The sequence below is a fragment of the Sciurus vulgaris genome (assembly GCF_902686455.1).
Source record: "Sciurus vulgaris genome assembly, chromosome: 17".
Taxonomy (NCBI): domain Eukaryota; kingdom Metazoa; phylum Chordata; class Mammalia; order Rodentia; family Sciuridae; genus Sciurus; species Sciurus vulgaris.
The window spans coordinates 70,685,872-70,807,424 of NC_136478.1; the positions used below are offsets into that span (position 1 = coordinate 70,685,872).

Genomic DNA, 121,553 nt, shown 5'->3' on the forward strand with positions numbered 1-121,553 from the left:
CTCAGTGGAAAAGCATCCCTGGGTTCTATCCCGAGTACTAAAATAATTAATTAAATAATTTAAATAAGAGCAAATGTTCCACCACCACAAATGGTAAGGGAGGCAAGGAAGGGATATGCTCTTTAGTTTGATTTAATCATCCTACATGGTATACATATGTTGAAATATCACACCGTACCCCAGAAGTGTAAACGACCATGATTTGTCAGTTTAAAATAAAACTGATTGACAGCCAGTGGCATGCACCTCCATCCCAGCATGAATCCAGGAGTTTGAGACCAGTGGCAATATAGCAAGACCTCCATATCAGAGTGATGATAATGATGGTGATGATGGTGGTGATGGCGATGATGGTGATGGTGATGGTGATGGTGATGTGATGTGATGTGATGATGGTGATGGTGATGATGTTGGTGATGGTGATGACAGTGATGTTGGTGATGGTGATGGTGATGTTGGTGATGGTGATGGTGATGGTGATGATGGTGATGGTGATGGTGGTGATGGTGATGGTGATGATGGTGATGGTGATGTTGGTGATGGTGATGGTGGTGATGGTGATGTGATGGTGGTGGTGATGGTGATGGTGATGGTGATGGTGGTGATGGTGATGGTGATGGTGATGGTGGTGATGGTGATGGTGGTGATGGTGATGGTGATGGTGATGGTGGTGATGGTGATGGTGATGGTGATGTGATGGTGATGGTGATGGTGATGGTGGTGATGGTGATGGTGATGATGGTGATGGTGATGATGGTGATGTGATGGTGGTGGTGATGGTGATGGTGATGGTGATGGTGGTGATGGTGGTGATGGTGATGGTGATGGTGATGGTGGTGATGGTGATGGTGGTGATGGTGATGGTGATGGTGATGGTGGTGATGGTGATGGTTATGGTGATGGTGATGGTGATGGTGGTGATGGTGATGGTGATGGTGATGGTGATGGTGGTGATGGTGATGGTGATGGTGATGGTGGTGATGGTGATGGTGATGGTGGTGATGGTGATGGTGGTGATGGTGATGGTGATGGTGGTGATGGTGATGGTGGTGATGGTTATGGTGATGGTGATGGTGATGGTGGTGATGGTGATGGTGGTGATGGTGATGGTGGTGATGGTGATGGTGATGGTGGTGATGGTGATGGTGATGGTGGTGATGGTGATGGTGGTGATGGTGATGGTTATGGTGATGGTGATGGTGATGGTGGTGATGGTGATGGTGGTGATGGTGATGGTGGTGATGGTGATGGTGATGGTGATGGTGGTGATGGTGATGGTGATGGTGATGGTGGTGATGGTGATGGTGATGGTGATGGTGGTGATGGTGATGGTGGTGATGGTGATGGTGGTGATGGTGATGGTGGTGATGGTTATGGTGATGGTGATGGTGATGGTGGTGATGGTGATGGTGGTGATGGTGATGGTGGTGATGGTGATGGTGGTGATGGTGATGGTGATGGTGATGGTGGTGATGGTGATGGTGATGGTGGTGATGGTGGTGATGGTGATGGTGGTGATGGTGATGGTGGTGATGGTGATGTGATGGTTATGGTGATGGTGATGGTGATGGTGGTGATGGTGATGGTGGTGATGGTGATGGTGATGATGGTGATGGTGATGGTGGTGATGGTGATGTGATGGTTATAGTGATGGTGATGGTGGTGATGGTGATGGTGATGGTGGTGATGGTGATGGTGATGTGATGGTGATGGTGATGGTGGTGATGGTGATGGTGGTGATGGTGATGGTGATGATGGTGATGTGATGGTGATGGTGATGATGGTGATGGTGGTGATGGTGATGGTGATGGTGATGTGATGGTGATGGTGGTGATGGTGATGGTGATGTGTTGGTGATGGTGATGGTGATGTGTTGGTGGTGATGGTGATGGTGATGGTGGTGATGGTGATGGTGGTGATGGTGATGGTGATGATGGTGATGTGATGGTGGTGGTGATGGTGATGGTGGTGATGGTGATGGTGATGGTGGTGATGGTGATGGTGATGGTGATGTGATGGTGATGGTGATGGTGATGGTGGTGATGGTGATGGTGATGATGGTGATGGTGATGATGGTGATGTGATGGTGGTGGTGATGGTGATGGTGATGGTGATGGTGGTGATGGTGGTGATGGTGATGGTGATGGTGGTGATGGTGATGGTGGTGATGGTGATGGTGATGGTGATGGTGGTGATGGTGATGGTGGTGATGGTGATGGTGATGGTGATGTGATGGTGATGGTGATGGTGATGGTGGTGATGGTGATGGTGATGATGGTGATGGTGATGATGGTGATGTGATGGTGGTGGTGATGGTGATGGTGATGGTGGTGATGGTGGTGATGGTGATGGTGATGGTGATGGTGGTGATGGTGATGGTGGTGATGGTGATGGTGATGATGGTGATGTGATGGTGGTGGTGATGGTGATGGTGGTGATGGTGATGGTGATGGTGGTGATGGTGATGGTGATGGTGATGTGATGGTGATGGTGATGGTGATGGTGGTGATGGTGATGGTGATGATGGTGATGGTGATGATGGTGATGTGATGGTGGTGGTGATGGTGATGGTGATGGTGATGGTGGTGATGGTGGTGATGGTGATGGTGATGGTGGTGATGGTGATGGTGGTGATGGTGATGGTGATGGTGATGGTGGTGATGGTGATGGTGGTGATGGTGATGGTGATGGTGATGTGATGGTGATGGTGATGGTGATGGTGGTGATGGTGATGGTGATGATGGTGATGGTGATGATGGTGATGTGATGGTGGTGGTGATGGTGATGGTGATGGTGGTGATGGTGGTGATGGTGATGGTGATGGTGATGGTGGTGATGGTGATGGTGGTGATGGTGATGGTGATGGTGATGGTGGTGATGGTGATGGTTATGGTGATGGTGATGGTGATGGTGGTGATGGTGATGGTGATGGTGATGGTGGTGATGGTGATGGTGATGGTGGTGATGGTGATGGTGATGGTGATGGTGGTGATGGTGATGGTGGTGATGGTGATGGTGATGGTGGTGATGGTGATGGTGGTGATGGTTATGGTGATGGTGATGGTGATGGTGGTGATGGTGATGGTGGTGATGGTGATGGTGGTGATGGTGATGGTGATGGTGATGGTGATGGTGGTGATGGTGATGGTTATGGTGATGGTGATGGTGATGGTGGTGATGGTGATGGTGGTGATGGTGATGGTGGTGATGGTGATGGTGATGGTGGTGATGGTGATGGTGATGGTGATGGTGATGGTGGTGATGGTGATGGTGGTGATGGTGATGGTGGTGATGGTGATGGTGGTGATGGTGATGGTGATGGTGGTGATGGTGATGGTGGTGATGGTTATGGTGATGGTGGTGATGGTGATGGTGGTGATGGTGATGGTGATGGTGGTGATGGTGATGGTGATGTGATGGTGATGGTGATGGTGGTGATGGTGATGGTGGTGATGGTGATGGTGATGATGGTGATGTGATGGTGATGGTGATGATGGTGATGGTGGTGATGGTGATGGTGATGGTGATGTGATGGTGATGGTGGTGATGGTGATGGTGATGTGTTGGTGATGGTGATGGTGATGTGTTGGTGGTGATGGTGATGGTGATGGTGGTGATGGTGATGGTGGTGATGGTGATGGTGATGATGGTGATGTGATGGTGGTGGTGATGGTGATGGTGGTGATGGTGATGGTGATGGTGGTGATGGTGATGGTGATGGTGATGTGATGGTGATGGTGATGGTGATGGTGGTGATGGTGATGGTGATGATGGTGATGGTGATGATGGTGATGTGATGGTGGTGGTGATGGTGATGGTGATGGTGATGGTGGTGATGGTGGTGATGGTGATGGTGATGGTGGTGATGGTGATGGTGGTGATGGTGATGGTGATGGTGATGGTGGTGATGGTGATGGTGGTGATGGTGATGGTGATGGTGATGTGATGGTGATGGTGATGGTGATGGTGGTGATGGTGATGGTGATGATGGTGATGGTGATGATGGTGATGTGATGGTGGTGGTGATGGTGATGGTGATGGTGGTGATGGTGGTGATGGTGATGGTGATGGTGATGGTGGTGATGGTGATGGTGGTGATGGTGATGGTGATGGTGATGGTGATGGTGGTGATGGTGATGGTGATGGTGATGGTGGTGATGGTGATGGTGGTGATGGTGATGGTGATGGTGATGGTGGTGATGGTGATGGTGGTGATGGTTATGGTGATGGTGATGGTGATGGTGGTGATGGTGATGGTGGTGATGGTGATGGTGGTGATGGTGATGGTGATGGTGATGGTGATGGTGATGGTGATGGTGGTGATGGTGATGGTTATGGTGATGGTGATGGTGATGGTGGTGATGGTGATGGTGGTGATGGTGATGGTGGTGATGGTGATGGTGATGGTGGTGATGGTGATGGTGATGGTGATGGTGATGGTGGTGATGGTGATGGTGATGGTGATGGTGGTGATGGTGATGGTGGTGATGGTGATGGTGATGGTGGTGATGGTGATGGTGGTGATGGTTATGGTGATGGTGGTGATGGTGATGGTGGTGATGGTGATGGTGGTGATGGTGATGGTGGTGATGGTGATGGTGATGGTGATGGTGGTGATGGTGATGGTGATGGTGATGGTGGTGATGGTGATGGTGGTGATGGTGATGGTGGTGATGGTGATGGTGGTGATGGTGATGTGATGGTTATGGTGATGGTGATGGTGATGGTGGTGATGGTGATGGTGGTGATGGTGATGGTGATGATGGTGATGGTGATGGTGGTGATGGTGATGTGATGGTTATAGTGATGGTGATGGTGGTGATGGTGATGGTGATGGTGGTGATGGTGATGGTGATGGTGGTGATGGTGATGGTGGTGATGGTGATGGTGGTGATGGTGATGTGATGGTTATGGTGATGGTGATGGTGATAGTGATGTGATGGTGATGTGATGGTGATATGGAAAGACACCCATTGCAAGCACAGAATGGAACTCTTTTTGGGGGTGAGTCAGCCACACTAGCGTTCAGATTCTAGCAGTGTTCTCACAGACAGTGCACGGTGGTCAAGTGAGGATTGTCTTAGGAATGCAAGGATGGCTGATATCAGGAAACCATGGTGAGATCTCTCATAAAAGAGCCAGGTGGACAGTCCCTGGGATCCTCCCATACTTCCTAGAAGTGGGTTTGTCCAAATTTGGTATCTAAAGATATTTTTTAAAACACTGAATAAATAGGAATTCACAGTTCTCAGTCATTATGCATCTATGGCCCTTCTGGGCTCCCATGCTGTGGATGGATTCTCTGGTCTCTGCTGTCAGGTGTCTAAAGCTCCAACTTCTCAGAACACTCTTTGTGGGACTTCAGCATACATGAAATCTCTACACCTAGTTTGATATTTGGGGGGCTTCCCAGCATGTAAATCCTGACTTATTTGAGAAGGCAGGTAATTCCCCACTGTAGATATACTCATGGGAGTTGGTGTCTGATTTATTATGAAACTGAAACCTTCTCCCCAGATCCCTGGTGTAGACAATTGGCTGATTCTTCCTGAGAAGCTTTGGATTAGTGTTTTAGCCCACTTTCTGTTGCTATAACAAAATACCTGAGACTGAGTACTTCATAAAGAAAAGAAGTCTATGTAGCTCACAGTTCTGGAGATGCATGACAATGACTCAGCTTAGCTCCCATGAGAGCCTTCTAACTACATAACAATATGGCATCATGATGGGAACCCACAAGAGAGGGAGAGTTCTTGTGGCCAGAGAGAGATTCAGGGTCTGGGCTCACTTTTTCTGTTAACTAAGCTGTGTTCTACAAGAACCACATTCATTCCTTCTGAGAGCAGTGCTCCTGATCATGTCCCACTAGGCCCCACTTCTTAAAGGTGCCACCACTTCCCAACACTGCCACACTGGGGACCAAGAGCCCTGCACATCACCCTTGGGGTGACACATTCAGACATATCAGACCATAGCAGTTAGACAGGAAAGAGGCAACCAGGTCAGGAAGTGTTTGCATGCAGCAGCCAGGGAGATGGTGTTGCGATCAGCAGAGGCATGGCGTCTGCAGAGCTGCTGGCGGCAGGGGCAGCTCCCAGCCTGACTCTTTGTGCCTGTGACTTTAGGAACATTCCCCTCTGCAGTCTAGTCTTGGCTTTTTACCAAATTCCTGAGCCTGATTCTGCAAGCTCCCCAAGCCTCCTATGGTCTCAGTGTCCTTCCACATACTCCTCTGCTTCCCAGGTCCAGAGGCAACATCTGTGGTCTGCAAACAAGAACCATAGTAGACAGAAGGTCTCATGGCTGCACTGCAGGGGACCCTCAGGAATCCCCCTTTCTGCAGCCCAGAGGGGCTTTTGCATCTATGAAATGAAGTTCCTTTTCCTCAGCTGCAGATTGGATTCACAGATGGTGTCTTTGTCATTCTTAAGCAGAATAGGCTGAAGGCTTCTGTTTTGAAGACGTAGGCTGCACTTTGGGGGATGAGGAAGGAAATCTATTTGATTTCTAAAACTCCTGTTGAATGTACTTATCAGATTGGAAATAAATCAAGTCTCCATCTACAGCAAACTGGATAAACCACAGTACATCCAGCTAATGCAGCAATGTTAAGAAAGGGTTAGGATATAGCACTCACTGCAACTGGAAAAACATTCAGGATACAGTCCGAGGTGCGGAACAGGGAGTCAGAATGGTGTGTGTATGTGTGTGTGTGTGTGTGTGTGTGTGTGTGTGTGTGTGTGCAGATAAAAATAAGGATATATTGATTTCATCATGTTCGTATGAACATATATGTTTATATGTTCATACAAACATGCAAGAAGCTAATGGAAGTGATCAGTCTGGGAGCACAACTGAGATCCTGGTGCAGCGGGGGAAAGGACTTCCTTGCACGTATGCATTCATTTTTATATCTTAAAATTATTGCCATATTATTTGTTTAAAATAGTATTTGTTAGTTACATGACTGGATAAGCACTACCTTCTATCTGTTTGTATCAGCTGATGTAAATGTGCACAATGTGTGTATGTATGGATGGATATTTCTGGAGAGATACAAAAGAATGATATTATGCAATGGGTATTTCTGGAAAGATGCAGAATAAATCAGTAAAAGCAGAAGGGGAGAGGAACTGGACAACTGGAGAACAGGGACATGAGGGACTTCACGTCCATCTTAAACACATTACCAACTCCAAGCGTGCAGCCATGTGTGTGTCTTAACAAACTGTGTGATCTGCCAGAGAAGGAAGGGGCCCCGGGGTCCCCCACCCCAAGGCCTCTGAGGCTTCAGTTTCCTGAAACAAATAAACTATAAATATCTACACACACACACACACACACACACACACACACACACACACACACACACTGGCACGCGGGGTTGAAGCAAGGGGCACTCCACTCGCTTACTTCTCCAGTCTTTTTATTTTTTATTTCAAGACAGGGTATCTCTATGTTGCTGAGGCAAGTGCCAAACGTGTGATCCTCCTGCCTCAGCCTCCCGAGTCATTGGGTTTACAGTGTGTGCCATGGTGCTCAGCTGGCAGTCTAAAATACTAAATGGAAAATTCCAGAAGTAAGCAATTGATGGGTTTATTTCTGAGTAGCATGATGAATCTCACTGTTTCGCTCTTCCAAGCCTGAGATGTGAACCGTCCCTTCGTCCAGGTGTCTCTGCTGTACACACTACTGTCCTCTTCATCACTAGTAGTGATCTTGGTTATCAGATTGACTGTCAAGATATCAGAGTGATTGTGCTTAAGTAACCTTTGTTTTGCTTAACAATGGACCAAAGCCCAAGAGTGGCCATGCTGGCAGTTTGGATATGCCCAAGTCAAGCTGCAAAGTGCTTCCTTGATCATTTCACATCATCACAAGAAAGGCCAGGACAGTACAGTAAAACATATAAAGAGGGAGAGACAGATATGGTGGCTTATATCTGCCATCCCAGCTACTCGGAGGATGAGGCAGGAGGATTGCAAGTCACAGGCCAGCCTCGGCAACTTGGCCAGACCTGTTTCAAAATAAAAAATAGAAAGAGCTGGGGATGCAGCTCAGTGGTAGTAGAGTCCCCTGGGTTCAATTTCCAGCACTGCCATATCCACAAAATATCCACCAAGAGGGACCACATGCATGTGCCCTTACCGCAGCACCCTGTTAGGGTTGTTTGGTTTTATTACTACACATTACTGTCGATCTCTCGCAATGCCTGATTTATACACGCAGCTTTATCATAAGCATGTAGACAGGGAGAAACCCAACATATAGGGTTCGATGGTCTGTGGCTTCAGGCCTCCTGGAGGAAGAGGAGAGCACTATCTAGGGTCCCTGGCTGGCCCCTCGCCTTAAAGTCTCTCCTTGCTGACTGAAGGAGAGAGTCTCCCAAGCTCTGAAGCCACAGGGAAGCAAATCCTACCGGCACATGAGTCTGAGCCTGGAAGCCGATCCTGCCCCGGTTGAGACTCCGGATGAAAATGCAGTCCTGGTCTACGCCCTGATCACTGCCCTGCCGAGCACCCAGCTCTGAAATGGCGAGAGAAGAAAACGAAGAGACAAGAAACCCGCCTGGTCATAAGGCGCCAAGCGTGGCTTCTGTTGTTTACGGAGCAGTAGATCATGCTGCTGTCTGCTAGGCTCTGCCACAGGTCAGGAGGGGTGAGGACTGGAGCGTGGCAAGAGCCATCAGGACATGGCCATAAGAAGAACCAGGTGGGACCTGCTGGGTGAGGGGCACAGACCTGTGACCCCAAGCGCCTGAGGGGTGAGGCAGGAGGATGGCAAGTTGGAGGCCAGCCTGAGCAACTTGGGAGACCCAGGCTCAAAATAGAAATGAAGAGCAGGGATGTGGCTCTGTGGTGGAGCAACCCTGGGTTCGATCCCCAGCACAAAGTCACGCACACGTGTGCATGCGCGCGTACACACACACACACACACACACACACAGAGAACAAGAAGGCAGGGCTGGGGTGCAGCCATGGGTTTGAACCTACGCACCCTCCCCCACAAAGGAGGGGTCAGAAGAAGGTCAGCATGAGGTAAAGCAGTTTCCTTATCATTGGGGAGGAACAGTCCTGGCTGGGCGCTGAGGTCTGTGGTTTGGACATGGGGAAGTTAAGGTTTCTGTTTTCTATTTAAAGACTGTAGGTCCTAGGGGGAGATGAGAGGGATGAGAGGGAGGAGAGGGTGTCGAAGGTTGAGGAGAATAAAATAGTGTGCAAACTGAGTGTCCCTTATCCAAAATGCTTGGGACCAGATGCGTTTGGGCTCTCAGATTGTTTTTTCAAATTTTGGAATATTTGCATACACCGTAGACTATCTGGTGATGTGACCCAAGCTAAACATGAAAGTTCTCTGCATGTAAAAAAGGTAATTTTTTTTGGAGGTGCTGGGGATTGAACCCCAGGCCTTGTGTGTACGAGGCAAACACTCTACCAACTGAACTATAGCCCCAGCCCCTGAAGGTAATTTTATGCAATACTTTTATTAAAAAGTATTTTAAAGAGGGCTGGGGGGTGTGGTGCAGTGATAGAGTGCTAGTCTAGCAAGTGTGAATTCAACTCCCAGACCCCCCCAAATAAGAAGAAAAAAAAAAAAGAAAGAATGAAAGAAAGAAAAAGGAGAAAGAGGAAAAGATTGGGATAATTTGTGCCAGCGGCCCTAGAAAGCTAACCCAGATAAATGGCAGTTCTATAGGTGAAATTCTTTCAGGCCAATTCCAAACAGACTCCCCAGGAGAGAGTCTGGTCTTTCAAAACTTCCTGGACAGCTATCTGGTCAGATGCTCTGATGATACTGTGCTGATAAGACCCCAAAACCAGGAAGGAGCAGCTATAGGGGAGAGGATCAGTCCCAGGAAGCTGCAAGCTTGCACCTCGGGGAAGACACTGGGGCCCTAAATCCCGAGGCCAGTAAGAACATCTTCTCCAGACGAAGATGTTATTTCACCTTGACCCCTGTGTCACCGGTGAAAGGGAAGACGTCCCCCAGGAGAGCAGGCATTTTTTAGCCCGCTTTGTTCCAAGGAAGGAGGCTCATGGGTGACTGGACAGATGTCAAATGGGCCCCAAGTATGGCACATCTGTATGAGACTGTGATATAAGAAATATGCCCTTTGAAATACACCAGCAGTAGCAACTAAGATGCCTTCCCAGATTCCACGTGCCCTCCTAGAAAATCATCAGACCCGAGGAGGGGGTCTTGGGGTCCCGGAAACAGAGCCATGGGAGGCCCAGGCCTGGCATCTGCATCTAGTGGGCGCAGCCTGGAAGGACACAGCCTGGTAGGACAGAGCCCCCAACACTAACTTTGGGCAGTACTGGAATGGAATTGAAACAGCAGCTACCCAGCTGGTATCTGGAGTGCCAGAAACTTGACAGTGTAAAAAAATAAAACCCCCAGATTTAGTGTCAGCAGCACTGAGAGTGAAAAACAGCCTACAATCTGTATCCCAGGTGAACTCTCCCCCAAACAATGTTGCAGAGAATGCTATTATGCCATCTGGTAGGTCAAATGGCTGCTCTGTGGCTCCAGGTCAGACTTTCTAGTGCTTGCTCAGTGGACATCTGAGCAACATGGCCATGGTGAGCCACCACGGGTTTGCCCCTCCGACATTAGCCAGCTCCAGCACTCAGGAATGCCCACCTCATTGGCAGCAGCAACTGCTGAGCCCCCACCAAAGCACAGTCTCCTAGGAAGACTCGTCAAATGCCTGGTCAGTTGAGGATTACATTGGACCCCTTCCATCATGGATTGGGCAATGAGTTTTTCCTCCCTGGAATAAATAACTCTGGCCTTGTTATTTGCTTTCCTTGCCCTCTGCACTTCTGCCAAAAGCAGCCTCTCTGTGTGCAATGAAAGACTCTATTCACCACAATGTTAACACACACACAATATTGCTTCTGATCAAGGAACTCAATTTATGAGGATGTCAGTGTGTGTGTGTGTGTGTGGGGGTGCTGTCCATGTACCCCATCGCCCCAATGCAGTTAGCCTGGGAGAACAGAGGTGCAGCCTGTGTGAGACTGGGTGGCAGTTCCAGGTTAGGGATAACGTCTGCAGGGTTGGGGTTCTGTCCTACAGGATGGGTAAACACTGAACCAGTAGCAGGTACGTGTCGCCAGATTAAACAGACCTGGGAACCTAAGAGGGCCATTTCTGAAAAATCACACCCAGTGACTCACTCTTCAAATGTTTGCATCTTGTGCTGGGGGTGTAGCATGGTGGTAGAGTCCTTGCCTAGCATGTACAAGCTGAGGCCTGGGGCTCCATCTCCAGCACTGGGGGTGGGAGGGGATGGAAAAAGGCAAATGTTTTTACATCCTGTCCCTGCTACCCTGAACCCTGATATTGAGGAGTTTTAATGCCTAAAAAGGAAAGGCGTCCACCACAGGGCCCAACATAGTATTTGTATAAGCAGAGGCCCTTCTGAACCTCAGGTCTACCACATTGGGATCAGGTAGAGGTGGTTGACATAGGCAGGAGGGGGAAAGAGATGGGGCCAAGGAGGTGTGTCCATACCCTGAGGAGGCTCCAGGGAGCCTTCAACTAATACTGACTTCTGCCAATACATAGGCCCACTCTTTTTAGACAAGTTCAGATACTGGGAGCATTAAAACCCCCTCCTGTCACTTACCCTCCAAATAAAAACCTTCCCCTGCCGGTTGTGGTAGCCCATGTCTGTAATCCCAGAGACTAGGGACCAGCCTGGGCAATTTCGTAGGACCCTACCTCAAAATAAAGAGGTTGGAGATATAGCTCAGAGGTAGAGCACTTGGCAAGCGCGTGCGTGCGAGCCCTGAATTCAATTCCCAGGACAGCAAAACAAACGAACACCCCCCCGCCCCACGCACCCCTACGCAGCACAGGACAAGGTGTCTGGACCCCCTCACTCTGCTGGGGCACAAAAGCGAGCTCACACGCTTCATTCCTCCCATCACTGCCCCCACCCCTGCGGAGCGAGGAGCCCAGGTTCCCCTCCAGCCCCTCCCTCCTCCGTCAGGCACGCAGCCGGGTACTCCGAGCTCGCGGACCCCTGAGGACCCCTCCCTCCTCCATGCGCGCGGCTTCCACCCTGGGACTCGGCCTAAATCCTGCTCAGTCGTTCCCCGGAAGGTGCCCAGCGGCAGCAGCAGAGGAAGCTCCGGTTAGCTGAGCGTCGCGAAGCATCCGCAGTCGCCACCAGGCCCCGCCCAGCTGCAGCCGAGCAGGGCCGCGCCCGGGACCGCTGCAGAGCGCGGTGAGTGAGCGCGGCCAGGAGGGAGGGAACCAGGCGTCCCGGGTCCCCGCCCAGCCCCTCCCCGGGGGCCCAGCATCCCGACCTTCGGCTTCCTTTTTCCTTCTTGGCTCTGTCAGTCCGTTTCAACGCCTCAGAGCCGCCCCTAAAAAAATGAACCCTGAAACCCTTCTCTGCCCTGGGCCCCCGACACATTGAGGCATTGGATGCCTCCCTCTTGTAGAACCCGGAATCCAGAGCCCCCAGCCCCAGCCCTGTCCTCATTTAGACTCTGAGGCCCTTCCTCGGTCCAGGAGCCAGGAATGCAGGCCAAAAATATCTCTTTCCAGGCCCAGGAGGCTCGGTTTGCAACCACATCTGCTCTGAAAACCCCGGAATCTGAGTTCAGACTGTGCTTTTCAGTCAGGAACCAGGGTCCCCCAACTTAGGCAGCATGTGGAGCCCAGTAGTCCCTGCCCCCAACTCCTACAGCATGGGAACCAGGAATTTTGCTGCAACACCCCTCCACCCCTATTGACTGTGGTATCTGAAACCCAGGAGTCTGTCCCACCCGTCTGTCCTTAAGCCGCAGACACCAGTGTAAATGTGGATTAGGGGACCTCCCCGCCCAAGACCCTTAAATATAGGGAATCTAGTCTCTATTCTCTTGGGGAACCCAGGAGTCAGGGATTCTAGCTAGCCCAGGATTGACACTCTCAACTCCATCTTCTTTCTGGTAGACAGAGACCCTAGCGCGGGGATCCTATTCATCCGGGGGGTCTGGTCCCCCAATCCGTTGCAAACCAGGTAGCTAGGGTTTCGTCTGCCTTAGCAGAGCGGGTGACGGGAGCAGTCAAGGATGGCGGGGGCATGAGGGAGAGGCACAATGAGTGAGAAGAGGCTGGGGGTGGGGACCTGAGTTGGTGGGCTCTGTTCTAAACAAACCATAAACATGCGGGTTTCTATGGAAACAGTCTTTCCCGGCCTATCCTGGAGACTTCTCTGGGTTGTGTCGGGAGGGCATCCCCCAGGAGCCCCCGCTCCGCCAGCTGTTGTGTCTTCCTGTTTTGTCACCATGGCAACGGTGACCTCAGTTCTTCACCACGCTCACTGGTAGGGCGCGGGATCCGCTACACGCTTCTCCTCGGGAAGGGCGTGGTCTGATCTTGGCTCCGCCCCCGGGGCGGGCAGGGGATAGCCCCTGCTTGGGGAAGTCCCTTTCCACTGCCCCAGCCCCAAGCTTGGCCCCGGCCCCGCCCCGCCCCCGGCCCCGCCCGCGCTCCCTCCCCAGCCCGCCAACCCCACCCAGCTCGCAGACCCTTCTGGTCTGCAGCTGTCGCCCTTGCTTCAGCCACAGCCGCCGCTGGCCGGAGAGGTGAGGCTGAGGGGCCCCAGAGGGCGGGAGCAGCGGTTCGGGATCCTTGGGTCGAGGGAGGAATGGGCTGTGATTCAGAACGTCTTCGTCCCTAGAAAGACTGGGGCTGGACCAAGCTTTCAGGGTTCTGGAGAGCAGAGGGTTGAGAACCTGGACTCATACAGGTCACACATCTTAAAGAGAAGAGCCGGGGGCCTGGGCCCTGGGTCTGAGGGAGGAGGGCTGTCCATTGGAGGAGGGGCTGGTGTCCACCCCTGGGTCTGAGGGCGTGGACAGATGGGCCTGCCAGGTGCCCGGCTGGGGCTGTAATCGAGGTGCGAGGTGCTCTTCTAAGGAAGGGGGGTGGGACTTGGGACTGGGACTCCTGGGTTTGGGAAAGGAGAGTGGCTGCAGTTTAGAATTTCTGGCCCTCTCCCTCCAGGGGGCGGACAGAATTGGAACTTCGTGCTTCCCTGCAAGGCGGGGGGCTATGATTCGGCACCCAAACTCCTAAAACATGACCAGAGCTGGGAGGCCAGGAAAACACAAGGCTGTCTAGCTCCTGTGTGGAGGAGGCGGGATTCGGGGTTCGGGGCGGCCCTCGTGTCCATGGAGAGATGGGTGTGGCGCCTGGAGTGGAGGGAGGGCGCAGAGGTGCCGGGTGTGGCTGGGGAGCCGAACTCCGCTGGGAAGCCCGAAGGGGCGTTTCCTCTGCCAGCTTCGGTCTGCGGCTTTGCATTCCTGAGCTCTGACCTCAGGCGGCTGCTGGAGGCCTTCAGGGCGGGGTGGACCCCCGCTCCGCGGGCTCCCCCCACCCCCCTTCTGCTGCAGACCCACCTTCCGCGAGTGCTGAATGAGTTACGTTGCTCCTCCTTCCTCCTCGGGTGGGCGGCGGGGCAGTGGCCCGCCTTCGCGAGCTCAGGGGGTGCGGCTAGTCTGGACTTCCTGCTAACAGGTCCTGGCCGGGCCTGGGCAGCTGGAGGTGTCAGACTCCGTGCGGCACCTCTCAGGTGCCCGCTATGCAAGCTCTCGCCGGGGACCTGCCTTCATGGAGGTCTGGCTACTGATCTCTGGGCACCCTGCGCCAGTTTTCCGGCCTGGAGCCTGGGGGCCTCGGCAAGGTGAAGTTGGGGTCAGTCGTCTCTTAGAGACCTTCATGGCGGCCCAGGTTTCCAGCCCTTCTTACAGGGACCCAGAACTCACACTTTTGAAACCCAGAAATTCGGGCTGCCAGCCCTGCTAGGACCTGGGAGTCGGGGCGCCCCTCCCCTCACAGTCAGGGGAGGGGTGGTCAAGGCTCTGGCCGGTGCGGGGCTGGGGTCCCAGCACCGCCTCTGGGTCCGTTGCACATTCCAGATGGCTGCAGCGACTTGAAGCCCTTATAAGGCGCGGAGACGTCGGGCCCGGCTGGGCAGCCCGCCCCCGCAGCCACCGCCCAGGGCCTCCAGCCGCCCGCCGCGGACTTCCTAGGCCAGGGCAGGGTTAGGATCGCACACGCCCCTCGCTGGCCGCGGGCCGTGCTCCTTCGCCTGTTTCCCTGCACTCCCGCCCACAGTTTGTACCAGGGGAGGAAGAAGGGGCGGCGTTTCTCTAGGGTCACCTCCTGGATCCGTCTGGGCAGGGAGCCAAGTCTCGGGCCCGACCGGGAGGCGCGCCAAGGCCGAGGAGCCCACGGCCCGCGCTGGCCGCTTGGGTCCCGGGGGAGGAGCCAGGTCAGCTGGCTATGAGCTGACGCAGAGGGCCTCTCTCCGCTCCAGGTGCTCTGACCAGTCTGTTCCAGGTGTGCGACTGAATCTGCCTCCACTGCCGGATCTTTCTCTTTGGGGCGCTCGGTTAAGACCGCTGGTGAGTGCGCTGAGGCCCCAGGCACCCGGGCTGAGGGAAGCGGCGGGCGCCCAGACCCTGGTCTGAGGAAGGAGAGGACTGAAGCTCAGGATCCAAGGAATAGGGTCTCCCACGTCCATGGGGGGAGTGGAGTGTTCTTTGTCCTCTGGGAGCTGTTTGGGACAGACCTCTGGGGAGGTAAAGCCTGCTTTTTGTTCTGCTGTGTGCCTGACACTGGAGGGAGGGAAGTTTGTTGCCTGAGAACCATGTCCTGATATTTTTAGGGATGTCAACTGAGATTAGACATTTTCGCATCCTGAGGAAGGGCCCGAACATCTTGTCCCTATACCTGAGGGTCTTTAGGAGGAGAAGTAGGAGATGTAGAAATTGGAAGTGTGGAGAAAGGAGTTAGCTTACCGAGTCCGCAGAATGTGACTCACCGGTAGGAGGCTGAGGGCTGAATGACCGGTGGAGGCTAGAGACTTCAAGGAGCTGGGGTGCTGGTGAGTTGGGAATGTGAGGAGCTGAGTTTTCCAGAACTCATGGGCTCCTGGGGGAGGACGCACTCAGTGTGGGGGAGCAAAGGAGGAAACCTAGCCCCCGAGATTTACAGTACTCTAGATCTAAATCTGATTCCTGACCTATGCGGTAGGGTGGAGAGCGGAGGGAGCAGCAGTTTAGACCCCCTTCCGGAAACTTGGAAGACCATGCAGGTTGGGAGCCCTGATCAGACCTGTGAGAACACAGCACGTGGAAGTTGAACTCTTGGATAAGCAGGACCCAGAAATGTCCGAGTTACTGTTAGTTCATGAAAAAAGGAAGTTTGTTAATAGCAGCTGGAGTGCAGAGCCCTGGGTCTCCATGAGGAGGAGGAAGTTCAGAGGGGATTTTGGAGCCTGCAAGATAGGCCTCTTGTCTTCATGTGTGTGGGTCCAGGAGGAGCCACATTGTTAGGGGGCTGGGTTGCTGAGGAGGGAAAGACAGCTTTGGGTGGCAGGAGTGGGGAGAAGAAAGACAAGGACCTAGAATTCTGGGTTCTGACTTGGGTGAAGTGGGTCTGAGCAGAGAACCAGGGTGACCAAATCATTCCGACATGCCTGGGACTGTCCTGTTTTGCACACTGAAAGCCCCATGTCCTGGAATAATTTGTCCTGGGAGAGATGAGGGCTGGGCACCTGATTTCTTTGTGTGGGCCTTCACTGAGGTACCATCTTTCTCCACCTTCTGCAGCCATGCCGGTGACGGTGACCCGCACAACCATCACGACCACATCGTCCTCAGGTCTGGGGTCCTCAACTATTGTGGGGTCTCCTCGGGCACTGACCCAGCCCCTGGGCCTCCTGCGCCTGCTGCAGCTATTGTCCACCTGTGTGGCCTTCTCGCTGGTGGCCAGTGTGGGCGCCTGGATGGGCCCCATGGGTAACTGGTCGATGTTCACCTGGTGCTTCTGCTTCTCCGTGACCCTCATCATCCTCATCGTGGAGTTAGGTGGGCTCCAGTCCCGCTTCCCCCTGTCCTGGCGTAACTTCCCAATCACCTACGCCTGCTACGCGGCCCTCTTCTGCCTGTCGTCCTCCATCATCTACCCTACCACCTATGTGCAGTTCCTGTCTCACGGTCGCACCCGGGACCACGCCATCGCTGCCACTGCTTTCTCCTGCATCGCGTGTGTGGCGTATGCCACTGAAGTGGCCTGGACCCGGGCAAGGCCGGGTGAGATCACCGGTTACATGGCTACTGTGCCAGGGCTGCTCAAGGTGCTAGAGACCTTCGTAGCCTGCATCATCTTCGCCTTCATCAGCAGCCCCCACCTGTACCAGCACGCGCCGGCCCTGGAGTGGTGTGTGGCAGTGTATGCCATCTGCTTCATCCTGGCAGCTGTGGCCATCTTGCTGAACCTGGGGGACTGTACCAACATGCTGCCCATCCCCTTCCCTAGCTTCCTGTCAGGCCTGGCCCTGCTGTCTGTCATCCTGTATGCCACTGCACTGGTCCTCTGGCCCCTGTACCAGTTCGACGAGAGGTATGGTGGCCAGCCCCAGCGGGCGAGGGATGGGGGCTGTGCTGTCAGACACCCCCACTCTGTGTGTAGCTGGGACCGCCGACTGGCTGTGGCCATCTTGACAGCCATCAACCTGCTGGCCTACGTGGCTGACCTGGTGTACTCTGCCCGCCTGGTGTTTGTCAAGGTCTAAGACTCACAAAGGGCTCCCGTGTCCCTCCTTCCAACCTCTTCATTCTTCTCATCGGCGTTTTCCGTTGTCTTTATTTCCTGATTCCTTCTTTCCCCTCCGTTTTCTTCACGCTGTCACCAACTTTTCTCCCCTTTCCTCCTGCCATTTCCTTCCTTCCTTCCTGTTTTGTTTGCTTGCCCACATCCTGTTTGGCCCTGAGCTGTTTCTGCCTCTTCTCATCTCTGGTTTTTCCTTTGTCCCATTTCCAGATCACATCTCCCTCCTTTGGGAGCCCTGAGACTTTTCGTCTCCCTCCACCCCACCTCCAAAGGTGCTGAGCTCTACACATCCCAACCCCTCACTGCAGCTGTTCATGCCTGGCCTCCTCAGGGGCCTCATTGCCAAAGCATGTCTGCCCGCCCTAGCTGTGCCTTAGTTCTTGTGTATTTTTGTGTTGGGGGAGGGGTGAGGGTGGGTAGCTAGGCATCAGCCCCCCATTCTCCCAGTAGAGGAGGATGTACAGTGCGCCTCCCCTTTAAACTAAAAAAAAAAAACTCTGGAGGTCAGTAATTCCTAGTGGGCGGGAGGCTTTAAGCACAGACCCTGGGTCCCTAGGCCCCCTGCCTGGCACTCAGTCTTGCCGAGGTTGACTGCTGAATTGTTGCCAGGCTTACTAAAGTTCCACTGCCTAGAGGCCATCTTAAAGGTAGCAAGAGGTACGGATGCCTTTCATCCCAGTTATTCTGTGGATCAAAAAAAAAAAAAAAAAAGGTCTTGAAGATGATGGTCTGAAGTATTTGAGAGGCAGTGATGTGGTCCTCAGTGTTACAAATAACGTGTCCTGCTTTGGCAAGGATGGGAATAAAATGGCCACTGCCAGCCTTAAAGGCAACATCTGCCTGGGTTTTCTTTTTTCTTTTTTCCCCTGGTCATGAGGGCAGAAATTACTGGGTAGCCCTATTCTTCAAGCAGTTTCCTTTCAGCTTTCATTTCTTTTTGGGTGGGTGGGGAACGGGGATTGCTGCTGCCATAGCCAGAAGAATGGCATTGCTTGAGTGGGGTGCATGTGCACGTGTTTCTGTGTGCTAGATGCTTCTTGCTGCTGCTTCCTGCTTCTCTGGGACTCACATGCTTAATGTGAAATATAAATGTATAAATATATATTTTATTTTTTTTAATTCCCTGGAGCTTTTGGTTCCAATAGCTTCTGCTGTCAGTCATAGAAGCCTTGTCCCTTCCCCCACTCCCACATCCATAATGTTCTTTTTAAAAAGCTCAATATAAAGACAAAAGGAGAACTTGTGCTTTCTTTATTACTGGGGAGAGCTCCAGGAGAGTGGTGGGGCCCAGCACAGATTTTTCAGTCTAGTGGGAGGAGGAGGTTGGAGCCAAGACAATCCTGGCCTCATCAGAAAACCCTAGTGTGCAGGGTGCGCTTATCCTGGCGACTGAGGAGGACTGAGGAGGCCAAGGCAGGAGGATCACAAGTTCAAGGCCAGCCTCAGCAACTTAAGGCCCAAAGCGAGTTAGTGAGACCCTGTCTCAAAATAAAAAAATAAAAAGGGCTGGGGGTGCAGCTCAGTGGTAAAACACTTTCGGGTTCAACCCCCAGAACTCTCCCCCTGCCAAAAAAACAAAGCTAACATTACCAGAATCTGGGTCTTCTAAATTCCTCCCCCAAGCCAGGAGGGCTGGATGGGATAAAAATGAACAAGATTTCCCCCTCCGTGAAGTCTCCTGAGCACCTCAGAAACACAATGTCCCACGGAGTGCAGCATCTTTCCTCTGAAATAACTTCCTTCCAGGTTCCCTGGCCTGGTCATAGCCTTTCAGGGCTGAGAACCCAAGGACCTGCACTAAAACACCATGGATTCCTCCTCCTAAGAACCATTTATATCTGTTCCCTTCCAGGGTCCTGGTTCAGCTAAAGTTCCGTTTGTTTCACCTGAGCTACTGCCCCAGCCTCCTCCTTGACCATTTGACCTCCAGCCTTCCCTAGCATTAGAGAATTTCCCAATCATAGCTGGTCCTGCCCTCCCTGCTGAAATTCTCCACGCTGCCTATGGTGCTATCAAAAGCCCTCGGTGGCATTCAAGGCCTACAGGATCTGAGCCTGCCCACATTCCCGCATCAGCTCCATGGGCTTGTCTGCTGTGTGCACCCTGACTACACACCAGTAGAAGACCCCGATCAAGATTAAGTGCATTGCTCCTGCCGTGAACCTCTATTCCACAGAAGGTCCCGTTTCCCCTAACCGAGGGCAGTTACATCCCCAGGGAAACCACGCTCTGCACCGACACCTGCAGAAGCACTTCGGAAGGCGCACTGAAGAGTTCGGCAGGAGGGGGTAGGGCCAAGTAGGGCACACTCCTTTTGGGTAAAGAAAAGCCTCTTCATCTCTGCGGGAGTCCAACCTGCACCGATCCGTCTTCTCCGAGGGCGTCTCGCCTCCCGCCCCGGCCTCTGGAAGGCACCAGAAAAAACAGCTACCACGGTCACCACGGGGCCGGGGGAAGCGTTGGGCACTCGGGAGAGGGCAGAGGCCACTGGCCTAGAAGGCGGAGGGGCTTCTAGGCCAGTCTCCCGGGTCCGCCGGCCGGAATCGTGGAGGCGGCCTGAAGGTCAGAGGACCCGCGCTGGCGGAGAGAGCGTTCAACGCTGGAATCCTCCGGACCGGGACCTGGAGCGCGAGGCCCCGCCCACCGCGCGCGGCACGCCGGGAAAAGAAGGTCCGGGCCGCGCCCGGGCTCAGCCGGCGCGCGGCGCGGACTGCAGGTCCCAGGGTGCACTGCGCCCGAGCCCGGGGCGGGCCTTGGTTGTCTGGCAACAGCGCGGCCTCAGCGAGCCCGGACCCGGAAGCGCGCGAGAGTGGGGGGCACCGGCCAGCGGAGGGGGAGCGGGGAGGTGCAAGCAGTGGGCTACCAGGGCCCACAGGCTCCCAGGGAGACTTGGGGAGCGACCCCCAGAGATGAATAGTCCCAGGGAGACGTGGGGGAGGGGGAGAACCCCAGAGATGGAATTTCTCAAGGAGACACAGGTGGAGAGGAACTGCCCCTAGAGATCAGAGATTCCCTGGGCCAGGGACGCAACCTCCATGACATTGATTCCCAGGGAGATACAGAAGGAGTGAGCCCCCAAAACAGTCACAGAGCCAGAGGAACAAATAGTGACTCAGAAAGGTGCAGAGACAGAGAAGAGAAAATGGAGAGAGACTGAATCACAAAGAGACATAGGGAGGGAGAGGCAGATGCAAATATTCAGAGCTTTTTCCTAGCGACAGAGAGATTGACAGAGCCCGAGAGGGACAGACACAGAGAAACATATTAAGAGATTCGGGAGAAAGATAGAAGCAAAAACAGATTAGCCATAAAGAGAAACAGAGACAAGCATGTATAAATAAGGGATGTGCGAGAGAGAAGAGGCAAGAACAATCAGATCGAGACTGACCACGTAACACCCATACCCAGAGAGGGTGGCAGGCATTGATGGAGACACACAGCAAAGGAAATAGAGAAATAGAAACAGACATTCTCTGACATAGGGAAAGGAAAACCGAGGTGGGGGCGGCGGATATAAGAATATGAATCCCCACGAATAGGGATAGGGACAAAGTCAACAGGAAGAGACACTTCCAAAGAGAGACATTAGAAAAAAAATTCAGAGATAATGGGAAAAAAGAGACTCCGGTGCGTCGAGGAAAGTGAGACACCAAATTTCTGTTCACCATTGGATCCTCCGCACTAAGCAGAAAGTTTGTTGATTGACGCAGAGTGACACACGGAGGCCCGAGCGGAGACGCAGGGGGCGAACAGGACTCAGCAAGGCACTCGGTGGGGGAGAAACAGGCGGCTGGGCAGGATAACAGATAGGGGGCGGGCAAGGCTCGGAGGATGCCCTCTCCCCGCAGCCAGCTCCCGGAGTGGGTGTGTGCACGTGTAGGGGAGAGGCAGGGCATTCGTCCAGTGTCTCAGGGAGGGGGGCGCCTTTAAGCCTAAACCCCGCCCCTCGGTCGCCATAGCAACGCCTCCCCCCACCCGGGGCTCCCACATTTCTGCAGGTGCCGAGCCGAAGCTCCCGCCGCCGCCGCCCGTGCCTCCGGCTCCTCGGCGCCCCTGCTCTGCTCTCCCGCACCCGCCCGCTCCCCCAGGCGGGGCCGGCGGGGGTGCGGCTCCCTGCCCGGCGCTGCGCACCTGGAGGTGCCTCGCCCCTCTCCTTCCCACCTCGGAATCCCGAGTCCCCGTTCCTCTCCTGTCCACCTGTTTCCCCAGAAAGGCAGGATCCTGGTCCCTGCTGCATTTCTGGGGCCATGGCGGGTCTGGGCCCCGGCGGAGGCGATTCAGAGGGGGGACCCCGACCCCTGTTTTGCAGAAAGGGGGCCCTGAGGCAGAAGGTGGTCCACGAAGTCAAGAGCCACAAGTTCACCGCACGCTTCTTCAAGCAGCCAACCTTCTGCAGCCACTGCACCGACTTCATCTGGTGAGGGAAGGGGGCTGGGGGCCTGAGAGAGGAGGGAATTGGAGGTGCAGACTCATGTCACACAGACCTCCGAGGGGCGAGCAGAGAGGGGGCTGCGGCCCCGATCCTAGGTTCCAGGATGGTGGGAGCCTGGGGCCACCCTGGGCTCCTGGGTCTGAGGGAGGAGGGGCTAGGGGCTGGAGTCCAGGGTCTGAGGGAGGAGGGGCTGGAGTCCAGAATTTCTGGCTTGTAGAAAGAGGAGGCAGCTGGGACCGAAGGTCGGAGGCCACAGACCTCAGACCTCCTACGGGTCTCAGAGGTGGGAGGACCCAGGTACCTTTTCCTGCGCTGACCTCAGATCCTTGCTCTTCCAGGGGAATTGGCAAGCAGGGCCTGCAATGTCAAGGTAAGAACTGGGACCTGGGCTGCCGGGACCCCCGGAGGGTGAAGGTTGGGGCTTCACAGCTGAGGCTGCTGACACACGTGCTCTCTGGTCCCCAGAGAGGCGCGGGGGAGCCCGGGGCGGGGGGTGTGGCAGAGACACAGCCTGTGGTGGGGAGGGAGCTCTGATGGCAGGGCCACCGCGGAGGTGGTGCTGGGGGCCCCTCCCTCGGCCGGCTCCAGGTGGGGACAGATATTTGGAGAATCTGTTGCCATGGGAACAGGGAGATTTGGAAAAGGGGAGCTGAAGGGGGAAGGGGCTGGAGATGCAAAGTCAGAGCCCCCCCCCCCCAAGCAGCCATCACCATGACAACGCCATCCTAGGCAGGGGCAGGCCGGGTGGGGTCAAGGATGGGCGGGTGGGGGCCCAGCCGGCAGGCAGTTCTGGGGGGCGGAGGTGGGGGGGCGAGTCCTAAAGCACCAGCTGCCACTGCTGAGAACACAGTGAGTCAGGGTGGGGGGCGGGCCGAAGCAGCGCCCCCAGACTCACTTCTGCCGAAGTTGCTACTCTCCGCGGTGTCTGAGAATATTTCTGTGTTTTCTCTCCTCAAATCTGTCTGCCTCTCTCCTGGCTTTCTTATCCATCTGTGGGCTGGGGTCTACTTGTCCGTGGAATCCTATTTTCTTTCTTCCTGTCTGTCTCCCTTGGGCTGTGATTGCACATTGGGGGCTCTGTGCTCCGTGTCTATGATTCTCTGCATCTCTGAGACTGTTCTTGGTTTTTCCCCACTCAGGGTCTCACTTCTGATTTTCTTTCTGTTGGACTCTGTATGTTGGAATCCTCTCTCTCTGGTTTCCTCTGTCAGAATTTTGTGTCTCTTTCCGATTTTGTGACTTGTGGGGGTCTCTCTGGATCTGCCCATCGCTCCCTGCCTATGTGTCTCTATGATTCTCACCTTCAGTCTGCAGCTTTGTGGTTCATCGACGATGCCACGAATTTGTGACCTTCGAGTGTCCAGGCGCTGGGAAGGGCCCCCAGACGGATGTGAGTGTCCGGACACCTGGTTCTTCCTCCTCAAGCCGCACCCCCGCCCTCACCCCCTCGGCGTCCGTCCCAATTTCTCCTGCTATTTTTAAGGCTGGGAGGGGAGGGGGGCTGGAGAGATAGGGGGAGCTAGTCTGGCCCAGATTCTTTGCCCTTGGCCTGGAAAGGGGGAATGCAAGGGGGCCTGGGACAGGCCAGGGACACAGGTGGGGGACAGAGAGGAGGTACAGGTGAGGGGACCACAGACTAGCCCTGGAGGGGGTAGGCTACAATCCAGAGGTAGAGCGATTTAAGAAATTGAGGCCTGAGGAACAGAGATCAATTTGGACATTGATACCTTTAGATGAGACCAAAAAAAAAAAAAAAAAAAAAAAGACAGAGATGCAGAAAAAGAAAGTCGCAAGAGAAGAGATGGATACAGAAAAAGAGAAATGGAACAGAGAAAGCAACAAAGGGGAGGAGAGGGGGGTCTGGAGACAGAGACAGGCTAAGAATCAGAGGCAGACACGCAGATACCTGAGAGAGGCTAAAACAGGAAATGGTGGGTCTTGGACCTCGAGCAGTGCTGAGAGAAGGCAGCCCGGAGACCCTGTGGCACACACCCACACACACCCAGTGCAGTCAAACACACGTGCGCACACTCAGGTCCACACAGCCTCCCCACCCTGTCCCTCTCCTTCTCTAGGGCTGACAAGAACAGTCAACTCAACTCTTGGTGCCCCTCCCAGGCCTCCACTTTCTTTCTGAGCCTCAGTTTCCTCTTCTGTAAAATGCAGCTGATGAGCTAGCCCTGGCCGTAGTGCACTTTGATGATGGAGGTGTCCTGTGTGTGCTCTCAGGTGGCCATTGGCCACATGCAGCTAGTGAGCACATGAAATGGGGCTGCTTCTGCTGGGGGGCAGGAATCTTAATTCCATTCCATTCCAACTGATTTAAACTTAAAGAGTTACATGTGGTTAGTGGCTGCTGAGTGGGACAGCACAGATCAAGACGTCCCCAGCTGGTGTTGACAGTTCCCCGAAGCTGGGTGGGTGTACTGGTCCAGGGTGTGACACAGGTGGGTGACTGCTCTGGATTAGAAGATAGACAGAGGGAGAAAGGTCCACAGAATTGCCGCTTGATCTCAAGTTCCTGATCTGTAAGATGGGGGCGATAATTGTGCCCACCTATGGAATTATTTTGAGTTTTCAGTGAGTCGAATACTCATGGATGGTATTTGGAACATAGAATCAAAATATTATTTATTATTATCATTGCTGAAAGTGTCATCATCAGAGAGGAAACGGGTTGAACAGTGAGGAGGCAGTCTTTCCTCTGAGCCTCTCTCTTTTCTTCTTTATGCTTTTGATCTTGTTGTAAGCAACACAGATCAAGGACTTTAGAAATACCAAAGGCTTGGAAGCATGATTTCACTTGATCCTCATAGATACTTTTTAGGGTGGGCTCATGGCCCCCATTTCACAGTATAGAAACCTAAGGTCCTAAAAGGGCTGGTCCAGGGGAGGCCCAGGGTCAGGTAATGGTTAGAGCCAACATCTAGACCTGGATCTACCTAACTGGAGGCTCTGGGCTCTCTGAAATGCTCCTGTGAGTGTCCGCTGCTGGCTTGCTGGCTTAGCAAGGACTTTCACTTTGAGAATAACAGCTTATGTCTGTGCACAGCTTGTGTCAGGCACTCTGCTGAGAACCTCCCCAACACACGCATACACAGGCATCCTATTTAGGGTGGCAAGAGGCCTTTGAGTTAGGAGCCCAGAACCCTGAAGGAGATGGTGGTCACTGCCAACTGCCTCCCCCCACCCAAATATATATATTCAAAATAGAAACCCTGCTAAAATAAAAGCCAAGACTGTTCTAAATTTTTCCCTATGATAATTCTTTCGATGAATTCTTAGAAAAAGAAAAATATCAAGTTATTTAACAACCAGACATTGCCCTGGGGGTAGAAGGTGGGGGTTAGGAGATGCTGTACAGGTGTCCTAAATTCCTGCAGAAATGACTCTGAAAAGTTAACCTTGCTTCAAGCTGCAGATTGCTTATTTCCACTAGACAGAGGAGGATGCTGAGGCTCAAGAATGGGAATGGCTTGTGCACAATCACAAGCTCTTGTTCACACTCAGAGCTACGTGGGACTGGCAGTAACATCGCTAGTAATAACCACAGCAATAACTACAGTCAGAGCAGTAATGAGCGCACCTAACATCCAGAGTCCTGCTGTGTGTTTTATGCTAGTTCATTCAGGTCTCCTGGGCGCCTGCCATAACCGAGGGGTCATTACCCCTATCCCGCTTGACGCTCAGAGATGGCAGACCACCCAGAGAACAGACACTGACTGAGGCTATCAGGAAACAATCCTGGGGTTCAGTGTGGCCCACAATTCTCAGAAAACAACTTGTGGGAGGATGTTAGAAACCCCCTCGTTCATGTTCTGCCCAACTGTCTTTTTTGTTAGTAGGGCTCCTTTGACTACTCTTTCAATTTTTAGTCCCCAACGTGTGGCAGTCCCCGTCCCTGCTTTTCTTCTCTAGAGCATCTATTACTGTCCATCACACTACATATTTTATTTATTTACCATGTTTACTCTGCCTTGTTCCACTAGGAAGGAAACTCCACGTAGCAAGCACCTTTTTACTTGATTTGTTCAATGCCAAGTCCTGTTATCCAGAACAGTGCCTGGCGCACGGTAGGCGCCTGGTGAATATTTGTAGCCCGAAATGAGTAGAGGGAGCAGCAGGCAGGCAGAACAAGGCGAAAGGAGATAAAAATCCTCCTCTTGCTGGGCTGGGGGGGCCCTCTCCGCCCCCCTAAGCAACTCTCCTCCGCTCAGGACCCCCGGAACAAGCACAAGTTCCGCCTGCACAGCTACAGCAGCCCCACCTTCTGCGACCACTGCGGCTCCCTGCTCTACGGACTGGTGCACCAGGGCATGAAATGCTCCTGTGAGTGTCCGCTGCTGGCTTGCTGGCTGCTTGCGCCTGAAAGCGCAGGGTCTGGGCTGGGGAAACGCCGGTACAGTGTGGGACCTGGGATGGGCTTGCGCTACCCCCAGTTTTGTCCCGCCAGGCTGCGAGATGAATGTGCACCGGCGCTGTGTGCGGAGCGTGCCCTCGCTGTGCGGGGTGGACCACACTGAGCGCCGTGGGCGCCTGCAGCTGGAAATCCGGGCCCCGACGGCGGACGAGATCCACGTGACTGGTGAGGCCCCGCCCTTGCCAGATGGGAGGTTGAGGGACAGAGACCAGTGAGGCCTCGCCCCTCTCGAGGGCCACGCCCACCACCGCTGCCCTTCACTCATTCACGCCCCTTCCAGCCTTGTCCTGCTTCCAGCCTAGGCTCTTGCAACTTCTAGGGGTCAGGATCCTTGAAAGGGCAGGATGTGAGAGGCCCTGGTTGCCAGGGAGGATCAGGGTTTGGTTTCTGGGTGAATGGTTGGCCTTATGCCTGGTCACCTGGGCTTCTGGTTCTGGAGAGGTGAGCAGTCATAAGAAAAGAGTCGGAGCCCGGAGTTCTTGATTGGACTGGGGAGGGCTAGGAGCCTCTTCCTGGGCCTCTAGCTCAAGTCCCCCGCACCCCCTACCCGCCCCTCATTTGTGCTTCAGTCGGTGAGGCCCGTAATCTCATTCCAATGGACCCCAACGGTCTGTCTGATCCTTATGTGAAACTGAAGCTCATCCCAGACCCTCGGAACTTGACAAAACAGAAGACCCGGACAGTGAAAGCCACGCTAAACCCTGTGTGGAACGAGACCTTTGTATTGTGAGCTGGGATGCTGGGGAGGCTATGCTAACTGACAGGAGATGATCTAAAGGTCCTGGTGGCCCAGAAAACCCCAGAGAGAAGGTGGGGGAGGTATTAGAATAGAGGGAATCTCCCAAAAAGGGGCAGAAGAAGGTGGTGGGATAAAGGAATGGAATGATTGAGGGAGGGGGATGGAGATGCAGAAGCTGAGAGATAATCCGCCACTTGAGAGTGAGAAGTGGTGAGAGGAGAGACAGGAGAGAGAGGACCATCAAGAGACAGATGGGAAGACAGGCAGCTAGACTCACAGATACTCAGAGAGGTGGTCAGGACAGGTGGGACGGGGACAGAGAAAGAGTCAGACCTAGAGAGAAAAGGAGATCCAGACAGTCTCGAGGAAAAAGAGAAAAGGGTTGGAAGCCAGAGAGGGACAGACAGAGGCAGTCACTAGGAAGAAAAGACTAGAGGGAGGCACAGAGCCCCAGAGAGAAGGTCTTGGGACAAGAGGTACGAGCCCAAAGAGAGACAGGACGGGGAGGGAGAAGGTGGGGGGAGTAGCAGGGACACAAAGAGAAGCCATAAAGACAGGACAGAGGCTCAGGGAGAGAGAGACCAGGAGACAGAGGGATGGGATGGGCAAGGCCCAGAGTTCGGGAGGGAGGGAGAGCTACTGCGAGCCCTGGGGTTTACTTGGGTCCCACCAGCCAGGGTGGAGAGAGATCCCCTTCTGGAGGGCAGAGGTGGCCACAGGGGTGGGAAGCAGCCGTGCTTCGCTCTGTTCTCCTGCTGCAGCAACCTGAAGCCCGGGGACGTAGAGCGCAGGCTCAGTGTGGAGGTGTGGGACTGGGACCGAACTTCCCGCAATGACTTCATGGGGGCCATGTCCTTTGGTGTCTCAGAACTGCTGAAGGCACCCGTGGATGGCTGGTGAGGAGTGGGGCTGGGGCTGGGGCAGACTGTATCACCTTCTCCATCCATGTGTGGTCTCTCCTCCAGACCACCATCATCCCCTCTGCCTCAGCGCACTCTCCCTCCTCCTCTTCTTTCCTTCCTCTCTCCCCCTCCTCTTTTGCCGCCTCCTTCCCCCTTATCCTCCTCTTCCTCTTCTCTTTCCCCTCTCCCGTACCCTCCTTCTCCCCCCTCCTTATCTCACTCTTTCTCTCCATCTCTGTGTCTGTCTCTCTGTGTCTCTTTCCTCCCTTTGGTTGTCTCTGCCTCTCCCATGGGTGCCCTGCTTCCCCCATCCCTGCCCGGCCCTGGTCTCCGTCTGTATGTCAGGTACAAGTTACTGAACCAGGAGGAGGGTGAATATTACAATGTGCCGGTGGCCGATGCTGACAACTGCAGCCTCCTCCAGAAGTTCGAGGTACCTGGACGGCTTCCCCAGGGGAGCACAGCCCAGCCTCCCCCGGCTCAGAGCTGGCCTTGCCCTCTACCCATGGTTGGCCTCGGGTCCTGGGACTACAATTCCCAGAAGACTTGGGGAGCTCCTGCCTCTGCCCTACTGGGGGCTCTAGCCCCAGGGCCTGATGGGAATTATAGTTCTTCATCCCCACCACTGTGGGTATCAGGCACCCTGGCCCCTAGTCTTGGGCAATCATCTGCTCTCGTGGAGCTCTGACTCTACTTTCTTCTCCCCAGGCCTGTAACTACCCCTTGGAGTTGTACGAGGTAAGTACAGCTGGGCACTGAAGGAGGCCTGCCCTTCCTCTCCCTCTCTCCACCTACCCCTCCCTCCCCTGATTTCCACCTTTAGTTCTATGTACGTAGGTTGAGCACATACTTTGTGCCAGGTACATCCAGTGATCCCTGATTAATCCTAGTGTCCTAGGCAGGGACTTGACACAGATACTTACATAGAGGAAGGTGTGCTACATTAGAGGTGACCTGGGGTACTGGAGAGGCCGGGAAGAGGCCTGGAGCCAGCCTGTGGGTGGTGGCCAGGAAGGCTCCCCTGAGGCAGTGATGTCTGAACTGGCTCTTGGGCTTCCATCTGTCCACATCTGGGGCCCTCTCCCCTCCCTTTGCTTGCCCAGTCCTTGAGCAGTAGTTCCTGAGGCGTGGCATGAGTGGACTGTTCCTCTGGGGAGGAGGCAGCCTGGGGGTCAAAACAAGGAGACCTGTGTCTGAAAATGGAGGTGGCTCAGGCACTGGGGAGTGGGCACAGCCTAGAAGAGTGGGGACAGCTTCCCAGAGCCCAGGAGAAGGCAGGCAGGCTCTCTCCCCAGCGGCTCTTCAGAGAACATTCGTGGAGCATCTCCTTGTGCAAAGCCTAGTTCTGTCACTGGGATCTTTGTAGCAGGGGACAAGACAGAAAAAATCCTCCCCTCCTGGGGCTTACACTTGGGGGAAGACATGAAACAAAATAAGTAAGTATGTGATTGTGTGTAAAAGGTGACAGGTGACAAGTGAAAAGAAGGAACATGAGCGCTAGGGAGGGCACAGAATGCTGCTGGGGAGGTGCAGCGATTTTAACTGCCATAAGCAGAGGACGTCAGGCCAAGACCAAGAGGAGGTGAGGGTGTGAGCCTCAAGGATCCCCGGGAGAAGGGCCTCCTGGGTGGAGGGAAGGGCATGTATAAGGGTCCTGAGACAGCACAGGTCAGGATGCCCGGACAGTGAAGCCGGAGCAGAGGAAGGGTGGGGAGGAGGTGGAGTTGAGAGGGAGAGGGTGCCTCGTCATCCCTCGAGGATCGCCCTGAGCGAGGGGAAGGCCAGGAGATCTGAGCAGAGGGTGGCCTGAGCGGATTAAGGTTTCAGCAGGGTGACTGCTCTGTGTGCGGCCTAGGCTGCAGGAGGGAAAGGTGGAAGCAGGAAGAAGGCTGTTGTGTATGGGTGTTCTTTGCAGGCTGAGAAACAGGAAGTGCACTCAACTTCTGGCTCCCAAGGCCTTCATCTGCTCAGTACCCACTTGCCAGACCTTCTGTGTGCCAATCGAGGTGCTGGGCGATGTTGGGGAAGCTTCAGGCTCCCCTGTCTGCTGCAGAAAACGGTCTCAGGATCCTCAGCACAAATCATGAGGACAGAGGGGCTGTCGGGGTGGTTAGCACAGGGAGGGGCCACAGGCTTGGTAGGAGCATCAACACCCAGCCTGGGGACCTCCCAGAAGAAGCAGCACTTAGGCAAGAGCTGCAGAATAGGTAGAGTCAACAGCAGCGTGGGCAGTCCTTCCCGGACTCTGAGAGCAGCTCCCACCAGCGTCCTGGTTGTGTTTGTGCTCTCCTGCAGCAGAATGACGAGCGTTTGCTTCAAAAAGCATGCCTCTCACTTCTTTGCAGACCCACTAAGTGAGGCTGTCTGCATGTTAGGCTGGTTCTTGTGCATAATGAAGTTTGAGCAGTGGCCGTACTGAAGGGAGGACAGAGGGAGGAAATTTGGGCCCAGAGAGGCAGATCCTTTTGCCCAGAGTCCTTCAGCAGCCATACAGTGGGTATGCATTACATCGCCTGTGCATTTAACTAAGGATGTTTGGTCTACAGACACCTGGCAGATGGTGGGCAGAGGCCTAGTGGCAGGAAGTTGGAGATGGCATGTGCCCCAAGTAGAAAGGTCATGAGTGGCAGTGGAGGGAGGTGTGGCTTGGGGTGACTTCTCCTGAAGTACCCAAATCTACAACCTGTAATCCAGTCATGCTCTCTCAGCCTTTTGGGGGTTAACAGCTTCCTTTGAAAATTAGAGATTCGGGACACAAAGCAAAACAAAATAAAACACACGCATGTGATGGTGTGTATAATTATCTTTGAATTCTACTTTTGGATTTTATTAATTTTGTAGTCCATGAATATCTTTGGACAGACAGCTGTGTCTGTGGTCTCCTTTGCCACTGAGTGATAGGCACCAGTGCATACCCACCAGGTGCCAGCCCCTGAGCGGGGTCCTGTGGGTATCACAGCATGGCAAACACAGCAGCCCTCATGGCACTCTGGGCACCTTCTGGGTGCTTTGCATATGTTAATTCACCTACCTGGGCTGCTTTGTGGATGTCATTCCCGTTATCCCAGGATCCCAGGTGAGATTATGAGGTTTCTCAGCAGTGGCGGGGGTCCGAATCCAGGAGGTCAGACTGCTGTTCTGCACAAGACTACACCTTCAATAAATATTTATTGAGCCCCAGCTGTGCCTCAGGCAGTGTCACTGCATCTTGGAGAATAAGACAGACCCCTGCAGCAGGGAGCTGGCCCCGAGGTGTGAGCAGAGAGTCACATAGGTGGAGGTAAATGACTAGGCTATGAAGGAGCTGTCCAGGGAAGCAGAGGACATGAGAGGCAACTGACTCTGAAAGCAATCTGCAGAAGCCTCCAAAGAAGAAAGGCTTGAGCCAAGGTCCACAGGATGCTTGAGGGAGAGCGGGAAGGAAAGGGGAGCACGGTGGTGGGAGGAGGACAGTGCATCTGAGGCCGGGGGGCTGGACTTGGAGGAGGAGCGGGGAGATCCATGAAGCTGCATGGAATGAAATCCTAATGTAGGGAGAAGCCGTTAGAAGACTGGAAGTATCGGGGAGACATGACCTGGTTTATTTATTTTTAAATTGGTCCCTGTGCCTGCTGAGCAGAGAGTGCATTAGAAGCAGCAGCAGGCGATGGACAGGGATGGTGTGGAAGCCACGGCAGTGGTTCACTCAGGGGACCTCCTGGAGGCCGAGACAGGAAGAGGCACAGAAGGCCTGGCAGCTCAAAGCCCACCCAGGTGGTCTCCAGGCCAGAAGCAGGCAGGGCCACTGGGAACTTGCTAGAATCTCAGATCCTCAGGGAGTGGGGCCCCTTGCCTTGTTTTACCAAACCCTCTAAGGGATTCAGGCTCAGAGGCCAAGAGCAGCAAGATTCTAGAAACGAACGGCGTGGGTCTGGCTGCTGCCCCAGGTTTCACCCACTCTGGCTTTGGGCAGATTACTTAACCTCTTCTTGCTGGTTTCTTCTGCAAAGTGGGGATGATAGAAGGTTTTCCAGAGGTGGCATAAATGTTAGTTAAATGATAAATCAATTCCTCAGGGTATGGGGGAGTCAGAGAAAGCTCTTAGGCCAAGCACAGGGCGGGAGGAGTGGCCATTTCCTTCTCTTCTTACCTCTCCCCGTCCTTTTCACTCGGGGTGTCGCTTCTCTTGGGGGCACCTTCTTATCCCTGTCTGGGGTTTGACTACCTCAGGACCTCCTTCTCCCCTTTCTCACAGAGAGTGCGGATGGGCCCCTCTTCCTCCCCCATCCCCTCCCCATCCCCTAGTCCCACAGACTCCAAACGCTGCTTCTTCGGGGCCGGCCCAGGACGCCTGCACATCTCCGACTTCAGCTTCCTCATGGTTCTAGGAAAAGGCAGTTTTGGGAAGGTTGGATTCCTGGGGTTGTGGGGGAAGGGGAGGATGTCTGTGGGGAGGCTGGATTTCTGGTCCTTAGGTGAGAGGCAGGGGTTGGGAGAGGCTGGGCTCCCATGTTCCCAAATGGATTTAGGTTGGGCTGCTTGGGTTCCTGGAGGGAAGAGGTATAAATATATGGACATTTCCTTGAGGGCATGGGAGCGAAGTCAGGGCACCCAACCCCTTAGGAGAGGGGAAGGTACCTGGGACCCCATGCTCTGTGTCCCTGAAAGGAGATGGGGCAAGATCCTACACCTTTGAGTTCCCCAAATGGACTGTCCTTTTTGGATCTCTGTCCATAGGTGATGCTGGCCGAGCGCAGGGGCTCCGACGAACTCTATGCCATCAAGATCCTGAAAAAGGATGTGATCGTGCAGGACGACGACGTGGACTGTACTCTGGTGGAGAAACGCGTGCTGGCCCTGGGGGGCCGCGGCCCTGGCGGCAGGCCTCACTTCCTCACCCAGCTCCACTCCACCTTCCAGACCCCGGTGAGGAGGGAGGGCGGAGGCTGGCCCAGCGACCTAGCTTTCCCCACTCTGGATGGATTTGGTGTCTGCTTTGGGATTCTGAGTTTAGGGCAAGGCAAAGGAACCCCGGGCACTCTTAAGTGAGCGTGGCCAGATGGTGGACTCCTGGGCCTGATCGGAATGGAGGTGGCACTCTGGGGAGTGGCCAGCGGGTGGGATCCAGGGTGGGCGTGGCCAGGATGCCTGCCCCTGGCAAGCTTGGTTCAGAGTGCGCGTAGTCCACTCGGCTCTCGGCTCTTGGGAACTTTGAGCACAGGAATAGGTGTACTCCGAATTGGGCTCAAAGTGATGCGGTCGTCACTTCTGGATTCTGAATGACAGATAGGTCAGAAATGGGTAGTTCCCTGAGACTTTGGCATGGAGCAAGGAATTTGACCTTCAGGGTTTGGGGAGGTGTGGCCAGCTTCCTGGATTAAAAAATAGTAAGTGCAGCCTGACCACCTTTGGTCATAGGTATCGAAAATTACAAATGCGGGTGACTGGATGTGGAAAGAGGTTTCGGTATGCCTGAATTTCAGTCCAGTGCGTGAGTCTTAGTATTCAGTTCTGGGGCAGCTGGGGCCAGATCACCTGATAGGTGTCAGGAGGGACGAGTGGGCCATGGAGATTTTGAGGAGGCGGTGTTAGAAACTGAGGGCCTTTCAATGTTGGGGCGGCCAGTCGCTCTGGGTTTCTGACCGGGCGGATCCAGAGCACTCCACGTTTTCCCTGAGCGGGCAGCAGAGGGCTTTTCCTACCCCACATGGGCGTGTCCCTGCCTCTAAGTCCTGCCCACTCCTCCCCAGGACCGCCTGTATTTCGTGATGGAGTACGTCACCGGGGGTGACTTGATGTACCACATTCAGCAGTTGGGCAAGTTTAAGGAGCCACATGCAGCGTGAGTCTCAGCCGAGAAGGAAGGGAGGGGGAGGTGGTGGAGGTTAGGTCCATTGACCTTCCCACTTCGCACCGGCCTTTCCAGGTTCTACGCAGCCGAAATAGCCATCGGCCTCTTCTTCCTTCACAATCAGGGCATCATCTACAGGTCAGCCCCAGGACTCTGCTTGGAGGGGAGTCTGGCCTGAGAGGGAGGGATTAGGGCTGCAGCCTGCTACTCCAGCTGGTCTCACAATCCCTCCCCCACGCCCCCATCCTCCAGGGACCTGAAGCTGGACAATGTGATGCTGGATGCCGAAGGACACATCAAAATCACTGACTTTGGCATGTGTAAGGAGAACGTCTTCCCTGGGACCACCACCCGCACCTTCTGTGGGACCCCGGACTACATAGCCCCTGAGGTAACCTTAGAGCTTAAGGTGCTGTTCTGGGCACATTCTGACCTCCATGTATGGGTGTGGCTGTGTAGTATTCATAGGGGGTGGTGCCCAGGGGCCCTGTGGGTGTTGGAACCAGGCGAGGTCTCCCTCCAGGATCTGCATGGGGAGGCCTACTGGCTGAGTGGGGGTGCTGGGTCTCTAAATAGTCAGCGTGAGCAGGACAGGTGGGCGGATGTTGGAAGGCAGTGGCACCAGCTGGTAGGAATGCTGAGTGAGCAGAGCCTGGATCATCCTAAGAAAGTGGAGACTATTTCTAGGGTACTTTGTGTGGGCAGGGGCCTGTCCCCTAAGAATACTATGCATGTGCTGAGGCTGTCCTCTCCTGTGTACTCCAACTGGGCGGGGCCTGCCCCAGAGTATTCTTTGGAGGAAAGCTCTTTTATTGCATGTGGATTTGTTTTGTTTCTGAGGTGCTGGGGATTGAACCTCAGGGGCATGGCTCTTTGATCTCAGTGGGCTGCTCTTCTGCCACTCCCAGAGGGAAGGGTCAGACCTCTAAGCATCCTGGAGAGCAGCTGCCCTTCCTTGAGTATTCTCAGTGGGCAGAGAATTGCTCTGGCTTTGTGAGGGGCTGCAGCTGATGTTCTGAATGTGCGTACAGATGGGTGCCGTGTGTCCTAACTTCCTTAAGTTGGGGAACCACTCATGTTGGGGGTGCTGTCCCTTGATCTTTTCAACAATCAATGCTAATGCCAAAATAATGTCAGTGGTTGCAAAGCCTGGTTGGTAACAGAATCACCTGTGGAATGTTAGAAAAATACATATTCCTGATGGTCACTCTGGCTCACTGAGGCCAGAGTTCTTCAGGGATGGGAGCATCTATTTTTCTACTGATCCCTTAGATGAATCAGTTCTCTAGTCTCTGAAATTCAGCCCCCTGTACCTGACATTCAAAGGCAAGTTTCTGTTACCCAAATGTTCTAGATGGGTGGAACTTGTGCCATGGCCCTTAGGTGGTCTTTCTGTTTGAAAGCAAAGGAATGTTCTAATAGGTGTAGTTTGTGTCCTGAATTTTCCAAAGGGTGGAGCTCTAGCCAGAATATTCGGAGTGGGAAGAGTTAGTGCACTTGAATTGGGTAGAGATCCCAGGAGCGAGGCCTGCGCTTCTTAAAGAAAAATCATGATTCTTTGCCTTTGGGCCTCCCTCCAGATCATTGCCTACCAGCCCTATGGGAAGTCTGTTGATTGGTGGTCCTTCGGGGTTCTGCTGTATGAGATGTTGGCAGGACAGGTAAGGGAAGATGTGGGGGCGCTGGCTTTGCTAGAGGCAACACAGTGGGGTGTGTCCGTTTATCTGGCCTTTATCTCAGGAGAAGCATGGTAGAAGGAGGTGCAACCTGATGGGCAAAGGGTGAGCCCTGGCAGCGCTGTCCAGGGTCCTGAAGCATTATCTTACCGACGTCGAGGTTTCTTAACCTCCTCCCTGTTTGGGTGCCACGGGACCCCACTGGTCTGGTGAGGCCTGTGAGCTTCTCGCACATTGTTTTCATGTACACAAGATAAAATAATAGAATGACAAAATCAATCACATAGATTTCAGAACTTTTAAAATTTAATTGAATAACAACAAAATTAATCTAAATATGTACAGTTGTCTAAATATTAAAAATTGGGATATGAACATATGCTATTTTTATCAATCCATCAAGTAGTAGGCTCTAATAGTAACAGATAATTTTAAGAAGATCTTACAGTAACTTTGAGGTAGGAATGACTGGTAACTGATACTCTTGCAATTCTCTTGATAAAATACTGTGAATTCTACTGGTAAGGAAGTTGTAGGTCCTGCTATTGTGGTTTATTGCCTACATTCACAGTTGGAGGGAATGTTAACGCTCAGCTAGCAACTTAAAAAGATAAAGTGTCAATTTTTTCCCTGCCCAAATTCATGCCCCCCAGTTGTCTACACAGACCACCTAGACTCCAAACAAAGACCCTGCACCTTGGTGTTGCCGTTCCTGCTCCAAAGTCATGCCTTCAGCAGGAGAGTGCATTTATAGTCTGTCCTGCAGTATTCTTCACCTCTATTTAAATGAAATATTGCCTAATTAACACCCTGTTGGTCAACATATTATATATAGAGAGCCAGACAGTGGCAAGATGCATTGGGCTGAGGCATGTAAGGAAAACAAAAACAACAACAACAACAACAACAACAACAAAAAAACTGCAGAGATGAAACTTTGGTAATTTGGTCCACTCTCCCTGGGAAGTTGTTGGTGGCAGTAGGTGGCAGTGTCACTGGTTGGTGGGGTTCATGGTGGGCCATGAGGATGTGAAGGTTTGGAAAAAGTAGTTTGGAAGGTCTCTGACTTTATTCCCTCCACTTCCATAGCCACCCTTTGATGGGGAAGATGAGGAGGAGCTGTTCCAGGCCATCATGGAGCAAACGGTCACCTACCCAAAGTCACTTTCCCGGGAGGCTGTGGCCATCTGCAAGGGGGTGAGGACCCCAACTCCCAGCTTCTCCACCAACCATGCCCCTATTGTGGTGTCTCTTATAAAAAGGCTCCCATTCCTCAAGTCCCTGTACCTCCATCTTCTGGGGATTGATGGGATGCACAGGTTCTGTTAGAACCAGTGTGCTCTGCTCTGCTGCCGCCCAGCTGGAGGGTTGCCTCTACCCTGTCCTCTTTGGCCCCTACTCCCTGGCTCACTGCAGGAAGTGCTGAAGGGCCAGGGCCTGTGTCTCCAGAACTTGGCAGGTCAGATAGACTGAACTCCTGCAGCTTTTGTGTTCGGTGGGCTTTCAGAAGAGTCACCGAAATTGTGACCCTCATCTCCTCTTCCAGGGTCATGGAGGTTTTCAAGAAGTGTTAGCACACTTCTGCCTCTGGCTCTTTCTCCACATCTCTCTGACTGTCTCTCTCTAGGTTTCTGTCTCATTCCTCTGCCTCCATCTGCATGGGATGGGCCTTCTATGTCTCTGTTGTTTCTTGGTGTTTCCTCCTGTCCACACTTTGACATTTGTCCCTCTCTCCCTGGGTCCCTGCTGCCCCTATCACTCTCATAAACACACACCGTGGATCTCTTGTTCTGCCTTCTCTGGGTCTCAGGCCTCCTCCTCCTCATACTCCCTCGCTGTGAATTTCTATTCCTCCTTTTCTCTGGTTCTCCGACCTTCTCTCCCGCCCTCCCCCCTCCCCCTCTGGGATTTCCCCCTGTCTCCACTCCTCTTTCTGGGCTCTCTACCCCTCACACCTTCATTTTTTCCTGTTTCTCTGACTGTCCTTTGCTCTCTGGGTCTGAGTTCCATCCATTCCCATTTCCATTCCATCCCACTTGTGTTCCCTCTTCCTCTCTCTCTCCCTTTCTTTTTTCCCCTCCTCCCCATCTCTGTCCCCCTTCTGTTCTCCCTCTGAATCGCTGTGCCTGTGTCTCTCTGTTCCTTTGTGGTTGTCTTTCCCCTCATTCTCTGGACCTCCCTGTCCTGGACTCTATTTGTCTGCCTCTTTCTCTCTGTTTCCCACAGTTCTTGACCAAACACCCAGGGAAGCGCCTAGGCTCTGGGCCGGATGGGGAGCCCACCATCCGGGCACATGGCTTTTTCCGCTGGATTGACTGGGAACGGCTGGAGCGACTGGAGATTGCGCCTCCTTTCAGGCCACGCCCGGTCCGTCATCCTCTGAGCCACACGCTTGGGTTCTGGGGTGGGGGATGGGGGCACTCCTGAGCATCAGTGCCTTTATGGGGAGGTGGGATCCCTCCGCGGAGACACGCCTGAAAGGAAGTGCCGAGATCGCGCAGGGTGTATGCAGACTCTGGAGGAAACAGGGAAGGAATACAGGGGACAGGCCCCCAAGGAGCCGGCGGAGCTTGACTTTCCCTTCCTACTTTCCACAGTGTGGCCGCAGTGGTGAGAATTTCGACAAGTTCTTCACGCGGGCGGCGCCAGCGCTGACCCCGCCAGACCGCTTGGTCCTGGCCAGCATTGACCAGGCGGATTTCCAGGGCTTCACCTACGTCAACCCAGACTTCGTACACCCGGATGCCCGCAGCCCCACCAGCCCGGTGCCTGTGCCCGTCATGTAATCTCACCTGCTGCCGCTAGGTGGCCCCACTGCCCCCTCCGCGCGCCAGTTGTAGACCCCTTCCCCATTCTAGATCCTGCCCCCAGCCGTCTGGCCTCTGCCTTCATGGGTTCTAGATGCTCTCTCAAGCATTTCTGACATTCTAAACTCCATGGAGTCTCTAGAGCCTTCCTGTGTTCTAGATTCTACTGTGCTGAGCCCTATATTGCCTCCCAACCCCCAGCGTTCTGGGTGCTCCTCCAACTGGTTTCCAGAACCACGACTACCATCCCAACTCCATGGGGTTCTAAACTCCATCTTGGTAGTTCAATGCCTCTTTCTCCCACCCCATCCTGGGGCAGTAGTCTCTTGGGTTGCCTGCTCCATACTCCGATTAAATCCACCCCCGTCCTCTGAGGCCCCTCCCACTTCTGCTCCAGTTGTAGAGTAAGAGGGAGGCTATGCCCCGGTTCCCCAGGCTCCTCCCTACCATACGCGGGTATACCTGGGATGTGTGAAGGATTCAGCTTTTGTTGTAGACTCCCCGTCCCCAATCCATCACTGCTCACCTGTCCATGCATGGCTCCAGTTTTACTGGGAACCTCTCACTCCCCTGCCCAGTGCCTGCCACTCTCTGGGATTCTCTCCCTTCCTCCCCCTCCTCTTCCCTTAGCCTCTCCCACCCGGACACAGCTGCTGGAGAATAAATTTGGGATGCTGATGCTGAAGTGTTTGGATGTTTTCTTGTAATCTTGGAGAATGAAGGGAATGTGGAGGTGGGACAATGATTGTATATAGAAACAAACAGACAGAGGCTGGGGTGGGTGCATAGAGAGAGGGAAAGCAAAGCTCCCTACCCCCCAAAAAGAGAAGATACCCATAGCATGAGAGAGGGAAGAGCAAAGACCCCTGGAAGATCAGACACACAGAAAAAGAGAGTGAGCCTGCTCTAGAGAAGACCAAAGTGGACACTTACACAATGAGAAATGTATACCTAGACCAAAGTGTAACACGGCATGCACCTATCTATCCAGAGCAACATGCAAGAGTGTGCACGCACACACCACACCACACCAGGATCCATACACTGGGAGTTCTTGGGAAAAGTCATGAAAGGTTGGCCTCCTATCCAGAGACCTGAAGACTTGATTGGAAAAAGAGACCCCACAACCGAGAAATCAAAGTAACCAGAAACTGGGAGCTTAGGGATCAGTGGGCGAGTAAGTCAGAAGGCAGGTAGAAGCCTTTGGCTTCTCTCCTCTGACCCACTTGCAAATGGGGGACGGGAGGGGAGTAGAGAGTCCAGTCCATAGGACTACATTTCCCAGCAGACACCGCGACAGACCCTTCCCCCAAGGTGCGGCCCCTGGCCGCCAGGGCTGATGGGGAATGTAGTCCCTGGGCCGGGCAGACCAGGAGACTGATATGCCTGTCTGTGTATTTGGAGGGGATTGAGCCCCAGAGCTTCGCAGGCCCCCTTGAGGGCCTGGCATCCTTTCTGGTCTTCAGGCTCCTGGGTTTCCGGGCCCCAGTTCAACTGGATGCTGAGGTTTCCTCTGTCTCCCGTATCATTGCAGCTGTAACCCCCCCATTGCATGCCCGCAGGCCCCAGCCCCCGCTTCGACCCTCGGCGGGCGGCCTGCCCCTTTAAGAGTGGCCCCGCTGACATCACGGCGGGGGGGGGGGGTTGGCCCGGCTCCCAGCTCCGCGGCGGCTGCAGGACCCGACTCTGCTCCTCTGCGCCCGCCCGCTGCTCTGGGGACCCCGGCCCGGGACTCCCCATCCCGCCTCCTCCAGCCCCTGGCCTGGCTAGAGGCCCAGTCTTTATCAGGGGACCTCCCCACCCCGCTTGCCCCTGCTCTCGCTCCTTCTCAGGGTCTGTCTCTGTCTCTCTTTCTGTCTCTGTCTCTCTCTTCTCCAAGCTCAAGGTCTCTGGATTTCAGCATCTGTCGGCCCAAGGTTTCTGAGCGCTCTCTCTCTTTCTTTCTCTTTTTGGGTCTCTGACCTCTCCACTTCCTCGGCCTTAGAATCTCAGCCTCGGTAGTGGAGGGGGTGGGGGATCTTAAACTCTCTCTCTGTCTCTTCCTTTCCCTCGGTCTTCTCAGTCTCCGGACCCGCCAGTCCAGTCTCTGACTCTCTCGGCCTCAAGGTCTCTGCGTGCCTCTCCCCTCCTCTCTTCTCCTCCCTCTCTCTCTCTCTCTCTCTCTCTCTCTCTCTCTCTCTCTCTCTCTCTCTCTCTCTCTCTCTCTCTCTCTCTCTCTCTCTCTCCCTCTCTCTCTCTCCCTCTCTCTCTCTCTCTCTCTCTCTGCCCCCCTCTCTCTCCTCGGTCTCTCTTTGTGCCTGTCCCTCTCGGGCTCTCTGCCTCTGTTCCTATTCTCTCTCCCTCTCTGCCTCCCCCATCCTCAAGGCCCATCTCCCTCCCTCCCTGCATCCTTCCCCCTCCCTCCCCGCCCCTCCCCTTCTCCGCAGTAGCCAATGAGCGGCCGCCGGTCCCTGCTCCCGGCTCCGTCCGCCGAGTGAGGCCGCGGGCGCGGGGGGTGGGGGGTGGGAGGCCGGGAGGGGGCCGGGACGCCGGGCTCCGGGGCGGGGGCGGGGGGCGCGGGCACCGGCGACCCCGGTGGCGGCGGCGGCGGCGGCCGGGGGAAGCCGCGGGGCCGGTCATGCGGCTGCGGGGCCCGCGGCCCGGAGCGTCCGCCCAGCCCTGAGCGAGGTGAGCGCGAGGGGAGGGTCCTGGAAGACCGGGGGGCGCCCCTGGAGGGGACTGGAAGGCGCAGCTGGGGCCAGAAGGGGGCCTGAGCGGTGCCAGGGGTGAGACTCCGGCGGTCAGGACGCCCGAATTCAGGAGGCTATGGTGGATGTAGGGAAAATCGGGCCTTCCGATTCCCAGGGGACGGGGTCCGAGGGTCCCGGAGCGGAGAAACTATACTCCGTGCCGTGTCTCAGAGACCATCGCCCCTGGGGAGGGTCTGGGCAGAGTCCTTGAGGAAGGCGGTACCTTGAGTGAGGGTGGAGGGCCCAGGCCGTTAAAAGCAGGGTGTGAATTTGGAAAAGGGTCCCCAGAAAGGGGGAGTTACCGTCTCCCAAGAGATTGAAGGGAGAAGGAGTTTGGACTTTGGGGTTGAGGAGTAGGACCCCAGAGACTCAGATGTCTGGTTCAGGAAAGACTGGGATAAAGGATGAGAAGGAGGCTCCAGGCCTGGGGGGAGGGTCCCATAGGAGGTTGGGCTGCAGAATAAGGAGCTCTGGGCCGGCCAGGTAGAGAAGGAGGAACGGAACAAGGAAGGAGGGAGTTTAAAGGGGTGCAAACGGGCAGGATCCCAGCTGGTTGTGGAGGCAGAGGAAGCTGTCAGCTACTTGGACTAGGGCAGTCGGGCCATGGGGTTTATGATGCTTGTTTCCGAGCTGAGAGGACTGGAAGCGGAGCAGGCAACTGGCGGTCAAGCCCTGGAGCCACGGGGTGGGGGTTGGGAGGAAAGCTAGGTAGAGCTTCGCCGGGCTCTGGATCCCAGGGGGCTCTCAGTGCTGAGAATAGGAGGACGGGGAGTTGTTTTAGACTCTGGGTCCTTACTGGGACGAGTTTCAAAGTTTCAGGAATTCTGGTTAAGAAAGGTGGAGCCTCATGTCTTGGTTACATTGTTTGGGGAGTATTTAGGGGTCTCAAACTTCCCAGTCAAAATGATGATGGATAGCTGTTATTCAGGGATGTCGAGGTCTCTGGCTGGGATAGGCTGAAGATCCCAAGGTGAGCCCCCCACATCATGGCATTGTGTGGTTGAGGGGAAGAAGGGGTGTGAGAATTACAGATAAGGAACTTGGAGTCCTTCAGTTTCAGGCTGAGAAGCCTGTTGGTTGGAATCTCTGGGTTCCTATTGGAATTGGAGACCACAGCTATGAACTGCGGATTTCTTGTTCAGAGGGTCCAGTGCTGGGATCTGGATTCATGTTGGATGTTGAAGACTGCCTGTTATTAGAAGTCCTAGCGTGGGAAGTCAGGGTGCAGAATCTCTGGTAGAGAATTTTTGGGTCATGTGATGGGGGATGGGGTCCTAAAATTCCTTGGTTGGACTTTCAGAGTCAAGAGCACTGATTGTTAGTCAGCAGGATGAGGATCCCTGGTTTTACTGGGTTGCTCTGGTTGGGATGCTGGGTCAGAATATCCCAGCTTGTTGTTTGAGAGTTCTGGAGTCTCTAGTCAAGATCATGGCTCCAGATCTCTGGGTCTCACTGTCCTGGAATCCAGAAGCCTGTAACCAAGACCCAGCATCCCAGGTTCAGGGGCTGCCTAGATCTGGGAGGGTAGAATTAGGGTTCTAGAATCTTGGCTCTGGATTGTGGCAATGATCTTAGGTTGGAGTGTCAAATTGAGGTCAAGTCATAGGATCGGTTTTAGAAGGTCATGAGTCAAGTTCAAGGTGTTAGAATGGGGTGTTAGGGTCAAAATAAAAGTCCAAGAGTTTAAGCTTTGTTGGGGGCCTCTGCTCAAAGTCTTAGGTAAGCCTGAGGTAAAGGGTTTGAGGCCAAGGTATGGGGGTTAGGAATTCTTGATTAGTGACCCACTTAGGAGATTTCTGGGTGCAGTTCAGAGACAGGGTCCAAAGGAAAAGTATTGGGGCATTGGATCAAGGCAGGTTGCACAGCATCCAGGGGCTAAGCCCACTACCCCAGGTCCAGGCACCTAAGTCCTGGCTCAATGTTGAGATGATGAGTACTTGCCTGGGAGATTGGGTCAGGGCAGAATAAGGGTTGAAACTGTCAGTCAGCCTAATAGTTCTGTGTCACCAAGTCAGGCTCAGAGTGGGATTCTGGTGGGGCTTGATTCTAAGACCAGGTTCTCAGGTCAAGGCAGGAGGTTAGAACTGGGAGCCTGGTGCTAGAATTGAAAATCTGGAATTAGAGTTTCTGATAAAAGCCATGACGTTTGGAACCCAAGTCCAGGCTGGGTCAAGATTTGAGGCTTGTGATTGGAAATCTAAACCTGGGATTGGGGACCTGGATCCAGAGCCAAAGCACAGTTGGCAGATCCCAGAAGTCCCATCCTGTGGTTGGGGGTCAACAGCTGGTGCCTTCAGTCAGACTGCAGGGCTGGGGTCTTGGTTCAGGACATAGAATCAGCTTTGAGAGTTTGGTTGTGGAGTTAGTGTCTCTGTCGAGCGCCCAGTGTTCCAACTGGCCCCAGAGATTGGGAACTTGGGTGGTTCCTCTCGGGGGTCTGCACCTCAGCTTCTGGTTCCACAGGCCCCGCAGGGCGCCCCCCGCCGCTGAGGATGAGTCACTGCAGCAGCCGCGCCCTGACCCTGTTGAGCAGCGTGTTCGGTGCGTGCGGCCTGCTCCTGGTGGGCATCGCGGTCAGCACGGACTACTGGCTGTACATGGAGGAGGGCACCGTGCTGCCACAGAACCAGACCACCGAGGTCAAGATGGCACTGCATGCTGGCCTCTGGCGAGTCTGCTTCTTTGCAGGTGCCGCAGTTCACCTGCCCTCTGCTCACCTTGCCTGGACCCTGAGTCCTTATCCACAGTCGTTTCCCCCGTGTCTCCGAAATGCAGAGATTGATCCTGCTTCCTTCCTGGAAGCCCAATCTCTGTGTGGAGCCCCAAGCCTAACCCTTTATTTGCTAGATCAGGAGCCTGATGCTCAGACAAACCTCAGGTCCTCAGACTCCCTGCCCAGCCCTGCTCTGCTTATGCCCTTAGACTCAGTAGTCTAGAGTCAGAACTTGTCCTCTGGACAGTTTCAGTGTGGCATGGGCTGGACCACAGAGAACTCTGCCTTTTAGGAATCCTGGCCCTGCCGGTCTTATCCTCCTCTGGTCCCACAGCCCTTGGTGCATGGCCTCCTCTCCTCACGTAGGACTCAGGGCCCTGCCCTCTTCCATCCAGGTGTCCCCAGGGCAACTCGGACGAACTCCTAATCATCCTGCCCACCCCTTCCCCACTCCTAATAATAGAACAGCCCAAAACCCTCAGGGGAGGTCTGGCATCTCGCCCTGGGGGCTCACTGTCCGTCCTGCACCTGACCACCTCTCTGGCGTTTCCCTGTCATCTGGCTCTACCATCCTTGTCTTCCCACAGGTAGAGAGAAGGGTCGCTGCGTGGCCTCGGAATACTTTCTTGAACCGGAGATCAACTTGGTGACGGAAAACACGGAGAATATTTTGAGTGAGGGGAAGAGCGGGGAAGTGCCCGGGCAACAAAGGGGGTCATTGGAGGAAGAGCAACATAGGGAAGGCGGGGGGGTCCAAGCGAAAGAGCCAGCCGAGGCAAGGAGAAAGCAGAGCAAAACCATAGGGGCAGGGCTGAAAGGACCTGGATGGGGAGGAGTCACAAGAAAGGGGTGGGATCAAGCCAGGGGCGTGGCCTGGAGAGGGCTGGAGGCAATGGGAAGTATCAGGAAGGGGAGGAGCCAAGGGGAAAGGGAGGAGCCGAAGAGACCAGGGCGATGGCAATGCAAGGGGAGGCGTCCCACTGGAGAGAACCCCTCACCCTGTCTCTCCTGCTGTCCACCTCTCCCAGAGACAGTGCGCACAGCCACTCCCTTCCCCATGGTCAGCCTGTTCCTCGTTTTCACGGCCTTCGTTATCAGCAACATCGGCCACATACGCCCGCAGAGGACCATTCTAGCCTTCGTTTCTGGCATCTTCTTCATCCTGTCAGGTGAGCCCAAGGAAAGGACTTGCAGACTGGGGGGACTGTTTCAAGTTTCAGAAATTGTGACCCCTCTCCCAATTAGAAAGCTGTTTCCTTGTTGTGTGTCTTGGGAGGAGTTGCAGAACCTCTCTGAACCCCACTTTCCTTCATGAAGCTAGCACTGTGCCCATTGCACAGCATTGTTTAGAGGACCAAATCCTCTAAATGCGTTCTGGGTGCTAATTAGGTGCCCGGTTCTGTTCTGACACAACAACCCTATGAGGTGAGTGCTATTAATAGCCCCATTGTACAGATATGGAAGCAGACACTCAGAGGAATGAAGTCATTTGCTGAGGGCCACACAACTAGTGAGAGGCAGAGCTGGGAATCAAAGGCACGCAAGTCGCCTCCAGAGCTATATTTTTAACCACCACTGATATTTTAACAATTAACAGTTTAAAAGGCTCTTCATTTTCTGTGTAACATTTTTAATTTTTCTCAAAGAGAAAGTCAAAAGTTTCATAGTGAACACATATATGCAGGACTTGGGTCAGCTATTGGCATCTTGCTAGATTTCTGTTATCCTGTATCTGTCCCTCTATCTATTTTTTCTAACCGTCCATTCATCTCTCGTACTTTTTACATGTATTTCAAAGTAAATTTCAGGTGTTGGTTCAATTAACCCTAAATGATTAATTAGACTTTGGTATTTGTTTACAGTTCTTTTTTCTTTCTTTTGAGGTTCAAGACTCTTTGTATGATCTCATATTCCTCTCATAACATCTCAGAGTTGTTATCATCACGGGCTTGATAAAGTGGGATAGTGAGATCCAGAATTGTGTAGAGAGTTGCCCAAGATACCAGTAAAAATTGGTCCCTGATGACTCTATTGTCCAGAGTTCCAGAGTAGAGTTCATTCTGGAGTTTTACCCTTCCAAATTTCAGCTCAGTGCAATCCAGTTCAGTCCAACTTAGCTCAGTGCAGCTCAAATGTGGGAAGGCTGTCAGTCCAGTCCAGCTGACCCCAATTCATTCTGACTCAGTTCTCCAATTCAGTTTGAATTAATTTGCCACAGTTTACTTGAACTGAAGTCAGGTACTTGCATCTCAGCCGATGTTTTATAAACAAACCCTGCTATGGGTCTTACCTCCACTCTGTCCCCCGGAGCTGCACTTGACTCTGTCTTTCCAGTTACCTGTGCAGGGTGGAAGAAGCATCTTCAGTGTCCCCTCCTCCAGTATCCTCCCTGCTCCTCATCCAACCCTCTCTAGGCCACACCTCCGCTGAGCCTTCAACATGGCCTGATGAGACCTTTTCCAGGGAAACCAGGGTGCAACCTCTGTGCAAACTTGGATCATGGCATGTGGAGCCAGACAGAGCTAAAATAAGACATGTAGAATATCACCATCTGAGAGCGTCAGAGCAGAAAGGTCTCATCATTTTTCAGATGGAAAAATAGTGGCCTAGAGAGAGAAAATGGGGCAAGAGTAGGTAGCATGGGGATTTTTATTCAACCTACCCAAAACATTAGGAGGAAAGCCCCATTGTTTGCAGTTCACAGAAATGGAAGCAGACTGGGGGAGGCGACACAGCCAGTCAATGGCAGAACTGGGATTAGAATCAAGGGTATTCTGATTCCAAGCCACGTGTTCATACCACTGCACCAGGAACTGCCTGCCCAAGGTCAAGCTGAGGGTCAGTGATGCAGTCAGGGTGCTGGAAGTCAGACTTCTGATCCAACAAGAGAATCATTTGGAAGAGATCAAACTTTACATCTGAACCCCTTCCCTGAGTTTATTTCATAGACTATGACCAATGTGTTCTATCCCAAAGCACCATTCCTGTGCCTTCAGGCTTATGGGGTACTGTGGGTGGAGGCACAGGGGGTGAACCTAGAAAGACCTGGATTCAAATCCTACCACTAACGCTTATTACCTAGGTGAGGTAAAGCCTTCCCTGTTGAACTGTTGCCAATAATACTTCATTTATAGACCCCAAAATTTGAATTTGATGCAATTTTCATGTGTTATGCAATGTTACACTTCTTATATTTTTGTTTTTCCCCACAAGTAGACAAAAAAATGCAAAAGCCATTCTTAGCTGGAAACCCATACAAAAACACATGGCGAACCAAATTGTAGTTGGCCAACCCCTGATCTAGATCATGGGTATAAAGTGCCTGGACTGAAATAATAAGTGCTCAACATGTAGGGAAACACATGAACAAGTCCTGAAATGCAGAGGTAACAGTCGCAACAGCCACTGGCTTTATGCAGCATGGTGGGCCAGCAGTTCTGAGCACTTGATACATATTAAGTTACTTATTTATCTTGACCTTATAAGCCAGATACCATTATTGTCTCCATTTTACCAATGAGGAAAGAAAAATAAATACTCAGAGGCTAAATTGTTCGGTGGATTCCTCCTTCACCATGGCATTACACTGCCCCACCAACATTAAACATCCTGAAAACAAAGGAAGTTTAAAAGGAGAGGATAAGGATGGACCTAACACCAGTACCTGAGATCTTGGCACAGGATGACCTGGCCTATCACCTCTTGTTCACAACAAGGACCCTGAGTCTCAGAGAGAAACAGGAATTGCCCAGGGAGGGGTCATTGATGGATTTGGCATTCAGTTCTGGAGAAAGTGGTGGGGGTGGGGGCAGAGGAGGGAGAGGGGCATTCCTGGGGGTTAAGCCTCCCGGAGGAACTGTTCTGGACATGGACTAGAGACTGGAGGTGGTAAAATAGAGGAAGCGGCCTGTGCAGTGCTCCAGGCAGGGGCAGGTGAGGTCTGTGCCAGGATGGAGGTGTGGGCACAGGGGCAGTTGGACAGCTGGCAGAGAGAAGGACATCACAAGGGGATCAATGGAACCACATGACTTTGCTGAGGGAGGGGGAAGCAGGAGTGGCATTGATTTTCCTTTTCTAGGCCATAAGAGGCGAGCACATGCACGCAGCATATGCACCCCACCCTTGCCCCGACTGGTGCCCTGCTCACTCATGCAGTCATGCACATCCTGTGTACCAGGCCCAGGGCTTGGCACTGGAGACACAACAGGAGTTCAGATGCTGCCCATCACAGTGCAGCTGGGCCTTGGTCAGAGCCTGTCACCCCCTGCTCATATCCCGTGGGTGGACACCCACCGTACTTAGAAAACACCAGAGTGCATACTCCAGCCTACAAGCTCTGCTCAACCTCTGACCCCACTTCCTGACCCATTAGCACTCTTTGCTCTGGGAAAGTGGATCTCAGCCTGACCTTAGGATGTCTAACCCACATTCCTCCCTGTGTGGGTCTCTTCCTCCAGATCCTCCTTTTTCTCCTTGGAGTTGCCTTCTCTGACAAACCCAGCAATCCCTTAGACATCTTCATGGTATTTATCGCTGTTCTCGTCTTGCTTGTTTTCAGTCTCCTTGTACCAGACTGCAAACTCCAGAAGGGCAGGGACCTTTTCAAACCTGTGCTCATTTGTGTCTGCAGAGCCAAGATGAGTTGTTGTGAAGTAGACGCCAGAGTGTGTATAGAGAGGAAGAGTGTAAAAGGCGGAGCGACCATTCAGGGGTCCTGGAAAGGGAAGATGCATGCTCCTGAGAGAGTACGGTGGCATGGGGTGTGGCCAGGGAGGGATCCCAAGAGGAGGTGGCATCTGCGTTGATGCTGAAAGGGCGAGGGAGGATTTTTCCAGTGCAGAAAGGAAACTGCCTTGCATGGAAATATGGTCACAGCACGTGTAGAGGAGGCTCCAGGGCAGCTGTCCATGGTGCTGAAACCCCATTGTTGTGAAGCCAGGTTGGTTCTATTCAGATTGGTTTCGCCTACTGCGATCTAAGAAGAGACAGGTGTAGTCGATAGTTGAGAGAGTGGGAAGAGAGTCGGATTACAGAGACAGGAAGGGGGAAGGGAGGGAGAAAAAGGGAAAAGAAAAGTGTGTTGTTGTTGTGTTTTGGAATCAGAGCACAGTGAAATGGCCAGGATGGAGAAAGGAAAGACTGGCTTACTGTTTAAAAAGTCTTTTCCTCATTGGAGATAAGTGTTATAGACCCTGCTTCTGGCTCTGCTTGTGGAGACTGTTTGCTATTTAGAATTGTAATGTAAAGCTCAGGCCCCACGTCTGGGCGGGACTGAGCCAAGAGGCAGGGTGGTCAGCAGGTGGATCATCCTGGACTGCCAGGCTGACCGTGGCTGCCTTCCCTTGTGGGAAGCAGCAAGTTGAGGAGGAGTTGAGCTCACACAGGGGTAGACTGTCTGCTTTTAGAGAGAGCCAGGATCTGTTTGAAGCAACATCATGGGCATAGAGAACAAGGGCCCAGCCAGGACTAGGCATTTGGGGCTACAGGAAGGGTTTCGATACATGAAGGACCCGGAAGTAAAGTGGACCATTTGGTGAGTGACCATTCTTTGTGTGGAGAGAGAGAGGGATGGAGATGACTCCTGTGTTTGGCTTAGGCACCAAGTGGTTTTCCTTTTCTCTAAACCTGTCCATCTTCAAACCTGTCTCAAGTGCTTTCCACTGGTAGCACTTCTCAGGCTCTTGCTTCTTGAGTGTCAAAATTATGGAATACTAGATGTTGGAAGTGCTATGGCATCCAGAGTAAGGAAAGTTTTACTACTAGAAGGGATGAAGGGATCATAGGATTTGGAACAAATCAAAGAGCAGGCCAGGCACAGTGGTGCACATCTTTAATCTCAGCGACTCTGAAGGCTAAGGCAGGAGGATGGCAAATCTGAGGCCAGCCTTAGCAACTTAGCAAGACTCTGTCTCAGAATAAAAAAAAAGGGGGGGTCAGGGTGTAGCTCCTTGGTAGACTGCTACCTGGATATAATCTCCAGTGCCACAAAAATATATGTGAGTTAAAATTTAAAAGAAATAATAAAGGCAACTAATGTTCTTTTCCAAAGGTTCCATTTGCCAGGCAAGGGTATTCCTCTGCTTAGCTGTGCTGGGTATTGTGTTAGGTGCCAAGAATGCAATGGAGGAGGACCAAGGGGACTCGTCCTGGCTCAGTGGCGTCCCCAGCTTCCTTGTGAGCTGGGGAGGCATACAATAAAGAAGTGACAAGCAGGGGCAAAGACAGACAAGCCGGTTAGGGAAGGAGAGCAGAGCCGTCGCTCCAGGACCCCATCTGAATCTCTCCGATTTGAAAGATTTGTCTTCCACTCCTTTTTACACACACCATACCCATTTTTTTCTGGGGGGGGGGGGGCTTTTTATTTGAAAGTAAGTTGCAGGCATTGTGATAGTTCATCTCTGAAAAGTAAATGTTAGCATGCATCCTTTAAGGATGCAGACACTCTTCCATAGGATAGCAAGGCCATTAGCACAGTTAAAATTGACAAAAATTCCACAATATGATATAATCCATTTTCTTACTCTCCCAGTTATCTCAAGAATGTCTTTTTTTTTTTTAACTGGGGGTGTAGCTCATTTGGAGGGCACTTACCTAGCATGCAGGAGGCCTTACTTCAAGTTTCCATACTTGACATTGTAGGGAAAGGAAGGAAGGAAGGAAGGAAGGAAGGAAGGAAGGAAGGAAGGAAGGAAGGAAGGAAGGAAGGAAGGAAGGAAGGAAGAAAGGAAGGAGAAGGGGAGGGGAGGGGAGGAGAGGAGAGGGAGGGAGGAGGGAAAGAAAGAAGAAGGAAGAAAGGAAGGAAGGAAAGGAGGAGGGAAGGAAGGAGGAAGAGAGGGAGGAGGGAAGGAGAAAAGGAGGGAGGGAAGGAGGAGGGAAGGAGAGAAGACTATCCTTTTGAGCTTTCCGTTCAGAACCAAGATCGAATCTAGGTCCACACATGGCATTTCATTAATAACTCTTTTTTCATCTAGACTGGTTGTGCCACAGTTTTTCTTTCCCAACACTGACTTTCAAAATATATTTCATTCTGAAAATATGGAAAGACTGGTTAGGGAAGCCCCGGGCACCCTTCACTGGGTTCCAGCGATTGCCAGCATATGGCGGGCTTTTTATAGTCACACCGCCATGTCCCCTTTCTGTACTCTGCTGCCTTATTTTAAAGCCAGCCTCAGACTGCAACCTATTTTGTCCATAAGTATTTTAGTATATCCCTGACTTAGAAGTACTCTTTTATTTACTATAGCCACGTTGCCATTATCAAGCCCAAACAAATAAGAATTGCTTAATATCTTCTCTTATCTGGTTAGTGCTCAGTCCTACTGGCTGGGCTCATCAGTGCCTTTTTATGACTAGTTTGCTGCAAATCAGGATCCAAATTCCACATGAGCATTTAGTTGATAGATCTCTGAAGACTTTTAATCTTAGTTCCTCTCCTTGTTTATATGGTTTTTACATTTGTAATTTGTAGCAATCTGGTCATTTGTAGTGTAGAATTCCCCCGTTCTGGAGTTTCCCAGTCGTGTCCCCGTGCTGCGGTGTGATACGTTTCAGCCATCTAAGGTCTAGAGGAAGCTGAGGCAGATCTGGGTTGGTTTATTTTATTTTATTTTTTTGGCAGGAGCACTTCGTAGGTAGGTGGTGCTGTGGACGTCCTCCTGCGTTCCATCCATCTGCAGATGCTTCACGTCTGGTCCTTTTTCTGAGATACTAGGATTGATCTCTGGTTCAGGCATTTTCAGCTTGATTCACACATCACTCCCTGAAGGACAGGGGGTCCCATAGCATATCCCCATCCTGCACTCACTTGACTCTTTCCTCATTGAATGTATTGCTCTTTCTCGTATTTTCTGTAAGCTGGAAGTTGTCTAGACTAGAGGCTTTGGTGACGTGCAAATTAAATGTGGCTAGCAAGAAAAGTCAGGTGCTGCCATGACCTTTGGATCACATCACTCAGTGGCAACTAATGTCAGGCTGTCCCTACCTGCTGCCTGTGTCAGCCTCGGCAGTGGGAAGCTTGAGCCCTTGGTACAGGTAGTGCCCCTCAGAGCTCTCCATTGATGAGGAGGCTTTTCTCTTAGGAATAAAGAAGTAATTTCCAAGGCCACACTGTGGCACCTGGGAAGAAGTCCTGTTTGTGGGTGTGTTTTTATGTTAAACATTTTGTTTTAGAAAAAAATGCAAACCTCTGGGAAAGTTGCAAAAAGAATACCATGAACTGTCAGCGTTCACCTAGACAAGCTTTTAACAATTGCTGCTCTCCCCCAACATGTACATGTACCCTGTGTACATGCATGTTACATACATGTCATATATACATTATGTATACACACACCTATCCAGGATACCTGAGTATAAGTTGCAAACACTTCACCCCTAAATAGTTTAGCAAGTCTCTCCTAAGAACAAAGGCATTTTTTTTTCCTGGTACTGAGGATTGAACCCAGGGGCACTTTACTACTGAACTTCATCCCCAGTCCTTTTGTTGTCTAGTTTTGTTTGTTTGTTTGTTTTTGGACTTTTTTTCCACCCCACCTAACTGGAGATTTGAACCCCGGTCCTTCCGCATGTTAGACAAGCACCCTATGAGATAGGCTATATCGTCAGTACCCTAGTCCTTTTTTTAAATGTTGAGACAGGGCCTTGCTAAATTTCCCAGGCTGGTCTTGAACTTTTGATACTCCTGCCTCATCTTCTGGAGTCAATGGGATTGCAGACTTGCACTACCATACCCAGCTATAAGGATTTTTTTTTTTTTTTTTTGTACTGGGGATTGAACTCAGGAGCACTCCACACTTAGCCATATCCTCAGCCCTATTTTGTATTTTATTTAGAGACAGGGTTTCACTAGTTGCTTAGTTCCTTGCTTTTGCTGAGGCTGGCTTTGATCTTGAGATCCTCCTGCCTCAGCCTCCCAAGCCACTGGGATTACAGGCATCTGCCAATGCACCCAGCCTAAGGGCATTTTCTTATGAAACCACAGTGTAATAATCAAGTTCAGGAAGTTTAATATTTATAGCTAATACGTAGTCCATTCCCAGATTGCAGCAGTTGTCCCAAAACTGTGCGGTCATTGTTTTTTTTCCAACTCAGGATCTAATCTAGCATCATGGTTTGTATTTCCTGTGTCTCTTTAATCTCCTTTCATCTTTAAAAATTTTTTTTCATTTTTTTCTCTTTGAAAGGAATACACTATTTCCAGGGGGATTACATGCTGTAAAGAGGAGAAAAAATCCAAATCATCCCTCCCACGCCCCACCCCTCTCCCTCCTCCCCCGACTCCTCCTTCCCGGTGGCCCCCCTCCCCCTCCTCCCCATCTCATCCCGGGTTCCCTCTTCTGGCTTGGTTTGGCTTCCTCGGGCCTCGAGGACCCTCTCCTTGCCCTGCAGGCTTCCCTTCGGCTCCATGGGCTGCCGTATGCCTTTCCTCTTTCTGCTTGAGCTCGGCCCCGATTCTTTGCAGTGTCACCAGTGGACAGGCCGAGGTGTTCTCCTTTGATACTCCAAACAGAACAGAAAAGGGCCATCGGAGGCCTCTTGGGGGCATTGAGACCTTCGAACTTCATTTTTGTTTCCCCTTCGGGAGGGATCTAGGTGTTCCTTTCTCTTTCATTCCGCCTTTGCCCTGTCTTCCAATTTTCCTACTCCTTGGCAGACTCCATCTCTCTGAACACTTCTTAGAAACTCAGAGGCTGACCGAAGCCTCTGAGCGCTTCCGTGCACCTTCAAGTTTGCACAAAGAATGCACATGAGGACATTTCCCTCTGGACTTCCTGGCGTCTGCTTTGCTCGGGTTTAGTTGTTCTTCGCCTCTAGGGATGTGGGCTGCCTGTTGCCCGCCTGGCTCTGCTCGCGGGGCGCTGTGCTGCGGAGCTCAGTGCTCTGCAGAGGCTCTTCTTTCGTCTTTTATACAGTTCCACTGCCTTTTTTTTCCCCCCAATCTTTCATGTTGGCGTTTTTGAACAGTGCAGTCAGTGGTTTTGTAGACTGTCCCACAGTGTCGTCGTGAGTGGATCCGGGTTACGCATTCTCAGTGGGAACACTACCTGAAGGAAGCAGAGGCTAGCTAAGCGTTGCACACAGGCACGCATGGAGCCCACCTGCCCGGTTATTGGCATGTTAGCCTCCATCGCTCGCTCAAGGCGGAACCTGCGGGTTCCTTCAGGATTCAGGAAGGTTTTACCTTTGCAAATAATAGCTATTCTACGGGGAGGTATGTCATCTAGCGATTCCACATCTCTGGTGGTTCTTGCACCTAACACACGCAACCCTCATGTACCAGTGGCTATGCTACTTAAACCAACCTTCTTTCCTCTTATTAACTTTTGGAAATATCAGTATGGACTCATACTTTTTTGAAAAAAATTCGTTGTGTCATGTGGCTTCCATTGAATTATTCACTTTGGTGCTCATATTTTCCTCTATTTGATTACCAGGAGGTTCTTCTATCTGGTTCTTGTGGGATGGGACCCAGGGCCTCACACATGCTAGGGAAGCCCTCTATCACCCAGCCACATCCCCAGCCCTTTTTATTTATCTTTTTTATTTTGAGACAGAGTCTGGCTAAGTTGCTGAGGCTGGCCTTGAACTTGCAATCCTCCTGCTTCAGCCTCCACAGTAGCTGGGATTCCAGGCCTGTGTGTGGTTCCTGGCTCCCAACAGTTTTTGAGCAGTTCCTTACTTTGAGGCAAAGTACACTTTACCACCCCTGCCCCTGGCTTCAGGTTGGCTGTTTGTTCGGGGACTCTAGCTCCTCTTAGTGGGGGATGACGCTAGAAACCAAGAGCAGGGGGCTTGGAGTACGCCATGCTTTGGGGGTGCCTCTCTCAGGACCTTCGGGTCAGAATGCTGGGAAACTATTCACATTGAAGGAGCAGAAGCTTACAATGATATCAAGACGCTGCAGGTTTTTTCTTCCTTATCCCTGTTTGTAGCTTCCTCCTTGGGGAGTGAGAAGCTGTAGCTCCTGGAAGCATCATTGTATTCACGTATCCACTCAACCCCACAATGCTCATGGAATAACTTCACAACCGCCACCCCTGGACGCCCTGGCTCAACAAAATCTATCGAGCAAGGTTCAAGATTGCTTTGTCTTTAGGCTGAGATATATAGGCAAAGTGCTGTATTTAAAAGCTACTTGGGGCTGGGGGTGTGGCTCAGTGGTAGAGCGCTTGTCTAGCATGCACAAGGCCGCAGGTTCAATCCCCAGCACCACACACAAATTTAACTTAGGTCATGCTCCTTCCTCCTGTGGCTGCATTATTAATTTAATATAAGGCTAGATTCGTTTACTTGTTTATATTCAATTTTAGTTTCCCCCATCTTGATAATTCCACCTTTTAATATAACATATTTGCCCCGTTCCAGAGGTGAAGTGTTCTCCTTGTTGGCACCTCTACCTCATTTGTTTCCTGTGCTCCTCTCTGCAGAGAAGAGGTGCAGGTTTGTATCCTTGAGCGTCCTTCTTTCCCGCCAAAGAGGCAGCATGCATGCGCTCACGCATCACGAGTCGCCTCGCTCTTTGCGGTGGTGTGGACAGTCGCTGACGCCGCCTCGGGTCCTGGAGGTCTCTCTCCTTCTTGCTTCACTGAGGCACAGCACTTGGTTGGACGGATGTGCCACGATGTGTTCCTTCTCCATGACAGCACTGCCAGTCTCTCCACTTACAAAGCACGCTGCAGTGCGTTCGCTTATGTGTCTGGATTTTTCACAGGTCAGAGGAATGCCTTCGGAATAAATTCCTAGAGGTGGGATTGCTGAGGTAAAGGATGGGTTCATGTGTGGCTTTGTTAGGTATTGCCAAATCCCCTGCTCAGGGTCACGCTGTTCTGCGCGCCCACTTTCTCCCTGTCTCACCTCAAGATGATGGGAAGCTTTGGATCTGACTGTTCAGTTTTCATCTGCATTTCTCTAGTTTTTAGAGATGGAGGGCATTTTTCAGAATTTATTATCTAGTTATTTATTTTGAGACAGGGTCTTACTGTGTTGTTCAGGTAGCCTTGAACCTGTGAGCTCAAGTCAGCGTGCCTCCATGTCCTGAGTAGCTGGGACTATAGCAGCTGTGTGACACTGTACCTGGCATTGCTAAATGCCTTTTTAAAGAGGTGTCAAACACTGGGTGGCTCAGGCCTATAATCCCAGTGGTTTGGGAGGCTGAGGCAGGAAGATCACAAATTCAAGGCCAGCCTCAGAAATGCAGTGAGGCCCTAAGAAATTCAGGGAGATCCTGTCTCAAAATAAAAAATAAAAAGGGCTGGAGATGTGGCTCACAGGTTAAGTGCCCCTGGGTTCAATTCCTAAGACCAAAACGAACAAAAAAGAGGTGACAAACATGGAGGAAGACACCCAGGGAAACTGGGAGATGCATGTTCCATGTGGCAGGAACAGCACAGGTGAACGCCCTGAGGCAGAAACAAGCTTGGTGCATCGAGGAAGAGCAAGGACAGGGGACAGGGAAGACTTGTCAGGGATGAGGTTGGTGGGGACCAGGCAGTGTACGCATTAGAATCTAGGAGGTCACGAAAATTTTTCTGCAAAGACACAGATCACAAAGACTTTCATTTTTACTGGCCATCTGTCTCTGTCCCCGTACTTTGCTCTCCACAGCAGTAGAAAGCCATCAGCAATACGTACGTAAACAAAGCGGGGTGGTGGTGGGCCAACAAATTTGTGTTTATAGGGACAGAAATTTGGAATTCCTATACTTTTAAAATTTGATTCACAATATTCCATTCATATGGTGTGAATGATAGGGTTTTTAGTAGATTCCCAAAGCTGTGCTTCCATCTCCTTAGCTAATGTCACAACACTTCATCTCACTCTGGAACGGCCTCCCTCCTAGGCCCTGGCAGCCACTAATCCACTTCCTGTCTCCATGCAGTTGCCTATTCTCAGTACAAATGGGGTCACATGGTGTGTGGTCTTTTGCATCTGGCGTCTTTCTTGGAGCAGTTTCCTGTGCATCCCTGTGGCAGCCTAGACCAGCGTCCATCCCTTTGCAGGCTGAATGATGTCCCTTTTGTGGATGGACCACCGTCCATTTATCCATTCAGCAGCTGGTGGACATGCAGGCTGTTTGCACTTTTTGGCTACTGAGGAATGCTGCTACAAATATTTGTGTACAATTTTTTGGGTGAACATATGTTCTCAATTCCCTTGGGTATATACCTAGGAGTGGAATTGCTGGGTCATATGGTAATTCTATCTTTAACTTTTTGAAGAACTGCCAAAAGAAAGCCATATACTTTCTGCATGCTACAAAATATCATTCTTCTCTTGACTTATTTTTCGACCATTTAATTATATAAAAGCTGTTCAGAAACAGGAGGTGCACTGGATTTAGTCTATGGGCCATGGTTTTCAGACCCCTGCTGGAGGCAATGAGAGGAATTCGGATTTATTCTGGGTATGACAGGCAGGCAACATTTATTTGTAGGACTCTGGGGTTTAAGTTAGATCAATTTAGGACAAGGAGCTTTATATCCTCTTTAAGTAACCCTGGTCTGGCTGCTATTAAAAGCAGAATTCAACTTATGAAAGTGATATTTGCCTTTTGAAATTCTCGAGCCAGACTTTTCCTCTCCACGTGCTCCATGTGCCTCTATTTCTTCAGCTGTAAGTGGTGAGGAAATGTGTCTACTTCAAAGCATTGTTGTAAGTTTTGAATGAGTTGCTCTCTATAGAATGCTGAGAACAGCACCTGGCATGAGCCAAGGCCCACATAAGTAGCTGCTATGATCATTGATGTTGTCACTGTTGCAGTTATTATCCCCAGCTCAGGCCTCGTCCTCTTCCCCATAGAATATCACAACTCCAGTGTCTCCCTGCCCATATGCTCACAATACCAAAGCCACAAAAGGATCTTCTAACACTCCGATCTGCCTGTGTCCTTCCTCTGCCCCAAACCACTGTGGCTCCCCAGAACCCTTGGCATCATACCCATCATACCCAGCTCCTCAGCCTGGCACTCAAGGCCTATTAGGACCTGGTCCCTGCTCCCTTCTCTAGCTGCAGTTCTGTGGCTGCTGTCCAGGTTATATCTACATGGATAGACCAGCTCAGTGCGCCCCCACCAAATCTTGCCCAGGCTGTTCCCCATGCCAGGAATGGTGGGCCTCCTCCTTTAGGACTTGGACGAAGACAATTTTCCCTGATTCCCCTTGCTTCTGCCCCAAGTGGCTTTGGGTCTCTTCTGGATCCCACCGAGCTTGGTGCCACGCCCCTTATTGCTCATACCGCCATGTGTGTGACTGTTGGTCCGTGTCCACTTTAGCTTCCCCAACTGCACTGTGAGCTTCTGGATGGTGGGTTCCTCTGGGAAGGGTGAAGAGAGAGATTGCTAGTCCTCTCTGGACTCCCTGTGCCTAACGAAGGTCCAGCACAGGAGGTGCTTTAAAGGACAGAAGTTAGTCCTGGACATGGTGGGAGGGAAGACAATGATGTGGGACTGGGGTACCACTTCCTTTTGCACCAAGGGCACCTGCTCTTCTCCTCCTAGGCCTCTCCTTGGTGGTGGGCTTGGTTCTTTACATCTCCAGCATCAATGACGAGGTCATGAACAGGCCCAGCAGCTCGGAGCAGTATTTTCATTATCGCTATGGGTGGTCTTTTGCCTTCGCTGCTTCCTCCTTCCTGCTCAAAGAGGTGATGTCGGTGGGGCCCAGACTCTAGAATTCAAGTGAGGAGGGGGTGGGGGCCTGATTCCTGGACCCAGGAGGAAGAGGAGGCCAGGGATGTAGGCTCTGGGTTATAAGGGAGGTGGGAGGATTGAGGTCAAACCCCTGGGTCCTGGAGAGGAGGAATCTGGGAGCTCCAATTCCTGGGGTCCTGGTGAGGAATGGGGACTGGTCCTCCTGGTCTTGAGGAAGAGGGGGGACCTGAGGGTTTGGGCTTCGTGGGCTTGGGGGAAGAGCGGACTGGAGCCTTGACTCCTGGGTTCTGCGAGAGGAGGGGACTCTTGATTCCCGGGGTAAGCAGTGAGGGGACGCCTCTGGACTCTGACGGTGCCTTGCCGCAGGGGGCCGGCGTGATGTCGGTGTACCTGTTCACCAAGCGCTACGCGGAGGAGGAGATGTACCGCCCGCATCCGGCCTTCTACCGTCCCCGGCTCAGCGACTGCTCCGACTACTCGGGCCAGTTTCTGCAGCCCGAGGCGTGGCGCCGGGGCCGCAGCCCTTCGGACATCTCAAGCGACGTCTCTATCCAAATGACGCAGAACTACCCTCCCGCCATCAAGTACCCCGACCACCTGCACATCTCCACCTCTCCCTGCTGAGGCGCGGCTGCTCCGAGCATCCCCTCGCCCCTCGCCCTGCCCCTCCCCGCCGGCCTCCCGAAATGCAGCCCCTGCCTGGGACTCCTGGTTCCGGCCGGAGTACGCCGCTCCAACTTTAGGCCCCGCCCCTCACCCGCCCTCTTTTCAATGGCTCCTCCCACCTTCCTACCTCTCCTCTCCATTGGTTCCTTCCACTTCAAAATGACCCCGCCCTGCGGTCTCGCCTCGCATACGGCCACGCCCAGGCAGTTGGCCCCGCCCCTTCACCTGGTCGGTGCACCTGGCGCCAGAGGCGGCTCAGCCCAGCACCCGGGAGCCCAGCTGCAGCCCGCTTCACTGCAGGGGCGCTGGGCTGGAGAGTGGGTTCGGCAGCCGCCAGGAGTGCCGAGCATCTTCTTCCCTGTGCCCCAACTCCTCTCCTGACCTACCGGGTATTTGGGTGCCTGCTCCGCCCATAGCCCAGGTGGGGAGTGGGACTGGAGTCTGGCTAACTCGGTCTTTGCCGCCCCCTCTCTCCTGTGCGAGACCCCCTTCCTTGTCGCCGGCTGGGCCTTTCCTGCCTCCTGAAGGTGTCTGTCTTCTAGGAGTTCTAACCGATCTTCTTGCTGTCTCAGCTTCCCTGGCCTGTCTTCCTCCTCCCCCCCTCCGCCCCTTTCCTCCCTCCACCTGCTCTACCTAAGCCCCTAGGTGCATCCAGCCCCGCTCTCCGAACGTCAAAGGTGGGGACCCTAGGGTGGAGGGGATTTCCCCGCGCCATCTGCACACCTGTGCCCGCCTCTCCCCCCTCGAGGCCCCGTCGGGGGAGGGAGGGGCAGTAGCGGGGGTCGACACCCCCCAAAACCTTTGTCTTCCATTTTCTGGCACTTCTCCTCATTGATGTCCCTCTTCCCATCTCACACCCCCAACTCTGGCCTCTTTTAAGGGCCCGTCCGCCCCCGTGGACAGATTGGGGGGAAGGGGAGGACACCAGGAAATCACCCACCCACCCCCTTATTAGGGGAGGAGGGGCGAGGTAGCACAGTGTTGTACACGGAACCAGAATGGCCCCCCCCCGGGTGGGGGGAGGGGGCAGGGGAGGGACGGGGGCTTTTAGTTTGCATCTTAGTTGGGAGGGGGGCCCGCAGCAGTTAACCTGTCTTTACGCAGCGATTTTTAATGAGGCTGGGGGGAGGGGGGCCTGGGAGGTGGGGAAAAGGGAGGGGTGGGGGGCCTGGCTCTGTTATTTACCGTGTATCATATGTAAATATCGACAGAAACTTCAATAAACTTTATTTCAAACACGTCTCTTCTTGTCCAAAGGGAGGGGGCTTAAAGTGCTGCCGAATAAGATTAGATTGGTTTGGAGGGTACTTAATCATAATCAACCACAGCACTTTCATTCGGTCGTGTTAAGTATGAGGACAGCAAGCCCGTGGGTCGGACTGTAACAATTCTCTTGGTATGACTACCATCACGTAGGGTACTGTTATTGTTACTCGCCTTTCCACTTTCACTGCTTCATACAGCCTTCTTCCACTCCCCGGTGAGGGGTTGACTGGCCTCCTTGTGCAGATAGGTTCAGAGAGGTAAAGGACCCAACCAAGATCACACAGAGTCAACAGTCACTGCTGACACAATTCCATCCATCTGGAACCCGAGCTTCCTTCCCCTTCACCAGGGAGCAGCCAGCTTCCCGAATGCTTGGCTCTGTCACTCTGTGGAGAAACAACTGCTGCCATTTGTCGCACACCACCCGAGCCAGACGCTTTCCTCCAGAACATGATCCCGTTAGGCACTCACAGCAGCCTGGTGTGGAGGAATTATCACTCTGCTTTTGCAGGTGAGGGAAGTAGGCTCAGAAATGGGCTCCAAGCTCTATGGTCTCACCCGCCTTACTGAGGGACTGAGAGCAACCTAGATGTTGGATAAGCTTATTCTTGAGACTTTTTTCCCCCAGTGCTGGAAATGAACCCAGGGCCTCCCACATGTAGGCAAGCACTCTACTGCTGAGCTACACACCCAGCCCTGATATACTTATTCTTCAAGTGCATTGGACAGGAAGAACAGTGCCAGCCCCTCATTCTTTGCTGTGTCTGGATTTAGCCTCTTGAGGGGCAATAAGAGGCATGTCTGAATCACACTACAATTGGTAACATCACAGCCCCATGGCTGGATGAGTTGAGCACTTTGTATTCATTAGCTCCTTGGAGCTTCCCACCATCCCCTGAACTAGATATTCCAGTCTCCCATCTAATAGATGAAGAAACTGAGGCGCAAGGAAATGAGGACACCCAGCTGATAAAATGCAAAAGAGAATCTGTGCTGGGGCATGTCTGACCCCAGAGTCAACTCTACGAGCTGCTGTATTTTACACTACAGATCTGATGCAAACTCATTCTGTGACCTTGAGCAAGTCTTTTAATCTCTGGGGCTTTGGCTTCCTTTCCTGTTTTTAAAAAAAAAAAAAAATGAGGGGGATGGTTTAGAACGATTCCAAATCCCTCTGGAACAGGGAGGGTGGTGTGAATAGATTCTCAGGAAAGAACTCATATTCAGCAGGGTCAGACTCCCCAAGGGAAATATTCTGAGTCATTTTTCATGATTCCAGGAATTTCTGAAGGTCATGCTTGAGGTTTGCAATGGCAAATACATTTCAGCTTCTTTGTTAAGACTAATTGATTCATAGTGGCTGCTTGGAGCACAGTATTAGAAGGATTCTGAACATTTGCTCAGTGGGGAAGAAGTCCCCATTGATTGGTGCTGTCTGTTGTGCTGATCGATTGGTGCTGTCTGCCTTGCCCGCAGCATGAGTGGCAGTGTTGAAAGTGCTGTATCTTGCTGATTCTGTCTAGATCCAAACAACCTGAAAACCTACAGCTTATGTTCTTTTAAAATAATAGGCCAAAGAAAAAATGATTAAGAAACAAAAAAAATCAGATAAAAATTTAAGATAGTTGTTTTTTTTTTCACATTTTGAAAAATGGAATGGAATTCCATAAAGATTTATTTATTTTTTAAAAAATGCAAAAAAAGTTCCACATTGTCTGTCTAAAGTAAAGCTGAATATGCCAATATTTGAACATATTTCAGGAATACCCTATGCATATTCAAAAATATATGCATGTGTTTAAATCCATTTACAGGTGAGGATGTAGCAGACACACATCTATTTGATCAGGGAGAACACGCAGTACTGTACTTCCTGATTTCACATGTGAATATATCATAGAGCTCATTGAGTATCAGTTCACTAACGCTACCTGACTGTTTTCCAAGGATGCTTAATAACAATAGTTTGCATGAATCAGTTGCATAATTTATGAGATGTTTCCTCTGTCAGCCACTTCATATTCAAGTCCTAAACACCTTACATTCCATAACCCAAGGAGGTTTGATACTCTTATTATCATCCTCATGTTACACATGACATTCCAGGGCATAGAGAGGTTAATTAATTTTCTCTTGGTCACACTGCTAGAAAGTGGTCAAACTAAAATTTGAATCCTGGAAATCTCCTGAGCCTGCATTGCTTCCCCACTGAGCTCTAACCATGTGTAATGAAGCCATGCTCTTCCACCTGTTTATCTATGACCACTTTTTACACACTTTTTGTACCTTATATTATTTACAGAACCATGTTACACCTAGTGGTTCTCAAAGTGTGACCCAGGACCCCTGGGCATCCCTGGGACCCATTTAAGAAATCCACAACATTGAAACCATTTTTATGACAATACAAAGATATTATTTTCCTTTCTCATTCTTATTCTCTCAGGAAATAGTCTGGAGTTTCATGACAAATCAGAACACAGTAGATTCAATGCATATGCATGAGCCCCACTTTCCTTTATCAGGACAAACACAGAGTAGATTTTTAATAATATTAACCAATAGCACTGTATTTTCTTTGGAAACCGTAGTTATTTGTTTTAAGTATGTTGTTTATAGAAGTATACTATGACTTTATAATTTTATGATCACATACGTATTTAAAACACACATTCAAATTTTTCTTTTTGATCCTTTGTACTGCAATAAAATAAAACAAAACTTTATTTCAAACTAAGAAATGTGAATCATGTGAAATATCCACAGCTATAACACACACTCAAGTTGTGTGTGTGTTTCCCAGGGCTTTGCACATGCTAGGTAAGCAATCTACCACCGAGCCACATCCCCAGCCACAAGTGGTGTGTGTGTGTGTTTTTTTTTATTGTAAACAAATGTGATACACGTTGTTTCTGTTTGTACCTGGATTAACAGCATACCATTTGTGTAATCATACATTCACATAGGGTAATGAGGTTTGTGTCATTCTGTTATTTTTTCCTCCCCCCCCACCTCCCACCCCTCTTTTCCCTCTATACAGTCCCTCCTTCCTCCATTCTTGCCCCCCTCCCACCCCCCATTATGTGTCATCATCTGCCTATCAGTGAGATCATTCGTCCTTTGGTTTTTTGAGATTGGCTTATCTCACTTAACATGATATTCTCCAATTTCATCCATTTGCCTGCAAATGCCATAATTTTACTATTCTTTATAGCTGAGTAATATTCCATTGTATATATATATATATATATACCACAGTTTCTTTATCCATTCATCAATTGAAGGCCATCTAGGTTGGTTCCACAGTCTGGCTACTGTGAATTGAGCAGCTGTGAACATTGATGTGGCTGTATCTCTGTAGTATGCTGATTTTAAGTCCTTTGGGTATAGGCAGAGGGTGGGATAGCTGGGTCAAATGGTGGGTCCATTCCAAGTTTTCTAAGGAATCTCCATACTGCTTTCCAGAATGGCTGCACTAATTTGCAACCCCAAGATGGTGTGTTTTATAAGTGTTAAAGGAAGCACGTCAGTTGTGGCGATTTATCTCATTACCTTTTCTTTTGTGGTGCTGGGGATGGAGCCCAGAGCCTGTCACCAGCTGGGCAAATGCCCCAGTCATTGCCTCTTCTTTGAATGGGATGTAGTGGTCCACTGCATGGAGGTGATTTATTTTAACAGTAACTCATTTTTATTTCATGTTCAATGCCCGATCTTGGTGTGAACCTTCAGCAGCAAAGAAGTGTGTGAAGGAGAAGGTGGCTTTGCTTCCCCGCCTTGGCAATCCCAGCTGGCTTCCAGAGTGATAGCTCCCTGTCAGTGGCTTCTGTTCTAGGCCCCTGGTCCTCTGGTGGAGGTGATCCTGCCCTGGGGTCACAGCTGGCAAATGTGGGCACATTTTTGGGGTGTCCTATGACATCTAGGGTGTGCCCTGCAATGCACTCTCTACAGCAAAGAAGCAACTGGCCTGAGGGACAAGAGCTGTTTCCACTGGGATCTCCTGTCAAAGTCCAGATCCTTTGCTTCTCAAAGAGCTGAGCAAGACACACAGAAGTAACCCAATGCAGGTTTATTGAAGGTGAAGATAGCACTTTGTTAGATAGATCAGATCAGACAGAGGGAGAGCAAGAGGGAGAGAGAGAGAGAGACAAAGCCCCAGTGTCCAGAAATTAGGGTCTTATTTCCTGAGCGGTGGGATCTTCTCTTCCCTATGTGAACCCAACTGGAGACTTTACCCTTTGCTCCCCTTAGTTACCTTATTATTCCTGATTATATTATTTTCCAATTCCTCCTTCCCATGGGTTACTTTAGAAAACCTAATTAGAATGCTGCCCACTTTATTCCATTGGTCATTTTAAAATTTGACCTGTGGTGGAAGTTGTCATGGTGATGTCCTCAGTGGCGGGAGTTGTCATGGTAATGGGATCTGTTGTAAACAGGGCGTCTCCTGGTCTTGTCCTCCGGCTTCTTTCTAAAACCCTATTTCCGCCATCTTGGTGTACCTGAACTCCTACCTAACGGAGCCAAGTTTGAGAAACCCAGCCTGAATGTTGTCCCCACAATGCCTTCTCGCCCAGGGCCTGAGGCATGCCAGGCAAGCGCTCTGCAGCTGAGTTCCACCCCCATCCCTTGCCTATATTCTTATTAACACAAATGAAATTTTGCTAAGCTGATTGAATGAGCAGGGGTTCTTAACGTGCAGGGAATTAGGAGCCCCTCCGAGAATCCGAGAACGGCGACGAGCCTCTAGGGGGAAAAAATACCCATACTCACAAAATCTCAGGCCTAATTTCGGGGGCTTCACTGGAACCCGCAAGCTCTGCTAGGATTCCTTGGGTGTGTGATTTTGAGTGACAGTCCCAGGGCATCCCGTCTCAAGAGAGCTCACCAAGCACCTCCCCTCTCCCCTTCTGAGGGGACGGCTGTGCTCTGCCCCTAGGCAGGCAAAGAGAAGCAGGACTGAAGCCCAGGCCTCCCGACGCCCCAGTGCTGGAATATTTCCACTTCACCCTGAATGAGGACGGTGTAGAAATGCTGATCATCCCTTCCCGGTGCAGGAAGAGGAGCCACCGGCACTCGGCTCCTCTTGAGAAAACACAAAGGCCCCAGCTGCTGCTGACAGAAGCACTCCGGCACCTGGGGAGAGGGCCCGGGATGGGAGCGGTGGGGCGCGGGCGCAGGCGGGGCTGGCTGCCCGAGAGGCCGGGAGCGGGGGCGGGTGCCGCTCCTCCCGCTCAGTCACTCCTTCACTCCTTCATTCATTCTCGTCAGCACCGTGGACAGAGGCCCCCGGCCGTGAACCGGACCGGTGCCTGTCCCTGGGCCAGACAGCCACACACCAACCACAAGGTGGGGTGCCTGTGCGCCCATGGAGGCAGGAAGGGCGAGGGGGCGCGGGCGCCGCGCAGGCCCCCGAGGTCGAGGAAGGCTTCCTGCAGGAGGGGACGTTTGGGTCGAATCTTTAAGGGTGGAGGAAGGGTTTCCATGTGACTGAGAGATGCAAGCGGCTCCAGGTAGGGGCGCCCCAAATGTGAAGGATCCCCGCAGGGCTGGAACCACTCCAGGGTGCAGGGCGCCCGGGGAGATGGAGCGAGGCAGGCCCTTGGGCTTTCCCGCTGTCGACGCGCCCGTAGAACTGAAAGCCGAGGAGCGAGGGTCCGTTCTGAACGGCAGGAAGCCTTCGAGGACTATGTAGAAATGAGACCGGAGGCAGACCAGTGGTGTGGACTGGTGCACAGCCAGGCAGGAGCAGGAAGAGGGCGCAGAAGACAAGGGTCCAGGAGGGAGGGTCTACACGGGGCTGCCTGGGGCTGAACAGGGGCCGCCTGGGGGCGCACAGGGAACTGTTGGGGCTCCACAGAGCTGACTGAGGCCTACACAGAGCTGACTAAGGTCTTCACATAAATGACTGAGGTCTACACAGAGCTGACTGAGGTCTACACAGGAATGACTGAGGTCTACACAGAGCTGACTGAGATCTACACAGGGCTGACTGAGGTCTACACAGGGCTGACTGAGGTCTTCACAGGAATGACTGAGGTCTACACAGAGCTGACTGAGGTCTACACAGGAATGACTGAGGTCTACACAGAGCTGACTGAGGTCTTCACAGGGCTGACTGAGGTCTTCACATAAATGACTGAGGTCTACACAGAGCTGACTGAGATCTACACAGGGCTGACTGAGGTCTACACAGGGCTGACTGAGGTCTTCACAGGAATGACTGAGGTCTACACAGAGCTGACTGAGGTCTTCACAGGAATGACTGAGGCCTACACAGGCCTGACTGAGGTCTACACAGGAATGACTGAGATCTACACAGAGCTGACTGAGGCCTACACAGGGCTGAATGAGGCCTACACAGAGCTGATTGAGGCCTACACAGGGCTGAATGAGGCCTACACAGAGCTGACTGAGGTCTACACAGGGCTGAATGAGGCCTACACAGAGCTGACTGAGGTCTACACAGGGCTGAATGAGGCCTACACAGAGCTGACTGAGGTCTACACAGGGCTGACTGAGGTCTTCACAGGAATGACTGAGTTCTACACAGAGCTGACTGAGATCTACACAGGGCTGACTGAGGCCTACACAGGGCTGACTGAGGTCTTCACAGGAATGACTGAGGTCTACACAGAGCTGACTGAGGTCTACACAGGGCTGACTGAGATCTACACAGAGCTGACTGAGATCTACACAGGAATGACTGAGGCCTACACAGAGCTGACTGACGTCTTCACAGGAATGACTGAGGTCTACACAGAGCTGACTGAGGCCTACACAGAGCTGACTGATGTCTACACAGAGCTGACTGAGGTCTTCACAGGAATGACTGAGGCCTACACAGAGCTGACTGAGGTCTACACAGGGCTGAATGAGGCCTACACAGGGCTGACTGAGGTCTTCACAGGAATGACTGAGGTCTTCACAGGAATGCCTGAGGTCTACACAGAGCTGACTGAGATCTACACAGGGCTGACTGAGGTCTACACAGGGCTGACTGAGGTCTTCACAGGAATGACTGAGGTCTACACAGAGCTGACTGAGATCTACACAGGGCTGACTGAGGCCTACACAGAGCTGACTGAGGTCTACACAGGACTGACTGAGGCCTATACAGGGCTGACTGAGGTCTTCACAGGAATGACTGAGGTCTACACAGAGCTGACTGAGGACTTCACAGGGCTGACTGAGGCCTACACAGAGCTGACTGAGGTCTACACAGGGCTGAATGAGGCCTACACAGGGCTGACTGAGGTCTTCACAGGAATGACTGAGGTCTACACAGAGCTGACTGAGATCTACACAGGGCTGACTGAGGCCTACACAGAGCTGACTGAGGCCTACACAGGAATGACTGAGGCCTACCCAGAGCTGACTGAGGTCTACACAGAGCTGACTGAGGCCTACACAGGGCTGACTGAGGTCTTCACAGGAATGACTGAGGTCTACACAGAGCTGACTGAGATCTACACAGAGCTGACTGAGGTCTACACAGGCCTGACTGAGGTCTACACAGGAATGACTGAGATCTACACAGGGCTGACTGAGATCTACACAGAGCTGACTGAGGTCTACACAGGCCTGACTGAGGTCTACACAGGAATGACTGAGATCTACACAGAGCTGACTGAGATCTACACAGGAATGACTGAGGTCTACACAGAGCTGACTGAGGTCTACACAGAGCTGACTGAGGTCTTCACAGGAATGACTGAGGTCTACACAGAGCTGACTGAGGTCTACACAGGGCTGACTGAGGTCTTCACAGGAATGACTGAGATCTACACAGAGCTGACTGAGATCTACACAGAGCTGACTGAGGTCTACACAGGCCTGACTGAGGTCTACACAGGAATGACTGAGATCTACACAGAGCTGACTGAGATCTACACAGAGCTGACTGAGGTCTACACAGGCCTGACTGAGGTCTACACAGGAATGACTGAGGCCTACCCAGAGCTGACTGAGGTCTACACAGAGCTGACTGAGGCCTACACAGGGCTGACTGAGGTCTTCACAGGAATGACTGAGGTCTACACAGAGCTGACTGAGATCTACACAGAGCTGACTGAGGTCTACACAGGCCTGACTGAGGTCTACACAGGAATGACTGAGATCTACACAGAGCTGACTGAGATCTACACAGAGCTGACTGAGGTCTACACAGGCCTGACTGAGGTCTACACAGGAATGACTGAGATCTACACAGAGCTGACTGAGATCTACACAGGAATGACTGAGGTCTACACAGAGCTGACTGAGGTCTACACAGAGCTGACTGAGGTCTTCACAGGAATGACTGAGGTCTACACAGAGCTGACTGAGGTCTACACAGGGCTGACTGAGGTCTTCACAGGAATGACTGAGATCTACACAGAGCTGACTGAGATCTACACAGGAATGACTGAGGTCTACACAGAGCTGACTGAGGTCTACACAGAGCTGACTGAGGTCTACACAGGAACTGACTGTGATCTTCACAGGAATGACTGAGGTCTACACAGAGCTGACTGAGGTCTTCACAGGAATGACTGAGGTCTACACAGAGCTGACTGAGGTCTTCACAGGAATGACTGAGGTCTACACAGAGCTGACTGAGGTCTACACAGGGCTGACTGAGGTCTACACAGAGCTGACTGAGGTCTTCACAGAACTGACTGAGGTCTACGCAGGGCTGACTGAGGTCTACACAGAGCTGACTGAGGTCTACACAGGGCTGACTGGGATCTTCACAGGAATGACTGAGGTCTACACAGAGCTGACTGAGGTCTTCACAGGGCTGATTGAGGTCTACACAGGAGCTGACTGGGATCTAGAGAGGGCTGATTGAGGTCTACACAGGAGCTGACTAGATCTACACAGGGCTCACTGGGGTCTACACAGGGGCTCACTTGGGCCCCCACGGGGCTGCCTAGGGTCTGCATGGGACTTGCCTGGTTGTCTGGAGTGGAGGAAACACGAGGTTGGTCCTGCATCTCTGCAGAACACAGAGTGAGCTTCAGAGTACAGAGTGACTTGCAGGGTCCATTACTCATCCATAGATGCATAACAAGTTAACCACCATCTTGGAGACTTAAAGCAGCACACATTTATTATTTCAGAGATTCCGAGGGTCAGAGTCCAGCAGGTGTAGCTGGTCTTCTGCTCATGGCTTCTCAGGTCTAAAATCAAGATGTCACTGACTTTGTTTTCATCTGAAGGTCTGACCAGGGAGAAATCTGCTTCCACATTCCTGAGGCCTGAGCAGAATTTAATTCCCTGTGTTTATAAGACCAAGAGCCATTATCTTGCTGCCTGTTGCCTCTCTGAGGTCTCAGCCCCCTCTACGATGTGGCAGTTTGCTTCTTCAAGGACATTAGGGGACTCTCTCCTGCTTCAGATCTCTCTGATTCCTTGACCCTCTTTTAAGACATCACCTGATTAAGTCTGGCCCACCCAGACGTTCCTTTGTGATCAGGTTTGTCAGCTATAACTGAATCATGGATATGACATCATCCCATCCTATTCATAGGCCTTTCCCACGTTCAAGGGGAGTACATTCTACCACACGTGTGCACTGGGAGTGGGACTCTGCCTACCCCAGGTGGAAGTGAGAGTGGAGGATCTTCTGAAGGGCAGGGGCCTGGCCAACTTTGATGTCTGAATGCACATCTCTGGGTCCCTGGGCAAGACCCACAGGAGGCCTTGGGAAATGTGAGGTGAATTCATGAGCAAATACAGAAACAGGGTCTAAAGGAGCCGGTGACCTGCAGCTTCTGGGAGGCACCCCTGAAGGGTTCTCCCTGAGCTATGCAGATGTGCTGGAAAGGGCAAACTCTCAAACCCCCAATTCCACCCCAGGCACGAGCCCAAGAGATGCAAAAACACGTCCTCACAGGAATGTGTACTCTAATGTACACAGCAGCATGACACATAACACCCAAACACAGAGGCAATTCAGTGGCCTATGATAAATAAAATGTGGCAAATCCATGCTGTGGAGTACTACTCAGGCATGAAAAGGAGCAAAGCCCTGGCACACGCTGCACTATGTGGACCTGGAAGACTGGACTAAATGAAAGAAGCCATGTGACTTCACCTCTGAGAAATGCCCAAAGCAAGAAACTCTGTGGCGAGAAAGTACACTGAGTGCCTGGCGTGGAGGATCGTGGGCAATGGCTGAGGGTGCTTGGCATCTCTATGGGCTGATGAGATCGTCCTAAAGTTGATTTAAATTGAAGGTAGCACAACTCTGCAACAGGCGTTGGCGGGTTGTAGAGTGCGTAATGCTCTCAATAAAGCCCCAACAGAGAAGGCCCGGCCAGGTGTCCGTGGGCTGAGGTTGAGGAGCCTGGCTTGTAAGGCCATCTAGTGCCCTGATCTGCCGCGCACTGACCCCACTCCACGCTGCAGCACGTGCCAGCCTTTCCCAGCCTCAGTTTCCGACCCTTTAAAATGGGGACTAATAACAGAACCTTTCTTGGAAGACCCAGCCGATGCCCTCAAGCCGCTGAGTGTGTCATGTGAACCACAATCTGTATTGGCGGCTGCCACCATTTCCTACTGGAGCCTTCTCCCTGGCAAAAGGGCGGAGGACCTAGAAATAGGTCCTGGATGAGTAGATTCCAGGGCCCATCCTTCAGGGCTTGCTGCTCGAAAGTCTGTCCTTCACAGGCACAGTGAGAGGCAAGTGAACCGAGCCAAAGAAACACCTGTGGATGCTGGATCTGCTGGGTACGCACCGACACCAAGGAAGGACCAACAGGAGCACAGGTCTCCTGCCGGCCCCCACGGTGTGCGGGGCTGAATGGCTTCAGAATTCACCTTTGGCTGCCCACCTCCTGCCAGTTACTTCCTGCAAAGAGGCTGCTTGGTCCCCAGCTCTGCCTCTGGTTCCCCGGATGGACGATCACACACATAGCAGCCTCAGTTTGCTCATCTATGATCTGGGAATACGGCTGTCCACAGTGCGACAAGGATTGTGCAAGAATTCCATGAGATGACGAAGCCCACATGCTGCCTCGCCAAGGCAAAGGACAGCCACGTCCGGCTCTTACATTTTTATGACATTTGCAGGAGGACACAGTCCTGGAAGCAACGCGTGCCTCCAGCGGCGTGCACAGGCCTCCTCTCTCCAGTCTTCTGGTCTAATTGGAGGTAGTTTTTGTCCCCTCTGTCACGGGGAACGACTGAGTTTAGAAGAAGGCGAGAGCTTTGTCCAAGGTCACACAGTGGCCCAGGGACATCCCTGAGATTCGGACCACGACCAAACTTTCTGACGGTCCCTCTGTTTTCCCACCCTGCTCACGGCGGGTTCCAGAATGGACGCCTCCATCCTTCTGGAAACCGCTGGGCAGCCCTCACCCAGGCCCCACAGGAGTGTTTCCACCGACTTCACAGACCCCTTTCCACCCAGCCCCATGTTGGGTGACTCTAATTGTACCCCTTCCTCCCCACGGGCTTTGAGCCATGGGTCAGTAGGGGTGCAAAGACAAAAAGATGTGCTGGTGAAAGTCAAAATGCTCGCTATTCTTGTGGATTTAATGCGATGTTAATCTTGGGAGGGATCTTTGCCCTTGCTACTTGGGGGAGGAAGCGGAAAGACCCTGAAAAGTTGAGCTTTTCCTTGGATTTTGGGAAAGGGGGGCTTTCCTGGGGTCCTTTTTCAAAGGCCCTCCCCTCATTTCCGGCCGCTGCTGCCAGCCTTGGCTGGGCGCCTGGATCCTGTTGCTATGACGACAGGAAGAGGCGGTGGCGGCGGCAAGCGATGCTGAAGAGATGGAGGCTAGTGGGGGTGGGGGTGGTGGCTTGGAAATGGGGGTGGGGGTAGGGTTCAGGGGCTGGGGACGTGGGTGGGGGAGGGGGCAGGTGCCCTGCCTCTCTGACCCCCTCAGTGCCTCTGAGTGGGGTCCCTCTCCCCTGATGCTTCTCTGGCTTCCTTGGTGTTTCCTCGGTCTCTGTCTGTCTCTGGGTCTCTGGGTCTCTGTCTCCCAGTCTCAGTCTCTCTCCATCTGTCTCTTTCTGGGTCTCTCTTCCCTTCTGCACCTGGCTTTCTGTCTTCAGGCTCCTTCTGCCACCCAGACCCCGCTGCCCTGAATTTCTCTCCTTATTTACTCTCTCTGCCTGTCAGTCATCCTCCCTCTGCCAAGACCTCGCCCCCTCCCCACTTCTCCCCTGCCCCTCTCCATTGCTTCCCCTCTTCCCATTCTCCCCCATCCTCGGTCTCTGCCTGTCTCTCCCCATCTGCCTCTCCTTCCCCCTCTCTGGATGACTCTGTCCCTCGTCCTTCTTCCCTTCTGTCACTCAGATCCCGACCCCCCATCCTCCCCCTTACCCCAGCCCTCCCCCATCTCTTGGTTCCTCTCTCCAGGCCCGTCTCTGTCCCCTTCTCTCTCTGGATATTTCTCTCTGTGTGTGTCTCCAACTTCCTTCTGTTACCAGTCTCTGCCTCCCCCAAACCCTCCCTCCCCCATTCCTGCTTCCCAGTCTCTGAGTCTCTTCCCGTTTCTCCCGTCTCGCTGTCTCTCTCCCTCCCTCCCCAGTGCTCACTCTCCTCTTCCCCAGCTCGCTTCTGCCACCCAGACCCTGCCCCCACCCTCTCCCTTCCCCCACCCATCTCCTCTCGAGGCTCCCCATCCCTCAGCAGCTCCCCTCCCCCTCCCTCCCTCCTCCCTCCCTCTCCCGTCCTCCAGCTCCGCACTTTACCCAGCGACACGAGAACCAAATTGTCTCCTCACCTTTTTTTTTTAAATCCGGACCCTCACCCCCCGGGGACCCAGGCTCAGAGCTGCCCAGCTCCCCCTCCCCCTCCACACCCCCATTCCTCATACGCCTCCTCACGTCACCCCCACCAGGTCGGACGCCTGGGTCCCTCACTGCTGGGGGAGGGGGAAGCCGCGAGCATTGGGAGCCCAAAGGGCTTTTCTGGGGGGGGTGCCGGCGGGGGGGCTGGACATCCCTTCCCAGTGCATCGGAGAGTTGACCTATCGATCACAGAGGTGAGATGATCTTCTTATTAATCGGAGGTGGGTGGATGTAGAATTCAGGCTCCGTGACCCCCCTAATTCTGAGAAAGGAGCTGGCCCGCAGAAGGGAGGACACTGACCCCCTCCTATCCGGAAGCTTTAGAATTGGAGGGTCCCCTGTTCCTTCCTCCTTTGCAGCCGCGGGCAGATGGAGTCAATGAAGAGTCCCTAAAGCCAAACAGATTGTCCCCCAAATTGGCAAAATGAAAAGATCCTCAAATCTTTATCAACGGAGAAATTCCCTCTTTTCCCTCCTCATCCCTTCCCCTCTGATCTCAGGTGGTAGGGGCCAGCAGGGGGGAGGCATATCCTGGGGTCACCAGCTCACCCCGTAGAAGCAGAGATTTGTTAGGACAGCGGAGGTGGCCGCGCTGCGGGCTGGGGCACTGACTGGGAGAAGAGCAGAGAGGAAGGGGCCAGCAGTGAGAGCCAGGACGGAGGCTGGGGACACCACGTCCAGCGTGCCAGGGCCCAGGAGGGGGCTGTGTGGGCAGGCGGGAGTTGCGGTGGGGGAGGGAGCACATGTGTGGGGCACTAGGCCCCGTTGCCATGGAGACGCCCCCCTAGACAACCTTTCTCAGCAGCCCCTCTTGGGAGGACCCGGTCTGGGGCCAGCTGATGGGGGGCAGAGAGCCAGAGGAAAGCGGGAGGCCAAGGTCACCCTGCAGGGGGACCTGGGTTTGGGGTTTTGCTTCCCCTCCTCTCAGGTTGCCAGGCTCTTCACTCTGGGGGGATTTGGGGAAGAAGTCTAGGAAAGTGGTGGAAACAGGTAAGGGACACATGGCCAGGGGGAGTGGGGCAAGGTGGCGTCAGGGGGCTGGGGACCTGGGGCATGGTGGCGGGAGGCGTGGGGGAGAGAGATGAATGGGCAGTGGGGGTGGCAGAGTGGGCAGTTGTTCCCGGAGAAGAGAGTTGTATTCTTGCCGATCACATTTTCCTGAGGTCACAGGGGACTGGGGGATCTTCTTAAGTCTGGAAGAAGTTGGGGGCTGCTGTGTAAGTTCCTGCACAGGTGAAATGGCCGTGGGGCATGAGAGGGGGTGTTCCCAAGAAGGGACGTCCATGGGGCCAGAGGAGCGGGTCTCTCTGGTGGTGAAGCTGGGAGCCACGGAGGGTGAGGCAAGCCGGCAAGAGTGAGGGGCTGTCCCTGCTGTAAGGGAAGTTGGGGAGAGCGCTTACTTCTTGAAGAGAGCAGGGTTCCAAGTGAGTGGGGGAGCCCCAAACTGGGGGGTCCTCTGTGATGCAGATGCAGAGCTGCCATGGGGGCTGGAGAGGGCATGGGCCATGGTGCAGGAACAGAGGACCCGGGCCAGCGCGTGCTGGTGATTCTGCATAGTCGGGGTGCACAGGTCAGGTATGGGACTTTCCTGAGTGGACTCACGATGGGGGGATTCTCCTCAATGGAGGACAAGCTGATGGTGACGCTGAGTTGTCTAAGTTGCACGGCAGCAGGGCGAGATGGGGAAGACTTTGTTAAGCAAGGGAGAGAGTGGGGAGCGATCCTCTGAGTCCAAGACAGGGGCCTGGGCAAGTCACGGTGCTGTGAGAGGGGGTGTGAGGGCCGGGGAGGCTTCTCCTACAGCCCAGTCTCAGGCTGCCTGCACATTCCAATTCCCCAGGGAGCTTTTAAAAACCTAAATGCTTGCTCGCTCCCTGGGTCAATTAAGAGGGATTTCCCAGGTGGGACTCAAATATTCGAATTTTTTAAAGTCCTCTGGAAATTTCAAGATGTGTTGGAGGCTGCAAACCTATGTCCTGAGACACAGGGACTGGGAGGGGACAGAGAGTAACTGGAGGTGGTCTGGTTATTCCGGCTTGTGCAAATAATGAGGGTCACTTGGGAAAGTTTATTTTTTAAAATTAATTTTTAATTTTTTTTTTTTTTTTTTTTTAGCTGAGGAGAGATTGATTGAGCAATCTATTTTTCCTAAGTAGAGGAAATTGTAGCAGTAATGTCAGGCTCATGGAGCATATTTTTCCAAAGAAGAGGTGGAAGTGGAGGGACCGGGAACCCCAAATTGTGGAGATACCATAGGCAAAGCCAGGGTCAGGGGAACTTTTCCTGAGGCACTCCTAGCAGAGGAAAGGACTGTAAGAGAAGGCCGTGTTGAGGGTGGAGGACTTGACAGAAAGGAAGAGGGCAGGCCTCCTTGGGAGGAGGAGGCAGTGGCGAAGGGACAGATAGCTTCCCAAGAGGGAGAGGACAGGGGCCGCACAGACAGCTGCTCTCTGTGTGCAAAGCCTGGCTGGGGGACTTCTCCCGGTGCCGCGGCAGGGGGCGATCCTTGAGGGAGAGTTCTCAGCAGGCATGGGGACCCGAGTGGAAGGAGTTTCTTCCAGGAGGCCTCGTCTTTCCTGGGGGACTGGGGAGGCTGGGGAGGCCTGGTGCCTCCTGTCTAACCCTTCTCTCACCCTGCCCTCCCCCAGCCGGAGACCATGGCCTTGCCCTGACCCCCGCCCCGCCGCAGCCTCCTGCTCGCCGCCCCCCCGCCCCGCCGGCCCCCGGCCCCCCGCTTCTGCCTGCGCTGTGACCCCCCCCAGCCGCCGGCACGGCCCCGCCCCCGCTGCCCCGGTGGTGGCCCACGGCCCCCCGGCTGCCCGTTGTCAAACTGGAGTCGCTGAAGCGCTGGAACGAAGAGAGGGGCCTCTGGTGCGAGAAGGGCGTGCAGGTGCTGCTGACCACGGTGGGCGCCTTCGCGGCCTTCGGCCTCATGACCATCGCCATCAGCACCGACTACTGGCTGTACACGCGCGCGCTCATCTGCAACACCACCAACCTCACGGCCAGCGACGACGGGCCCCCGCACCGCGGCGGCGGCGCCTCGGAGAAGAAGGACCCCGGGGGCCTCACGCACTCTGGCCTCTGGAGGATCTGCTGCCTGGAAGGTAGGGTGCGGGAGGGCCTGCCCCGCCGCCGCCGTGCGAGCCCTGCGCTGACTCTGGCCAGGGCTCCAGACTCTGGGCTCCTCGGGCCGCCTGCCCTCTCTGCCTCTCTGCACGTGGGTGCCCTCTCCCCTGGGGACCCCGCAGCTCATCTTTCATTCATTGCGTCCCCTTCTTCCCCGCTCCCAGCACCCCTCCGTGTGTCCTCCCTCTGCGCACTGAGGACTCACTCGCTGGGCCTCCACCCTTTCCTCCACCCCTTTCCTCCCGCCCTTAGTTTGACCCTGCCCCACGTCCTCTGCCTCGGGCCTCCGGCATCCTCCCGCCCTGCATTCGCTCCCCCTCCTCCGCAGTCCCCGCCTCTCTTGGCCCCATCCATGCCCTCCTCATCTTTGGCCTCCCCTGGAGTTCCGTGGCTTCCCTGGAATGGAGGGGTGACTCCTGGTCCCCCTCTTCTCCCTGGGCCACTGCTCCTCCTGCAGGCCTGTCTTTCCCTCAGCAGCGCACCTGGGCTCGCAGACTCCCGGGGTGTCCTTTCCTCCCTTCCCCTTCATCCGCCCGCCCCTGTGCCTTCTGCTTCTTCCTTTGCACGATCCTCAGTTCCTCCTCCTCCTCCTTCTTCCAACTACTACTACTACCACCACTATCTCTTCTTCTTTTTGTGGCACTAAGGATGGAACCCAGGGCCTCACTGTGCCAGGGAATCCCTCTACCCCTGAGCTGCATCCCTGACACGTTTTACTTTATTTTGAGACAGGGTCTCACTCCGGTGCCCAGGTTGGCCTTGACCTTGTTGTCCTGCCTCAGCCTCCTGAGTCACTAGGATGGCAGGCATGCGTGGCTGGAGTTCTGGACTGCACAGCCTCTCCCTCCTGACTCGCCACCTCCTCAGATCTCCATCTTTGTTCTTCTCTCAGCTCCTCTTTCTCCCAACAGGCCCCTCTGCTCCTCCCAGGCTCCTGCAGTCTTTCTCCCCAGTTTCCTTCTCCCTCCTGCTGTGCACATCTGTATTTCCTTCATACATACCTGGGAGTGCTGGGCCAGGAGGTGGGAGCCCTCCCTGTGCACCTGTCCCCTGTGTGGCCACTCCCCACCCCTCTGAGCTCAGAGCCCTCATCTGCAAAGGAAGGAGTGGAACCAGCACCCCAGAGCCCCCTTCGGCCACCACAAGGTTGAAATTCCTTCAATTTCCTTATTTCTCTCTCTCTTTTCTTCTGCTCCCTTCTTGTTTTGCTAAGCACTTACCACAAGCCAGGAATTCTATTCTCATTTAGTCCCATGAGGTGGATGCCACCTTCCTGTCAGGGATAAAGAAACTGAGTCTCAGAGAGGTTAAGCCACTTGCCAAAGGTTACCCAGCTGTGAAGCAAGTGGGCTTTGCAGATGTGCTCTGCTGGTGTCTGGAGTGTCTGAAACTAAATCTGAGATCTGAATCAGTTGCCAACAGTTAAAAACAGGGAGACTGCACATTGAAGACCCAGTACTGCTTCTTTAGGGCTCTGGGAAGACCTGGCAGGGTGGGGCTGTGTGGCACTGACCACAGCTGGCTGGACCTGAGTAGCGGCTGCCTTTGCAGATCAGGCATGGACCCTCCACTTCTCCTCAGTTGCCTCCACTCCCTCTTGTCTCAGCCCGCTTCTCCCCTTGTCACTGTCTCCTCTTCAGGGTGTTTGAGTCCATGTCCATTCACCTGTCTAACAGGCACCAGGCGCAGAGCCGGGTGTGGGGCTCGCACTGTGGAACCCCGGGCCAGTGTGCACAAAGATTAAGAGCACTGTCCACTCATCCAACAACCCATTTTTATTGACTTTATGCTGTGTCAGGTTCCGTTCTTGATTCTGGGGCAGCAGGGGGGAAAAAAGACAAAACTTCCTGTCCTTACTTATGTTCTAGAGAGTGATAGATAATAATGGAGATAAATAAATAAAGCATTTGGAGTGTCATAGAACTGAGTGCCAAGGAGCAGCAGGAGGTGGGGCAGTGTGGGGAGGGAGTCCTGGCCCCAGGGTCATGTGTGCAGTGCCAGGGAGGCTGGGAGAAGCCTCCCAGAGTTGGTGCCCTGCGTGGAGGCCTGCAGAGCTGCAGAGGCCCTGGGTGGGAGTGCGCCTGTGCACTTGGCTACCAGCGCTTCAGCGTGGTTGGGGCAGAGTGAGGGAAGGGGGAAGAAGTAGGAATCATAGTCCAGGAGGTGGCAGTGTCCAACTCTCCCGGGTGCCTGGACGTCCCTCGGAGGATCTGCTTACACTCTGAGTTGGGAGCAACGGAAGGTTCTTGAGCAGAGAAGTCACACAAACTGACTTAACCGTCACCAGGATGGCTCTTGCTGCAGGGTGGAGAACGGACTCCAGGAGGCAAAGGGGGACACAGGCAGCGGCTCCTCCCCAGTGGGAACCGTGCAGTCTGGCTTGAACTCATAGTACCTTCCAGGGCTCTCGTGGGCAGGGATCGCCACGCGCTGCTCTGGGGCACGAGAGGGGAGCGGAGCTGGGTGTCCCAGGCAGGTTTCCCACTCTGCATTGGAGCACCTGGGCACCGCAGGACATTGACCGGATGCCCAAGGCCACCTCCCCAGTGTGCTAATCAAAATTGTAACTGTCCCCAGATGTTGAGATAAAATCAGCCCCCAGTGGGATCATCACGCCCAGGCTTTGGCCTGAGCACCTAAGTACGTGGGCCTCGCTCATCAGATGGATGGCAGGTGTTTTGTTTCATTTCCTTATTTTCTCTCATCCAATGCCTTATTAAGGAGGGACTTCACAGGCTCAGTGTTTGTCACGTTAAATTTAAGATACTCATTAAGAGACAGCGCCTAGGACAGAGGGCAGCACATCGAAAGACCCAGAGTGCCACAGGGGAATTATTTTAAGCATGTGGACGTGCAGTCTCTGTCACAGCTGTGCGTGAAGATAACCGGGGACTGTAGGTGAGTGTGTCTGTCCCAGTCAAAGTCCCTTTATGGACACTGAAATTTGAGTTCCACGTCACTTTCACGTGTCATGGGATCTTCGTCTGTAGTATTTGCCCATCACTTGCGTAGCGTTGGACCTGTTCTCAGCCACGTTGGCCATGGGGGCCTCAACCTGCTGCCCCTGCTCCCGGCTGTTGGAGAGAAGGCACCTGAGGCTGGAGTCAGGGAAGAGATTGAGCTGGGGACACAAACGTAAGGGTCATCAGCATAGCAGCACCAGAGGTCACTTAGAGAAGGAGCAGGCTCAGAGACAAACAAAAATTTGTTGGAGGGCCAAAACGCGAGGGAGGCGAGAAGAAGCAAGCAGAGGAATGGAGAAAAGAGGAGGTTTGAGCAAAACCAGGTAAGTGGGTATCCTGCAAGCCAGCCAGGTTAGTGTGTCAAGGACGGGTACGTGAAGGCTGACTTGGTTGTCACTGTAACTGTCATTCATTTGTCATGGAATGCTGCAATAACCCTGCAAAGTAGCTACTGTTACCTGGAAGAGAAAGCAAGGGCTCAGAGAAGTGCAGTGCGTTTCCCAAGGTTATACCGTTCACGTACAGTGGACTCTAGATTGGAATCCAGGTCTGTTCTGTTTCCTAGAACAAAGCAACAGATCCCCCAGCAGGAACCCAGCCCAGCAGGGAGCCAGGAGAGGAGAAACTAGACCCTGAACACACTTCTCCTGGGGATTCTTGGGCTCAGTCCTCATCTCCCCAGTGGAAAGTAGAATGAGACACAAGCTCTGGGACGAGACAGCTGGATCTACCTTTGTCAGCCACAGACAGCTGTGTGACGTTGGGCCATGTATGTAACCTTTCTGACCTTGGGCCATGTTTTTAACTTCTTTCTTTCTTTCTTTCTTTCTTTCTTTCTTTCTTTCTTTCTTTCTTTCTTTCTTTCTCTTTCTTTCTTCTCTCTCTCTTTTGCTGGGGATTGAACCCAGGAGCAGTTTACCACCAAGCCACATCTCAGCCCCCTTTTTATTTGTTATCTCAAATCAGGGTCTCACTAAGTTGCTTAGGGCCTTCCTAGGTTCCTGAGGCTGGCCTCAAACTTGGCCTCCTGCCTCAGCCTCTGAGTTGCTGGGAGGACAGGTGTGTCCCACTGTGCGGCTGGGCTGTCTTTAACCTTCCTGTGCCTCATTTCCAACACTGGGGAGAAGAGGATGGTAGTAGGCCTAATGCCCCAGGTCAGGAACGCAGGGGAGGAGCTCCTGCCAGTGACTCTTCACAGGCTGCTGGTGCAGTGAGGGCTGGGTCATGGGGTTGACATTTTGTCGTTGCTGCTGTTTTCTTTTTCGTATTACTAGGCATTCCTGGGACTGGGCCCTGGGTCCTTCCTCCCTAGTCACCCAGGACAGATAGAAATATAGCACCTGCCATGTATTTAAAAATTTCTAGTAGTTATATTAAAACAAATAAAAAGAAATAGGTGAACTTGATAGTTTGTTTAACCCAGCATTGCCAGAATGTTATCTGAACATGTAATCAATACCAAAAAAATGACCCATGAAGTATCACACGCTCTCTCCACACGGAGTCTGGAGCCCGGGTGCATCCCCACACGCATGCGCGGTTGCCACCTATGGTGCTGGTGGTCACACCTGCAGTTCTGCTCCAGTGGGTCCTCAGGAGTCTCTGCTCCAACCCCCGCTCCTCTCAGGACCCAGAGGCCTGACCCACGCCCTCTTTTTAGTGCCCACCCAAAGCCCCTGCGCTGAGCGCATTATCTCACCAAGTGAGTCCTCGCACGGCGCAGCTGGGAAGGTATTACCATCGCTCTTGCTGGTCAGAGCAGGAAGCCGCGGGACCCCTCAACCCTCGCTTGGCTGTGGTGCACTAGGCAGGCCTCGGCTCCACCCTCGCTGCGCAGGGAGAGCGCCTAGCCCAATCGGTCAGCCAGGAAACAGAGACCTGGGTCACAACCACCAGCGGTCGGTGCTTAGCATCCACGGCAGTCTCACCGAGCCCTGCCAAGTCACGGTAAGGGGCGGGGCAGAGGCTCAGGACCTTTGGGTTCCTAGATCAACGCAGCTGGGAAGTGGCGGCTCTGAGGCTGAGTGCGAGGATCTGGTTCCAGAGCCCAGGCAGCCACCCTGGTCTGTTGTCACACAGGCCCAGCTCAGAAACCAGCTCTGCTGAACTTCCTCCCATGGCTGCCAGCTGTGGGACGGGGCAACTTCTTTAGCTGTCTTGCCTCTGTTTCCCCTGCCGTGAGGCAACTCCTCCTGGGGCTTGTCCTAAGTACTGAGTGACAGGCAGCCCCTGCGCCATGCTGTCTGGTGGCCGTTAGCGCTAGGTGCTAGGTAGCACTGCCGGCCTGTGGAGGTTCTGTGTGCCCTCTGCAAGGTTTCAGGTCAATCTCATGTAAGTATTGCTGCTTTGAGAGAAGGACTGTGATTCCATCCACGAAAGAAGGGAACTTGAGCCCACAGTCTTACCTGTGACACCAAGGACGGGTAAGAGTTTACGCCAGGGAGTGGTATGTTCATTCACCCTCTCTTTTCCAAGTTGCGGTACAATATGCATGACATCAATGTACCATCTTAATCATTTTTAAGTGTGCAGTAATGTTAAGTGCATTCACATTGTACAATCTCCAGAAGCGTTTTCATCTGCAAAACTGAAACTGGACCCATCCCCCACCCCCACCCTGTGTCCCCCCAGCCCATGCAACTATCATCTACCGTCTGGCTTGATAAGTCAATGACGGATGCTCCAGGTGCCTCATATAACCATACAGAATTTGTCTTTCTGTAACTGGCTTATTTCACATAGCATAACATCTTCAAGATTCATCTGTGTTATGCTGTGTTTCATAATCCCCTTCCTTTGAAAGGCAGAATGACATTCCTTGGCATATATACATCACATTTTGTTTGTTTTATCCATTCATCTGTCAATGGACACTTGAGTTCTTTGCACTTTTTGGCTAAATGAATAACGCTACAATGAAAATGGGTGTATAAATATCCCTTTGAGTTCTTGCTTAGTTCTTCAGGGTATACCAGGAGTGGAACTGCTGAGTCATATGGTGATTCTGTTTTAACTTTTGAGGAACCTCTGTACTGTCTCCATTCTCCATTCCTGCCAACAGCTCACAAAGGTCCTGATTTCTCCACATCTTTGCCAACACTTGTTATTTTATTTTCTGCCTTTTTAAATAGCAGTCTTCCTACCAGGTGTAAAACAGTATCTCGTGGTTTGGATCAAATTTCTCTAATGAATAGTGATGATGAGTATCTTTTCTGTTTCTTGGCCCATTCAATCATTCTTTTCATTAAAAATAGTTATTGAGCACTTACTATGTGCTAGGTATGTTCTGGATGCTGTGAACATAGCAGTGAACAGCTCAGAACTGTGTGTGTGAGTTCTACTTCCTCTAACCTATCAGTTCTGGGCACTAACCATTTAGCGCTTAGGTTTCTATGTCTAACATCAGCTGAGTCTCCGTTCCAGACAAGGTGTTACATCTTCTGGTCTAGGTCACATTCTCACATCAACCTGGAGATACGCCCCATTTTCTGCTTTTTAGTGAGAATAGAAAGTTGGCCTATGTATTGCAAGAAGATTTAAGGCATAAGGAGAGCAGAATCAGGCTTCCTCCTGAAGCAGTCAGACCGCATGACACCAACATTATGTTTCATGGAAACTTTTTTTTTCTTCAAATTCCCGGGTTCTAAGGATGGAACTCAGGACTTGGGCCATGCTAGGCAAGGGCTCTACCACTGAGCTACGCCCCCAGCCCTCAGGGGGCTCTTATGTACTATTGAGTTAATCCGCCAAAGAAGCACTTAGAAAATGTTAATTTTTATTATTACTCACTGCCTTATACTCATCCTTGCCAATTCTTTTCTTTACCCCCATTTCTTCTGCTCTTCTTTGCCTGTCTTGGTCTGCCTCTAATCTCCACTTCTGCTCTCCTTTTATTCACTCCTTATCCTGTCCATCATTTGCTCACTCGTCATTCATCCGTCCATTGTTCCTTTAGACCTCTGGGTACCGAGCAATGCAAGGGACAGAGGAATCTGACTCCGGGGCCCTTCCTTCAGGAACTCCCAACTTGCTGAGTAGGAAGCATATAAACTGACGGGAAGCATATCCTAAAGGGCAGCCAGGGAGCTGTTGTACCTCAGAGGAGGTCACTGGCCCAGCTCGTGTGTGTGTGTGTGTGTGTGTGTGTGTGTGTGTGTGTGTGTAGGGAATGCTTTCCTAAGGAGCTTCAGGGTAAGTATTACATCAGCAGAGAATGTGAACAGACTGTTCTCTGGCCTGGGCAAAGGCCTGGGGGTTGGAGGAAACTAAATATATTTATAAGTTATTTTTCTTCAACTATGTGCTAGAGGTTGTAAAACAGACCCTGTGTCCAAGCTGAGAAGATAGATAGGTTTCCAGTGGGTGCGAGGATGAGGGTCGGAGGAGAGGACTCTGGGATGAAGGAAGCGGGGAGCCTGCAGCACCCCTAGCGCCATTCTGCACTCCCTCCTCAGCCACTCAATCTTTCTCTGGGAGGTTCCAGATTCTGCGCAAAAAGAGACTAGGAATTCCTCCCTCTCTTTGCAGGATGAAGAGACCAAACTCCCACGACCCACTGGGCTGCTCCCTCTTGCAACTGGACTTCGAAGGGTCTCCGGGGACATTCAGTCCTCCTGGGCTCCTAGCCCCGAGTTTTCCCACGCATTTTCCGACTTCTCAACAAGTTTAGGGTTAGGAGGGCGGCTTGAAGAGGTGGAGACCAACACCCTCTTCCTCAGGGAGGGAAAAGAGGAAGCCGGACAGGTTGGGTGTTAAGGTAGCCCAGGTTACAGGGCTAAGGTCCTGCAGCCTGTAGTGAGTGCTTGGAAAGATGTTAGTCTTTGGGTGTTCTTTTGTTTCCTTTTTAACAGGTGGGGAAACAGACCAGAGAGGTTGAAAGTTGTCCCGATACCGACACCGGCTCAGGGCCAGGACTTCTGTCTCACCGTCAGCCCAGAGAGAGAAGGGGTCTGGGGAAGGGGGTGGCTTTCTCACTCTGGGCCGCCCCGCCCGGAACTCAAAGTTCCCACCCCCACCACCCCCCGTCCCTTCTCCAGGGTTGAAAAGAGGCGTCTGCGTGAAGATCAACCATTTCCCGGAGGACACGGACTACGACCACGACAGCGCGGAGTATCTGCTCCGTACGTGGGGTCCGGGCCAGCCGGGGGGAGGGGGCTGCCGGGCCGGCGCTTGGATCTCACGCATAGGTTAGCTTCCCAGCCGATCCGGGGCCAGATGCTCAGATCCCCTGGCTCCCCATTGGCTTGGTGGCGTGTCCCCGCCCCCTCCTCTCACCTCGGGGCGGGCTAAGGGGGGATCTTGGCTGCTGATTGGCTGCCTGGTTCTCTTTGGTACTCGCGGCAGCTGTGCACTAGGACCGGCTGTCGACTACGGGCTGGTATTGGCCGCCGCGCCGGGGCTGTGGGCCAATCTGCGACAGGGACGGACCACTCTGGGAGCGGGCTGGGGAGGCCTGGGCTGATTGGTAGTCACCCTGAGAACGCGGCAAAACTTGGGTTACGATTGGCTGCAGCCTCAGCAGGGCTCAGAAATCGCAAAGTCTGGTTGCCTGAGGTTTTAGAGGTGGGTGGAAAGGACTGCAGAGAGAGAGAGAGAGAGAGAGAGAGAGAGACAGAGAGAGAGAGAGAGAGAGAGAGACAGAGAGAGAGAGAGAGAGAGAGAGAGAGGGGGGGGGCGCAGGAAGAGAGAAAGAGGGGGAAGGAGAAAGAAAGCGGGAGTGAGAGGGATGGGGGTGGGGAAAGAAGAGAGGGCAGCCAGGAAGAGGGGAGGAAGAGCAAGCAACCCGGAAAGGTTGAATGAAGCCAGGCAGAAGTCGAGGGGGGGGGGCGGGGAGAAACTCAGAAATCGATGAAGGCTGGCAGAAAAAGGAGGGGGGAGAGAGAGAGGGGGTGGAGACAAGTATGAAGACATTTGATGGCAAGATCTGGAGAAAGGAAAGAGAGTCACAGACGGGAACGGCAAGAAAGAAAAAAAGAGATGCGAGAGGAACAATGGAGAAGCTGAGAGAAGAACAGAGAGCGAGAGTGATTTCGAGAAATAAAGAGGAAAATAATACGCCAGGAGAGGGGGAAAGTCGACTAAGGAAAAAAAGAAAAAGACGGAGAAAACGAGCGCGAGGAAATCAGACATCTAGGGAGACATGTTTAAAACATAAGAGAAGAAAGAAAAAATGAAACAGGAACACAGGCGGGAGGCAGAAGCGGAGAACTACATCTAGAAAGAGGCAGTGAAGAAAGCAGGCAGGAGGCGCCGCGGGCCGGGGGCGCAGGCGGCCGGTCTGACAGCCCTCGCTCCCTTCCTCCCTCCTTTCCTTTCCTTCCTCCCCGCAGGAGTTGTCCGGGCCTCCAGCATCTTCCCCATCCTTAGCGCCATCCTGCTGTTGCTCGGGGGCGTGTGCGTGGCGGCCTCCCGCGTCTACAAGTCCAAGAGGAACATCATTCTGGGAGCCGGGATCCTGTTCGTGGCAGCAGGTGAGAGGCAGAGGGAGGGGGCGGCGGGCTGGAGCGGTCCCTGTGCGCGCGGGAGTGTGTGCGCGGGTCTACCTGCAAAACGACCCTGCCCCGAGCGCCCCCTGGGGCCCGAAGCCTTTCTAGGCTCTTCCCAAGCTCCATCGCCTCCCGCTGGGTAAGGTAGGTGTATTCTTCCTGCCGTCTAGGGCACAGACAGGTGTCTGGAGCATAACCAAGGACGTGGGGAGCAGAGGTTCCTAAGCCCAAGGTTCTGGAGGCGGAAGGGGAGGAGCTTGGGGAAGGGGGTGGGACCTTGAGACAGACGAGGTGTTGGGGTTAAAAAGGCGGGGCTGGCCACCGAAGGGAGGGGCCAGGAGAGGGAAAATGTGGCGAGCAGGTTGCTTTGAAAGTCCAGGTAGATTCCAAGAAGAAGGTGGTTCTGAGAAACTGTGTAGGGCCGGGAAATGAAGGCTGAAGGGGCTGAGCCAGGAAGACAGGGTCGAGCAGGGGCTAAAAAAGATAGGGCGGGTGCCTGGAAAATTAAAAAGGGGAGGAATTATGTCCTTAAGGGCATTATTAACCTGGATGATTTAGGTGGCTCAGACCAACTCCTTGAGAGGCGTGTCATTAGGACCCCCCCTTCCCTGTTCTACTCTTCAAGAGAAATTCCAGAGGCAGAGATGTTTTGAAGGGGTGGCTTACGGAGAAGAGGGAGGATTTGGCATATTTAAAGATCAGGATTGGGTCCAGATCTGCAAGGGAAGGTCTGGGAGACCTGAAAGTTGGAGCTAGTGAGGCCTGAGAGGGGTGCCGGGAGCCTGGCCTAGACCCACAGTGGGCGGGGTCTGACAAACAGGAGAGGGACCTAGAGTTGACTGGGACTTGCTTTATCAAATTTTAAACCAGCGGGAGAGTGTCTGGAATAGATGTCCAAGCTGGGGAGCAGCAATAGACAGGACATGGAGATTACATCGTTCAGTTCAAAGAGCTGACGGCGGAGACTGCGTTTATAAATTAGACCAACCAGGAATGGGCCTGGAAATCCAGGCTGCGACCATTTCATCAAGAATGGAGTTTAGCCAGGCATGGTGGTAAACGCCTGTAATCCTAGCTGAGGCGAGGCTGAGACAGGAGGATCACAAGTTCAAAGCCAGCCTTCGCAAAAGTGAGGCGCAAGGCAACTCAGTGAGACCCTGTCTCTAAACAAAATACAAAATAGGGCTGAGGATGTGAGTCAATGGTCCAGTGCCCCTGAGCTCAATCCCCAGTACCCACAAAAAGAATGGAGTTTAGACCCTCAGAACAGCGCAGCAGGAGCCTGGGCTAGCAGGGGCGGAGCCTAGGCCACAGGGTGGAGCTTAGACCAACCAGAGCCCTGTCAGGCCCATTCCATGTGGAGGGGTAGGAGTTTGGGGCCTAGGCCCTGGGCAGAGGTTCGCCCGATGGGGCGGGACCTAGCCCCCTGGGGAGCAGTTTAACCCTCGTGGGGCTTGGCCTGGCCAGTGGGGTGGGCGGGACGGGGACAGGGGCGTGCCCGGGCCGGGCCGGGTGGCCTCGAGGCTCCCCTCTACCGTCCCCGCCCAGGCCTGAGCAACATCATCGGAGTGATCGTGTACATCTCTGCCAACGCGGGCGAGCCGGGCCCGAAGCGGGACGAGGAGAAGAAGAACCACTACTCGTACGGCTGGTCCTTCTACTTTGGCGGGCTGTCCTTCATCCTGGCCGAGGTGATCGGCGTGCTGGCCGTCAACATCTACATCGAGCGCAGCCGCGAGGCGCACTGCCAGTCTCGCTCGGACCTGCTCAAGGCCGGCGGGGGCGCGGGCGGCAGTGGCGGGAGCGGCCCCTCGGCCATCCTCCGTCTGCCCAGTTACCGCTTCCGCTACCGCCGCCGCTCCCGCTCCAGCTCCCGCTCCAGCGAACCGTCGCCGTCGCGGGACGCGTCTCCCGGCGGCCCGGGCGGCCCGGGCTTCGCCTCCACGGACATCTCCATGTACACGCTCAGCCGCGACCCGTCCAAGGGCAGCGTGGCCGCGGGGCTGGCGGGGGCCGGCGGCGGCGGCGCGGGCGCGTACAGCGGCGCGGCTGGGGCTGCCGCGGGCGGCGGCGGCGGGGCGGGCGCCGAGCGGGACCGCGGGGGGGCGCCGGGCTTCCTCACGCTGCACAACGCCTTCCCCAAGGAGGCGGGCGGCGGCGTCACGGTCACGGTCACCGGGCCGCCCGCCGCGCCCGCGCCCGCGCCGCCCGCGCCCGCCGCGCCCGCCCCGGGGACCCTGGCCAAGGAGGCCGCCGCCTCCAACACCAACACGCTCAACAGGAAAACCACACCCGTGTAGGGGCGCGCGGGGGACGGGGGCGTGTCCGGGGCGCGTGCGCGGGCGCGCGTGCAACGAGGCTGCTGGGTCGGGGCGCCTCGCTCTTCCCCGGGAGCGCGCTGGAGACTGCGTGGCCTTCTCCCTGCGCCCCTCCCCAGCCCCGGGCGTTGGGGAGCCCCCTCACCCTCCAAAGCAGGGACCCCGGGGAGGGGTAAGAAAGGGAGGGGGCTCTGGTGAGGGAGCGTCGTGTTTTATTTTTTTGTGGGATTTAGGGGGCGGGGGGAGGGCCGTGGTGTTTTTTGCAGTTTTGAGATGTTTTCTTTTTAATGTTTTGCTGTGTGCATGTGGGGGCGGGGCGGGGGGAGGGGAGGGAGGGACTCCCAGCCCAGCCCAGCCCAGCCCAACTCCTGGAGAGGGGCCCATAGCACACCAGTTATACCTACAAACTATATATATAACTCTATATAAAGGGAAAGGTCGAGAGAAGGGACTCAGAAACGAAAGACTAGAGATGGGCGCAGGCATTCATTCACTTTTTCATTCATCTTTCCACAAGGGCTTATTACGCACCTGCTGTGTGCCAGGTGCTGGGACATAAGAAGGCATTGGGGAAAGGGCATAAACGCAGGCGCAGAGGTACTTATTCATTCATTCATTACTGGCTACGTGTGTGCTTAACTGGCAGGCATGTGCTGAATGCTGAGCGTACAGAAGGGAGGAAAAAGACAGGGTCCCTGACAGCTTCAGAGTTTGCATCTTGCACATGAAACACATTAATGGGTGAATTATGTAGACATACAATAAATTACAGTTAGGATGTAGGAGAAACCTGAGATCCTACAAAATGCTCCCTGGGGGAGGGGCCTAACCCATTTTAAGTTTTAGCAGACACTGAAAGGATGACAAGGAGACAGTCCACTGGAACTGAGGCAGAGAACAGCATATGCCAAGGCCCTTGGGCAGGAAGGAGTTTCCAGAGTATGCTGAAGTGTAGTGAGCCAGATGTGAAGAGAAGAGCCTGGAGACAGGATCAGATTGTGCAGGGACTTGTAGGTTAGGTTTTATTCTCATGTGGCTGTGGATGGCTTTAAGCAGGAGCACAGCATGAAGGGTGCACAAAGGAAAGTCAGGAGCTCAGCTAAGAGTAAGAAGCAGAGGCAACTAAAACACTGCACCAGTCATTGGTCCTTCAAGCTCATGCTGTGGTGGCATAAAGCACTCAGTTACACAGATGCTGCGGCACAGGCATGATGTTCCGTGCAGAATCACAGAGACAGGGATCCGTGTTTCACTCATTTATTCAGCCACTGGCATTCGGGAGCATGCGCTCTGGTACCAGGCAGGGAGTTAGGAATCGTGTCCCCAGAGGTGGAACAAACCCTGTCACTCTTCTCAAGCAGCTGGGCTTTGTCAGAAACCACCCCCAGGCAGGGAAGCAGGCGTTGTGACTGGGGTCACCATGGGCACTGTGGAACACAGAGGACAGACAGAGTGACCACTTGCCAGGGCAGGGGAAAACATCCTGGAACGTGATGCCTAGTCTGGGTCTCCAGAGAGTTGTGTGTCTCTTCGGTGATGAAGGGGATGAGGAAGGCTTTCTGGGCAAGAGCAGAAACCCAGAAGAGAAGCAGCATGATGTTTTGGGAGAGTGTGGGTACCCCTGGATGCTGAAATCCAGGGTCAGAGGAAGAGGTCAGACACTGATAGATACAGAAGCATCTGTAAGCCAGAGTCTAACAGCGCTGGAGGTGCAGACCGAGGGCTGTGGACCTTCCAAGGGCAGTGGGAGAGGATGACAGGTGAGGGGCAAGGGCAGTGGGGTGCCAGAGGAAGGGAAGGGGTCCGAGGTTACTGAGAGGCAGGGCGCTCCCTAATTTCCCTTCCTTTGCTCAGCAAGTATTTCCTGAGGTCTCCAGCATGGCCCGGGCCTGTGTGCTGTGATGCTGGCTGCAGGGAACGGTCTCATCCCACCCGGCACTCAAGGGGCTCCCAGTCTGGTGGGGAGACAGACAAGGCTTAGCTGCACATGGTTAGTGAGGTACCTTGATGCCAGGGTCACCTTGGGAATAGGAGGCAGCAGAAGTGAGACCACGGAGGGAGAGCATCAGAGTTGGGTGTTAGAAATTTGCTTTGGGGCCTGGGTGGAAGGGTTAGAAATGGGGTTGCGGGAGGCTGGAGTGCGGGGGTCTGGGAGGAATTCTGTGAAGGTAGTTTCAGGAAAGAGATGCTGGAACATGTAAAGAGGAATATGGTTCAGTGAGACTAGGCAGGACTTGATTTGGGCATGGAGAGAAGAGGGCTGGGAGAGGTGCATTCAAGGGGCTGATTTGGTGGGGAGGGCAGAACTGGCTAGGGGATGATGGATTCTGCAGTCCCAAGGCCAAACAGCAAGAAGGATGGTGGGTGGGCGGCAGAAGATGAGTAGTGAGATGCAGGGTGGAGGGGAGCCCTAAACCAGGTGAGTCCTAGAGATGGGAAAGGCCAGGACTTAGGAAGGAGATCCAGGGAGGAAGGAGCTGAAAACAAGATGTGCAAGTCAGGAGAGAAGTCCCAAGTATACCAAAAAGCAAAGCCCTGCAAACCTCACAGAGACGGACCCTGGGGATGGATCGGAGGGGAGCTGCAGAGAAAGCTGCCAAGACACGTGGAGACTTAGAAGCAAGCTCAAGGAGCAGCAATCCATTTCTTGCCTTCACAGTACTGGAGAATTGTCAAGCGCTGCCCTGTTCAAGGCCCAGTCTAGGCCCGCAGAAGATGGTGGTGAGCGGATGGCCAAGGCCTGCTCTCCCTGGGCTCTAGGAGGCACATGCCACACGTACTGAAGGGTACTTGAGAAGTTAAGCAGAATGACAGATCAGGGCCACTAGATAAGCTGCATCAGGAGGTTCTGACTGCAAAGTAATGTTTGAACAGAGATGTGCATTGTGAGAGAGGAGAGAAGGGCTCGGGCAGGAATGCTGGCCGCCGAAGGCAGTAGAAGCAGCCTGAGTAAGACCAGGCTTCGAGGAGGCCTTCGTGAGCAGAGTACAAGGGCGAGCTGGCTGGTAAGAAGTCCAAAGTGCAGAGGGCAGATGGGGCCTTGCTGCCTGGGAAGGAGTTTGAACTTCATTCTGTGTTTGATGCGAAGCCTCAGGTAGCTCTGCACACAGGCACACCAGGGTCACGGTTTTGTTTAAACAAAACAATAGCAGAATTGTCAAAGTGGGGGGTCAAGAGTGAAAGTGGGGGTTGGGATTTTGGAGGTGACGTCTGCAGCGGTGGCAGGTCAGATGTACAGGGTGAGATGTACATCAGCCCAGGGAAGGGGAAGAGAGGACTTGCACCAGCCAGGTGGGTGCTGCTGCCAGGAAGTGGGAGATGGGATTTGGGTGGGAGGAATCGAGGGTGCTTTTTGGGATGCGTCAGGTTGGGGATGCTCAGGTCTGGTATCAGCAGCCAGTAGGATATGTGAGAGGTCATGGCTGGAAATGTCAGCACGTACGAGACAGGGAAAGCCACAGAATGGGATGAGTGACTGAGTAGGTGAGCGTGGGTAAGCAGTGACCCTGGCCGGAGTCTTGGGGACATCTACTCTGGGGGGAAAGGAGGTAGCAAAGGGAGCTGAGAGGGAGTGACCAGGAGGCAGGCAGGCAGGAAGAGAGTCCCCGAGGGCCAAAGCACAAAGTATTTCAGGAAGAGGAGGAGAGCCCAGCTGTGCGGGATGCTGCCCTGAGAATCAGAGATCCCAGAGCAAAGTGGCCAGTAGGTTTGCTCAGCCATCCTGCTGATGATCTTGATGGAGTTCACTTCAGCTCAGTGGCAGGACAGAAGCCCCTGTGGGGGGAGCGGGAAAGGGAATACAGGCCATTAAGATGGCACAGACAAGGGGAGGAAGACAGCAAACGGCACCCGGAGTACAGAGCCGTTCCTGCAGGCAGGGTGAGAGATGGGAGGCCAGGCCAGTGGGAGGGAGTTCAGGGCAGCGGACAGAGGCTCGGGAGGACCCCAGCCAGGCCTCTTGTGGCTTTTGCTGCTGGCCATGCAAGCTCACTCTGGGATTCCCCCACAGGAGCCTGTCAAGACCTGGGACCACACAGAAGGGGAAGCAAAAGAACAGGTCTCCTTTATTTTCCAAAATGAAAGTTCATTCAGACTCCCAGGTCCAGACCCTGTGCTCACAGAGCTGTGTCTGCCCTTGAGGAAGAAAAGAAGCAGAATACCGAGGGAGGTGTGCTCTGCTAGGGCAGGCAGGCACCTCCCAGCCCAGAGGGGCCACCCCTGATGTGTCCTCATCCCAGTTCACTCATCCATTCATTCTCATCACTTACCGCTCTAAGGCTGCCTGTGTACCTGGCCACGAGCCGGGGATGCAGAGGATGCCCCTGACCCCTGACCCCTACCCAGTCTGGTGGGAAAGCCAGACACCTAAGCAGACAAGTGATCCCTGGGCACTGTGTGCTCTAAGGGAAGAGTTCAGAGCAGGGGCAGGCAGGCAGGGAGGGCACGCCAGAGCCCTGGTCAGGTAGGCACCAGGCCTACCTGGAGCTGCCATCCCTGGGTGAAGGATGGTGATAGGTGGGTCCCACCCAAGCAGTCTACAGAAGGGCTGAGGGAGGGGGTGAGGGGGTGACGATCAGGCCCTGCTGCCATGCCACACGGCTGTCCCTGCCCCTGCCCCTGGGGGAGCTGAAACTGCATGGAAGGTCCCCCAGGGGTGCCCTGAAAATAAATTCATGAAGAGGACTCCTGCTCTGGTTCACGTGTCCCCAACCCTGGTCCTTCCCTCTCCCTTTTAATCTCCTGGGGTCTAAGAGCCACAACCCCAGAATCCATCCATCCGTTTAAGACCCAGGATTCTGGCTCTTATCCCCCAGGCCCAGCCTCCTCCCTCAGACCCAGGGCTCCAGGCCCAGGGCTCCAGTCCCAACCCTCCCTGCTCAGATCCAGGGGTCCAGGCCCAGCCCTCCCCGCTCAGACCCAAGGGTCCAGACCCAGCCTCCTCCCTCAGGCCCAGAAGTCCAGGTCGCAGTGCCTCCCCCCTCAGCCCCTTCCCCGCCAGTGACCCAGCAGTCCAGCTTCCCAGCCTAGCCTCCTCCGGACAGAAATCCCGTTGGCTGTCCTGCCCTGTCTTCCCAAGTGGGAGCCTGCAGTTTGGACTTTCAGCCTCGCCCTTGACCCTTCAGGAAATCAAACTCTGGGCTTCAGCGGCTTCAAGACCGGCCCAGTCCCTCCTCTCCCCCACCCCACCCCGCTTGTCCCCTTAAAATACCCGGGATCCCTATGACAACAGGCGCCAGCGACAGGTGCGGGTGTTATTTACGGGTCGCGCCCGAAATAGCCGGGAGGGCGAGGGGATGGGCGGGCGGGGCGAGGCCAGCGGCGAGCTCGGCGGGGCCAGCGGGCCGAGCGGGCGGAGGCCAAGCACAACCGACGGTTCGAGGCATCGCGGAGCTGGGGTCGGCGCGGCGCCGAGGCAGGAGAGCGAGCGGGGCCCCTGCCCAGGAGGCGGGGGTGGGAGGCCCGAGGGGGGCACAGGGCCTGAAGCTGAGCCAGGAGCCCTCGCCACAGGGCAGGCCCTGGGAGCCCGGGGGAGGGGGAGCAGAGTGATCCCAAAGGGACTGAGTCCCTTCCGGGTCCCAAGTGCCCTGCAAAGCCCAGGCTACCTTGCCCCTGTTTTCTGAGCCTCAGTGAGGACCACAGCTCCTTGTGCTAAACCCAGTGGGGACTCTCCGTGCCCCTTCTGAGCAGCTGGTGTACCCCAGACTTGCTTTCTGGATTCCACCCTGTCTCCCAGCCCCGGGTCCCCTTTCCCAGCCTCAGCGGAGAGCTTCTAGCTTCTTGACTCTCTTCTGAGCAACTAGGAAGATCCCCTTTCCCTTTTGCTGAATTCCAGGGGACCCCTAGAACTCCTCTGAATCCCAGCCAGGACTCTGCTGATCAGCTGTGAATACTGGGGATCCCTTGCTTCTCTGAGACCCTTTCCTATCTATTCCCCCAAGGGTCCCGAGTCCTCTCTTCTCAAACTCTGAGCCCAGAGGACCCCAGGTTACATCTTCCCTCAAACACACGCAGGGCTCAGCTCCCCTTTCTGGGCCCTAGTGGAGACCCCCGAGGAGCGCCTCCAAGCTTGGGTGGGCACTCGGTTCTCCTTCCTCTGGAGCCCCCAGGCCCTCTCCTGGTTAGGTGAGCCTCAGGGCGCTGGTCTTCTCTGGGCCTCCTCCTCTTTGTCAAGTTCTTGTGGGCAGCCCAGGCTCCTCCTGCGAGGCATCCCCAACCTGGGGTCTAGTTTCTCGACTTCTGAGCCCCGGAGGACACCTGACTCCACCATTTGAGGTTGGGCTCTCCCTCTCTCGTCATCCAGCACCCACTGAGCCCCGGCTGCCTTCAAGCTTCCAGGCTGCGCCGGGCCCCTCCTCCTCCCGCCCCTCAGGACCCCTCCTCAGCTCTGCCTGCTTGGACCCGCCAGAGCCCCATCTCCAGCCAGGATGATGATGTGGTCCAACTTCTTCATGCAAGAGGAGGACCGGCGGCGGGCCGCTGCAGGCCGGCGGCGCGCCCAGGTGCAGCAGGGTCTCCTCCTGACGCCCGAGCAAGAGGGGAAGATCAAGCTGGTGCTGCTGCTGGTCACCGTGGGCGCCACGATGGCCGTGCTGGCCGTGGGTACCGAGTTCTGGGTGGAGCTCAACGCCTACAAAGCCAACGGCAGTGCTGTCTGCGACGCTGCCCACCTGGGGCTGTGGAAGGTGTGCACCAAGCGGCTGTGGCTGGCGGACGTGCCCGCGGGCCGGGAGACCTGCGGCCCTGCCGAGCTGCCTGGAGGTGAGAGGCCATGCCCTGTCCCAGGCTCCAGTCCCCCAGACAGGCTGGGGAAACCATGCCCCAGAAAGAGCCCAGGCCCCCAGGAGAGAGCTTGCACCCATATCTGCCTGTGCTCCCAAAGCTGCTGAGAGAGACAGACAGACGAGAGGCACCAGACATGGCCCATTTTCCTAACTGGCTTGTCCCCAGGGGACCTGTGCCTCGGAGCTTGTCTTCTGGCCTGTACCCCATCACCAGCCTGTGCCCCCATGCCCTGCTGGTGCCTTCAGATCGCCTGAGTGCATCCCGACAGCACATCCCCAGAGCCACCCACACCTGAGCCAGCCTGCGCCCCCTGTGCACGTGCACGTGTCTGTGTCCCAGGCAGCCTTTCCCCTGGAGACAGACAGACTCCCCGGCTGTGAGCCCTGGGAAGACAGACCACCAGGCGGCCCACCCCAGCATAGAATCTGTGCAGGCTCCCCACGGCGGATTTGCCAGCGAAGCTCTTGCCAGACACCTTGCGGCATCTGGCCGGGCCTGGTGCTCTGGCAGCATTCATTCCCGGCACCTCTGCTCGCTCCACGTCCGGCCGCAGTTCCAGCCCTTCTCACTTTCTCTGCAGACTCTCCACACCCTCGCCTTCCATGCTGTGCTGCTCTTGCCACTAGCTGTGCCCGAGGGCTGTCCCATAGCCCTCACTGACAACATGCCATGCCCCTTACCCGTACCAGCGGGCACTCCTCACCTCCTGAGAACCAGGCAGGAGAGCACTCCTACACACCGAAGGTCTGCCATGTGGGGTGTCCAGCAATGCCGTCCACAGCATCCCTCAGAGAGGATCCCCTGCCCTGCCAGGCTCCAGATGGGCTTCCCTCATCCTTTCGTTCTTCAGGTTAATTTATCCATAGGGTCCGAATAAGGGTGTCCTAAGCCTTTCATAGCAAGTGGGCCCCAGGCATCCTCTGCTCCCCAGGCCACCCATTTGTCCAGAGGGCTATCTTACTCACTTTCCTTCTGTAGGTGAGCTGTCTCCCTTCAGGGTCTGCAGCAGGATGATCCCAAGCTTCGCAAAACGGGATACCCCAGTAATGAAACCGTGAGATGCGTATGTAGTTCCTGGCTCTGTTCTAGGTAGTTCACATGCACAGATTCATGACCTGTCTTGGCAGCCCCACAAGTAGCTATCATCATGTCTACTCCACAGAAGAGAAGCAGGAGGTGGGAGAGCTCCGTGGCTCAGTCTGTGGACCAGGGCAGTTACATGGGGTTTGAACTTGGCTCTCCCTGCTCCTAAGAAGCACGCTACGTTACATCTCGCTCTCACTAAGCCAGAGGGGTGCCCTGCCCTCATTAAAGAAGACAGGGCTCCTCATATCTCTTGCTGTCCCCTCTGCTGGCCAGGAGGGACTCATCCTCCTTATAGGGCTATTACCATCACCCCTTGCAGGACCTCTCAGTCTCGTTATGCCTGAGAAACTGGAAAGATGGCACACACGTCCCTTGGCTGCCAGGGCTGCCTCGCACCCATGATTTTCCAGATGGGATATGCCATATCCTCTGGGGGTCAAGAAACCAGAAGTCCTGAGTCATTAGTAGCCAGAGTGTGACACCCCATACAGGCACTGTTCCCTGGACAGGTAGCCCTGTCTCCCCACCCTCTGCTGCAGAGCATCCTCCCCGCCCTGCCCTGTGCAGGTAGCACCCTGTGCCCTCGCTGCTGCAGGATAAGGACTCGCAAGGTCACTACCCTTTGCCAGACACTGCACGCCCCCCTCCCCTGGTGCTCCAGGGGGAGCCCACTCCACCTCACCCAACTCAGGTGTGTCTCTCGCTCCTCCATGTTCTCGTTGACGGGAAGGCCTCTTTCCCACCCCTGCGGGCTGCGTGGTCCCCCTCAGATACTTACCCCTGAAGTCCTCAAGTCCTCGCCCCTCCCTCCCCCTAGACTGTTTCCCCATTGGTACAACAAGACAGGGGTTCTGACTGGGGGAACTCGGAGGGAAGAGCTGACTCTAAAATGCAGTTTCGAAAATTCTTTTCCTTTTTTAAAGGAAAGTACACAAAATCAGATGAATCCGACCACTCTCGAGTTTATGTTCCCAAATCATTATCGGCCAGGAGGACCCTTCTTGTGCTGTGTTTAATAACATTATTCTTCATTTCACTCCTGACTCAACTTTTTCAGGTTTTTGGCAACATATTTTGACTTGGAGAGCAGAGTTCACGTGTATCTATGTGTGTGTGTTGTAATTTGCATAAGTGATGTCAAGCTATAGATTTTTACCCTGCTCTCTAATATTCAGCTTAATTCAACTTTTCTTGATCAACACTGTCTTTCAGATCTCCCCGCCGTCGTTACTGTAGTCTGTGGCTACTGCAATTCTGCAGAGCTTGCCCAGGGAGCGTCCACCCCTGTGTTTGCCTGTCCCTGAGAGAGGGGCACCTGGGTTGATTCCTGCTCTGTGCTATTTATAAACAATGCTGCAGTGAACACCCACACCTGTGTCTCTGTATGTGTTTTTTTCTTGGGTGCAGACCCAGAAGTGACATAGTGGGGTCCCGGGGTGTCACCACGGGTCGTGTGTGACGTCAGGATGGGGACACGTTCTGAGCGATGCATCCTTGGTGGCTGTCGTTGTTGTGAGATCGCCGCAGAGTGTGCTTGTACAGACCTGGACAGCTGCAGCCTGGCTGGGTGAGGTCCTCTTAGGGGATCTCCGTCCTGCGGGGCCTGTGATCCCCCGACGGCTGTGACGGAGCATGGGACGGTGACGCGCCCCGTAAAGCGAGTCTGAGAGCTTCCCTGGAAGTCCAGGGCAGCCCGCGCCAGCCGCTCCCACTTATCCTCCTAAGACTGCCGCTGCCCTTTCCATATCTGCCCATCTAATTGATCCAAAGCGGCCCTCCCTGCTGACTGGAGTTGCGTTTCTCGGCTCCCGCTGGAGCGGAGCCTCTTCATGTGCCGCGGGTTCTCCGGGCTCCTCTGCTGGGAAAGGCCACGCGGGGCCTGGGCCGTGGCGGGAGGGGCGCCTGCCCGCAGCCTGCGGGGGCTCTTTGTGGACACGGGTGGGAGGAGGACGTCTCTCTTCAGTTCGCTCTCGTTACCTGCTTCTTGGTGCCCTTTGTGGAGTAAAGTGACTGTCCCTTTCTAATCCCACTTGACCCTCAACAAACCTGCAGGAAGGAGCCAGGAAAGAGATTATCACCTCCTGTTAAAGAGGAAGCATCAGACGCCCAAAGAAGTTAATGGCCCCCTTGAGGCCTTGGATCCAGATCTCCGCGGGGCTGGGAATCCCAGCTGTGGGCGACGGTGTGCAGCCCAGTGGCCTCGCACTCTCTGGGCCTTGTTTCTCTCCCCTGCACCAGGGATGCTAAGGTCCTCTTTGGAGGCCCCTCTGAGCTCTGTTGAGGGTCCACCCTGAGCTTCGCACAGCACCTCACGGCATCTCCTTCCCCTTTGTATCTCCTGCCTTCACAGAAGCAAACTGCACCTACTTTAAATTCTTCACCACGGGGGAGAACGCACGCATCTTCCAGAGAACCACCAAGAAAGGTGAGCGGTTTCACGCTGGGATGAGCGGCCGGGTGCTGACCATGCTCAGGGACGGTTGGTGGCACCACCTCTCTGCTCCGCCCGGGCTGGGCTCAGCTCTGGGGTCCGCAGACATCCTGTCACTGGGAACTGGTGGTACAGATTCTCCTGATCCTGGGCCTGACGCTTTGACCCCTGGCTGGGCCCGTGCCCCCGGCCATGTGTCTTTGGGCGGGTCACAGTCCCTCTCTGAGGACAGTGCTGCAGCAGCTCACGAATCCTTGGGATCACGATCCTTGGGATCACTGAGCCCGGCCCTGGGTGTTTTGTCCAGATACTCTCCAGTCCTTGGCAGGACTGCAGGGCAGGAGTTTTGTCTTCTTCCAGAGGAGAAAACAAGCCAGGAAAGGCAAACGTGATCTCTCCCAGAAAGCAGCAGAGGCAGGACTCAAACCCCAAGTAATCTGACTGTAGGAGAGCCCCGTCCCACAGAAGCTCCTGTGGAGATGAGAACGCTCTGCTCCAGCGTGGCCACTGCTGCGGTGGCTACTGTGCACCTGGCCAGTGGCTGCTGTCGGGGGGAGATGAGTTTTTAATTTTGTTTAATTTGTTACATTAAAAGTAAAAGCCCACCTGTGGCTAGTGGCCACCTGTGGCTAGTGGCTACCACCATACTGGATCATGCGCCTCTGAGGACTTTGCACATTCTGCTCTAAGCACGGCTGTCCCCACCGGCACAGGAATTGGGATTATGGCAGGAATTTGGCTTCCATAGGATTTCCTGAGACAATGCTTCTAGAACGTACAGAGGGGTGTCTGGTGCTAGCATGTTCTCAGGAAGCAGGGTTCCTGGCCTTCTCCACTCGGTCCTGTCTCACCTTTGCTGTGTGAGCGTGGAGGGGGGTGGTCACTGTGCACTTCTGAGACAGGGGCATTGTCCTGGTGCACACGTGTGGACCACCCATGTGTTCTAAGCACATAGCCACCCACATGGGGTTTCTGATCCTAGTTTTCCAAAGGAGGAAACTAAGGCTGAGAGGGCGTCAGGACTTTTCCAGAATCTTCTCCTAGAGGTGGCTGGGGAGATCTCCAGACCGGGCCACTCCCCTGTAACATGCCACCTTGGCCACCATCTCCACACACCCTGCTGTAAACAAATGGTTACCAGGCAATAGTGACAATCGGTCACTCCCATTTCCTTCTAAAACCCAGGCTTTGTGCCTTCTTCTCTGTGACCTTAGGCAAATAACTAACCCTCTCTGACTCCTAGTTCCCTCAACAGTATTATTAGTAAAACACTGGACTGGGCGACTTATTTGGGAACTCTTCTCTAGTCCTGAATCTTCCATCTTCCTGATCCTGGGCCCCTGTAAAACAGACCCTCATTCTCTACCTCTGTGATCCTGCTTCTTCCCTCTCCTGGTGCAGAGGTGAACATAGCGGCTGCGGTGATAGCAGTGCTGGGCCTGGCAGTCATGGCCTTGGGCTGTCTCTGTATCATCATGGTGCTCAGTAAAGGTGCCGAGTTCCTGCTCCGGGTTGGAGCTGTCTGCTTTGTCCTCTCAGGTGAGGGCAGAGAGCCTGGGCTGAGGGCATTGCATGCTGGGAGGTGGGAATCCCTAAGAATTGTTGCATGCTAGGAGGTGGGATCTGTACATGGGATTGCATGCTGGGAGTAGAGTCTCCAAGCTCTCTTGCATGCTGGGAGGAGGGTCTCCAAGCACTGTTGCATGCTGGGAGGAGGGATCTCCATGCACTGTTGCATGCTGGAATTTGAGGGGAGCCCTAGCGCCATAGAAGTCTCAGCCACAGGAGAGTTCCAAGCCCTGATGTCGGCTCAGGTTTGGCTACCCCCAAACACCTCTTCAGGTTTGGATCTGGAATCCCCAGCACTGTTGTATCCTGGGGGTGGGAGAGGTCTGCAGGCACTGCTGTGTGCCCAGATGTTGGGAAGCTCAAGCGTCGTAGCAGGCTCAAAAGTGGGAGAATTCCAAGCCCTGTGCTCAGCTGGGATTGAGAGGGTCTCCACACAGGGCTTGAGATTTGGCCCTGGGGTCTGTAAGGACTATTGCATTTTTGGAGTTGAAGGTCCAGAAAAAAATACTGCATCATGGGAAACACAGTCCTCAGGAGTAACAGAGACTTCATTTATGGTACATCTGGCTCAGATCACCACAGCAGGCCGGCCGCTGTTTCCCTGCATAACCATGACCATCACTTCATGAGCATTCTGTGCATCCTAATCTCGCACCAAAGACAGTTTAGTAATAAGTTACCTTTAAATAATACCAACAACATTTTTAAAAGAAGAAATCTTCACTTGATGGTTGCACCACTTTTTTGCAAAAAAAAAAAAAAATAATAATAATAATGATAATTGGCATAAAATCCATGACAAGTATGCGAAGGCATGGGTAGGTAGAGGTCGCTGTTCTTCACTCTGTGGCTCAGAACACAAAGCCCTGAGGAGGCAGTCACTCAGACTCCCAGCAAGGGCAGAGGCAGGCTGGAGCCTGGACCTCCCTGGCTGCACACATTGGCACTTTGCAGAGTGCGCTCCTAGGGGGTCTTTGTGGCTCAGCATGGTGTGGCAAGAGGAAGGTCTAGCCAGGGAGTAGATGGTCTAGCTTTCATCCGTGTCCTGAGTCTACGTATGACCTTGGGAAAGTTCCTTTCATCTTCTGGGCCTTAGTTTCCTTTTTGGATCAAATGTTTTTTAAGGAGGAAAGGAAAGTAATTATGCAAGCTTCACTTCTTTGAGTATTTATGAGCACCTACTCATAATCCAGGCATTGTAAGGGTGGAGATACAAGACTAACCTGCTATCAAAGACCTCAATTTGGGCAGAGAAAGACTCTAACTAATAATTACATAAGTCATGATTCAACCAAAGTGGTGATGAGAGTTGCCATAAAGCATATCAAGGGGACTCTGTGGTAGTGTATGTGCCAGAATAACTGATCTAGAAAGCAACAGCTGAGCTGATAATTGAAGGATAATAGGAATTATCTAAGTTATAGTGGTGACAGTTGTAATGGCAACAGGTGATGGTGGTGATGGTGATGGAGATGGAGTTGTTGATGGTGGTGACGATGGTGGTGATGGTAGGGATGTTGATGGTGGTGATGGTGGTGGTGGTGATGGTCATGGTAGGGATAATGATGGTGGTAATAATGATGGTAGCGTGATGGTGGTGGTGATGGTGGTGGTGATGGTGGTGATGGTGGTGATGATGGTGGTGATGGTGGTGATGATGGTGATGATGGTGGTGATGGTGATGGTAGGGTTGTTGATGGTGGTGATGGTGGTGATGATGGTGGTGATGGTGATGGTAGGGATGTTGATGATGGTGATGATGGTGATGATGGTGATGATGTTGTTGATGGTGAATGGTGGTGATGGTAGGGATGTTGATGGTGGTGATGGTGGTGGTGGTGATGGTCATGGTAGGGATAATGATAGTGGTAATGATGATGGTAGCTTGATGGTGGTGGTGATGGTGGTGGTGATGGTAGGGATGTTGATGGTGGTGATGGTGGTGATGATGGTGGTGATGGTGGTGATGATGGTGGTGATGGTAGGGATGTTGATGGTGGTGATGGTGGTGGTGGTGATGGTCATGGTAGGGATAATGATTGTGGTAATGATGATGGTAGCGTGATGGTGGTGGTGATGGTGGTGGTAGGGATGATGATGGTGGTAATGTTGATGGTGGTGGTGATGGTGATGGTGGGGGTGGTGATAGGGTGGTGTTAGTGCTTCTTGTGATGGTGGTGGGAGTAGTGATGTTGGCAATGGTGGGAGTAATGGTGGTCGTTAGCAATAGCAGTGATGACGGAGTTGGTGATGTGGGTCATGGTGGTGGTTATGGTGGTGTTGGTCGTGGTGATGGTGATGATGTTAGTGACAGTGCTGATGGTGGTGCTAAGGGTGACAATGCTGTTAATGTTACTGGTAACAGTGTGGTAGTGATGGTGGTGGTGATGGTGGGGATCATGACGGTGGTAAGGTCAGCGGGTGTGATGGTGCTGATGGTGGTGATGCCAGTGGAGGAGAGAGTAGGCGAATGCTGATGTTACTGTTCTCGTAGCAGTGAGCGTTGTGATGGTGGTTGTGGGGTGGTAGAGGGCTGGAGGTGAGGCAGGACATCATGGTGGAAGAGTGTGGCTGAGGGAAGAGTCCTACATGATGATCAGGAAGCAGAGGGAGAGAGACTGTACTTGCCAGGTACCAAATATCTACCCCAAAGGCACACCTCAATGCCCACCTCCTCCAGCCACGCCCTACCTGCCTTTAGTTACCGCTCAGTTAATGCCACAGGGGATTGACTCATTCATAATCCAATCATTTTCCCTCTGAACCTTCTTGCATTGTCTGACACTTGAGCTTTGGGGGGACACCTCACATCCAACCCCAACCTCCCTCTTCCAAGAGTCCACTCACCAGGCGTCCATCCTTCCCTCCACCCATGGAGCCTTCCACTGACCCATCCAGTCCTCGCTTTCTCCCTTCCTGTCTTCCTTCTTTCTTTTCCATCCTCTTGCCCTCCCTCCCTCCCTCCATCCACCTGTCCACCTGGCCATTTGTCCATCAGGCATGTCCTTGCTAGGTGCTGTGCTCAGCACCACCAGGGACAGAATGATAAGCGAGACGACCCCGCTGTCATGGAATCACAGCTGGGTAGGGAGCTGGCGCTGGTGTCACTACTGAACACACACCTGCTACTCCTGAGGGTGCGGCAGAGCAGCTAGCCAGTGCCTGTGTGAGTACTGGGAGGAGTGAGCGGCTTCGGCATGCGTGGTGGCGCTGGGTGTCAGGGGCGGGCCCCTGGGGTCTCTGTAGATGACAGACAGGTCAGCCAGTAGCATACCTCTTCCTGGGTGTGCACGTCCCTCGTCCTAGGTTTCAGAGCTGTGACAGGGAGATGTCCTGCCCTCGGGGTTCAGCCTTGGGTGAGAAGGAACCTGGACGAAGGTCATGTGAATTCATCGTTAGGAATCCCCAGCAGTGATGAATGCACCAAGGAGAAGCAGCTTGTGGGGAAAGCCTACTGTTCCCCCCGGGGCCGCTGGGCCTGTGGCCTGCCGTCCAGGCCGCCTCCTCCTCGCAGGACACCATCATACCGGAATGCAGTCCTTTCTTTCTTTCTTTTTTTTTTTTGGTGGGGGTGCGGGGGTGCTGGGGATTGAACCCAGGGCCTTGTGCTTACAAGGCAAGCACTCCACCGACTGAGCTATCTCCCCAGCCCCTGCAGTCCTTTCTGATGGCCTCACTTTAATCATCTCCAAACTTGGCCATATTGGGGCACTGGGGGGTGGGACCGCGACACGTGTCCCTTGGCAGGGGCGAAATCCAACTCAGGACAAAGCCTTTAGCTGAGTATCCATCGCACCTTGGATGACGCTCCCAAGGAACGGGACTTGGTTAGTATCACCTGTGTGTCAAGCACTGTACCTGAGGTGCCAGTTGGGGGCGGGTGGATGAGCCTGCATCAGCGGAGGGGAGGCTGCTTGCTCGGGCTCCAGGCTGCGTCCTCCAGGCCCTGGGGTGGAAAGATGGCGGAGCGGGGTGGGGGTGGAGGAAAAGGGGTGGATGCCAAGGGCTGAGAAGGGAGGTGGCAACCTCCTGACCGGTCTCGCGGGTGGTCGTCTGGCGGTTCGCTAGACTCTGCAACCCCGTTTCCGCTCCGGCCCCACCCTGCTGTACCGACCACGCCCACCGTCCTTTCTTTTCCTCCTACCGCAGGGCCTTGGCGCCAGCTGCTCCGTCTGCCTGGAGCAGTGTTGCTTAGTTTTCTGCGTGGCTTGCTGCTTTTTGTCCTTCTGGCCTCGGCTCAAGGGGCTGTTGGTGACACCACCCTCTAAAGTTCCGCTCCACATGGGTGTGGCGCCCTGGTTTTATGTTCTCTCTGGTGTGCATCACCGTCTGAAATTATCTGGTCTCCTCACTGTGTCCACTTTGGAGGCTGCGCCCTGGCAGCCCACAGGCTGGAGACGGGCAGTACCTGCACCTCGACAGGCAGCCCGACTCAAGACTTCCCTGCAACAGCGTTTGAAATTTTGGGCGAATTCCCATAAAAATAAGGATCCTTGGACCAACTGTGGCTAACCCTGGAACATCAGGAGCTCTGGCCAGTTAGGTGCTAGTTTCAGAGGGTCCGCGGTGGGCCGAGGCCTCAGCTGGGCCACTCTTCGCTCTGGCCGCTCTGGCCGCCCTTGCCTCTGTGCGTCTGGGCTTTCTCATCGCTCCTGTGGGCCATCCCACCCCTCCTGGAGGAAGGGGCAGAGTCCCTCTGTCCGCCTCCTTCTTGGTATTTCTTCTGCTGTTTCTTAAATGTGTAGTCCACCTGGGCTCCTGTCCTTTCTTCTCATTGGTGATTCACTGTCACTCTTCAGAAAAAGCCTCTTGGACACTTTTCTCCCCTTTTTTCTGAGGGGGCTACCAGGGATTGAACCCAGGACCCTTAACCACTCAGCCACATCCTCCGCCCTTTTTGAAAAACATTTTTATTTTGAGACAGGGTCTCGCTGAGTTGCTTAGGGCCTTGCTGAGTTGAGGCTGGCTTTGAACTTTCCATCCTCCTGCCTCAGCCTCCTGAGCTGCTGGGATTACCAGCATGCACCACCTCACCAGGCTCTCAGAGTCTTCATTTGAACTTCATGTTTCTTGACTCCTCTTGAATAAAACTCACAGGGGAATGTGCTCAAGGTGACACTTCCCCCTCAGCCATCTGGAACCGTGTGCAGGTCAGTTGCATTAAGGACATTTGCCACTGTGCATCTGCAGAGTGCTCCCTCCTCTTCTGCACTGAAATGTCCGGGGAGCGCTAACACCCCACCCCCGCCTTCTCCCCACCCCCGGGCAGCCATCCGACTACTTTCCTCCTCGGTGGGAGTTTGTCTTGTCCCTCCATCTCCAGCTTCCCAAGGGGGCCTGCGATACAGCGGATGTAGGGGACGCAGTGGGCCTTGGTCCCCAGGGGACGGGCTCCAGGACAACCACGCGGTCCACAGGAGCTCCAGGGCCTCAGGGGCAGGCAGGTCACGTCCACTAGATCCTTCGTCCTCCATGTACTTTAGATCACCTCTAGGTGACTCGGTTCCTCATGCCATGTGAATGCTCTGCACGTCGTCACGTCTTAAGAGGGATGACAAGAGAAGCAGGCTGTGTGCGCACAGATGCGGCTCTTCCTTCCTCCTGGCATCTCAGGTCCCGCCGCTGGATCCAGGGCGACTGTGCAAAGGGATGGGCGGCGGGAGGGGCTCCGGCTCTGGGCCGGCTGGGAGCCGCAGGGGGTGCTGGGACCGCGGGCTGAGGCCTGCTCCGCTTGTCCCGCAGGCCTGCTGCTCCTGGTCAGCCTGGAGGTGTTCCGGCACGCGGTGCGGGCGCTGCTGCAGGGTCCCGAGCCTGCCCCGGGCCCGCGCCTGGCCTACGAGTACTCCTGGTCGCTGGGCTGCGGCGCGGGGGCCGGCCTGATCCTGCTGCTGGGCGGCGGCTGCTTCCTGCTGCTCTCCCTGCCTTCCTGGCCCTGGGAGTCGCTGTGCCCCAAGCGAGGGCACAGGGCCGCCTAGCGCCTCACTCTTGCCGCCAGGCCTGCGCGGCCTTCCTGCTCCAGCGTCCCTCCCAGCCTCGCCATCTCTGCCATCTCCGGGAGGACTGCGCTCCCTGCGCCGGGCGCACCTCCGCCCGCCCCAACGCCTTCTCTGTAAATACGCTTTTCCGGTGGCTGAATTTGGGGCTCGTGGGGGTGGGGCAGGAAGAGGCTTTCTGCAAAGGAGGGTTCCCTGGGGAAGCCGGCGGACCTGACGGAGAGACTGGGTCTGGGGTGGGCGATGGGGCTGGGGGTCCCAGCGGGACTTGGGGGCCTTCGTTTTCCAGGTCTGGACTGATGGCCCTGCGGGAGAGACTCCCTGAATCTGCAGCTCGGGTGGGATTAACTAACTGTGACCTAACTGTGACCTGATTTGAGATTAAAGGTTTGGAAATGTAACGGCTTTGACTTGGAGTCTGTTTGTGACGCTCGGACTGAGCCACCCCCGTACTTCCCAGGAACCAGCGGGCACAGCTGTCAGCCCTGGAGCCCCAGGGGCACTGGCCCAGGGAGCCGAGCCAGGAGTCTGGAGACGCGCCTCAAATCACAGATGTGGTGGACCTGGGGCCCCCCAAAGGCCGAGTGCTGGGGGCCCAGCCCTCAGTGCCTTGGAGTGCGGCTGTGTGGGGAGGCAGGGTCTTTACCAAGGGGACCCTGTGACCGATGTCAGCAGTGAGGGAATCCAGAGGGACTGGTGTCCTCGTGAAAGGCTGATGTGCATGCAGACACGCACAGAGGACAGGCCCCTGAGCATGCAGAGGAGGAGGAGGCCCAGACTACCTTCCCTCCCACCTCACAGGGTCCTGGGGCAGGGTGAGGGGTTGCTGATGGAACAGGAGCTGAAAGACATGGAGGCGGCTCTGGAATTGGGCCCTGAGCAGAGGCTGGGTGAACTTGGGGCTAGTGAAAGAAGCAGCCCAGGGGTCCCTGGGGAGATGTGGTGGCATAACAGGATCATTCCGGACAAAGGGAGCTGCGGGGAATGGGGGGAATGGACCACACCACTCCCAGCTGTCGTGAGTGGGCACTGGGGTCAGGGCCGGCCCTCCCGGAGGAAGACCCCCATGCACATCACACCTGTGCGCCGGGTGCTGAGCCAAGCACCTCATGCGCCTCATCTGGGTAACGCGGCACAGTGCTGCTGAGCTGCCATCCCTGGACTCATCGGACTGCTGGAAATACAGTGGATCAGAGAAGTTATGCAACTTTCTCCAAGTCACACAGATATTCAGTGGAGAAGGTGGGGTTCAAACACAGATTTTCTGCACAATCCACACTCACAAGTGCCACATAGTATGTGAGAAGAGGGAAGGAGCAGCTCAAAACTCAGGCCTTTCACCTCCTCGAAATGAAGACCTGGCACTGCAGCCCGCGAGCTTGGAATGGGCCACATTCCTTATTGTGTGTAGTAGTCAGATGCCGGCTCGCAGGCTGAGAGGTCCCATGGCCACAGTCATGAAGAACGAGTCTGAGAAGCTCCTCGGCTAGAGTCCTGGGAGACAGGCCGAACGCAGGTGGTGAGGGTCTGGGGACGGGACGAGGCCCCCACGGAAGCGCTGGGGCAGCCTGAAACCTCGTGCACCTGACCATCACGCCGTGGTCGCCTGAGGTCACCGCAGGGGAGGCCGAAGCGGCTGAAGAGCTGCGGGGCCCTGGACTGCCTTTTCGACTCCCCTGCATGTCTGAGATGATTCCAAACAGGAAGTCCCTTTCCACAAGCCAAACTGAAACAGCCGGCTCTGGCACGGCCCCCAGAGGCCCTGTGTCCTCCTGAGACCCCGCTGGGCGGCGTCCTGCGCTGGACAGCAGGTAGGAATGTGAGCTGGACCCCACCTCCCAGCACGGCTCGACCAGGCCCCGGGCAACAGGTGAGTGCTGGGGTGGGGGCTCCCGGGCTGGAAGCCCACGGTGGCCGGCCTTGGGAACTGGTGGAGGAGGCAGTTCAGAGGCAGAGCCAGAAGACAGCTAGGTGGAGCCTGGGAGTGCCCTGCAGGGGGCAGGAGAGCCTGGCAGGGGCCTGGAGGAGGCGGGGAGACCTGAATGTCCAACTGGCCTTATCAGGGGTACTAGGGAGCCAAGGTGAGTGTTGAGCAGAGACCAGTCGAGTGGTTAAAATGGGTTTCTTGTTCTTAAAATGACAAAATCACAGACACAGAAGAGATTGGTGGTTCTTGGGGTTAGGAAAGGTTGGGGTGTCACGAAAGAAGGCACCTAGGAAGGAGCCCTGTCACCACAAGCTGAGAAACTCTGCAGGTGTGTTTTTACTGAATTAAACCCTTGATTTTTTATTTATTTTTACCGAGGTGTAATTGACAAATTAAAAGTGTAAATATTTAAGATACAGAAAATGATGTGAAGACCATCCGGTCAGGCTGACCACCCATCACACGCTGCCGTGGTTTGCACAAGGACCCCTAAGATCCACCTTCTCTGCCGTCGTCACCTGCATCACCTGCTGCAGAGTGGACTCGTCCCGCCCTCTGAGACCTCCCAGGACAACTCTCCATATTTAACCATGACTACAGCTGCAGCTCCTCACTCTGCCCTGGGCCTGTGTCCCGGTAAGACGTTCAGACAAGGACACCATGAGTCCACACACACACAACACAACCATCCTGGAAATGTCATGACCCAGCACACGGCAACCTGTGGGGGTGGCCATTTCCTCACGTGACTTCAGGGCTGCCCGGCATCAGACTCACACCCCAGATCCACTGAGTGTCCACCCTGTGTCCAGCCCCGGGAAAAATCAAATTCAAATCTTAAAGTGTGGCTTCTTCTGAACACGTGTTGCTTTTGCACCATTTTCGTGTCACGAAAGAAACGTGAAGCATGGCAGGTCAGGTACTGTCTATATATGTTAGATGACATTTATTGCATTCATCATGTTAATAATATATGGAAAATACGGCATTTATAATCTGACTGCAGGTGTACTATAATGATAGGTTGTCCCAGGGCTGAAAGGGTCCTCCTCACCAAGAACGTGGCTCTGTCGTCCCGGAGACACAGGTGGCCGGGCTGGCTGGGACGCGCCCTGCACCTCAGCACCTGCAGCGCTCCAGAGCCGGGCTGTCCTGGCTCCTGGGTGCCTGGCACTGTGTCAGGTGCCAGGCATGGGTCCCTCCCTCTGCAGGCAGAGGCCGCGGCTGGGCTCGGGGGGCTGGTCAGCCAGAAGGACTCCCTGGGCCTCTTGGTGCCCCACCCTCCCAGAGAGCACGGATTCCCAGGGTCACCGTGAGGAGTAAACGTGAGGATAACCCCACAACGCTGCGACTGCCCAGCACAGATGGTCCTGGCGACATCTGCCTTTGCTGTGTGACTTCTCTGGAGTGGCACTCTGGGCCTGGCGTACAGTAGAGGGCCAAGCAGGACCCCTGCGGAGCCGCCGGCGTGCGGGTGGAAGCAGATATTAATCACATGGCCGCACTAATGAGCGTGTAATTAGAAACTGAGATAAGTGCTGAGGAGAGAGCATCGGCAATTTCCTCTCCTCTGACTTCGCGCCCAGCCAGCCCAGGGAAGCCCAGGGGGCGGGGGAGCAGAGGGCTCTGGTCCGGGGGTGGCTCTTTGCCCACGGAGTCCCCACTCTGAAACTGTGTTCCCACCTGGGGCCAGGGAGGGAAGTGGCAGGCCTGAGGTGGGACAGAGGAGCCAGCAGCGTCCCCAGACCCTCACTGACCACGGCCCCCCTCTGCTGGGCAGCTTTGCATTACATTACTGTCACAAAATACTAAAGACAGTCAACTTAAAAGGAGAAAAGGTTTATTTTGGCTTGTGGCTTCAGGCTGTGGTCACTTGGCCCCTTATGTCCTTCCAGGGCACGACCTGATGACCGGCTTCTCCACTGGGCCCCATCTCCTGCAGGATCCAGCACCTCCCCACCCGCTGGGGACCTCACCCCAGGCCACCCAGCCCTTAGACACTCCAGATCCCAGCCAGCACCCTGTCTGGTGTGAATTGCTGTACCTGCACCCCTTCCTGTCTGTCCCACCTGCTGTGTGTCCTGGTTGTCGCTGAGGTTTCTGTGCACCTTCTGTGGCCTTGATCCGTGCCTGCTCCGTGTGTCTCTGCAGGTTTCTAAGGGTCCACACGTGTGTGCATTTCTCCGCCTGTTCCTTGCCTCTCGGGGTCCAGAGCAACCCTCCTGACTGCACGTGTGCCGGGAGGGCCGGTGGGAGCTGCAGTGAAGCCCTCCTGTGTCCCTGGACGTGTGTGTGTTGCGCGGCCCTGTGTGTGTGATTGCACGATGTCCGCCTGCAGGCTTACCTGGGTTCGCCCTTCATCCTAGAGGGGGAGGGGAGAGGGGAGGCGCGTCCCTCTTGCAGAGGCCTTGGCAAAGCAAGAAAGGGGAAGCCACGGACCTTGCGGTGAGAAGAGAAGAGGAACTGGCCCTGTGCACATCCCTTCCCAGCTGTGTGACTTCAGACGATGCACTTCACCTCTCTGTCTCAGTGTCAGCTGTTACGTGGGGTAGCAGCGCTACCTATTTAGAAGCATTGGTGGGTTTTCAGTAGTGGGCCTCTCACACAAAGACTGCTCGGCCAACGCGAGATGTTTGTGAAAGAGACCATGGACGTCATGGTTTGGATGTGAGTGTCCCCCAAAGCTCCCCTCAATGCAGGACTGTTCGGAGGTGACCTGCTGGCCTGTGAGAGCTGTACCCCATCAGTCCATCCTAGTTTGAATGGACTGACGGGGTGGTGACTGTGGGCAGGTGGGATGTGGCTGGAGGAGCTGGTCACTGCCCTGGAAGGATGTTCTCCCTGTGGCCCCTGCCCTGCCCTGCTTCCTGACTCACTGTGCCTGATAGCTGTCCTTCACTGGGCCTGCCCCAGGATGCACAGACCCCCAGGGCCCAGAGCAGTGGAGACGGCTGTCCATGGCTGGACATCTGAACTCGTGAGCCCTAATAAACTTTTCCTCCTCCAAGATGTTCTTATAGGGTATTTTCATCTCGACCACGTGAGAGCTAAGACAGGCCTGGAAATGCACGCATGGTAGCCAAGTGTGGAAGCAGCGGCTGTTTTAATTTCATCATCTTTCATTTAATTGTGCTTTCCTGGCCCAAACCTCTCAGGATGTGACTGGAGCCGGTGTTGGACAGCGGCCCCATGTTCCCTGTGACCATCAGAAGCAAGAAAGTAGAAGATTGCCTGACGACAGAGAGCGGTTGTCACAGGAGCTCCTGGGGTTCCCTAGGACGGGAGCAGGGGCAGGGCTGAGCGCCCGGCAGGCCGCGCAGGGTTCTACCCCATCACTCCATTCACACTGAGGAGAGCGCAAGCACAGAGAGTCCAAGAGGGCTGGCCAAGGCAGCTCAGCGTTCCTCTGGCCTGGGTGCTGTGCGCCCGTGGGCCGAATGGAAGCGGCCTTGCCTCTTTCTGTTCTGCCGCAGTGAGGCCAGCAGGTGAGCCTTCCATTCCTCCTGTGGGCAGATCTGCGGCTCTGGGGTCTCTGGGGAGCAGACCCTTGGGGTCAAGGAGAAGGGCGGAGGAGGCCAGAGTCCCGCCCAGCCTGGGACATCGGATCTCCTCCGGCCTCTGGTCATTGCCTGTGCTTTTCCCAGCCGGGCACGAGTGGGGCTCCGCTCTGGCGTTCGCCAGCACCGAGCGAAACCGCAGGGGGCAGAATCCCGACGGCCCTAAGCAGAGCCCGCAGGGGCTGGGGTCGCTCCACCCGCCCCTGGACCCTGGCCCTGGTGTTCCTCCGCTGTAGAACCGGGAAACCGCACTTGAAGGACGCAGGGAAAGGCAGGTGGGCGCTGGGCCGCCAGGGTCAGAAGCGCGGGGTGCGGATTTCCAGGAGTGGCAGGCTGGACCCCGCAGCCACACGTGCAGTGACTCCAAGGAAGTCGGGCGGCTCATCTCAGAGCTTGGCGGTCAGTCGGCAGCCCCGGGTCTCCCGGGGCTGAAATCCGCGAAGGCAGTCGGGGTTGGAGGGAGGCCCTGTGCCTGCTTTTCCCGCTTCTGTGGGCCGCTGGCCTCCCGGGCTCATGCGCCATCCACGGTTTCCAAACCAAACCCTGCTCCATCGGCGCCTGCGACCCCCCAAGCTCCTGCCGGTGTCCACCACGTTGCGCCCACCCGCAGACGCCAGAATGATCTTCTCCTCTCAAGACCCTTAATCACACCCGCCGAGTCCCCGTTACCGCGGTAGGGACCCGTTTCACAGGTTCTAGGGATGAGGACGTGGACGTCTTGGGAGGCCATCCTTCTGCTGACCACAATGCTGTGGTCTGAGCGCTTAAGTTGCCCCCAGATTCGGACGTTGAAATGCAAATCACCAAGGGGGTGGTGTTAACAGGTGGGATCTTTGGGGGGACAGATGGCGAGGGCCGAGCCTTTAGAAGGACGCTCAGCGCCTTTCCCCTTCTGCGTGGGAGAAGACCCCGTCTGCGAACCGGAAGGTGGACAGAAGAATTGCCACCTAGTCCACGGCGTCCTGTTACAGGACTGGGAGGCAAGGGAGCAGGCTGCGCCGACGGAGGACGCAGGGGAATCTGGCACGACGCAGTGGTGGGCCGCTCTGCTCTCCCTGAGGGCGGGGCATACCAGAGGGGGAACCAGCATCTGAGAACGATCCCGGGGCCAGGGTGACTGCGCAGAGCTGCGCCTGCGCGCAGGAGGCAGGTGGCGGGAACCGGGCGTGGGGCCCTTCTCCTCAGCAGTCGCGTGAGGACCGTGGGTTTTCCTCTGAGTGAGCAGAGCAGCCATTTCAGAGCTGGGGCACCATCTGACTTGTGTTTGGAGGTGGTACTGGCAGAGGAGCTACACCATACCCTGCTGATTTCAGGGAAACAACGATAAGGCGTTAAGGGGAAACAGCTCCAAAGTGCACGCGGCCCACTTGCATTCATAGATGTACAAAAAACGTATCACAGATTTTACGTTATAGACGTAATCGATCGTTTATCTGAGGTTTTACGTTCCTCTGTTCTTTCCCCAGCGGTCCTGTGGGTCTGGGTGAGAAGCAGAATGGGCCCCTGAGCCTGAGTGCACGCCTCCCTCCACCCTGCCTGTCCCTCCCCTTTCCGGCTGCACAGGCTTTGTGACATCTGGGAACAGCGCAGAATCCGATAATACCAGCTCTCACAAGTATTTGCTGCCTACTCATGTCACCTGCAGGAGGAAACCAAAGCAGGAGATGAGAAAGCCACAGGAGACAGAGGCCAGGAGGCCACGCGGTCTCCCTTTCCAGGCATTGTGCACACTGCACTTCTGTTTTCACTTAGATGAAAGTGAAAATGTCTTGCCAAGTTCTGCAGATATGACCTCAGCCCCTCGCCTCTTGTGCTACACTCTGAACAACTCATTGGATCCAGCCATATCCAGTTTGAATTCTTTCTTAGAGTTGGCTTTGAATTCTTTCTCAGAGGTTCAACCCCACCAGCTCTCTCCTGCCCCAGGGCCTTGGCACATACTGTAACAGTCTGAACATCGTTCTTAAATTCCTCATAACCAGACATGTCAAAGACTTTAAATCTCAGCCAAATCTGTCTTCATCCAAACTTTCCCTGACTTCCTTTCTAAAGGAAAGGCCACTCAGATGAGGCCTCCATACACAACACGTACTGCATCACCATGATTTCCAGATGGGGATCTGCCCCTCATTCCTGTGGACTCAGCACTTGGGAAGGGCAAGGACTGCACACCCCTCGCCCACTCTGTGAAAGCCCCGGGAGCTGGTTCAGGGTCCTTGGACAGCACCTCGCTTGGCTAAAGCTCTTGGCTTCCGCAGGTTCGCTCTTCCAGAATTTGTCCTATCAGGCCACCCGTAGCTTCTCCATTGCATTCATCCTAACTCCACGTGGGTGGGAAGTTTTGGGTTTCTTTTGTTGTTATGGTAAAATATGTAATTACCATTTCAGCTTTTTGTGGGGAGGGTACCAGGAATTAGACCCAGGGGTGCTTCACCACTGAGCCACATCCCCAGCCCCTTTTGTTTTTCATTTTGGGGCAGGGTCTCACCAAGTTGCTCAGAGGCTCGCTAATTTGCCGAGGCTGGCCTTGAACTTGAGATCCTCCTGCCTCAGCCTCCCGAGCCATGTGCCACCGTGCCCGGCCATTTTGGCCATTTTTAGCTGCACAGTTCAGTGGCACTGAGTCTGATTACTCTGGTGTGTGAACCTCCTCCTTTTCCAGTACTTTTTGCGTTTCCCAAACTGAAGCTCTGTCCCCAGGAAGCCGCCACTTCCCGGCCTCCCTCCAGGCAGACTTGTCTCTTTGTGGCTGGCTCACTTCCCTCAGGGCGGAGTGTCCTCGAGGTCCTGCAGGTGTGGGGGTTTCCTTTTGTCTGGGGCTTGGTGCTGCTCTGTGGTACGCACAGACTGTGTTTTGCGTATCCATAATCCACTGGGTTGCTTCTGCCTCCTGGTTAGTGAGGCTGATTCTGCCGTGAATGCTAGGCTACAGGCACCTGCATTCCCAGTTCCTTCCACACCTCTGCCCAGATGTGCAGGTGCTGGACCACGTGGTGATTCTATTCTGAGTTAGGATTTGGTGCCAGTGGAGGATTCTCGGTGAGACCAGCCCGGCAGGGAAGGGCCTCTAAGGCCTGCGTGTTGCGACCTCGTGACCACAGTTAACAACCACGCGCTGCGCTGGAAACCGCAGGAGTGCGTTCTAAGTGTTTTCAGCACAAAAGGAAAAGGAACGTGGAGCCGCCGAGCTGCGGGGCCATCAGCTCGCACCCCATTCCCCTCGTCACATATTCCAGAACAGCGCAGCGTGCGCCATTAATTGGTGAGGTTTTCATTTGTCAACTAAAAGCCAGTTAATTACAAAATAAGCCCGCAAGGCGAGAACACTTCAGTTTAATATCGTGGTGGGGAAAGATGTCCTGGAAGCTCCCACATCTCATTTCCCGAGGTTGGCGGAAGGCACTCCGTGCAGTGGAAGACGGGCCCAGTGGCCAGAGTGGACCGCGCAGCGTGGCTGTCCCCACAGCGTGGGACAAGGGCCCCGTGGTTCAGCCCCTGCTCCGCTCCAGGAGCCCCGTGGACTTGGGTCAAAGGCTTGGGGCAGGGACGGCGGCGGCTGTGGACAGTGCAGGTGAGGCTGGGCTTCTGTAGGAGCCGCGGCCACGAGTCTTCTGACTGACGTTCTGCGTGCACTCGACTTGGGAGAGAAGAGCGTGCTTCCCTCCTCCGCAGCCCTCGGCTGGCCACAGCACTGGCCGCCATCTCCATGCAAAACTGCCAGCAGTGCCCCGGGCCCCGCGAGGCTGCAGGATGGTGGCCCTGGCCCTGTACCTTCCAGCCAGGACAGCTGCCTCTCCGCAGGCAGCACCTCTGTCCTCCAGCTCCTGGTTCCTGCTCCAGCAGCCCCACTCTGTGGCACAGGCTCAGGGAGCCTGTGGGTCAGGGATGTGGACGGCGCGGTCAGCGGGCTCCTGCCTGCTCGGCTACACCCAGTCTCAGCTGGGTGGCTGCGGTGTCTTGAGCTCAGGCTGCTGGACCTCCGTGGAGTCACCTGGAAGCTTCCTCACCCACACGTCAAGCTGGCTGAGCCAGGGGACAGTGTCCACTGCCTGCTGTCTAGGTGGCCTCTCTGCTTGGGGAGGCCTCAGGTGGAGGCCTCCCTGCACGGCATTTGGTTAGAAACCCAGGCAGAGGTTGGGTCACCTCTAAGACCTAGACTCGGTGTCACTTACGCCAAGGCAGCATGGCTCACCAGCGCGGGCAGAGAGGGACTGCGCAGGCCACCTCCATGGGGGGTGGTTGGTGACGTGCCGCCCAGGCACAGCGGCATCTCTCCCCCAGGGCTGGAGGACCTAGCTGGGTTTGGAGGAGTTTTCGGGTGTGGTGAAGCCCAACAGGAGCCGTTGTTCTTTGCAGGGCTGAGGGAGAAGGTGCCAGGTGGACCAGGAACTTAAAATAGGCACAGCGAGGCACCATGGCGCACGCCTGTAACCCTAGTAATTTGGGAGGCTGAGGTAGGAGGATTGTAGGTTCAAGGCCAGCCTCAGCAACTCAGCATAAACCTATCTCAAAATAAAAATCATAAAGGGTTGGGGATGTAGCTCAGGGGTGGCGGGCCCCTATACTCGATCTCCAGTACCAAAAATGAAAAATAAGGAAGCATGAGAAATACACCAAGAGAGATAAGGAAACAGGACAGCCACGTGAAGCAGGAACAATCATCCCTCAAGCAAGGAGTTTGTGGGAAAAAATAGGTATGAAAATATATGGTGGTTAAATGAAGAATATGGTGTCATAACAGGACAACAGCAGACTGGAGAGAGCTACAGGTCTGATGGGGAGCTTTTCCAGGAATCTGGTATCGTCACACTAGTATCATGTGCACAGTGGCCACACCTGTCATACCAGCAACTCAGGAGGCCGAGGCAGGAGGATTGCAAGTCTGAAGTCAGCCTCAGCTATCTAACAAGGCCCTGTTCAAAAAGAAAAACAAAAAGGGCTAGAAATGTAGCTCAGCTGGCAGCAGTTCAGCTGGGCAGCTGTGGCCAGCATTTCCTTGTCTTTGTTTTTAGCGTCCAAAGACAAAACGACAACAGATTTAGTTTAAAGACCTAACTGGCTTTTATTTGCCATCTTTGCTCTAGAAACCGGGAGGGCAGGTCAGTGAGCTGAGTGGGGAGGCCGGCTTTATAGGCAGAAGGATGAAGAGAGCCCGAATCTCATTTCCAAGCTACCGTCCCCGTGGGGTTAAAGGAGAGGGGGCTCCCTTGTCATGCTGACCCGGGGGACCAGAAGCTCCTGCGTTTGGGAAAACTGGCCTTCATCAAAATCCAGTTTGGCGGCTCTGCTGGGGTCTGGTCCTGTCTCCTGGGGCCCAGGGCAGGAGGCCGGTCCAACCCTGAGGCTCCTGGAAAACGTTTAATGAGGGAACTCTCCCGGAAGGGAGCTTCAGGTTCCCTGTGTTGACATTTCTCTCCAGGACACTTAGGGTCACTGGGTGTTATCAGGCAGGCTGGGATTCGGGGGGAGAGAGATGAAGCTCCAAGGTGATTTAGCCCAATGTACCCTCAGGAGGCTCCACAGGAGAAAAGCCCCATGGATTTATTCACTTTATTATTTATTATTTACTATTTATGGAGTTTGGCATGACCCAAGCGCCTGCAGAAACGAGGACAGGGACCCCGGGCAACCGTCCATCCTCCTGCTTAGACTGGAGTGGAGAGTCGGGGAGAAGGTGGCTGGCGGAAGGGAGTGGCCGGGTGGTGGGGCTGGGAGGAGACCCAGCCAGGCCAGGCCGGGCTCCTCTGGGTCTCTGTGTGACTTTCCTTCCTTCCAGGGGCGGCCAGGCCCTCCGGAATGAGGGTCTTCTGACCTACAGTCACGTCGTCAGGAGCGTCACCGCGGCCAGCTCCTACAGACAGGCTGGCGAGACACTCCTTCTCGGCTTTATGGTGGGCAGGGGGAGAGGCTTCTGGTGTCTGGGGCCAGCCTCCAGGGAGAGGAATCCTGGTTCCTACAGCCACCTTCTGGAAACAGGAGGCAGTCAGAGGAGACTCAGCTCCTAAACCCATCCAGCACCTCCAGTGGAAGCACCCAGCACGCCAGGAGCCATGCCCAGGGTGCCCTCTGAGCCAGGGCCAACCTGCTGGCCAGCCGCTGCCTCCTGGCTGGAACCTGGGCACCTCCTGGCCAGACGGCAGCCTTTGCCCTATCTACCTTCTTGTCACCCTTGGCCTCACCTGGAAGGTGGGCTCTGGTCGCAGAAATAAAACACAAGACATTGTGTTTGACCAAAGGCATTGGAATGGGATCTCCTGTGTCCTTACGCTTTCTTAGTTGGTCTAACCAGGTAGGGGAGTGAAGGCCAGGTGCCCAGGCCCTCTGCTGGCTTCTCAGGATCTTGCTCATGCAGCCCCTCTGGCTTCACAGAGGAGAAGGAGCTGCTCCCAGAGTGCACCCTTAAAGGACACCCTGTGTGGGGCGTGCGGGACGCGGGAGGCTAGAGCACGCCAACGCCTCCACCCCAACCAGCAGCTCTCATTTCCAACTTTCTGTTCTTCCAAAAGGACGCTTCCTCAGCTGTGGTGCAAGAATGAAAGGGATCCAGAGCCAAGAGGTGGCAACACCTGTCATCCCAGCAGCTTGGGAGGCCGAGGCAGGAGGATCACAAGTTGGAGGTCAGGCTCAGAGACTTAGCGAACTCCTGTCTCAAAATAATAATAATAATAAATAAATAAATAAATAAATAGATAAATAAAAAGGACTGGGGATGTGATCCAGGGGTGAAGTGCCTCTCGATCCAATCCCCAGCACCAAGGGGGAAAAAAAAAAAAGACTGAAATGGATCCAGAGAAGACTTGGGTGTCTGAGGGAGAACAGCTAAGGTGACATGGGTGGGAAGCACGCAGGTCACCTCTCGCCCTGGCTCACGGACCACCATGGCGACCTGCCGTCTTTCTGCGTGTGATAGAGCCTCCACACACTCCTAAGAGCCTCAGCTGCTGCCCAGGCCCAGAGGTCACAGGTGCTGTGATTCCCACGTGGACACCAAGGACCACTTCAAGAGAGGATGCCAGAGCCCAGCTCCTCCAGGCCCGGCCCCGCTGTGGGTCTGTCCAGGAGGGATGTTGGGTGTGGCTTTCGTCCTCGCCGACTTCGGGGCAGGATGGAGGCTGGTGGCTCCTCCTTAGGCTCCAGCTGGACCAGAGAGGGAGGGGGCAGGAGCCCTGAGGCACACATAGCCACTGCAGGAGCGCCACCTGGAGACAGGAGGTGAGGCCTGCGGAGAGAGGCTGGAAACGCACAGCCGGATCCCAGACCAGTGAGGTGGCCTGAGGTGGCCCACTGGGGGAGGTGTGGTCATCGGCATCACAAGAACAGCAGGGGAGGCTCTGCAGCCTTGTGAGGCGGTGGGGGAGGGGCGGACACTCCAGGTGGAAGGAAGCTCTCACCCTGCTGCCGCAGCCTCCAAGAGCATTTCAGTGACAGCTGACGCCTGTCCCACCTCACATCTGACCAACAGAAAAAACGCAAAAGGAAGAGCAATGTGACCGGAAGTCCTCATGACCTTAAGATGACCACCAAGGTCGTGAGGCTTGCCTCCGGGTCACCTGAGGCCTGGGGCAGTGATCACACCGTACCAGCTCCGACGCCGACTCCGACTTCACTTCAAAATGCCTGCGGAAGGGCTGGTTCAGAAGAAGCGTTGCAGTGTCTTAATTTTTAACATGCACATAAAAAGTTGAATCTATCATAAAATATGCTGAATGTCAACATAAAAAGGAAGACAAGAAACGCAGGGGTTTCTGGGCCGAGGGAGCGTCGCAGTCGGCTCCACGGGCTCCTCCGGGTTTGCCCAGGACCTTCCCAGGTTCCTCTGGAAAGCCTTCCTTCCTGTGTTAGAAGCAGAAGGCCCCCTCCTGAGAACCTGCACAGCCTCCACCAGCCCTGGGAGGACGGGCTGCGGGGCCCCACCTGCTGGACCCTCCGCAGATCTCCCCCTCCGCCACCAGGAAGTGCCGGGAGCCCCGGAGGCCCCGCGCCCAAGGCTGAAGACGGACCGCTGCCCTGGGTGGACAGGCCATCTTCTCCCAGTTCCAGGGCTGGAACCAAGGTGTCAGCAGGCCCCCAAGGAGGACTTCCTGTTTTAGGGGTTTTTTTGGCTCAAGGATGGTAGAACCAGCTGTCGGCTCCCGCGGCTGGCGGATGGCCTTGCTCACCTCGTCCTCGGCCGTCCCTGCACGCACGCGTTCCTGCGTGGCTCTGTAGCTCTGTGGGCTGAATCTCCTCTTCCTACAGGACGCCAGCCGGGCTGGACTAGGGCCCACCCTAAAGACCTCGTTTCCCACCATGGTTCTGCATGGCCCTGCCGCCTGGCACAGGCACCCTGAGGTCCCGGGAGCCAGAACTTCACCACCAGCAGGGCCGGTCTAGCCCATGGCGCCCTCCACAGGCCTGCTTTCTCTCAGTAAAAGCTCTCCGTGTATTCCTTTCCACGTGGCGGGACGGAACCTGGGGCCAATGTCTCCTTACCAAGTGCTGCTACGTGACCCTCCAGTGGGTCCAACAAAGTCATTCACAAAAACACAGCCACATTTTTTCCCACGTCCTCAATTTACGTGCCTTCGAATCCCGGGCCTGGATTTCCTCTGCTCCTCCTGCTGCGAGCTCACATGCTGAAACCGTTCCCTCCCATACCATGGTAGGAGGAGGGGGCTTTGGGGTGTCTGGGTCGTGGGGGTGGGGCCCTTGGGCGAGGGATTAGTGCCCTCGTGAGAGAGGACCAGAGAGCCCTCCACGCCTCTGTCCTGTGAGGACACGAGAGGTCGCAGTCTGCCAGCCAGGAGGCCCTGGCCGGAACCCAGCCCTGCTGGCACCCTGGTCTCAGACGCCCGGGCGCCAGCGCCGTGCAGTATGCACTTCTGTGGCTTATAAGCCGCCCAGTCTGCAGCCCCGACAGACTGAGGAACCCGCTCTGACACTGGAGGTCGGCGTCAGAGGAGGCCCAGGCTGGCAGACGGGAGGGGAGGTTGACCTGCAGGCCCACTGTGCGCCAGCTGCTTCCAGGCTTCCGGTGTGACCCATCTGCACACGCCTCCTGTAGGGTCGGCTTTGCCGCTTGTTTTCCACGTGGACAAACGAGCAGAGCTCAGGGATGAGAGGGGCGATCAGCCCAGGATGACACAGAAAGGGACCCGGGAGGGACGGCTGCGGAGGCTCTGCGGGAGGGAGGCTGCGGCGGCGGAGACGCCCTTCCAGGCCCAGCTTGGGGGCGCCTCCCTCCCACGCTCTGCAGAGCTCACTCACCCCTTGGACTGGGGGGACTTCCTTCCCAGGAACCACAGGAGGAGGAAGCTGACCGGAGCAGAGGGGTGCCCACCTTGGAAGCGATCGGAACGGGGAGCCAAGGGAAGGCGCCTCTCTCCGCCGTCTCCCCGTGTCCCCGGAGTCAGCCACCGGCTTCCTCCACATGGCCGGACAGATGGTCACCAGGGCTCCTGGGTTTAAAGACCAGGACCATGTGCGGGGACAGCAGCCGGGACACTCCCCCACCCCTGCTGCTCCCGGGGACCTCGGCTCTTGGTCAGCGGGTGGGGGAGCACAGGGGGTGGACAGGGCCAGGACGCCCTCCCACCCTGTGTTCCTGGAACTTCTGCAGCCACGGGTACCAGGGATGCAGCGTGTGTCCCCAGCTGCATTGGTGGACCTCAGCCTGGAGTGACGGCCTTAGGAGCTGTGGCCTTCGGGAGTTGATGGGACGGTGTCGTGAGGAGGCCCCAGAGCTCCCTCGCGCCACCACTGGACGTGCAGGGGGAAGCCGCCACGCCATCGCGAGGCAGGGGATGGGTCCTCCCCGGACGGACGGGAGCCTGCTGCTCCTCTCAGGCTGCGGCTCCGGGCTCTGCATGTTAGGAGCCACCCCGTCAGGCGGGGAGGGGGCCGCGCTCCCTCAGGGGAGCCTCAGGGGTGGCATCCTGGGTGGCCTGGAAACAGGAGGCCTGACCTCAGGGACGGTGGGGCACGGAGGAGGAGGCGCAGGACGCATGTGCGTGTGCGCTTGTGTCTGTGTGGTGCGGTGAGGCTTCAGCCCGCGGCCCTGTGTGTGCAGCCGCCTCGGGTAGAACACAGTGTCCCTCG

At 54.4% G+C, this 121,553-nt stretch overlaps 5 protein-coding genes across 10 annotated transcripts; all 5 read left to right on the top strand.

Moving 5' to 3' along the window:
• Positions 1 to 12,116: 12,116 nt before the first annotated feature.
• MYADM (myeloid associated differentiation marker) lies at positions 12,117 to 18,864 on the top strand. 4 transcript variants are annotated; one of them, XM_079119567.1, is made up of 3 exons: positions 12,117 to 12,238; positions 15,326 to 15,413; positions 16,623 to 18,864. In XM_079119567.1, the coding sequence occupies exon 3, from the start codon at positions 16,625 to 16,627 to the stop codon at positions 17,585 to 17,587; it is 963 nt and encodes a 320-aa protein (XP_078975693.1). In that variant the 5' UTR covers positions 12,117 to 12,238; positions 15,326 to 15,413; positions 16,623 to 16,624; the 3' UTR covers positions 17,588 to 18,864. The 4 variants fall into 4 exon arrangements, with proteins under 4 accessions (XP_078975693.1, XP_078975692.1, XP_078975695.1 ...); XM_079119566.1 differs by lacking the exon at positions 12,117 to 12,238 and adding an exon at positions 13,463 to 13,589; XM_079119569.1 differs by lacking the exon at positions 12,117 to 12,238 and adding an exon at positions 13,494 to 13,589 and having other exon boundaries at positions 15,349 to 15,413.
• A 2,729-nt stretch (positions 18,865 to 21,593) lies between these two features.
• On the top strand, positions 21,594 to 39,109 carry PRKCG (protein kinase C gamma). Its single transcript, XM_079118171.1, has 18 exons — positions 21,594 to 22,042; positions 22,396 to 22,427; positions 23,365 to 23,447; positions 26,275 to 26,386; positions 26,511 to 26,642; positions 27,047 to 27,203; positions 27,978 to 28,112; positions 28,464 to 28,551; positions 28,827 to 28,856; positions 32,353 to 32,505; positions 32,835 to 33,023; positions 33,848 to 33,939; positions 34,024 to 34,086; positions 34,201 to 34,339; positions 35,529 to 35,609; positions 36,714 to 36,821; positions 37,851 to 37,991; positions 38,222 to 39,109. Exons 1-18 carry the CDS (start codon positions 21,873 to 21,875, stop codon positions 38,408 to 38,410), a joined length of 2,094 nt encoding a protein of 697 aa, XP_078974297.1. The 5' UTR covers positions 21,594 to 21,872; the 3' UTR covers positions 38,411 to 39,109.
• A 1,827-nt stretch (positions 39,110 to 40,936) lies between these two features.
• On the top strand, positions 40,937 to 59,816 carry CACNG7 (calcium voltage-gated channel auxiliary subunit gamma 7). Its single transcript, XM_079118269.1, has 6 exons — positions 40,937 to 41,098; positions 43,624 to 43,848; positions 44,461 to 44,547; positions 44,902 to 45,042; positions 58,368 to 58,513; positions 58,887 to 59,816. Exons 2-6 carry the CDS (start codon positions 43,653 to 43,655, stop codon positions 59,142 to 59,144), a joined length of 828 nt encoding a protein of 275 aa, XP_078974395.1. The 5' UTR covers positions 40,937 to 41,098; positions 43,624 to 43,652; the 3' UTR covers positions 59,145 to 59,816.
• A 13,147-nt stretch (positions 59,817 to 72,963) lies between these two features.
• CACNG8 (calcium voltage-gated channel auxiliary subunit gamma 8) lies at positions 72,964 to 88,422 on the top strand. 2 transcript variants are annotated; one of them, XM_079118207.1, is made up of 5 exons: positions 72,964 to 73,429; positions 75,884 to 76,342; positions 84,364 to 84,447; positions 85,657 to 85,797; positions 87,361 to 88,422. In XM_079118207.1, the coding sequence occupies exons 2-5, from the start codon at positions 76,168 to 76,170 to the stop codon at positions 88,110 to 88,112; spliced, it is 1,152 nt and encodes a 383-aa protein (XP_078974333.1). In that variant the 5' UTR covers positions 72,964 to 73,429; positions 75,884 to 76,167; the 3' UTR covers positions 88,113 to 88,422. The 2 variants fall into 2 exon arrangements, with proteins under 2 accessions (XP_078974333.1, XP_078974334.1); XM_079118208.1 differs by lacking the exon at positions 72,964 to 73,429 and adding an exon at positions 74,005 to 74,225.
• Positions 88,423 to 93,417: 4,995 nt separating this feature from the next.
• CACNG6 (calcium voltage-gated channel auxiliary subunit gamma 6) lies at positions 93,418 to 106,238 on the top strand. Of its 2 annotated transcripts, XM_079118255.1 has the most exons (5): positions 93,418 to 93,543; positions 94,432 to 94,889; positions 98,350 to 98,424; positions 99,832 to 99,969; positions 105,742 to 106,238. In XM_079118255.1, exons 2-5 carry the CDS (start codon positions 94,556 to 94,558, stop codon positions 105,972 to 105,974), a joined length of 780 nt encoding a protein of 259 aa, XP_078974381.1. In that variant the 5' UTR covers positions 93,418 to 93,543; positions 94,432 to 94,555; the 3' UTR covers positions 105,975 to 106,238. The 2 variants fall into 2 exon arrangements, with proteins under 2 accessions (XP_078974381.1, XP_078974380.1); XM_079118254.1 differs by having other exon boundaries at positions 93,445 to 94,889.
• The last annotated feature ends 15,315 nt before the right edge of the window (positions 106,239 to 121,553 follow it).

What these genes read in the sequence shown, in the direction of transcription:
- PRKCG (XM_079118171.1), top strand. Translation starts at nt 21,873, where the DNA reads ATGGCGGGTCTGGGCCCCGGCGGAGGCGATTCAGAGGGGGGACCCCGA. An exon ending in AAGGCACCCGTGGATGGCTG is followed by an intron (nt 28,113 to 28,463) that starts GTGAGGAGTGGG and finishes TCTGTATGTCAG; the next exon opens with GTACAAGTTACTGAACCAGG. An exon ending in GCCTCCTCCAGAAGTTCGAG is followed by an intron (nt 28,552 to 28,826) that starts GTACCTGGACGG and finishes TCTTCTCCCCAG; the next exon opens with GCCTGTAACTACCCCTTGGA.
- CACNG8 (XM_079118207.1), top strand. Translation starts at nt 76,168, where the DNA reads ATGACCATCGCCATCAGCACCGACTACTGGCTGTACACGCGCGCGCTC. An exon ending in GAGGATCTGCTGCCTGGAAG is followed by an intron (nt 76,343 to 84,363) that starts GTAGGGTGCGGG and finishes TCCCTTCTCCAG; the next exon opens with GGTTGAAAAGAGGCGTCTGC. An exon ending in CAGCGCGGAGTATCTGCTCC is followed by an intron (nt 84,448 to 85,656) that starts GTACGTGGGGTC and finishes TCCTCCCCGCAG; the next exon opens with GAGTTGTCCGGGCCTCCAGC.
- MYADM (XM_079119567.1), top strand. Translation starts at nt 16,625, where the DNA reads ATGCCGGTGACGGTGACCCGCACAACCATCACGACCACATCGTCCTCA.
- CACNG6 (XM_079118255.1), top strand. Translation starts at nt 94,556, where the DNA reads ATGATGATGTGGTCCAACTTCTTCATGCAAGAGGAGGACCGGCGGCGG. An exon ending in CCAGAGAACCACCAAGAAAG is followed by an intron (nt 98,425 to 99,831) that starts GTGAGCGGTTTC and finishes CTCCTGGTGCAG; the next exon opens with AGGTGAACATAGCGGCTGCG. An exon ending in TGTCTGCTTTGTCCTCTCAG is followed by an intron (nt 99,970 to 105,741) that starts GTGAGGGCAGAG and finishes CTTGTCCCGCAG; the next exon opens with GCCTGCTGCTCCTGGTCAGC.
- CACNG7 (XM_079118269.1), top strand. Translation starts at nt 43,653, where the DNA reads ATGAGTCACTGCAGCAGCCGCGCCCTGACCCTGTTGAGCAGCGTGTTC. An exon ending in AAACACGGAGAATATTTTGA is followed by an intron (nt 44,548 to 44,901) that starts GTGAGGGGAAGA and finishes CACCTCTCCCAG; the next exon opens with AGACAGTGCGCACAGCCACT. An exon ending in CATCTTCTTCATCCTGTCAG is followed by an intron (nt 45,043 to 58,367) that starts GTGAGCCCAAGG and finishes TTCTCCTCCTAG; the next exon opens with GCCTCTCCTTGGTGGTGGGC.